This window comes from Schistocerca nitens, chromosome 3 (assembly GCF_023898315.1).
Source record: "Schistocerca nitens isolate TAMUIC-IGC-003100 chromosome 3, iqSchNite1.1, whole genome shotgun sequence".
Taxonomy (NCBI): domain Eukaryota; kingdom Metazoa; phylum Arthropoda; class Insecta; order Orthoptera; family Acrididae; genus Schistocerca; species Schistocerca nitens.
The window spans coordinates 607,240,641-607,384,819 of record NC_064616.1 but is presented as its reverse complement, the minus strand read 5'-3'; the positions used below and the strand labels follow the sequence as shown (position 1 = coordinate 607,384,819).

At 41.5% G+C, this 144,179-nt stretch overlaps 1 protein-coding gene across 4 annotated transcripts; it reads left to right on the top strand.

The window, feature by feature from the left end:
- The first annotated feature begins 50,403 nt into the window (after nt 1-50,403).
- LOC126248541 (integrator complex subunit 12-like) lies at nt 50,404-139,132 on the top strand. Of its 4 annotated transcripts, none has more exons than XM_049949603.1 (7): nt 50,404-50,679; nt 68,398-68,549; nt 88,311-88,498; nt 109,127-109,286; nt 121,315-121,431; nt 131,253-131,433; nt 138,407-139,132. In XM_049949603.1, the coding sequence occupies exons 2-7, from the start codon at nt 68,400-68,402 to the stop codon at nt 138,739-138,741; spliced, it is 1,131 nt and encodes a 376-aa protein (XP_049805560.1). In that variant the 5' UTR covers nt 50,404-50,679; nt 68,398-68,399; the 3' UTR covers nt 138,742-139,132. The 4 variants fall into 4 exon arrangements, with proteins under 4 accessions (XP_049805560.1, XP_049805559.1, XP_049805558.1 ...); XM_049949602.1 differs by having other exon boundaries at nt 50,404-50,773; XM_049949601.1 differs by having other exon boundaries at nt 50,404-50,952.
- The last annotated feature ends 5,047 nt before the right edge of the window (nt 139,133-144,179 follow it).

Here is a 144,179-nt window from a genome sequence, read left to right as displayed (position 1 = left end):
TTGCCATGCAGTAACTGTTTGTAAGCTGACGCCGCAAGGTTGTGATTGGCGGAGAGTGCTGAGAAGCACATCGTAAATACTCTTTGTTAGGATTTAGAACACCTAAATAGTCCTGCACAGAGTAAAACACACAATCCATTCCGTAGCTCTATGCTGTAGTCACCCCAGCCGGTAATACAATGCTCTTTAGTTAAGGACACTTTATAAAAATATATAAGACGATTACCGATAATTTGAGGCATGTGATACGATATATACAAATTTATTACTCACATCTGGCGGTCATCCACGTTAAGCATTCTATTCCAACCGTCTTATCACTGTTTCACTGGATCCTGGTGCTTCCATGTCAACCGTTTCTCGTATTGCTCTTGCTGTCCCATACTCGTCCCATGTACAAGAATTGTCCTACACCAAGCGGTGTACGAATGCGTGGGCGCGCTGTATGTGGACGTCTGGGAGGTATGTACGCGGGATGTGAGAGTGTTTCAGCGATATCTGACATCTATCCACGATAGCTACTGCTATGGACTGGGTCGTGGTTTAAGTGTGTCGTGTACAGTGCTTCTCAGTACATGACAGTGGGCTCTGTCTTGCTGTGGTATTTGCTGTTGTCTCTATACTACCACGCAGTGGAATCTTCCTCCTCCTCCTTCTTCCGAATGTAGCAGACAGAACCAATTTAGGAATGCTATAACGCTTGCAAAACCCAATTGCGACATCAGATTCCCGGTTGATAGCCTGCCGATCAGATTCAAGATTGATCAATTTATTGTTACCGATAGTTGTATTGCGTGCACGCATGCGTTTGTTACTGACGGTCGTGAGCGGCGTGGGTGTGGGTCTCTCTCTTCCAGTCGGTGCAGCCGGAGCTACCCTGCAACTGTCGGATGGCGCGCTTCGCGATCACGAGTTTGTGTGATCGTCTGATTTTTTTTTTTTTTTTCACCAGATATGTTTACTGGAAACGTTGTGGTGAAGGAGGGTGCTACCAATACTGAACTTCAACACGGAAGCTAGCAACAAGGTCTCTTCAGTTCCATATACCTACCTGGTCAACACTCAGACGCCTCCAGGTGCTGAAACTTATCAGTTGGCAGGGAAGAGATCAACTGACCACACGACTACTCACACCAGGTACATCGTGAATGGGTCATCAAGGGTCATTGTAGAATTCGGTGTGGGACCGAGGACACTCCCGCAGCTAGCATGAGACCGCCTCGCACTGGACAGTGGCTGCACTTCTTCGGCGGCAACTCACTGCGGCTAAACCTCGCTAAATCTCGCCTGGGCGTGCAACCGTTGGAGAGGTGTAAGCTAGATTCCAACACGCAGCTGAATAAGCAAGAGCCGAGGCTTGTGAGGAAGAACAACGACTTGTAAACATTGAGAATAAGTGACTGTACTGTAATAACGTTTTACTAGCGTCAAAGGTGCTTCACATGTTCCCAACAACTATCCTGACTTCACACAGAGGTGTCTCCGCTCGGCCCTCTGTAAACTGGGGCCAAAAGCATTCAACTCGACTCTGGCAGAACAGGATTTGGCATCGGAAGTGTTCGAATTCAATGGCTAAAATTTGTAGGCAATGGTCTGCGTCTACGACGTTCACACATCGCAACCGTAACCGCAATTTGGTAAGCACAAAAGACACATTTCTGTTTCTTTGGTTGTAATGTGGCAGAGTTTAGGTGTATTGATGGGTGTGCTATGTCCGAAGTATCTTTTATGAAATCTACAGAACCTGTTGATTTATCAGATTTCAAAGGTAATTGTAAAGAGACATATTTGGTGCCAGTGAAATATACTACTTGTAATTTAGCGGATCGCGGTGAACCATGCACTAAGTTCGTACCAATAACTTCTTCTAGTTGTAGATGATACGGTAATGCAGCACACAAGTGCAGTATGTATCGCTGGGAGATGATCAGGCAAAAGAAGTAGATGAGTCTAGTTTCGCGCATTTTAAGTTGGACTTTTCTTGTCTGGTATATGTCGCTCTGTTAGAAGCACGAATTTTCGGTATAAATGTAAGTTCGGGGTAAATTCCACAAAAATTCTATGCACAAGGTCACCTACTACTAACGACAGTATAGCTGCTCTGAGTGAGCCAATGTTACAATTGTTAGCGGAAAATATTCAATAGAAGTTACGCCATGATGACCTAATGGTTCAGTTAGAATCTTTGCAGGTTGTTCAAGAACCACAGTCAGGTTCCAGTGAATTTAAGTTGCCAGTAACAATGCCCCATTTTTCAGTAGATCCTTCACTAGCTAACCTAATCACACACTTTTCCAGCAAAACAACAGAGTATGTGACGGTATACATTAATGATGTATTAGCTGCAGCCAGAGTGAGTAATTGGTCAAATGAAGCTACTATACGGATGGCTAATTACGCCTTATGGGTGAAGCCAAGACATACATGAAGTATCACGAAACGCTGAGCAAGGCAAGTACATTTCAACAATTAGCGGGAGGTTTGCGTTAGATATACATTACTAGGTCTTTTTAGAGAAAAGTTGAGTGGATTCACACATAAGGGAAAAGAGACTGCGGAGACTTTTTAAGACAGAATCGGTAAAGTAAAAGCGCAAACATATCCGTTAACGGAAAACCCAGAAGCGTATTATTTATCTTTTCGATTTGCAGCCCTTGTATTTTCCCTCCTTTGCAGTTAAAATTTGCGAGGTGCCGGGGCTAGCAGTGTATTTAACACTAAATTCTTCTAGGATCTTCATACGGAAATGATGCTCTAAGCGCCCCCGCCCCCTTTTTAACTCTGACTTTTGCTGTTGCACATGGATTAAGAAGAAACGCGAACTGACTGTAATCGACCCTGCGAGTGGAGTAGAAAAGAGTTTGGCACCTGCAATAATTTAATTTGATAGAAATTAATTAGATAAAGGAAAGTTTCATTAGCATAGTGAGAAATGAAAGGGTTGCTCTACCGATTAACAGAATGAAAGTTCTGTCCAAAATAACAATTTGATTTATTATGACTAAACTCAAAATAATAAACAAAACACATGAAACATTTACGATACATCAAATTGGATACTCAATCAAATGCTGTGAAGGTGAAGTTGTCCATAAACTAGATTGTGACACTTATGACCAACTGATATGTGGAGCCAATTCCTTGCAACTCAAATCTTAAGAGAAACACCCAGCCAACCCCAACATTAATTGCTGCTACAGTAGTGAGAACTCAGACAATGGACACCCAAGACAGAACAAAGTTAGAAAAGACGAACAGGCGCGCTCTGCTGAGCTCTGATTATCACCTAGCAAAATTCCCTAATCTGCAGACATACATTACCGACCTGTCTTATTAACTGCATGGACACGATCTGGCGTACCGGGGGCGATGGCTGGTTGCTTCGATGTCCCGTCGTGGTGATGATAGTGTCGCGAGTATAGCCTGAAACAAATTCTCCTGGTCTGGTTGTTCCAGACTAAAGACTTCCTAGCAATACACATGCGCCTCTGAGGGAAACGAAGAAGGCCCGCCACACAATCACTGACGGTACAGTGATTGATTTTAACAAGTGAAGTCACACAGTAACTCTGATACAGTCAACTTTAGCCAAAACTGCTCAAGACAGACAACATAGGCCGCTTGTACGCAGAATGCTCAATTGCCAACTGTACTCGGAAAGTTACGTTGAAGTCGAAACTACAGCAACTTCGTCAAACAGGTACAATTAAATAAAAGTATGTTAGACACCCAACGGAAGGCAGGCTGCCCAGAGCAGCAAGAGCTCATCAGTCTTGTAACCTACTCCGACTGAAAAGCGAGAGCTGACTCCTTCAAGTGGACCCGAACAAGCCGAACGCAGAACATTCCCGCCCCCACGACAGTGGCCGTGGTTAAACATTCCAATCAGCAACTCGAAAACCGGCGGAAAATTCCACTCTATTTCCGAAGCACTACCATTCCCCCAATGGAGATACTTGGCGCCAATTTCTGCGCCGATTTTGCTACGTCACGGAGCTATACCCTGAGCAAGCCAATCACACGTATGACTTTGCAGAAAACGCGGGAATTTACCCGCCAAGACTGCCTGGGAACACAAGTCATTCCCACTCCTCGCTGGTGGCCCGCCAGGAAGTGTTTTCACTAGGTTTCTGCGAAGTAACGGAATCTCTAGCCTCAGCCGCTCCTTCAGGCCCCTGTGAGTGTGCCGCCCCCGCTCTTATGACAGTGTCGGCGTCTGAACAGCATCCACTCGACTCCCTCACACCTGTCGGCTTAACCCTTTCAAGATCAGCAGAGCCCGCCTGTCACCGGACCACCCAGGTGACGAGAGACGCCGCATGGGAAGTCCGCATGTGAAGGAATAGCAACTTCTCACTGCATGCAATTAGAGAGGAAAATCGAATTACTCAGAGTAAGATAGAAATATGAGAGGGGGCTCATGCCACCTCTCAAATTATTGGATATAGGGCCCGCCTTTTATGCAAAACGCTGTTTTTTGTTGTTATCCAAACATGTTTTGGCACCTCTGTCTCATCATGAGTGGGTTTTGTCTATAGAAAACTGAAAAAAGTGAATATATTTTAGGTTGTAACAGCTACCAACATGAAGCCTAAAGGCACTTTTTGTTCGTTTTTGTTCTTACCTTGATTTTGCATTATAGGGTTTTGCAGGACCATATCTATGGTGTCCTGCAATGATAGCTTGTCATTTGCAAACCAAATGATCTAAATGTGAATTTTATCAGTGGGTCAACACCTCCCTTTATTTTTAAAAACGTGGTTTTGGTGTGGCAAAATATTTTGCGTATATATTTGTTATTGCTCACATTCTTCTGTGACCGATCCTTCCTCTTTCGGGTTCTGAGTGTGCAGTGCCCTCCATATTTATCTCCTTAATGCAGACTGAGCACAAATCTTCAGTGGGGAGCATGTATATTTTGGATGAATAGTGAAGTGTGGATGGATTTCAATAACCAGGAGAATGAGTGACACATACAGCATGAGAAGAATCATTAAATAATCTGTTTCCATTGCGCAATTGTTCAAATAAAGAGTCAGTGCTTATTTTCAGTTACAGTCTATTTCTGATGGTCACAAGGTCTGTTGGTGGACCTCATCAGTAATAAGTATCCGCATCTCCTACCTAGGGGGCCGAACTAGATACAATAGAACAAGTGGCTGCAATTTATAGGTACTCATCAAACTAAATTGAGGAGGCGGTCACCTTTCAAGATGCAAGAGGGAAACTGGTAAAAACTGTGTTTGGAACAGCGAATAATGGATATATAAAAAATTTATACAGCGCAATTTTAAATTTCGAAGAGTTAGCGGAAGGTACAAAAGCAAAAGTAGATCGACACACAACATACACAGCATAGAGCAGGGAATACTGAAAGTTATTAAAAGACTACGGAACTTGGCAGTAGAATTATAACAATACGCGCAGAACACCAAGAATGTCTTGAATAGTGATCCAAAGAAAATACTGATCCTGTTAAACAAACTAGATGAGAACCTGGTGATAGTTACACTGTTACGAACCTCAGTGGATAGATTATTTGACACAAGGACTCAGGTCGAAACTTTGCATGCAGCAGTCAGTCATGCTACTTATGGGCATTTGAGTGCAACGTTATTAAATGCACAGCAAATTGTGATGGCATTTCAGAAAGAACAAAGATACTTTCCAGATGGTCTACACTATGTCACACCAATACGCAGTAACCATATAGCTTTATTTTATCATGTATATGATGTAAGATTGAATATTAATCAAGCTAGATTCCGCATTAAAATACAGTTTTCAGTAGTAGGAATAAATGCTCAGTACCATAATTCGTGTAATTTTAATTAATCTATGAACATAATTTCAAAAGTAATGTGTTGTAGAGGAATGTAAAAGCTAAAAATTTAATTGTAATACTGGTTCATGCATAGGGACAGTAGGTTTGGAATCATGTTAAACTTGGAGGGCAGTCCTTCCGCAATGTAACTGGTTAGCTGGGCATAGAAAATGTGGAACTGGCGGTCGAGCTGCAAGACTCGTATGCGGCAGGTCAGTCGGTGGCTAGCAGGCAATGGCTGCGCACCTTATGAACTGAGAGACGCGAGAATAGCTGTAAGATTGTATAATATAGCCGTAATGCGGCTTATTATTCAGGGCATACTTCGGTTAGCTCTGTGCTATGAAAATCCGGCGCCAAGAAGAGAATTTTCAGAGCTCATCACACAGCAAGAGCCTTGGATATTTTTGTCGCCTTATTTTGAATAGCACTGGAGATCGACGCTGTCACCACCTTGATCTCACGTTACCAGTTGAGCACAGTATAACTGCATGGACCAGTTATATGGTTTAGTTTTCAATCAAAATTTTGTGATATGTGAACTCTATGTTGAGCCGCTGTATTTGAGCCTTAGTCATCTATCTAGAAAAGGTCCTATGCCAAGTGCTACGCTGAATCCAAGTCTCCTGATTTACTGAACTGAAAAGCAATTATTTTCCTTAGCAAAAGTTAACACACTTTGTGCAGTTGTAAAGTACATAATTATTTCGTGAGTGCAAGTATTAAAATACTCCAAATAGTTTTCATGAATGGACAGTTAAGGCACTCAGTTCCAAGATTTTTTAAATTGAAATAATAGTATTTACAGTTTTATATGTAATGTAGTTAGCAGTGTTTCCCGTTTTGTGTTGAGACTAAAGTGTTCAAACACTATTTGAATCTACCAATAAATTAGTTGCTGGACCCCAATACTGACTGCTGAGTCAAATTTAAATGAATTATAATAACAGTCATCAAAAATAAGAAACTGGCCACAATTACTCAAACTATACTAGATCCGCGTGCACATATTCTGTTTGAGCTAAATAATAGAAGGTAGTGGATATTCCTTGAGAATGCAAATAATGATCAGTACAAAACATACAATTACTTCATAACTATTTCAATATTTCTTATAATTAAACTGACAAAAGAACATCTTGTCCAAGTCAGTAGGGCTCCATCATTAGTAATAATTTGCCTATAGTTATCATTGTCTTCCTACTCTAATGTAAAGATAGTGAATGTTATAGAGAGCCAATTGTTGCCTAAACACATTAATATTTCACCTGTGTAGTTCAAGTCGATTCATTGGAACATTACTTGCTAAATTGTGCTACTATCCTGTATCTTATCAGCAAAACAGATGTTTAGTGTCAAGTAAAGTCAACCCACATAGCTAACTTTCTTTATGAAGCAGGCTACTACTGAGTACAACTTTGCCTAATAAGGTTGGAGAGCGTTTCTTTCTAAGTAATTACGTTCTGCTTGATTAATAATAGAACCTTAGTTCGATTCTCGTTTGCTATTGTTTCCTGTCGGTAACAATCTTAAAATAATATAAAAATAGTCAAATACCTTTCCATTACACACAGTCACGGTAACAAAAATTCTCACATAGGAAGAACATTATTAGTATACTACAAACTTAGTAGTGGCTGGTATTGTTATATGGTGTTAGACATGGAATACAATTGAGAAATGAATACAGGTACAAATTTACAAAGTACTACTAGTTTCTAGAAGGAGATTCTCATGTCATTACGTTTGTAGGACATTTAGAAGACTATGTTAGTATGTTACAGAAAATATTATTTATCCAACAAGGGTGATACAAAAGAACAACCAGTCATGTGAAATGCAATTGTTCTTAGGGCAAGTGGAAGCAGTAGAGTGTGAGAAAAAAGTTTTAGCTTCTCTGAAATAATTCCAGAAAACTGGGGGTCACTGGATTTACTCCATGTCTACATCTGAAACACTAATTATCACTTGCTATAAAAACGATAGACCAACCAGGATAATGAAACCAGAACCGCAGGACAATGGATTGTTAGTTAATGGAATTAGATGTGAAATAGCAAGATGACAATTTCACCTTACAGCTACCATCATGGGTGCAACAATGATGAACATGTCACAACCAATGTTGTATTGGCCCCAGGAACCACCACACATATTATCTAAATAAAAACTAACTTTCATTAACGATACCTTAGATTCCACTTTGCTACAGTCCCTGGACGAATTATTAACTCCAGAAAAAAGACAAATTTCAGTCAATCAAATAATGCAACATGTGATACAACATCGCGAGAAACATAGACAAAATACAGTTATTTTCAGTGCATCAACGACAAGCATAATCTTGGTTCTAGTGTTCATTTGCGCAATTTATTTTTGTATGAAACGTAAGATATCTCATTCAAATGACTCAACTGTTCATTGGATATCTGTGGAATGAATACAAACTAGTAATAAGTAATGTAAGTCGAAACTTAAATAGTGTATGCAACCAGGACAGCATGACAAAATAGACTAATTAAGGTGACTAATATTCAAGCCTTAGGTTGAGAAGCAACCCTGAAAACAGTTATTGAGTTACTTTTTTAAATACAAGGCAGGTATAGACTAATTAGTAATAGATGAAAGGGAAAAGTCAGGACGAATTTTTTAAAGACGTGTGGTATGTTACAGCACAGAACAGTAATGGGTATAAATTAGAAAAATGTTATTAAAACTCATTCACACTGTGACAGGAAAAGAGTCATGCCAGAGACAGAGGTGGGAGCAGGAAGTGAGCCAGCATGTCGCAAGTGGGTTAGGTCATCAATACATTATGACACCATCTGTCGAGTGAGGATACACATTCAAAAGAAAGGAGACTGTAACAGGAAACCACAGGAAGAGTGGCAAGTATATACGATAGCTTTTAAGACATGTTACAAGAAACTCTATCTCTTTCACAAAAGCACATAGTGCAGAACTGACACAGCAGGTAACAACCTGTTAAGTGAATATAGCAGAATAAGGAGGACACACATGGTCGTTATAAACTGAGCCTATCATCATAGCCTCATGTCAGCTCTCTTTAAATACCCCATCTCTTGAGCTCTCATCATGGATTGATCACTGGGATTTATGTCATTCACAGTAGTAGTACTCGATTCCATGATTATGATAGTGTAGTGAATCTATGTTCTAGATAATCCAGCACAGTTTATACTAGCCAAGGATGTACTTGAGATGGTGGCCTTCACCTGATGAGCTTCATGCTGCTCGCCACCTACCATCTACTTATGGAGGAACTACCTGTCTTCCTACGACACAACTTTGCAGCATCGCACAGTACTGACAAAGCTGAACTTCAATGCAGAAGCCAGCAACAGGACCTCTTGGGACCTACATTCCTGTTCAACACTCAGATTCCTGTGGGTGCCGTAACCTACTAGCTAGTAGGGATGAGATCAAGTGACCACGTGACTACCAACACCAGCTACATCACAGATAGCTCATCAAGGGTCATTTGAGAATTCGGAGTAGGACCATGGACACTCCAGCAATCAGCCCAAGAGAAGCTCACACTGGGCAATGGCTGCATATGCTCGCTGGCAACCCATCTTGGGAGATATTTGAAGCAAGGAATGTGAAATTAAATTAGGGTAGTATTTCTGTAAATCAATTTGTTGCAAAAAGCCAGCGAACAGCGTTTGTTTGGCATTCCCAGGTGGTCCCATGTGAAGGCAATTCACATTGGCCATCATACCACGTCGCATCCTGTCCCATCAAAGCATTCTGCAATGCATTCCAAATGGCGGCATCCACATTAGCCGTACCATCCCGTCACGTCACGCCATAGTGCCGTCAAGGTATATCGGAAAGAAAGTTTTGATGTCTGACCTCATCCGCACTTTGTTGATCATATGATCCCAAGTTCATTTGTGCCCAATACTCATTCATGCGCAGATCTCCACATTTTATTTTGTTGTGGTTTTTGTGATTAATAACAGTTGTTTTTGTTCGTTATTTGTTATAAAGTGTTTCGTTTCGTTATTTCTTTTGTTGAAATTCATAATAAATGACGAAAGATTAATTCAAGCAGTGAGGCAACAGTCTGAATTGCATGACACGAACATAAAAAATTACTTGGCCTCTACTACATTTATAATGTGGATTTTTATACATAGCAGTAAGGTATTTAATATTTTACAATGAAATGCAGCGGAATATGGCTGCAGCTTGAAGTGAAAAAAGTATTGTGGGTAAATCAGATTGATTAATAGGTGGAATTTTTTTGAATGTTGTCAGGCATTTGTTGTATTTCATAACTTCCCACACACTGCTAGTTGTTTGTTTAAATATGTGTTTCTGGTAGGCCTATTTATTGTTAAGTAGCTCTCTGGACGTGTGTGAAACAGTTTAACAGACATCAGTCGTCAATATTTATGTGGTTTCACTAGTAAACCCAATATAAATAAGGCACTTGAACTATTAAAAGCCAAATACAAGACGTAAAGAAAAAAATCACAAATCTTGAAGGGAAAGGTATTGAGGGAGATATGACAACTGTAGAAAGAATTTCACTGGGCTAGAAACGAAACTTAGCCTTGGGCAAACAAATTTTTCACAGGATGATGGCATCTTGTAACACTTTGTTCCTTGTATTAACAATGGCTGCATTTCGATGTAACAAATGAGAAAACTAGATGGATCAGCTATCTAAAATATAAAATATTTTGCATTTCTGTATTACGTCTCTAATATACAAGCTATCAGTATTAGGGGCGAGGCGGTTTCTGCACCACTTCCCATTGATACAAGATGTATCCAAGATGGCAGCGATAACGTCATCCAAGATGGCGGATTTTAGAATGAAGATAGGTCAACTGGGCAACCGCCACTAACCTAACACCACTCCCCTCTCCCAGAAAAATGGCGGGTAGTTCAAATTCCAGCAGGATAATGCATCACACCATGGTTATCTCTACTAACCTAAGAAAATGGCTGGAAAGATAGGTCAATTGGGCCACCTATACAAACCTAAGTTACCCGAATACCACCTCGTCCTATGTACTGGCGCCGAGTTTGAATTTTGGGCTGTCTCTACTAACCTAAGAAAATGGCGGGAAAGAAAGGTCGTCTCCACTAACCTAAATCACCCAACCGCCACCTTGTCCTAGTGATCGGCGGGACATTTGAATTTTGGTGGTAAAGAAAGGACACATGGGTTATCTCTACTAACCTAAGAAAATGCCGGGAAAGAAAGGTTACTTGGACTACCTCCACTACCCTAAGTCAGCTGACCACCACCTCTTATTAGGGATTGGTGAGAAAAGGACGCAACGTGCACTGGGCCGCTGGAGAGAGGAAAGAGTGTACTTTAGTTATTTTGGGACAATTTATTTAGGGGCGGATTTTGAGAGATAGTATATTTATCACAGTGATACAGAACACATGCTCTGACATGCCACACAGACTACAAATCTGCAAACCCGTAGTAAAAAATGCAATACATTTATGTCCAGAGAGCTAAACAACTCGTAAATCGTCAAAATAATAATCCATCTAAAACACTCTGCAAACATTCTTCCTAATCATCAAATGTCGAAATCACGCACCAGTCTTTATGTAAAGAATTTGAAGCACTACCACAATCCAGTGTGTTCGCCACGAGATCCAGAGCCCAGCTGACCTAGTACACAGTACTGCCACCAGAGTGCTCTGTCATCTATTCAGTGATGTAATCTAAGATGGTGGGGGAAATGGCGGAAAACAGTGTGGTTGCCATGAGGTATGGGCCTAGTACACAGTACTGTCAGCAGATGGCGCTCTCTTCCACTCTATGACATAACCCAAGATAGCTGTCTGGAGGGGAAAATGACTCAGTCTGCACTGGATTGGTGGAGAGAGTAAGGAAGGAGTGCACTTTACTTATTCTGGAAAAATTTATTTAGGGATGGACTATATTTTTCACACGGATACAAAACACACACTCTTACATGCTTGTGAACACGCCACACAGTCTACAGACCTGTAAACTAGCTTTAAGTAACACTCTGCAGACAACCCCTAAATTACTGAAATAATTTCAGTACATACATGCAAACTCCTCCTAAATAATGCAGTACTCTCATGCGCAGACACGAAATCAACTCGTTAACCGTCCAATTTGCACATAACACAGGCTATGGAGCTGCTCGCAAAATATCGCCACAGACACCTGCAGGCACTGCCCGCCGCCCCCCTGTCCACTACACCGCACAGGAGGCTACCTGCAGTCGAGATCATTGACAGCCCCTTGGATGTGACATGGCATACAGCTGCCAAGTCACGCACAGGTACCAGCAAGAATGAGGCGGCAACACTCCGTTCCTACTTGGTACCTGAGAATTTCCCATCGAAATACATGTTCACCTAAGCACGGGAACAACAGAGCGAAGATCTATTTGCAGAGCGTGTTGACACCAGACGCAAGCCAGCACGACCCATCACACTCACTTCGCTGCCGACGGCAAGTGGAAGTTCTTCAAATACAATCCTGGAAATGGAAAAAAGAACACATTGACACCGGTGTATCAGACCCACCATACTTGCTCCGGACACTGCGAGAGTGCTGTACAAGCAATGATCACACGCACGGCACAGCGGACACACCAGGAACCGCGGTGTTGGCCGTCGAATGGCGCTAGCTGCGCAGCATTTGTGCTCCGCCGCCATCAGTGTCAGCCAGTTTGCCGTGGCATACGGAGCTCCATCGCAGTCTTTAACACTGGTAGCATGCCGCGACAGCGTGGACGTGAACCGTATGTGCAGTTGACGGACTTTGAGCGAGGGCGTATAGTGGGCATGCGGGAGGCCGGGTGGACGTACCGCCGAATTGCTCAACACGTGGGGCGTGAGGTCTCCACAGTACATCGATGTTGTCGCCAGTGGTCGGCGGAAGGTGCACGTGCCCGTCGACCTGGGACCGGACCGCAGCGACGCACGGATGCACGCCAAGACCGTAGGATCCTACGCAGTGCCGTAGGGGACCGCACCGCCACTTCCCAGCAAATTAGGGACACTGTTGCTCCTGGGGTATCGGCGAGGACCATTCGCAACCGTCTCCATGAAGCTGGGCTACGGTCCCGCACACCGTTAGGCCGTCTTCCGCTCACGCCCCAACATCGTGCAGCCCGCCTCCAGTGGTGTCGCGACAGGCGTGAATGGAGGGACGAATGGAGACGTGTCGTCTTCAGCGATGGGAGTCGCTTCTGCCTTGGTGCCAATGATGGTCGTATGCGTGTTTGGCGCCGTGCAGGTGAGCGCCACAATCAGGACTGCATACGACCGAGGCACACAGGGCCAACACCCGGCATCATGGTGTGGGGAGCGATCTCCTACACTGGCCGTTCACCATTGGTGATCGTCGAGGGGACACTGAATAGTGCACGGTACATCCAAACCGTCATCGAACCCATCGTTCTGCCATTCCTAGACCGGCAAGGGAACTTGCTGTTCCAACAGGACAATGCACGTCCGCATGTATCCCGTGCCACCCAACGTGCTCTAGAAGGTGTAAGTCAACTACCCTGGCCAGCAAGATCTCCGGATCTGTCCCCCATTGAGCATATTTGGGACTGGATGAAGCGTCGTCTCACGCGGTCTGCACGTCCAGCACGAACGCTGGTCCAACTGAGGCGCCAGGTGGAAATGGCATGGCAAGCCGTTCCACAGGTCTACATCCAGCATCTCTACGATCGTCTCCATGGGAGAATAGCAGCCTGCATTGCTGCGAAAGGTGGATATACACTGTACTAGTGCCGACATTGTGCATGCTCTGTTGCCTGTGTCTATGTGCCTGTGGTTCTGTCAGTGTGATCATGTGATGTATCTGACCCCAGGAATGTGTCAATAAAGTTTCCCCTTCCTGGGACAATGAATTCACGGTGTTCTTATTTCAATTTCCAGGAGTGTATTATACTGACTTCACATGTCTATCTAAATAACCGCCAAGTCATCCTCAGAACTGAGTGCACGTGTGTTTACCATTGCTGGCATGATGACGCATAGCTGTGGTGCGGGTCCAGTGGGAGCACCGTTCGTCATTGTTTTCTGCAGATGAGACTTTCAGCGGTAAAATAATTTTGTACAGATTGCTAAATTGCACCGACAGTTAAGACCCTCAAAGTTGTCTACAGATCATCAAATATATAAAACACTCACAAGAATATTGTAAGCCAGAGACACATTTAACAGTGTAACTACCATTAAATATTACGATTGCTGCTACTGTCTGACACCAAGCGATGTACAGGTAATGTCTTCTCTTGATGGTTGTGCTTCTGGAACGAATCTCAGTATCTATATCGCACATACTTTTCCACATAAAAAAACTCTCTCACACCCTCATGGTTATCGAAGTCCTCAATCTATATGTTCTTCACGATAGGACACACAGTCATCTTCTCTAGCCATGCCACAACATACACCACAGTAACTTTACAATGCAATATATACACATTTTACACAAACAGCGCAGTTATCTTTTATATCTGTACAGCACCCGAAAAAATTATGATATGCCTACACTGACACCAGCTGTATGCCACGATTCTCCTCGGTCCTAGGGAAGCATCATCCGCCTTTTCTGTCTTTCTACAGAGTGACTTTCAGCAGCAAAAAATTATTTTACACTGATCACCATATTGCACCGACATCTGAAACTCGCAAAGTGCCATACATATCGTCAAATACAGAAAGACTCTTTCTTACTCAGTTACATTGCTCTTCCATTGAGGACAGGAGCTTGAATATTAGAGCGTGAAACTGATCTCCAATCCAGCAATATATCACTGTATACTGCGTCATTGTAGTAAACATACAATTCAATCCTCTGCCATACAAAATCATGCCTTTTACATCAGAAAGCCCTCAGTGGATCGAAGTCACTCTCAGAACTGTTGTGTAAAGACTGGCTCGTTTCCCCCCTCGGTACAAATGCGTTACCGTTTCTGGTCTGGACCCATCTGCTTGCTCACATTTCTACACCCATCTCCAGAATCTGGGATTACAAAAACACATGTATTTTCTCGTGGGTTGCCATAATATTATACCATTTTCGTCGTACTTCTTGATATCAAGCACATAGCAATATAGCCCGCATATCAGTATCGTTCGCACAACGTAATTCCGAAGATATAGACTGGAAATCATTTCTATACAAACTCGAAACTTTAGCGCTTATCCCGCCTGTGAAGACCTTTACGTGAGAACTCGAAAGAAACAGACGAAAAATTATATTTCCACTCGCGAATACCGATCTTGGTGATGTAACAGATTCGAAATCATCCCTACAATTTACGAAGTCAGCTAAGGTGTCTCTTATGTCTAGAGAACCAGCAAACGTGTATTTCATCTGCTAGATGCACACGCCACAATCCATAGTCCCTCAAATAATTAAAGGCGCTAAATGTGCAGAAGTAATGAACTGAAGGATTTACATGGGCGAGAATAATGGCCCAGCACAAACACACGTCCATATTGAAACTTCTCAAAATTAAGCGCGATCACGAAAGCTATCCAACACACACTAGGTATTAGTTCGCTATTCTGCCATCTGGAAGACGACGCAGTTAACTCAGCTTCATTCCTGAATTCCAACAGACCTTTGCATTCCAATGGCTCCTGGCGTTAGCTGGAAACGTGAATCACTCCCACCACAGGCCACACATGGCAGAATCATCCTAGAAAACCGAACCGATCACATATATGTTTTATCATTGTACTTACAATTAAATGTTACGATTGTGGGCTCAGTTGAACGACATTCGACAATGAGCTAAATATCGGAAATACACCCTGCTGACGGCTGTGGCTCTGGAAATAGAAACATCACTACCTTTCTTATGACGTGACATACTCTTCCCTCTGCTTTCACAGTATTCCACAGTCACCTCCTTAGCACATGTGAGAACACAAACACATACTTTATAAGCCTGATAATCAAGGTGAACCTATGACGCATCCACTACTACTACTACTACTACTACTAAGTATAATACCTTGTCGTTAACTGATTGCCTATGATACAAAATAATACTGAGAGAAAACCAGCGATCGGTGGACATGTCTCGTAAGTTTTTCTTGTGAGCGATACCATTGTGTCTTACAATGAGAGCCGTACTCGTCTCATATGCTAAAAAACCCGATCGCAACAACTAGTGTGTGTTACTACCACAAGGGATCCTTGATCTACAGGTGCACACAAGTATCCATGTTAAAAGCTATACTGGCTGTATAAATTGAGGTATGGCATTACCAACGAATGAGGTGCTTTTCTGTCCGGTCAGATACCAAGACAGTGATCGTGGGAGTGTCTATTATCATACCAGCAGCCCAGTTACACGTAACCCAGGATGTAACCTCGTGATAAAATTGCTGAATTTTGAAAGTGATTCAGCTAAGGAATGCGGTATGTAACCGGTATTTGCAACTCCCTCACGCTGCTAGATATTTCTATAGTATTTGTACTGTATTCTGTCTCGATACCATTTCAGAGGTTCTGCTACGTATCCTCTGAGCTATAGACGATGACTGATTGAGAAGGATCACAAAAAATAGTAGATGGTGTGCTGATTGAGGTCGTAAGAAATGTACACCAGCTTTTCAGATCGCTAATGTTACGCTATCCACTAAAAATGGCGTATATGATTTGGAATCAAGTCCTCCCATGTAACCACATACCTGCGTTGGATCACAGCCACAAGCGAATCATACTTCTGACACTCTCATATCTCGAAATGAGTCACGTTTCTCTAACCTGTGTGCTACAGTAAAATTCGAACCTCGTTTCAGTCAGTCTCTCGGCATCTTACAACTACAGCAGTTTCTGCAGCTTGGCGCATGTGATTGTTGCAATTTAAGTCAGAACTGAGCAGAAGTCGAAGAAAGCCACATCCACCACCTTCTGCAACCCATGTAGAAACAGAGCGACATTTGTTAGTGGGACAGGATCGTGTTTTGACGATTCGGTGGGAATGCGCGCAATGTGGTGCTTTCTCAAATTACATACAAGTACTACAGATCCACTTCCATTCAAATCTATCAGCCCAACATGCTATCATCGTTATTCTGTACCCGCCAACAGAGAAAAATTCAGAACTATAGAAGCTCCACAAATTTCATCCCATACAGAACTTACCTGGGCACCATTGCTTGGGCGATGATGCATATTGGCGGTGCAGTCCAGCACGGAGAGAGAGATTTCGCAGTGCTTCCCAAAATAGCACAGCGTGCATCCATCCTATGATTCCCAATGAAACACCTCGTCCCTCACTGAATTTACACCTCAAACTGCTGCTGCCGCTTGTGTGGGAAGATCCTACTAAATATTCACATATTGATCCACTGCAGTGGCCACTTTAAAGTTTCATCACCTATACTCTAGGAGAATGATCGTATCCCACAGACCATACTGTAAGTCGCAAGAGACTCTCCCTGTGGTCCTGTTTAGTAGTTTGAAACACTGTTTTCTAACACGCTTTTGTACACTGCCAAACATTAATTTTTCTGCCACAACTCCGAGTGCTGTGTCCGGTTCTAAACTGACATTAAGACGTTCTGATCCATGGCCTCACGCAGGAAACTAGACGTCGCACGGCGTAAATCATGTTGTTACGGCGGCTACCCCGCATTTTGGTGTATATTCGGTCAATTTATACTCATTCCCTGTCATTTTTCGCAATTCTATCGATTTTTTTACTATCAGTTCTATCCATGCGATCAAGACATAACCTCTCTTTCAGTGTTCTAAAACTGCTTGTAAATGTAGCACAGCTGCCAACACCTGGCCCAAAGGCACTAATCGGGAGCCATAGTATAGCACTGTACTCTATTGTATCGAGTCATCCCCACATTTGGAGAGCATTTGCTCTGTTTTATGCATGTCTGTGTTTATGCATGTGACGCGGAAGGCTCCCAGGACCTGCAGTGGGCCCGACGTAGTGTCGATCCGCCGCGCGTTATATCCGATGCGATGTTGGGATGCGGATCCATAATATGCTGTGCACGGGACAGGGTTTGAAGGTGCATCCGCCATGCACAATGAACGAAGCGGTGTTGGAATGCAGATCCACAATATACTGGATCCGAGTTAGCGTTCGAGTGTGGGTCTGCCGAGGACTATATATCCGGACCGATGTTCGGAGGCGGATCCACCACACGTCACATCTGAGATAGGCTTCGGAGGTGGACCGACCACGCGTTACGTCCGATCACGTATTCTATAATCGAAGTTTGGTCCACCAGCGGAGGGACTGGGTCCTGTGAGTCTTCCGCAACACTTGCATATATACAGAAATACAGAAAACAAAACAAATGCTCTCCAAATGTGGGGGTGACTCAATACAGTCCAGTACAGTGATATACTACGGCCCATGATCAGAGCATTTTGGCCAGGTGTTGGCAGCTGTGCTACATTCACAAGCAATTTTAGAACACTGAACGAGAGGTTATGTCATGATCGCATGGATAGAACTGATATAAAAAAACGATAAAATTGCGAAAAATGACGGGGAATGGGTATAAATTGACCGAATATACACCAAAATGCGGGGAAATTGAGGAAGTACTTGCATATCTTCTGGTTCGCGCAGATAAGTTTGTACATGGGGACAAGTATGCGGTAGCAGGAGGAATCCGAGAACACGTCGACATGGAAGCGAAGCAAGTCAGTGAAGCAGTCATTTTTTTCTCCGTCAGGGAGCATTATACTGTATGTCTACTGAGGTACCAGTGATACACGCGAGTTGACTTCTGTCTTTGGAGCTTTTCTGGAAGACAGAGAACCATCCACCTCTAAACTTACTTCCATCTGCGTTAAAGGATAACAGCGAATGGGCAGGGTGATCGATTGAGATGGAGCTGCAACGAGGTACGATTTAATGGCAGACTGATGATGCATTCTAGAGAGTGATGGAGATGTTGGCGCAGGTCAAATGAGCATTTTTGCCGCTGATCTGCCTGGATGCATCAGTCGCATGACATAGCCTGCATCTGACTCAATACAAGTACAAGTCCTGTATTTCATTTAGAGCACTGTGTACTTGCGATCGTTAACAGCAAACCTCTCCGTCATCAGAGGACTATGTCACGTGTGATGAAACGTGACCCTCCTGTTTCGATACATTCCTCTAAACCAACGAACATTTATCCCTTGTACTCCATTCCCTACTCTCATCTTAAGTATAAAATCGAAACTTTAGTTTCATAACTAAGTAGCGATAGTTGTTTGTCAGACACTGCAATCCCCGTGTATACACCTGCTTGACATATGTGCTGTTTACAGAGTTAATGGCGGAATGACTTGTAATTTCACATGTGGATGACGCTGCTATGCGTTTATCTGTTTCCCTATAATAGGTATTCTCCGTTACTAACGATCGTTTCATGTAGGGCTGCTGTGGGGATAGTATAATTTCTGAAGCATGATCGGATATGAACAGTGGACGCTATACATCTCTGGAAATTTATATTGTGCATGTATCAAACATAGCCAGTGTTTTAAGGAAGTAGTTTTCTCGTTTTACGGATTGATACCGTAGTTTATCGTAGAGAAACCAAGAGGAAGGATGTATGTCATGCGCTTGCAATACATATTTCATACATTGGAATATTAGCAGTGCTACATTCCATACGACTGAGAGGTCGAAAACGCAAGCGATCTATTATTATAGCCAGTGTGGAACGTTGTAGCCTTAGGAGTGCGTGTGTTTATGTTCTCTCTTACCAGTACCTTCCAGATACTGATCCTAGACTCTGGAATAATATTATAAAATTGATAGCTTGGTTGATTTAAGTAAAAATGCCTCGAACTCCATCCGTCTGGAGCTCCATCGCACATATAAATCACCTGCTTCTTGTTCTTCTCAACCGTCTGCTATTGCATCACAAAACTTCCAAATATGTTACTATACATCGATAAGGAGAACTAACCTCCTGGACATAGGCGCATCTCGAGAAATATTGTGCATTTGGATGGGCTATGAGCTGGCAAGCTCCATTCATTCACAGGACGTAGAATGTAGCGGCCTATTCCTGGTCACATGAAGATTAAGTCTGAGTCGGTGCTGCAGTGCGAGGGGGGGGGGGGGGGGGTTTGGTCAAAGACAGTGCGAGAGGGTCTTTCAGCCTCTAATTTTACCCTAAGACAGCGAGAATGCTCTGTGACTCCCATCAGCATAAATTATGCACTATGCTCAGGGTGTTAGAAATATGTAGAGCATTGTCTGATATACTTTGATTATGTATGTGTTCGAGAATTAACAATAAATGGCCCTACTGCACAGTCATCTATCTACATTCGCAATGATACTCGCGAAGTGGAGAAGGGTGCTTTAGCTATGATACTGAAATTGGTAAACACGCTGTCACGTCATTGGTCGGTATTGAAATTAGTGTAAAATGGCTAAAATTGTTTGCACTATCAACTGTGATGCTTATTATTAGAGTACATCGATTTGGCTTAGGATGGATCCTATCCATCCACTGGTACGCTGTTCGTTACCACATAATGATTGACAGACATTGCTTGTTTGAGTTACAGGAAGGATTTTGGCGGCTGGGCTATAACTTCTGAGGTGCATATAGCACCGAAACAGTGTTCGCATACATGATAACAATATGAGAAATCAGTCGAAACGGAACATAGAGTCATCAGCTATTCCATCACTATGACATATGAGTTTAAATGTTGTTGTTGTCGTTGTGGTCTTCAGTCCTGAGACTGGTTTGATGCAGCTCTCCATGCTACTCTATCCTGTGCAAGCATCTTCATCTCCCAGTACCTACTACAACCTACATCCTTCTGAACCTGCTTAGTGTATTCATCTCTTGGTCTCCCTCTACGATTTTTACCCTCCACGCTGCCCTCCAATGCTAAATTTGTGATCCCTTGATGCCTCAAAACATGTCCTACCAACCGATCCCTTCTTCTAGTCAAGTTGTGCCACAAACTTCTCTTCTCCCCAATCCTATTCAATACCTCCTCATTAGTTATGTGATCTACCCACCTTATCTTCAGCATTCTTCTGTAGCACCACATTTCGAAAGCTTCTATTCTCTTCTTGTCCAAACTGGTTATCGTCCATGTTTCACTTCCATACATGGCTACACTCCATACAAATACTTTCAGAAACGACTTCCTGACACTTAAATCTATACTCGTTGTTAACAAATTTCTCTTCTTCAGAAACGATTTCCATGCCATTGCCAGCCCACATTTTATATCCTCTCTACATCGACCATCATCAGTTATTTTACTCCCTAAATAGCAAAACTCCTTTACTACTTTAAGTGTTTCATTTCCTAATCTAATCCCCTCAGCATCACCCGATTTAATTTGACTACATTCCATTATCCTCGTTTTGCTTTTGTTGATATTCATCTTATATCCTCCTTTCAAGACACTGTCCATTCCGTTCAACTGCTCTTCCAAGTCCTTTGCTGTCTCTTACAGAATTACAATGTCATCGGCGAACCTCAAAGTTTTTACTTCTTCTCCATGAATTTTAATACCTACTCCGAATTTTTTTTTGTTTCCTTTACTGCTTGCTCAATATACAGATTGAATAACATCGGGGAGAGGCTACAACCCTGTCTCACTGCTTTCCCAACCACTGCTTCCCATTCATGCCCCTCGACTCTTATAACTGCTATCTGGTTTCTGTACAAATTGTAAATAGCCTTTCGCTCCCTGTATTTTACCCATGCCACCTTCAGAATTTGAAAGAGAGTATTCCAGTTAACGTTGTCAAAAGCTTTCTCTAAGTCTACAAATGCTAGAAACGTAGGTTTGCCTTTTCTTAATCTTTCTTCTAGGGTAAGTCGTAAGGTTAGTATTGCCTCACGTGTTCAAACATTTCTACGGAATCCAAACTGATCTTCCCCGAGGTCCGCTTCTACTAGTTTTTCCATTCGTCTGTAAAGAATTCGCGTTAGTATTTTGCAGCTGTGACTTATTAAGCTGATAGTTTGGTAATTTTCACATCTGTCAACACCTGCTTTCTTTGGGATTGGAATTATTATATTCTTCTTGAAGTCTGTGGGTATTTCGCCTGTCTCATTCATCTTGCTCACCAGATGGTATAGTTTTGACATGACTGGCTCTCCCAAGGCCATCAGTATGTTCTAATGGAATGTTGTCTACTCCCGGGGCCTTGTTTCGACTCAGGTCTTTCAGTGCTCTGTCAAACTCTTCACGCAGTATCTTATCTCCCATTTCATCTTCATCTACATCCTCTTCCATTTCCATAATATTGTCCTCAAGTACATCGCCCTTGTATAAGCCCTCTATATACTCCTTCCACCTTTCTGCCTTCCCTTCTTTGCTTAGAACTGGGTTGCCATCTGAGCTCTTGATATTCATACAAGTGGTTCTCTCCAAAGGTCTCTTTAATTTTCCTGCAGGCAGTATCTATCTTACCCCTAGTGAGACAAGCCTCTACATCCTTACATTTGTCCTCTAGCCATCCCTGCTTAGCCATTTTGCACTTCCTGTCGATCTCATTTTTGAGTCGTTTGCATTCCTTTTTGCCTGCTTCATTTACTGTATTTCTATATTTTCTCCTTTCATCAATTAAATTCAATATTTCTTCTGTTACCCAAGGATTTCTACTAGCCCTCGTCTTTTTACCTACTTGATCCTCTGCTGCCTTCACTACTTCATCCCTCAGAGCTACCCATTCTTCTTCTACTGTACTTCTTTCCACCATTCCTGTCAATTGTTCCCTTATGCTCTCCCTGAAACTCTCTACAACCTCTGGTTCTTTCAGTTTATCCAGCTCCCATCTCCTTAAATTCCCACCTTTTTGCAGTTTCTTCAGTTTCAATCTGCAGTTCATAGCCAATAGATTGTGGTCAGAATCCACATCTGTCCCTGGAAATGTCCTGCAATTTAAAACCTGGTTCCTAAATCTCTGTCTTACCATTATATAATCTATCTGATACCTTTTAGTATCTCCAGGATTCTTCCAGGTATACAACCTTCTTTTATGATTCTTGAACCAAGTGTTAGCTATGATTAAGTTATGCTCTGTGCAAAATTCTACAAGGCGGCATCCTCTTTCATTTCTTCCCCCAATCCATATTCACCTACTATGTTTCCCTCTCTCCCTTTTCCTACTGACGAATTACAGACCCCCATGACTATTAAATTTTCGTCTCCCTTCACTACCTGAATAATTTCTTTTATCTCGTCATACATTTCATTAATTTCTTCATCATCTGCAGAACTAATTGGCATATAACCTTGTACTACTGTAGTAGGCATGGGCTTTGTGTCTATCTTGGCCACAATAATGCGTTCACTATGCTGTTTGTAGTAGCTAACCCGCACTCTTATTTTTTATTCATTATTAAACCTACTCCTGCATTACCCTTATTTGATTTTGTATTTATAACCCTGTAAACACCTGACCAAAAGTCTTGTTCCTCCTGCCACCGAACTTCACTAATTCCCACTATATCTAACTTTAACCTATCCATTTCCCTTTTTAAATTTTCTAACCTACCTGCCCGATTAAGGGATCCGACATTCCACGCTCCGATCCGAAGAACGCCAGTTTTCTTTCTCCTGATAACGACGTCCTCTTGAGTAGTCCCCGCCCGGAGATCCGAATGGGGGACTATTTTACCTCCGGAATATTTTATCCAAGAGGACGCCATCATCATTTCATCATACAGTAAAGCTGCATGTCCTCGGGAAAAATTACGGCTGTAGTTTCCCCTTGCTTTCAGCCGTTCGCAGTACCAGCACAGCAAGGCCGTTTTGGTTAATTTTACAAGGCCAGATCAGTCAATCATCCAGACTGTTGCCCCTGCAACTACTGAAAAGGCTGCTGCCCCTCTTCAGGAACCACATGTTTGTCTGGCCTCTCAACAGATACCCCTCCGTTGTGGTTGCACCTATGGTACGGCCATCTGTATCGCTGAGGCACGCAAGCCTCCCCACCAATGGCAAGGTCCATAGTTCATGGGGGGAGTTTAAATGCAGAGCCAGTGTATCACCTTCAGACTGTAGTTTGGAAACTACACAATGCGAGCAAACCCTTCCAGTTTCCTTATGTTGTAACTGTCCTTTATTTAAAATCGTCGAGTGTGTGGCACGTTATGGTAGCCGCCGTAACAACATGACTTACACTATGCGACGTATAGTTTCCTGCGAGAGGCCATGGATCAGAACGTCTTAATGTCAGTTTAGAACCTGACACAGCTCTCAGAGTTGTGGCAGAAAAATTAATGTTTGGCAGTGTACAAAAGCGTGTTAGAAAACAGTGTTTCAAACTACTAAACAGGACCACAGGGAGAGTCTCTTGCGACTTACAGTATGGTTTGTGGGATACGATCATTCTCCTAGAGTATAGGTGATGAAACTTTAAAGTGGCCTCTGCAGTGGATCAATATGTGTATATTTAATAGGATCGTCCCACACAGGCGACAGCAGCAGTTTGAGGTGTAAATTCAGTGAGGGACGAGGTGTTTCATTGGGAATCATAGGATGGATGCACGCTGTGCTATTCTGGGAAGCACTGCGAAATCTCTCTCTCCGTGCTGGACTGCACCGCCAATATGCATCATCGCCCAAGCAATGGTGCCCAGGTAAGTTCTGTATGGGATGAAATTTGTGGAGCTTCTATAGTTCTACATTTGTCTCTGTTGGGGGTACAGAATAACGATGATAGCATGTTGGGCTGATAGATTTGAGTAGACGTGGTAGCATTATAGATTAAGGGTCGACCTGCGACAGCAATCGCACAACTTGCGTATGGGCCGCTAGACGCCGCTGCGAGCGCTGAGAGTGCATTGCGATCGCATGCGCGCGTGTTGCGTACGGGTCGCTAGGTGCTGCCACGAGCGCAACCATATATAACTGCCGACGGAGTTTGGCCAGCTCTCATTTTGTTGGCATCTCATTTTTGCCTATTCTCTTATTTGCTTAGTTGCTTAGCTCTTATTCGATTATGGCTCATGTTATTGTGCTCTCTTTCAGCCATTCTGATTGTTTTGATTTACTCCCAATTGAGAAGTGCTCATTTTGGCATTTCACTTTTGCATATTTCTCATTTTGCTAATAATACGCTCCTTAGCTTTTTACAGTTGAATTGATTAACATAGCCTCATGTACTGTTTGTTCATTTCAGCCTGTTCATATTTTGATGTTCTTTAAATACTGTAATAATTATTGGAAGCGTTTCTTCCCTTTAACTTGTGTAAAGTATTCTCGATGTAGAATTCGTTCTGCGACACAGGTGTAAGGTTTTGAATATAAATTATATACGAAACTGTGCTTTAAAAGGAATTTATTTTTTCAGTTTGTACTACATCAGACGACAATTTTGTGATATGAGGGAGAAATATAAGGGGCGAACCCATGAAATAGTCTTAAGTGATCCCCTTGAAGATAAAAATTTGTGTGACACTGAAAGACATAACACTGAAGACACCGATATATATATATATATATATATATATATATATATATATATATATATATATATATATATACGTCACAATGTGGATCTGTAGTACTTGTATGTAGTTTGAGAAAGCACCACAATGCATGCAATTCCACCGAATCGTAAAAAAACACGATCCTGTTGCACTAACTAAAGTCGCTATGTTTCTACATGGGTTGCAGAAGGTGGTGGATATGGCTTTCTTCGACTTCTGCTCAGTTCTGATTTAAATTGCAACGATCACATGCACCAAGCTGCAGAAATTGCTGTAGTTCTAAGATGCTGAGAGACTGACTGAAACCAGGTTCGAATTTTACTGAAGCACACAGGTTCGAGAGACGTGACTCATTTCGAGATATGAGAGTGTCAGAAGTATGATTCACTTGTGGCTGTGATCCAACGCAGGTATGTGGTTACATGGAAGGACTTGATTCCAAATCATATACGCCATTTTTAGTGGATAGCGTAACATTAGCGATCTGAAAAGCTGGTGTACATTTCTTAGGACCTCAATCAGCACACCATCTACCATATTTTGTGATCCTTCTCAATCAGTCATCGTCTATGTTGTTGTTGTTGTGGTCTTCAGTCCTGAGACTGGTTTGATGCAGCTCTCCATGCTACTCTATCCTGTGCAAGCTTCTTCATCTCCCAGTACCTACTACAACCTACATCCTTCTGAATCTGCTTAGTGTATTCATCTCTTGGTCTCCCTCTACGATTTTTACCCTCCACACTGCCCTCCAATACTAAACTGGTGATCCCTTGATGCCTCAGAACATGTCCTACCAACTGATCCCTTCTTCTGGTCAAGTTGTGCCACAAACTTCTCTTCTCCCCAATCCTATGCAATACTTCCTCATTAGTTATGTGATCTACCCATCTAATCTTCAGCATTCTTCTGTAGAACCACATTTCGAAGGCTTCTATTCTCTTCTTGTCCAAACTATTTATCGTCCATGTTTCACTTCCATACATGGCTACACTCCATACAAATACTTTCAGAAATGACTTCCTGACACTTAAATCTATACTCGATATTAACAAATTTCTCTTCTTCAGAAACGATTTCCTTGCCATTGCCAGTCTACATTTTATATCCTCTCTACTTCGACCATCATCAGTTACTTTGCTCCCCAAATAGCAAAACTCTTTTACTACTTTAAGTGTCTCATTTAATAATCTAATTCCCTCAGCATCACCAGACTTAATTCGACTACATTCCATTATCCTCGTTTTGATTTTGTTGATGTTCATCTTATATCCTCCTTTCAAGACGCTATCTCAGTGGATATGTAGCAGAACCTCTGACGTGGTATCAAGACAGAATACAGTACAAATACTATAGAAATATCTAGCAGCGTGAGGGAGTTGCAAATACCGGTTACATACCGCATTCCTTAGCTGAATCACTTTCAAAATTCAACAATTTTATCATGTGGTTACATCCTGGGTTACATGTAACCGGGCTGCTGGTATGATAATAGACACTCCTATGATTACCGTCTCGGTATTTGTCTGGACAGAAAACCACCTCATTCGTTGGTATTGCCATACCTCAATTTATAAAGCCAGTATAGCTTTTTAACATGGATACTTGTGTGCACCTGTAGAACAAGGACCGCTTGTGGTAGTAACATACACTAGTTGTTGCGATTGGTTTTTTAGCATATGAGACAAGTACGGCTCTCATTCTAAGACACAATGGTATCACTCACAAGAAAACAGAATAGATGACAGAGCCCTCTGGTGGAAGTACTGTGTACTAGACCAGTTGGACTCTGTACCACGTGGTGAACACATTTTTGGCGCCATTTTGGATACCGGTACTTGCGTCATCAGCTGACGTCGTGGCCACCACATTGGATTACATCGCAAATTGGATGACAGCGCTCTCTGGTGGTGGTACTGTGTACAAGGTAAGATAGGCTCTGGATCTAGTGGTGAACACACTGGATTGTGGTAGTGCTTCAAATTGTTTAAATAAAGACTGGTGTATGATATCGACATTTTACAATTAGGCAGCATGTTTACAGAATCTCTTAGGTGGATTATTATTTTGATGATTTACGAGTTGTTTAGCTCTCCGGACATTAATGGTCTGCAGGTCTGTAGGCTGTGTGGCATGTCAGAATGTGTGTTCTGTATCACTGTAATAAATATACTATCTCTCAAAATCCACCCCTAAATAAATTGTCCCAAAATAAAAAAAGCACACTCCTTCCTCTCACCAATCCCTAATAAGAGGTGGTGCTCATGCTCGTATGACTTAGGATAGTGGAGGTAGTCCAAGTGACCTTTCTTTCCCGCCATTTTCTCAGATTAGTAGGATTAGACCGAGTGTCCTTTCTTTACCACCAAAATTCAAATTTCCCACTGATCCTTAGGACGAGGTGGAGGTTGGGTGACTTAGGTTTGTGGAGGTGACCTTTCCTTCCCGCCATTTTCTTGGGTTAGTAGAGATAGCCCAATTGACCTTTCTTTATCACCAAAATTCAAACTTGGCGAAAGTTCATAGGATGAGGCTGTGGTCGGGTAACTCAGGTCAGTGGAGGTAGCCCAATTGACCTATCTTTCCCGCCATTTTCTTAGATTAGTAGCATTAATCTTGGCATGATGCATTATCCTGTTGGAATTTGAACTTCCTGACATTTTCGGGGGAGGGGAGGGGAAGAGTGTTAGGTTACTGGTGGTTGCCCAATTGACACATCTTCCTGCCAAAGTCCGCCATCGTGGATGACGTCACAGCCGCCATCTTGGATGACATCATGCACTGTTGCCAAGTCTACACGCCGCTATCTTGGATGAAGTCATCGCCACCATCTTGGATACATCTGGTATCAATGGGAAGTGGCGCAGAAACAGCCTTGCCCCAACACTGCTATCCATGCAAGATGCAAACCATTTGAATTCAATAAATGTCATTTTTGTAGAAATGTTGACTCCAGCATCCATGCATACAATCTACCACTTTGTGTATATGTACTTCGCATGTAAAACCAGTTGAAAAATCACCTTATGGAGATAGCTCTTCCCGCAAAAAGAAATAGTTGAGGAGAGCCATGCAAGTTTAGATCACCGGACTTGACGTGCCAGACAATGTGAATACACCTTGACGTGATGGTTTGGTGACATGGCGGTCAGTGTGAACTGGTGTTAATCCATTGCTTCTCGGTCTTGGAGGGAACCATCAAAGGACGTTCCCGTTCACCTCGGAGAGCATTTGCTTTCGTAATCACTTGGTTTTTTTTTACATACGCGAAATTGAAAGTGTTGGAATGGAGTGGACAGACGATTACGTAAAGTTGCTGATTGAAGAATACTTATCCCGGAGGTGCTTTTGGGATCTGAGGGACCCACAATTTAAAATTTTAAATAAAGAAACAGACGCTTGGCGAGAAATTGCCGAGATACGTCTAATTCCGTCTGAGAAAGTGAAGAATACGATCATATCTTTATTATCTTCTTTCCGACGTGAAAGAAATAAAGAATATACCCTTTTGGGGATGGGTCCCTGTGAAGAGTACCCTAGTGGTATGCCTTCAAGGTGATGTCCATTCTGCTCGATAAATTGGAGCCATGCGGGATTAGCCAAGCGGTCTAGGGCGCTACAGTCTTGGACTGTGCGGCTGGTTCTGGCAGAGGTTCGAGTACTCCCTCGGGCATAGGTGTGTGAGTTTGTCCTTAGGATAATTTAGGTTAAGTAGTGTGTAAGCTTAGGTACTGATGGGCTCAGCAGTTAAGTCCCATAAGATTTCACACACATTTGAACCTTTTTTTTTTTGATAAATTGCACATCAGAAAATGCACAGAAGTAATATATTCTATAAAATGGTAATAATAGTACTTTTGTAATTTTCTTTAGTGATAACCTTATAATCTCTTATCTGTAGAGTGTAGTGTACATTTCTGTCCATGCGAACAATTTTTCTATAATGAAACATTTTGGATAGTTGGGCATGAAATCAAACTTTTGGGTAACATATGACTATGCAAACTGCATTTGGTAAATTCAATGCTCAGTCCCCTGCCCTTGGTAGGCCAACAAGAAACCCACACAAATTAATTATAAAAAGTAATGCGCAGCATTCCACAGCTCTGAAAACAACTTGATGTCATAACCTTCTACAGCTCACAAGATGACTTGATGTCATACGTCAACCCATTGCAAGACAAATTTCAGCTTTTTAGGAGCATCTCTCAAAGTATCTCTCTGATTTATTCACAGAAAGGGCGTGGGAAAACAACTGTTTATCCCAGTATGTGCAAGCTTTCATATTTGAATTTTACCTTCAATGTCTCTTAAGACAAAAAATACTTTAAATATATATTGTTGGGCAGAAGAAGAAAATTTGAAAATTTCTATGTAGGTTCTTGTATAGGTATGACTTCCACCAGTAAATATTGCTACAGAGCTCTAACCATAACGTATAACCTTCTTGATTGTGAGTGGATAAACACAGTGAAATTCTTGCAATCAAAATAAATTATCATTTTTGTTTATGTATTGGCAAGCAAACCTGATAAGTTTATAACTCAACTGCATATAAGGTTACATGTTGTTTTCTACAGCTGCATATGTTGGCTTGTCACTTTTTTGTGCCCGTCTTTTATCTCCATAAGTTAAGAGATATTCAGTGTTGTCTCAGATGGAACCGTCGCTATCAAGCATTTAAAAATATTTTGACAGTGATTGTAGAATATTAGTGAACACCACCTGACAAAGGAAGCTCTAAAGAGCAGTGGAAAGCACCACAAGTCATGCCATTTGCAAGCTCAGAAAGCTACTTGGATTGTGAATGCAAAGTGATCTAAAATTGGACATTTATGTCGCATAAGTAAATTCTAAGCTGAGTGTTGTCTGTTAGGTCTTAAGGACCCTTCATATTTTCAAGCTAAATTTAAAATTGAACTGCTATTGTAGGAAGCACTCCATCAGTACAGTTTCCATTGGCTTGTGACCAACTGTAAAGCTCCAAAGTTCCGTCTTCAGTCTCTCTCTCCCTCTCTCTCTCCATCCATGTAGATTTTCAGATGTATAAGATTTAACAGCCTCTGCTTTATTTGGCATTCATATATGAAATATCTTTATTTTTATGAACTCCTTTGTTTGCAAAATCATGTGAAACTAACAGAATTGGCTAAGTTAATAGATATTGATTTCTTACATGATACATGTAATTCAGCTGAAGAAACTAAAGTACATGAAGATCAATGTAGCATTCTGGAGGTAGTGGGACGTGTCTTGTTTAACAATGAAGTTTTTGTAGTATCTAAAAAAAAGTGTCACAGACGAGTAGCAGCCACCACAGAAGAAAAGGAGAATTAATAAATCAGAAGCAGAGATCGGCGGTGCTCTTGTCATAACAAAATTTGTTTGCAACAATATTGTCAAGCTACTTATTCATAAAAGCCTAGGGCAGCAAGTGATTATCATGCTAAATATGTAGCAGCAGAATTAAAAGGGTACACCAAAAATGTCCAAGACACTGTACAATAAAAAATTAATGAAAAACTATTTCAAGCGCATATGGGCCCAGAAAACTAAGATTTACCACATGTTCTAATGCTACTCCACTAGCGTACATAAAAAGATTTACAAATTATAGTTCTTTTTCTTAATTGAACCTTTGAATATACATATATAATGATTAACAGTAATTGTCTTGCCAGGTGACCCACCCAACATCCGAGTTAAAATGTTGTGCGAATTTATTTCGAATTTCTGCACATTTCTTTGAACATTTTAGAGGCACAGATCTCAGAGGTAAAAATGAACAGTGTTCATTGCCAACCCGCCAGCTGGCAAGAACCACACGTCCGTTTTCAGCCTCATCATCAAGGGCTCCTTTTGGTGTATACAAGTGTCTCGAGCTCTGGTTTGTTCTTTAAGAAATTCCAGAAGCATAGGTTTCCTCAAAACCTTGAAAAATGCAGACAAAACTCTAAAAGTGTTCTCTACCACCCTCGTAGTTTTGCTGAGTCTGCAGGTGAACACACATTCCACCAACTATCATGCATGTTCACCATGATAGGATTTCAACATATGTTCATGCAGGGCAAACGCTTGGACTCCAATAACTGCATTAGCAATATTTTTTGTTGTTGTTGTCACTGCTGGTGGTGCCTCCTCTGGTATACCTAGAACATTAGCTTCAACCTGTTTCCAAAATGAAGTATTTTTCAGAACTCCATCATCTGATATGCGTCCTTGTGACTTGACATTTGCATATATAACACAATATTCTGCATCAACAACCCCTAAGAGAGCTACACTGAAGAAGCCTTCATTGTTGTAAAACTCAGTCCCACTACTGGCAGGTGCACGAGTTTCACAGTGTCGACCATCCACATCTCCAAAGCAGTGTGGGAAGTTCCACAGTTCTTCAAAGCACTTTGCAATCTGCAGTCATTCTTTTTTTTGGCGAGGAAGCTGAAACAATAGGAATAATTATATTATTTTACTGTTTTGGCCTTCAGATCTATAAATCGCAGTTGTCCATCATAAATTGTGGGTACACAATGCTTCATACAGTTGTATATTGCTGACTAGCCTCTTAGACTATTCTGTGTGAGTATATATGAATGTAAATGTAAGTTTTTATCTTCATCACACCCTATTATCCCTAAAAACTACAAAGCAGGTTTTATTATATGAAGCAATGTCCCCAGCCTGGGTGTAATTACTCCCTGAGGGTTCCAATGAAATTTTCTGAAGGGTGGAAGCAAAAAGGTTTGATTGTGGCTGTCAGAAAACTAAATTATTTTTGAAGGATCGTTGCTATTAGTACACATATGTATATTCTGTTTTGTACCATGCATAAGAGTGAGATATGCAAGTGGTATATGATAAACGTATGAAAATGTCTCCCCTGAGTTTTATGTATTTCCTACAATGCACCAGAAATTCCTTCAGTTTTCATTTTGAAACGGATAAAAAAATTAAGTAAAACAATAGACAGAAACTATGTAATGGCTACTGCAGTGCTCTAGGCAATATTATTATTATTATTATTATTATTATTATTATTATCATTATTATTAGTGGCAGTGCTCAGATATGAAGCACTGGCATGATGAAGTTTTCTAATTTCAACCAGTTTGGAAGACAGATAGTAAGTATAGTCAATACATTTCAAATAGATTGATTTTATTTGAGGGTAAAAGGTGTGGAAGAAGCAAATACCACTAGGTAGGGCAGTGGTGCACTATTCTTTTCTGAGGAGGAGTTGTAGATAGCACTTACAATTCACTGGGAATTGCTTCATCATTCATTCTAGCACACAAAGTAATGAAACACAGCACACCAAAATAAACATTGCATTCAAGACAAACATATTTGAAAATAGATTTTTGATTATGATATCAATGAAACAAAATGGACCTGAATAGGTTTGGATCATGATTTACAATGTGCACTGCCCGCAGAGAGACCAAATGTAAAAAAAGAATATGATTAGAAATAAGCAGTACCAGTATCTCACAGACTAACTGGTTCTTTGTTTAGTAAAACACAAACAAGAAGTAAACATTGTTTATCTTCAACCTTTTTGTAAATAAAAGTGATCAAAAATTTTCATTCTAAAATTAAGTTTGGCAATAATGCTTGTGATTTGAGAGGGAGGGAGTGGGGAGATTAGCTAATATGTGATTACACTGAAGTGTAAGTGTAATGATCTTAGGAAAGTTGGAACCACAGGCATGAAGTAATAGATATTTTATCGATTATGTAAGGTCATTTACATATTTTGGCTATACATTATTCGTATTTATTGAAATTATTTTCCTTGCCTTAATATAATCCTTGAGAGCTTCGTATATAACACAGCAGATTTCAGGAATTATCTGTGATATAGCTGCTGTTGAAATTCGATATAAATACTTAAGACTGGGGTAACTTCAGTTTCTAGAACGTAAGTGCAAGTCTTTCTTCAGCTGAGATTGCTCATCTGTAATTGGTTCTGTTCTGGGATTTTACCCTCAATAGTAGTAAGCAGCCAGCGAAAATATTTCACCGATATACGCGTAAAATTTCTTACGAAAACATTCATAAGAACACTCAAATGAATGGAGACACATGTTACCAGCGACAAATAGCACGTTCTACTTATAGGAGAACTTTCATAACGAGCATACTATTCGAAGAAAAGCCGAAGTTGATCAAGACTGGTTAAAAGCTACATCTGTTAATACTAGGTTATTAAACCCCCTAGAATACAAATAAACTATTTAAATACCACCTGTAGTCCGGGTGAGACAGGCTGTAGTGTAAATAATTAGGCTTACAGGCAGTACAAAAGCAAAAATACGTGAAATGTTTCTAGTTATGTTTCATTGAGATACATTCCTTTCCTTGTATCTTCCGTCTGCTATTCGAAAAGTTACAGCCAAACACGATGCATATATTGACCATTATATCAAAACTCTAAAGGTAAAGTAGTTGTATCAGTTTATTTCCATGTCTTAAAAGCGTTTAATCAGTAAATAAACAACTGTATACACGTTCTTTGCGATTGCTGTCATACCCCTATTTTAAACTGCTGGTGTCAGTGACACCAATGTTACTGTATACAGTGCCAGTCTAGAATCAGAATCAGAATTTTTATTATCCCATAACATGAAGTCAAATCACAGATCTGATGTACTGGGGACTCATCAACATTATATTTACATTACAATTAAAGTTTGTATGTACAATATTACAAAAACAATATATCAACACTTCAGTTTACATGTATTACAAAGTAATATATAACAACAGCTTTTACGTATTGAAGATATTTTTACAATCATTTACTTGACACAAAACTGCAAAGCTTAATTTACAGGTGATGTTTCCTTGCTCAGACTTCCACATCATCATTCATAAATTCTCCACTAGTAACTTGTGCAGCTTTGCTTTCAGTTTCCCTGGCTCCATGCTATTTATTTGTTTCTTTTGTACCATGTTGTAGATTTTCAAGCCCATATACTCTGGGGTTTGTGCATACATATTTAACCTGTGAGGAGGAAGCATGAAGTTTGTCTTATTCCTGGTTCTGTATTGATGCTTAAAATTGTTGTCTGTGAATAACGTAGGGTTACTGTATACAAAAATAATCAGTTCATAGATGTAAAAACAGGGGGCACTTAATACTTTCAGATTTATTAACAGTGGGCGACAAGATATTTTTGGTCTTCCGTTACATATATTTCTAACAAATGATTTTTGTAATTTTAATATTCTAATGATTTTGCTTGTATTACCCCAAAAGATAATGCCATACCTTATAACAGCCTCAAAATAGCTGTGATAAACAACTTTTCTTATCTCTATGCTAGTTGAATATGACAAAATCTTCATAGCAAAGGTCAGGCTGTTTACCTTATTTGCTAAGTATTCTATATGTGAAGACCAGGATAAATTTTGGTCCAAATGTATTCCTAAAAATTTAACACAATCTGATTCTTTTAGTTCAGGGCTTAACAACTGGCCGGTTTTGAGCGCGAGTACTCGCGTCTGCTCAGGCATGTGCTCGCGAGCAAGTGCAAGGTCGCGGAGGAGGGAGGGAGGGGAGGGAGGGGAAATGCGCACGCTCGTTTGAATAGGGCCGCAGCGTGCCTATTGAACTCGCGCCGAATGTGTAACGTTTAAAGTACTACGATCAGCTCCAACAGTCACTTGGCTGGTTAAGAATAATGTCAAGTCGCCGTTGTGTAACCCCAACCATGCTTTCGCAGTTCAACCCCCATTGGGAGGAATTGTATCTGTTTACAGAAAAAGATGGTGTTGCAAAATGTTTAGTATGTCACAAAACGCTGAATTCTTTTAGGAAATTTAATTTGCAGCGACATTATATGTCGTACCACGCGAAAGACTACAGAAGTGGAAACTGTGATGGACCAGATTGTGCACAGGAAGTTATTAATATTAAAAGGAAGCTATCCGAAGAAGATCTGAGGCAGCTCTCAGAGTGAGTTACAAAATTGCTTTGCTTTTAGCACAATCCCTGCGCCCCTTCACTGATAGCGATTTAATAAAAGAATGTTTGGTAGTTGCAGCGGAACATTTGTGTCCATCTCAAGTTGAACAGTTTCGGATTGTGCCATTATCTAACATGACCATTATGCGTCGTACACAGGACATGGCAGATGACGTCCAGAGCCAGCTTGTAAATATCTGTAAAGATTTTATGGAGTATTCTCTAGCTCTGGACGAAAGTGTTGATATCTCTGGGACAGCGCAGCTTGGCATATTTATTACAGGTGTTAATGGAGATCTTCAGGTGAGGGAGGAGCTCCTCGATGTAGTAGCCATGAAGAACACTACAACCGGAGGTGATATTTTAAGTAGTGTTGAAGAAAGTGTTGAAAATATAGAATTGTCGTGGAATTCTTTTGTTTCAGTGTCTACAGACGGTGCACCAGCGATGACGGAAAAAATCAGGTTTCGTTGCGCTGTTGAAGGAGAAAATGCAAAAACTGACCGTGCCGAATGAAATAAGAGGCGTTCACTGTGTGATCCACCAGGAAAACTTACGTGTAAAGAGTATCACTCTAAAAAATGTGATGAGTGTTGTTGTTCGTACAACCAATTATATAAGGAAGCATGGGCTACAACACAGGCAATTTAAAAGCTTTCTTGAGGATGTAGAAAGCCAGTATGGTAGCCTGACTTATTACAGCGATGTCCGCTGGCTTAGTCGTGGCGAATTATTAAATCGATTTTTTTGCCTATTATGTTCATGGAAATAACTAACATGTGTGTTCGTGAATTGAAAGAGCCTTCATGGAAATGTGATCTCGCGTTCTAGGCAGATTTAACTAGCCATCTGACTGCTTTGAGCATTTCACTACAAGGTAAAGATCTGGTAATTACTCATTTCATAGATCGAATACGAGCTTTTAAAATGAAATTGACACTTTGGGTGAGTCAGCTGGGAACAGGAAATCTAGCTCATTTTCCTAAATTATCATCCATGCAAGATGTTCACAAAGACTGTGAACGTTATTCACATAGTTTAGTTGCCCTTAAGGAAGAATTTGATCAACGCTTTCAAGATCTGACAGCACTAGACAGTGATTTTGATCTGTTCTCCTCTCCATATTCAGCGAATATTGAAGAGATTCGTCCTTAGCTGCAACTAGAAATTATTGAACTGCAGTGTGACAGAGAATACAGAGACAAATTTCAGAAGAAGAAAAACATTTTGGAATTCTACAGACACTTCCCTCAGGATAGATTTCCTCGTTTGCACAAACTGGCGGCTACAATAATATCAATGTTCGGTTCCACGTATGTTTGTGAACAACTGTTCTCTGCAATGAAATGTAACAAGACGCGCCTGAGAAACGCATTGTCTGATCGAAATTTAAACTGCACGCTGCGCCTACAATGCACAAGAACAATTACTCCGAACATAGACGCAATTGTAAAGGGCAGAAAGTACAAGATAACCGAGAATCCCACGCTTCAGTGACACCTTTTATTGTGTAACAGTTCACAAATTAATACGAATGTAGAGGCATACACTAAGCTAATAAAATTATGTGGCACGTGTACATTCTCCTTTATTTGTTTCATTTGTCGCAGTAATAATTCGTGAGTGATATCCCTGCAGGTGGCCGCGGATTTACATTGACTGGCGGCAGCTGTTGTGTGCTCCACGTGACTCTCCCCACTCTCCGCTCTGGTCCGGTAGTGGGGGTAGCGTGCTCGCGCTGCTCCATGCTCGCGCCTTGCTGCTCACTGGTTGCTCCGCGAGCACGTATGTTGTGAAGCCCTGTTTTAGTTCCTGATTTCTAGTAATGTATGTATGTGGTCCTGCCATGTGGATAGTCTGTGATGTGGATTGGCAGGAGACCAACCCACTAAATTGAGAGGAAGCCGAAAGGCATGCGTTTAAGCTCACGAAGGCTGGCGTGAGGTCTGGAACAGGACAAGGAAATGAGAACTTAGAAAAACGTACGCAGATGGTGGAATACTTAACTTTAATCCATTAATGTTGAACGTAGCTCTTGTCTGTACATTCCTTACAATATCAATAGCAACTGATAATGGCGCCTTGCTAGGTCGTAGCAGATGATGTAGCTGAAGGCTATGCTAACTATCGTCTCGGCAAATGAGAGCGTATTTTGTCAGTGAACCATCGCTAGCAAAGTCGGTTGTACAACTGGGGCGAGTGCTAGGAAGTCTCTCTAGACCTGCCGCGTGGCGGCGCTCGGTCTGCAATCACTGATATTGGCGACACGCGGGTCCAACTTATACTAACGGACCACGGCCGATTTAAAGGCTACCACCTAGCAAGTGTGGTGTCTGGCAGTGACACCACATTCCTCCCCCACAAATCGGCGCACGGTTGTGGCATAAGGCTTCCGCCTGCTGTGGGGAGGACCCCATGTTGACGTATGCGATGAGGTGGGGAGCCGAACAACAGGCGAGGCTGTGCCACCCACACCCTGCCATTCGGTCCGAGGGGAGCTAGGAAACACCTGAAAACCTGCTCCAGGGTGCACGCCAACATGCGGTGTATGCGCCCGCAGAGAGACAGGAGGGGCCGAAGGGTCGACCTCCATCGGGCCGGGGCACCCAACGGGCGAAGACGACACAGGGTTCGGAGCGGGCAAGAGTTCCATGTCGGAGGACAACTGGTCATGGGAAGCGATCGGCGGCGCGTGACCCAGGGAGCCGCCCGGCGGTTGAAGCGACGCATCCACTGCAGGCGTCGCCGGCGGGAGAACAGGCGGCGGCGGCGGCGCGTCGCCATGGGGCAAAATGGAAGGCAGCGTCGGTAACACCTGGGGCTGAGGCGAGCCAGTAGATGGGTCCCCAGGGCGCTGACCGGACGGCACCGTCGCTGAAAGCAGACGGCGAGCGGCAGATCCCGTGCGACTACAGAGGCGCAGCTGGTTGAGATGCCGGCGCACCTCACCAGAGGCCCCAAAAACCAGATACATAGCACGGCCGAGGCAGCGAAAAATGCGCCCTTCAAGCCAACGCCGTGAACCTCGATAGTGACGATAGTAGACAATGTCGCCTGGAGCAAAAGCAGGTGTCTGCCGCTGCACAGGAACCTGAAGCGGCGGATGTAGCAAAGACATCAAGGTGCGATGAGGGCGACCGTGAAGCAACTCAGCCGGCGAGCGACCATCTCGGGGCTGAGAGCGATATGAGGACAAAAAGAGCAATAACGTGTCCTCCCGAGAATGCGACTCTTTCAATTTCAACATCTGTGACTTCAAAGTCCTGACCAATCCTTCAGCGGCACCGTTTGACTGTGGCGAAAACGACGCGGACGTCAGATGTTGAATACCATTGGCCTTGCAGAATGACTGAAATTCTGCTGACATGAATTGTGGGCCATTGTCGGAAACAATAGTCTGTGGAAGACCTTCAATGCAAAAGATAGCAGATAACGCTTGGATAGTGGCAGATGACGTCGTGGAAGACATCCGGACAACAAAAGGAAAATTACTGAATGAATCTACCACAACCAAACATCGAGCATTCCAGAATGGACCAGCAAAATCGATGTGTAAGCGTTGCCAAGAGGAAGTGGCTGTTGGCCATGCAAAGAATTTCCACGGCGGTGCGGATTGTTGTTCGGCACACGCCATGCAAGAAGAGCACATATTCGCAATCGCAGCATCGATTCCGAACCAAGTACAGTGTTGACGAGCAAGTTGTTTCGTTCTCACTATACCCCAATGTCCTTGGTGGAGAAGCTGTAAGACAGAGGACTGTAACGAACGTGGGACCACGACCCTGGACTGATCATTATCAGAATGCAACAGCAAAACACCACGTCGAACAAAAAGTCTCTCCTTGTGAGCAAAAAATCGGCGAACCAACGGATCCCCGATCCATGACTTTGACAAGGGCCATTGCGTAGCAACAAAACGCAGAACGGTAGCAAGGACAGGGGCAGCAGCTGTGGCTGTAGCTACACGACGAAAATCAATCGGAAACGATTCGACCACGTCATCGGTTTCCGCATCAATGAACATGCAAGCAAGTTCGGAGGAATCGAATGCTCTATCCTCAGCAACAGGCAAACGGGACAACGCATCAGCGTTTCCGTGCTTAGCAGTGGACCGATACAAGATATCGTAGCGGTACTGCAAGAGGAAAATAGACCAGCGAATGAATTTCTGCGCTGTATGTGGAGTTACAGGCTTGTTCGGATGAAAAAGCGATGTCAAAGGTCTGTGGTCTGTGATGATGGTAAAGTGACGACCATACAAGAAATCATGAAACTTAGTAACACCAAATACGAGAGCCAATGCTTCTTTCTCAATCTGTGAATAATTTCTTTGCGCAGACGAGAGCAATTTGGACGCAAAGGCAATAGGGCGATCGTGCGATCTATCTGTGTGCGCAAGCACAGCACCGATCCCGAAATCCGATGCATCCACCATCAATAAAAGGGGCTTCTGGGGATCGAACGGCGTAAGGCAAGTATTGGAAAGCAACGCCGATTTCAACTGGCGAAAGGCGCGTTCGCATTCCGTCGTCCAGACGAACGGAACACCGTTACGGCGTAAGCGATGAAGCGGAGCTGAAATGGAAGAGGCATGCGGCACATATTTGTTATAATAATTAATGTTTCCCAGCACACTCTGTAGCTGCTTCAAATTCTGCGGCGAAGGCAAGTCTTGTATGGCACGGAGGTGCTCGGGACTGGGATGTATGCCTTGGGCATTGAGTACATGTCCCTGGTAGGGTAAGTCACGAGCAAAAAACACATATTTGTCCTTCCGCAAGCGAAGACCATTTTGTCGCAAGACCTGAAATAATGCTCTGAGATTGGCTAAATGTTCTTCTTCCGTCTTTCCAGAGATCACAATATCGTCCAGATAGTTTGCTGCAGTAGGGACCGATGCACAAACAGTTTGCAAATATTGCTGAAACAAGGCAGTTGTTTGAATCGATACAAACCAAGATACGTGTTAACCACTAAAACGCGCTGGGATTCTTCGTCCACCGGCATTTGCAAGTACGCATCTGCTAGGTCCAACTTCGAAAAATATTTACCCGGGCACAGTTTATCAAAAAGATCTTCCGGGCGGGGTAAAGGAAAAGTTGCAATCACTAGATGTGGATTCACTGTTGCCTTGAAGTCCACACAAAGTCTCAATTTTCTGGAAGGTTTTGGCAAAATTACTAAGGGTGATGCCCAGAGAGAAGCCTGCACACGTTCAATCACACCTTGTGATTCCTAATCGTGTAATGTTTTTGCGACCTCATCACGCAAGGCGTGGGGAACATTGCGCACTCTGAAAAATTACGGTTGCGCGTTTACTTTCAGTTCCAAATGTGCTTTATAGTTCTTAGCGCAACCAAGGCCCGGTGCAAAAATGTCTGCGAATTCTTTACATAGACGTGAAACACTGTGTGAAGGCACAGTCTGGTTCACTGATAGGACCTGATTGACTATAGACAAGTTAAACAACTGCAATAAATCTAAACCAAACAAGTTCACTGCAGAAGAAGAACGAAGGACGTACAGTGACACAAGTTTTGTTTGTCCCTTGTATGTTGCAAGAAGGCTGCACTGTCCTAACACAGGGAGCCCGTGACCTGAATATGTAGTTAGCTTAACATTTGCGGCACGTAACGGAGGTGTGCCCAGCTGTTTGTACGTGTCTTGATTGATCAGTGAAACTGCAGCTCCGGTATCGAGCTGGAATGGTATCACTTTGCCGTTAATGTCCAAGTCAACAAAAAGTTTATTGTCCTGCTGACGACAAGAGCGACTGTCTCGTGCAACGTGAACTGACACTGGTACAAAATCACTTGTGACATGACGGGATTTCCGTCGATGTCGACGCACACTATTTGTGGGACGAACACAGTCACTGTTAGAGAGAGTGGCACTGGGCGGAGTGGAATGAACTACATGAATTTCCATGGGCGAAGGTTCACGAGCCTGAGTGTCCTTGGTTCGATTCTGATTCTGGTGCGAAGCAAAGGGCCTGGAATGGTTGTGAGTGTCCGATCTGAGCTTTTTCTGGCAAACACTCTGAACATGTCCTTTTTTATTACAGAAAAAGCAAATAGCCTGGCGTGACGGGCAATTCTCACGCGAATGTCTAGTAGCACACAGCGGGCATGATTTTAGCACTGCATTTGCTTGCCTGCGCGGCACACGTGGCTGAGAGCCTGGTGGCAGCTGTGCGGACGGTCGCGAGGGTTGTTTACTGTTCCGTGCAGCGCGCCCGGCGGGCCGGTTAACCTGACACACGGGTGGCGAAGGTTCAAATGATTCCTGAGCAAAGTCAAGTGTGTCCTGCCGATCCAATATGTCCATCACTTGTTGAGGGGAGGGATTGACTAGTTTCAAAATCTGTTCCCTTATACGAACATCAGAAACGTTCTGTGCAATTGCATCATGTACCATAGCATCTGAATAAGGGAGTCCACATTGACACTCAAAAGCACAATCCCTAGTAAGGCCTTGCAAGGTTGCAACCCACTCCCGATTAGTTTGACCGGCCGTACGTTTTGTACGAAAGAAGGTATACCTTTTTGCAACTACATCGACTGATTCTTTGAAATATGCATCTAATGCAGACAAAATTTCGTCGTAGGACAGAGTTGCTACGTCGCGTCAGGGAAATAATTTCACTATCACACGGTACGTTTGGATGCCTATGGAGGAAAGGAGAAAAGGCTGCCGCTCATTACCTTGAATTCTGTAGGCGGCGAGATGGAATCCAAATTGGCGTGACCACTACGTCCAGCTTTCCAGTGCAGCATCAAAAGGAGGAAAAGTTGGTGCAACAACCTATTGTGGCTGTGGTAGCGGTGGAGCGGCGGCTGCCACATCGTTTTGCATCGCACGTTGACCCTGGACGAGCTGTCCAAGGGCATCCAATAAGGCCTGCGTCTGCTGATTCTGCAAGTGATAAAATTCGGACAGTACATCTGGAGATTGTGGCGAAGCCATTACACAAGTAAATCAGGGCAATATCAATAAGAACTCGGTGGCCTCGTCACCAAAATGTTGTGGATTGGCAGGAGACCAACCCACTAAATTGAGAGGAAGCCGAAAGGCATGCGTTTAAGCTCACGCAGGCTGGCGTGAGGTCTGGAACAGGACAAGGAAATGAGAACTTAGAAAAACGGACGCAGATGGTGGAATACTTAACTTTAATCCATTAATGTTGAACGTAGCTCTTGTCTGTACATTCTTTACAATATCAATAGCAACTGATGATGGCGCCTTGCTAGGTCGTACCAGATGACGTAGCTGAAGGCTATGCTAACTATCGTCTCGGCAAATGAGAGCGTAATTTGTCAGTGAACCATCGCTAGCAAAGTCGGTTGTACAACTGGGGCGAGTGCTAGGAAGTCTCTCTAGACCTGCCGTGTGGCGGCGCTCGGTCTGCAATCACTGATAGTGGCGACACGCGGGTCCGACTTATACTAACGGACCGCGGCCGATTTAAAGGCTACCACCTAGCAAGTGTGGTGTCTGGCGGTGACACCACAGTCTGGACCAACGACCTATATAAATAATCATACATCTCTTTGCTCTAGACTGTACCAATTACTTTTTCGGTGAGGGTGCGAGTATCCAGTAGGTGTGGAGGGGGTGAGTGAGTGGGACCTATTCCAGGTCAAAAGCTGTGGCTAATGTTTCCTCTCGGCCACGGCCTCTCTATGTTTTCTCTACTTATTTGGTTTTACCTAGTCAGGGTAACCTACAGTACGCAAGACTTTGTGCAAACAGGATGTAATTTTCACTTCATGTGCAATTGTCGAAGACCGCAGAAACTATCAACTTTCGTCAACATTCTATACTGGATGGTTGGGAAACACCATACTGGATTCTGTAATTTCGTATCACATTATGAAAGCATGCTGTTTCCAAGGCAGGTTTGAGAACATTTTTCCTCACAAGCGACTTATTTGGCGCACTTAAGTTTCTGAAGAAGAGAAACTTGTTAATATTGAGTATAGTTTTAAGTGTCAGGAAGTCTTTATGAAAGTTATTTGTATGGAGTATAGCCAGGTATGGAAGTGAAACATGGACAATAAGCAGTTTAGGCACGAAGAGAATAGAAGCTTTTGAGATATGGTACTACAGATGAATGCGGAAGACTAGATGGGTAGATCACGTAACTAATGAGGAGGTACTGAATAGAGCTGAGGAAACGAGAAATTTTTGGTACAACCTGACTAGAAAAAGGGATCAGTTGGTAGGACACATTCTGAGGCATCAAGGGATCACCAATTTAGTACTGTAGGAAAGTGCAGGGGATAAAAATCGTAGAGGGAGACCAAGAGATGAATACAGTAAGCACATTCAGGTGGATGTTACTCAGAGATGAAGAGGCTTGCACAGGATAGAGTAGCATGGAGAGCTGCATCAAATCAGTCTTTAGACTGAGAACCACAACAACAAGTTTGTAGAGGTACAGGGTGAAAATTATGAAAAAAAAACGTAATTTATTTGCAAACTTCGGCTTGCACGCACGTTATTGAACATGTAAACGTTACTACAGATACTCAGATTTAGCTTATGGCATGTTTGATATGCCTACCATCATTGGCGATGATATGGCGCAGACGAATAGCGAAATTCTGCATGATTCGCTGAAGTGTTGGAAGATCGATGCTGTCGATGACCTCCTGAATTGCTGTTTTCAGTTCAGCAATGGTTCTGGGTTATAGCTGGACACCTTATCTTTAATACTGCCCCACAAGAAGGAGTCGTATGTGTTCATATCCGGAGAATGTGGCGGCCAATCAAGGCCCATGCCGGTGGCCTCTGTGTACCCCAGAGCCAGAATGTTATCCCGAAAGTGCTCCTCCAGGACATCAAACACTCTCCTGCTTCGATGGGGTCGAGCTCCGTCCTACATTAACCACATCTTGTCTAAATCAGCGTCACTTTGGATGATGGGGATGAAATCACCTTCCAAAACCTTCATGTACTGTATGGTAGTCACTGTGCCATCAAGAAATGACACTGATTATTTCATGTCTGGACATTGCACACCACACAGTCACCTGTTGAGGGTGAAGAGACTTCACGATAGCGAAATGCTGACTCTCAGTCCCTGAAATGCGCCAATTTTGCTTATTGACGAACTCCTCGAAATGAAAGTGGGCTTCGTCGCTAAACCAAATCACATATGCGCATACTAATCCTTTCATGCCCCACTGCCAACCGTGCAGTTTGAATGTATTAACGCCGTTCAGAAGTTATGGCGATTCTTTCATATAGTTCAATAATTGTCAACCTGAATGTTCTGTAATACTCGATGTTATGTAACTATAGTAGTGCTCTAGTGTTCTCTCTCTCTCTCAGGAGTGAAATATCATTGTCAGTAATTTACAAATTAAGCATCAAACACCCAGATGTGGATAAACATTCAAAACATGTTAATCATCTCATAAAACAAACTACTACTCAGAATAAAGAGCATAATATAGATTGACACATTTATAAAAGAATTAAAAGGTAACTTAATCTCATCCATCTGTACAGTATAGAAGAAAATTTGCGAGCTAGTTCTTTTAGGGCACACCTCTTTCAGAAACAAAAATGTCTTCAATTAAAGTACATATTTAACCACCAAAATCAGAAAGTCGTCTCACTTTCGGGGTTGATGAAGGCATATTAAGAAAAATGAAAAAAGCTTTTTACTAAGTTTTGGAGTTAATTCTTACCAACACTTCAGTCAGTCCAAATTAATGCAGAACTTAACATATTTATAAACGACGTAATTTCGAGGTTAACGATCCCTGTAGTAAAGAAAAAGCGTAAACTCCTATTCTCTCTACTTGAGGTGAATTTTATAGTTTTGAACTTCACATTCGACTCGCGTGTTGTGAACCAAACGATCACGAAATTCGATAGACTGCTGTTTTCGACTACGATACAGCGTGTGACGTCACGATTACATGAAGTGTGAAATGTGGTTTATCTTCCAGTCAGCAGTGGCATTCGTGTTTGTTTACTTGCTGCTCCTTAAAGGGTTCGTTTGAGCAGTTGCCTGAGAGCGCCAGACAACAGGCCGTACTGCGCACGCGCAGCTACGGTGATGTAGACAGCCCGTGCTTGGTGCTTGCTGTAGTCTGCTCATTCGCTTTTCGTCGCATTTCTTTGTAGTGTGTAGAATTTCGTGCATGGTGGGGCATCACGTAACCATGTGCAGCCCAGCGGTATGTTGCTGAGAGGACCTGGAGGAATTCTTTTATCAGTCCTACACAGATAAGGAATGCAAATAAGGAAACAGTTCGTGGCGTATCATTAATTTCAAAACTAGACTCTACAGCTCAAAGTACCATAACATTTTGCTATGTGGTGACTTTGAGAGATATTTTTTAAATTCGTACTGTGCAATATTGTTATGTATCAATTCCACTCAGGTCGACATCTCCATAGCACTGCAAAAAGGTAGTAAGAAGGAATATAAATTACTTACAGAAAAAGAATTCCTTGTGCAGCTTACACCAGAATAAAAAACAATAAATTTCATGACTGTTTCAAAATTTGTAAAAAATTAACAAGGTTGTCTGTGAGGCAAAGAAACTGTACAACTAACAGTTCATATTCTATTCTAGGAATAAATATAAAGCCATATGGGGAGTTAAAACGATAAAACACGGTATGCTGCCACTCTACAATTTAGCATAGAATGGCATTCTATAAATTTAAGATGTAACCACAAATTAATAAATAACTTGAGGCCTAGAGTAAGTACTAGACAAGTATCTTGTGACCGAAAAACACTGTGTTTCACGGAAGTCTTGATTTGGAAAATTCCGCTACAGCTGTCAATATATTTGAAACAAAATATTTAGTTCAAAACTGCTAACCAAATTTGCCTGCTTAGTCTGCTTCAAGACTGTTAGCGCCAATAGTGCGGAACGAAACGCTTCGTTTCAAATAAACTAACTGCTTACATGGGAAATATTAATAGAAGCAAATTTCTACACAAAACGGACAGAAAAAGCTTCATTAAGACATTAATGGCTGATTGCTAATAACGTGGAAATAATATAAAATCAGAAAATTGAAACTACTAATTTATTTTAGTATTTCGTGGTTATGAGAGTGTATATTAATTCACTTCACGGCTCCCGGCCACAGAAACCTGACGAAATAAATCTCGGGTGATCAGCCTGGTATGAGTGTGCATGGGACACACTATTTCGACAATCGACCACGTTGCCATAATCAGGTATGCGTGGAGAAATTGAAGAATCACATCACAGAAATCTGTTTTGTTTTCATTTGACGTGGGAGGTGTAAACGAAGACAGGCCAGCAATATCACTAAACATAGACACGGGTCACGTGGAGAACGACTCCCCACTATAACTCAGCTTGCTCTGCGCATGCGTGGATCTGGCAGCTTGGACATCACACACATCCATGCCCGAGGCAGGATTCGAACCTGCGACCGTAGCGGTCGCGCGGTTCCAGACTGTAGCCCCTAGAACCGCTCGGCCACTGACGTCCGCGTTCTGTGATTCCATGAAAGCACAACTGACATAACAGTCATAAAGATAAGCTGATTCCTTTTCTTTTGGTGCGAATCTCATTCGAATCCCTTTATGCACCAGGATTAGTACAGCGTGTATTAAGCCCGTATTACACGATGTGCCTAAACCGTACACCTAAGCACCAACGCCCTTAACGTGCATACCTGTAACTACAGACTCGTTCACTTCCGACCTATTACACCATCCACGCGGGATATACCTAGCGCGCATGCGCAGCAGCAGAATGTACGTGCGAAAAGAAAATAGATGTTATGTTCTGATGTCTTGTAAAGTAGTTCGTTCTACACGCGCAACTCAAGGGCGACTGTATGATATACTGAAGCATCATACGTTCAAATTATTTGTGAACTCAAGGTTCCTATTTACAAAGAAATTGTTTTGTACCATTATATATTAAGTAACAGTTTTTCTCTAATGTAGGTTATTACTGTTCTGAATTACAGACGCAACAGTTTTATATTACGAAACTTGATTACACAGGTATATGTATATCGAAATTTACATTTATACAGCATATTGCACATGGAGGATCCACTTGTTTTTGGAGCTATTGCCCTGACAGTGACAGTAAATATTCGGATTAGGGCAGAACGGCGGCGAAAACGAAAAGTCAAACGTTGTTGGGTTCGACCCTGGCTGACAAGAAGGGTGGAAGGCAGGGAAATATATTCATTGTTAATGAAAGAACTGAGGCCCAAAGATCCGCAAGAATTTCGGAACTTCTTTAGGATGGACATGGCCTGTTTCGAGAAGCCGCTGTCTATGATAGTAGATGGAAACAGAAAGTGTGACAGTCATGAGGGAGGCTATATCACCTTCTAGAGAGTAAGAATTATATGGTTATGTTTTGTGGTCATACCAGCCTAGATCACTAATAAAATACCGGTGAATGCCCTGTTATGTTGCTGGCTGGTTGTAACATTACGTTCCCTGGCGAATGGGGAATCTTTTATGAGTCTTGCTTTTAGTCACAGAATAGCACTGCCCACCATTTCAAAAGTCGTTGTGGATGTATGCACTGCAATTTGCAACACATTAAATGACCAATACTTAGGTGACCTTGTGTTATTTTTTCCAAGTTTGGACTATACTCAGAATTTTGCAGCCCTCATCTGTCGCACTGGGGCAAACTGCAAGGACTTTCTCCCTTTCACTGCCAGTTTCTCTTTTCTGGCATATTGAAATCAAGCAAGAGGTGCAATTAAATCAAACCTGAACTTTCGTAAACTAAGGCATTACGATACAAATCGAAAATCACTGTATAACGTTATATGCATATTCCTCATTGTCAGAAAGAAACTATTTCCGACTACCTTATTATGATACAGTGGGTCATACATACCCCTTTCCTCGCTGTATGCATTTTTTCAGACGCCTAATTCCTCTCTGTTCCATTTCATTTCTAGAATACGAAGTTATCAATAGAAAAAATCCTTTCACAAACAGCTAGTATATAAGAGTCTACTGCAAAAAAAGTTTCTTTTCTGCATTTGTGAAACCTGTTTACTGAAAAAAATGCAGAAGATCCCCAACGCGAAAAATCCCCAACACGAACGTCTGAAATTAGCCACTAGACGCCTAACAATAACCAAACAACAAGCAGGAAGCACAGTGGTACACCCTTCTGCGCATGCGCGGATTGACGGCAGTTTAGAACTGCTCTCTATTCCAGCGTGCAGATAATGTGTCTACTAATTTTCGTAGTTTCACCCGTTCTACCGCTAGATGGCTGTCGCGATAGACCAGTACCGTTCGCGGCGGATCGTCGTGTAATACCGGCTTTACACGACGATCCGCCGCGAACGGTACTGGTCTAGCGCAAGAGCCATCTACCAGTATAACGGGCGAAACTACGAAAATTAGCAGACGCATTATCCGCGCGCCAGAATAGAGAACTGAGAGCAGTTCTTAACTGCCGTATACCCGCGCATGCGCAGAAGGGGGTACCACAGTGCCTTCTGCTTCTTATTTGCTTATTGTTCGGCGACTAGTAGCTAATTTCAGATTTTCGTGTTGGGGATTTTCCGCGTTTTTTCCATTAAGTTAGGTTTCACAAATGCAGAAAAAAACTTTTTTAACAGTAGACTGTCTTCTATACTAGCTGTTTGTGAAAGCATTTTTTCTTTTGATTACTTCTTATTATAGAAACGAAATGGAGCAAAGAGGCATTAAGCGTCTTAATTCAGGCATACAGAGAGGAAAGGTCTAAGTATGACCGCTGTATCATAATACGGTACATTGGCAATCGTTTCTTTCTGAGTAATATGCGTATAACGTTACACGGTGTCTTTCGATTTGCATCGTAATCCCTTAGCTTACGAAAGCTCATGTTTCATTTGACTGCATCTCTTCCTTTATTTCAGCATGCCAGAAAAGAGAAACTGGCAGTGATGGCGAGAAAGTCCGTGCAGTTTCGCCCAGTGTGACAGACAGGGAGTGCAAAACTGAGTAGTATATTGCACATTGCATTCCATTTTCCAAACTTGGAAAAATAAAACAAGTGCACCTTTAAGTATTGGTCCTTTAAAGTGTTGCAAATTGCAGTGCATAAATCCACAACCACTTTTGAAATGGTGGACTGTGCTATTCTTTTGCCAAAAGCCAGACTCTTAAAAGATTCTCCAGTCGCCAGGAAACATAATGTTACAACCAGGCTGCAACATAACAGGGCATGTACTAGTTCAAAAATGGTTCAAATAGCTCTGAGTACTATTGGACTTAACATCTGAGGTCATCAGTCCCCTAGAACTTAGAACTACTTAAACCTAACTAACCTAAGGACATCACACACATCCATGCCTGAGGCAGGATTCGAACCTGCGACCGTAGCGGTCGCGCGGTTCCAGACCGAAGTGCCTAGAACCGCTCGGTCACACCGGCCGGCCATGTACTGGTATTTTATCAGTGATCTAGACTGGTATGATCACAAAACATATGATTAAATTCTTACTTTCGAGAAGGTGAGATAGCCTCCCTCATGACTGTGCCACGCTTACTAATTCCATCTTCTGTCATAGACAGCAGATTCTCGAAACAGGCGATGTCCATCCTCAAGAAGTTCCCAAATTCTTGCGGATCTTGGGGCCTCATTTCTTTCATAAGCAATATAATCCCCTGCCATCGTTCTTCTTTTCTGGCGGGGTCGAACGCAGCAACGTCTGGCTTTTCGTTTTTATCGTCGTTTTCCCTTATTCTGAAGATTTACTGTCGCTGCCAGGGCAATAGCTCGAAAAACAAGTGGGTCCTCCATGTGTAAAATGAACATTTAAATATGCATGTACCTATATAACCAAGTGTCGTAATATAAAACTGTTGAGTCTGTAATTCAGAACAGTAGTAACCTACATGATAGAATAACAGTTACTTAATTAAAAACAATTTCATACTGAATAGGAACCTTGAGCCCACATAAATAATTTGAACGAATGACGTTCCCATATGTCACATGGTCCCCCTTGTGTTTCGCGCGGTAGAACGAACAACTTTGCAAGAGATCAGACGGTCCTATTTGCGTTTCGCGCGTTACTACCGTCTATTGCGCATGTGCACCAGTTAATCCCGCGTGAGGTCTACGTGAACCAGCCTGTAGTTACAGATGTGTGCGCTTGGAGCGCTGGTGCATAGGTGTATGCACTGTATGGTTTAAGGCGCATCGTGTGATAAGGGCTGTAGTTCAAAACACTCATCAGACAGAACTGCCGCAATATATAGTGTCTACATAATAAGCTTAGCACATTTCTAGAACAGTGGGACAACGTGTGAACACGAGAGCGCAGATGTATACAGTGCACTCATTCCACAAGTTCTGAGTGTGTGTGTTCGTTTATATGGACCTGCGCTCCCGTGGTCGGTGCTAGCGCAAGAGGAAAGAGACATCGTGTGGAAGTACGTTTACGGAGCTATATGAAAATTTAATTAATGTCATTGAAATGCAGTGAATGAAGATACAGTACCAAGAAATCATATAAGTGAAATCCAAGTAAGAAATGCTGAACTTGCAATATGAATGACGATTCTAACCTTTATGATTATGATACCATTCAAGATTTCGTTATCTCTGTCAACATCGGTAATGTTGTTCATCTTCAGTGATATCACTCCGTGTCTCCAGCTGCTGAGAGGAATCTGATTTGAGTGGATAGTAGTTAACATGTCTAAGTAAGTGCAGCTTTAGTTATTACAAAAAAAGTATTTTGATAGTGCAGTGTTGGAAGTAGTAGTTTTGTCGTGATCTTGCATGAAAAATACTTTCACCCGTAGGTGAAAACGTCGAAAGAGTTTGTTTTTGTGGCTATGCTATTTGGATCATTATTTAAGTAATATCTGTGCCACCGCTTGTTTACGACAGTTGAAAGCGTTTTAGCCATATCTGGTGCAAGTCAAATTCGTTTGAAAATGAAGCGCCGCATGTATCATCAATGTATGCAACTTTATTCCGAGTTGATGGAATATGTCAGTTACCCACGATCGACAATGTCGCACGTCAGTGCAGGTAATTTTGATTTAGTGGAAAAATTTCCTTGGCTTGTTGTTTGTTTTGGTGTTCCAATTATCGTGTTCGGGATGTGTTGCAGTGACACGGGCTACGTGGTGAGATAACTTACATTTACTCTGTATTTATTTACGTTTAGTGACACTAACAGATACAAATATCATCTGTTTAGACTTTGCTCTGTGGAGGTAGTTTCATAATGGTTACGATTATGTTTTAGCACTATTTACTGGCAGTAGACATACAGTGTAATCGTACCAACCTATGCAGGTCGTTGGCTTGGATACGTACCGTCGTGTCGGGGCCGTTTTGTATTTAAAACTCGCCAATCTTCGTGCCACTTTTGAAATCTTACCAAGACATAACTGAACATTTATGCACTTTTTTTTTCTTTTCAGACTGTATTCTATTATAAATACCTGCACGATCTGCTAAAAGACCTGTGTTATTAGTACTGGCTGCTGGTCGTTAGTATATTGTATAAACACAAAGGGTCCCCACACACTTCCCATTGGCACACCTGAAGTTACTTCAACATCTGTCAATGACAAAAAATGTAGTATCGTATGACTGCAGTATTAATGAGTCACTGTTGGAATCAGCCAACTCATAAAAATACCTGGCTCTAACACATTGTAGGAATATGAAACGGAAGCATTACAGAAGCGTCCGATTCCATCCGTCTGTTTTGACACGTGACGTCATCAATATGGCGGAAACGGCTAGTTTCAGCGTATACAATATGGCGACAATGGCATTAGTACATCCACACCGTGGCTTACGAGAAATACAGGCTGCGGAGCGTACGTCGCGAAGGTAGGCCTGAGATAGCTCGCTCAACCCAGCAAACTGTTTTTCTACTCCTGTTAACGCGTAACCAGGTGTGTAGGTTTACAGAGGAGAACTGCATCTTCTACTGAAATCCGTTATTATGGAGTCTTACTGTTATTAGTCCTACAATGATCGGAAGTCCATAGGCCTACTTATAATTTGCCACTAACTGGGGTACAATAAAATTAAAATCGTGCCAGAATGATTATCAGCAGAATAAGGCACCTCTTCTTGTATGAAATGAGAACTGTTAAGCAGAAGAGACAAAATGCTATAAACAGGCCGTTATACCATTTTTGTCGAGTGCTGATATTAAATTAAATTTTGTTGTAGTACTGTTAATCAGTAAGGCTTCACAATAACAGATTCTTGTAGAAGATGCATTGTCATAAGTATGTGCACGTCCAGCTTCGTGGTAACAGGTTTAGAAACGCATTTTGTCAGCTGAGCAAGGGAGCGAGTTCAGTCCTACCTTCGTGACGTACACTCCGTGGCCTGTCTTTCATGTGGGTCTTCATCCACACACCAACTCCCACGAACAAAAATAAAAATAACACAGTAACGTCTCACTCCAAAAATAAAGCAAAACTAACAGGGCACTTGTGGAAAATTGAGGTTTAGGCTGGGGACAGGCAAAACGTAAAATATCACACCATCCTAAAAGTAATATATAAAAAAAATTAAATTAAAACAGTCTACCACACCAACAAAATCACAGGACTCAGACATTTTCCTTGACCTACACTGAGTGCCAGCATTTCATTGCTGAAATGCAAGGTTGTTGACTGTTGGCTGCATCCTGGGTGAGGTGAGTGCAGCAGGAAGCTATCCTTTGCAGAGAGCACCTGAAAGTGATAGTCTGTAACACTGAAATAGCATACAATACTATGTGGACTTTGCATCAGCACCCCAACTGTGTCTTCTGCGAAGGTTGCCAATTTTACTGAAACCTTTCAAAGTAGAGCTATCTTTTCCTTACCGAATAGAGCGCCCCTACACACACACACACACACACACACACACACACACACACACACAAACTCTAGAGCAATTTATATGTGAAATGATATCCTTCAAGGGAGCATTTTGAGCACCACTCTTCACCATTTTTATAAAGAGCATACAGGAACTAGCACATTGAAGAATTCTTTGTTTGCAGTAGATTTTATGAGTTACTGCTTCTCAACCCCTTCCCCGTCTTGCATGTGCAACTCAACAATTACAATTGCTTCAAAGACTCTGGGGAATTTTGCATGAAAGACAAATTCAAATTTTGAACAGATGAATAGTATACAATAATTATAATCCTGTGCTTCACTCTTATAATGAACTAAAAGTGTGTTTTAATGGCACCAATTTCCGATATAATCCAACAGTAAACTTAGTGAGTTTCATATGACAAAAGGGTCAGATAGCTTAAATGCTTGCAGAATGTTAAAGCAATAAAACTTAAAGCCTTGGACATTTCAAAGTCTCATAATGGAAAAGTATGGAGTGCAGACAGATCATCTCTCTTCTAAATTACAGTTGTACCATTTTTGGTTGTCTGAACTATACCTCCACCAACAAACTTTCAGAGGTTGTTCAGGAATACCTTTAAAGTATTTTGGTATGAGGGACCCATGGCCTCCTGAAGCTCATTACTGAGTTGTAAAGTAATTATGATTTATTCTGTGTGTTACCAGTCACCCTTGTTTCTGTGAAAATATCTTCGCAGTTGTGAACAAGCCTATAATATACAATAGCCAAAGCACACAACACAGAGTAATGCAACAATCCTCAGATGCAAAAGTACGCTAATGCAGTTGGCGTCACTTTGGGAACAGCTCAGCATAGCATCATGCTGGACTTGCATTGCATTCAGGTAACCCATATGGGAAGTCCATATTGGCCAACTATTGATCAGTAAACACATCGAAAGTACTGCTGTGTGTCGTTAACACAAAACTAACACTGCTAGAAAACAAAACCGTAGAAAGAACTGAGCAAAATAGAGCAACAACCCAAGGTGGTCATAACTGTACTCAAAATCAGAAACTGAGAGCAAATGGAGACAAGACGCATTGTGTTTACAGCTGACAATTGCCCTGTTGAGCACTATTTTCAGTTGGTACAAATACAAAGTCGGTTGGGGGCAAGAAATTAAACTAAATGCAGTAACTTTGTAATGAGCAACCAGGCACAATGGGTTCCTTATACCAAAATACTCAGAAGGTATCCCTGAACAGCCTCTGAAAGTTTGTCAGTGGAGTCCTGATTCACCCTGTATAACTACCGATGGAGGATGCATTATACCCAGTGGGTATCAGACTGGTAGCTGGGTCTTAAAGAACATGTCTTATCTCCAGCCTGTGGTGAAGCTAATGAACCACCAGATAATATCAAAAGATCTAATAGCAGCTCCTAACCATGCAACATGCCCATTAAAACAAAGTTGTTCATAATCTTAAGTGTCCAATTAGACTGTTCACTCTTCAGTCAAGAGGCAAATGCTGAATAGTACACAAGCAATTGGGGATCCAAACCAAACAACTTTGAGTAAAGAACAACGTATTTGAGATATAGTTGCTCACTTAGTGTTGGGTATGACAGATATGGTGGCTGATTAGGAAGCCGAGAATAAATTATAATTTTCATGTGTACTAAAAGTTGAAGATAGAAAATTATACCTGTCACCCTACATTCTATCTTATTTTAAACAAGTTCTGCAACACGATTTAGGTTTGCACAAATGGCTCCAAGCAAGATGACCTAGTTGGTTGTGCCACAGCCTTCCCAGACAACATCCGGGTCGACAGAAGCGTCCGATCCCACGCGTTGGCTTTGACCTGTGACATAAGGGTGTTGTGTGTGACGTCATGACGGCGCGGAGTTTGGTTTGAGTGTGGCTGTCTCCAATTCTGTTTTATCTTATTTTATTTACTTTTCTGATCTGTTCGTTCTATCTCGTGAGATTTTTTTTAAAATTTAAAAACACTTATTACTTATTTTAATTATCTGTTTCCTTCAATTTCTGTTTTAGTTTGTAATATTTATCTTTCTGATCTGTTCGTTCTATCCCATGAGATTTTTTTTCTTTTAAAAGACAAAAAACACTAATCAACTACTGAAGCATCTTTATCTTCTATGGGTTGCAGGGGTTACGACCCCTGGGGAGGTGGGTGGGTATTCATGCATGGCTGTCTTCACTTACACGTTGTAGCTACGCAAGGCGTCTAAATTTGTTTATATTTAGTATGTCCCCCACCCAAAACACCCCATTTCCCGCGCTTGTCCCGTTAGTGTCATTAGGCTTCTTGTGGAAAGTGTGTGTGTTTGTTTTGACGTCATGGGTCAAAGCAGACGGGCAGGATCGGACGCTTCCGTATTTCTCAACATCCTAATATGAAACTTGCTGGCAGATTGAAACTGTGTGCCGGACCGAGACTCGAACTCGGGACCTTTGCCTTTCGCGGGAAAGTGCTCTACCAACTGAGTGCACACTCCGCTGCAGAGTGAAAAACTCGTTCTGGAAACATCCTAATAATTTGCGTGCTGACAGAAGTCAACATTTTTGATGCCATGTGATACACAAGCTTGATTGCTTTCAGCAGGTAAGATGTGCCCATACAAAGACTTCCCTAATCTTCTGATTAGCAGAGCACAATGCAGACTATGCACAGAATATACGTGGCAGAGAATCACTTGTGGTCTTTCTGCTGTCAGTTATGTCATAGTGAAAAAAGCCTCCAGAATGTGATGTATGTCATTATAACTGAGTGCTATGTTTTAACTGAATGTTATTTGTGTGCTGACAAGATAATATTAAATTATTTGTCATAAAAGTGTTTCTGTCCAGCTAATCTTCATTTCATGAAACTGGCTTTTATGATTAACATATAATAATTTTATTGAACTGTGAAGAAATGTGCATGAATGTGTGTGGTGACACACTCAGAGATGCATATTTTTATTACTTGTCGTAATATTATTATGCCATAACCATAATACAGAACAAATTTTTATGTGGGATTGTCAGTAAAGTGCAACACACTGCACTGAAAGCATGTTTATTATGTACACCAGTGCACAGCTGTAACAGAACAGAACTCCTGGATGAGAAGTGCTTCAATTCCTACAAATGTCGATTATTTCAGAATATGCAAACATTATAGACACAAGAAATTTTGTGAACCTTACACAAATTATAAATACTAAATAACAAATAATTGCTGGTAGTCTGGTTTGAACTTGCAACATGCAGCTCACCAGCCTCACGTTGTTACTGTTGAACATCCTTAACTGGAAGAACCTACCAATTTTCAGAGGATTGTATGTTCTCACTTCAGACAAAAAGTATTTTAATAAATTATGTCTACTGTGTTGCAATGATGTTTAAAATGTTTGATTAGCCAAAGATTTTTTAACTTGGTTGAAACTTTCTTTTATAAATTTAAAATTTAATCACTTAAAATTTCAGGGTGGTCAAAAGTATATTATCAACAACCCTTGAAATTGCAATGGTTTGTTTCAAGTTTTCAGGAAAAAATAAAAACTATTATTTGTTACCAGGACATAATAATAATAATAATGAACAAAAAAACCTGTGATTTTATTTTTCTATATCATAGGGCATGCTTTGAGGATTATTTTGAGGGGGAAAAAAAATCCTTTCTCTTTGTGGTATTTGATGCAATGCTGAACCATTTTTTTTTTCCTTTTTCTTCTTTTTTTTAACGAAAATGTAAGTGTACATTTTTTCCTGACTATGGATTTGCTTAAAGGTGAGTTACTTCTGTGCAATCCTTGCTTGATAGAGTACATAACCTCCAGATTTCACATTTTTGGGTGGAAATAAAGAAATGGTAATTTATTTTCTAAATGTTAGCAGTTGTCTTTCTATTCCCTCATATGTTAAAAATGGCAAAACTTACAAACTTTAAAATGTGATAAAATGGAAACATAGAGATAAATTGCTAAAATTTGATATGATCACTTATGTTTATTGGGAAAACAAGCGAGCAAAGTTTCGTCTAAGTGTGAGAAGATTGGCAAGAAAACTCTTTCTTCCTGGTTGAACTGATACGGAATGAAGGCCCCTTCTCCTTCCTGGTCTCACGCTTTGACTGATTTTTATCTTGATTTGCAATTCTTTCTCCTGTATTTATTAGTATTTTTTGTTTCACTATATAAGCTTATGATTTGTTCTTATGACTTGAGGTGGGTAGCTACTGTCATTCATTATAGCCTATAATTTATTTCAGTCAACTTGATCTAAACTTTCCAAAATTAATAAACGGGATGCAGGCTTCACAGTTGAATTATCTTTCATTTTCTGTGAATAGTTTTATTTTAAAACATTGTCACTACACAAATGTGGTTTTCTAAATCTACATTGTTCTTGTTGGAGAAATGCCTTTTACTCTGATCAAGACTTTTAGTAAATTTTGTACGCAGCATCCAGTGGACTAAAGCCTTTTGTAGTTTCCACATTGGTTTCTACTGCCCTTTTTTGAACAGAGATTTAACATTTGTATTCCACAAGTCTTTTCCAGCATATGTTGACATGGGAATGTGCATATTTAGGAATGTGAGATGAAAGGAAGTTCTGCTGTTTTTTTGTTAAATCTGCAGGTTTTATGGAAAAATGTGTGATTCCCAACATCATCCTGATTGCACCATAACTGTTTATAATGTCTTATCTTCTTAATAATGTCTAATCCATTGATCTTTTTTAATTATATACCCTTGCTCTGTATCTTTTTCTGACTTGTTTGTATTTCTCATTGCCTTGAACACTAGAGTTTGTCTTCCATATATGTCCTGTTCAATGTGAGCTCAATCTGTTCAAAGCCTTGTAATTAAAGCCTTGTAATGAGCCAATTGTGTAAGTTATCTAAAATAATTTCTATTTGTTTGTAACAGTTTTTTCTTATGGTGTGTTCTTCTGCAGGATCTTCTTGTATGTCTTATCTCTTTTATAGTTACTTCTAATTCTTCTTTCCATATTCGTAATTTTATTCAGTTTTGTGCTTTCATTCTTTTCCTTACCACTTCTTTTGCTTCATTTTCTATAAAAGTTTGTATACTGCATCAGTGTCTTGCTAGATGTGCATTAGTTATCACTAGTGAATTCAAATTTATCTGATTTTTGGAAAAATTGTGTGTAGTGTTCGATGCTGTGAATGATCTAATTTGGTATTTTGTTAGAAGTGTGGTAATAGACTTGGACTTCATATGATTTAAACAAGTTTGCTAACTGGTATGATAAAATTTCTGAGTATTATTAAGAGTATAAAATAATTTACTACCAAGTAATTTAAAATCTCCTTGTTCTCAGTATAAAATGAACTGTTCCACAATGTGACACACAATGGTCATGATTATGAAATGAAAAGGTGCCACTCACCATATAGTAGAGATGCTAAGTGTCAAATAGCCACAACAAAAAGACAGTCAGAAAATAAGCTTTGGGGTCCGGCTGCTGAGCCCAGACTGCGAGCAGCAGTGCATGATGGGAGAAGCAAACGGGTGGTGGGGATAAGGAGGAGGCTATGGCGGGAAAGGGGGAGATAGTTAAGTTAGTTTGTTGGTTGCATGTTCCATTGATCAGTCGCGTGGTACGGTAGCCGTTATTATGTGGAATGTCAAGTGCACAAGAAATGCACATATGAAACAAGATTTTTTGAAATATATATATATATAGGGTGTTACAAAAAGGTACGGCCAAACTTTCAGGAAACATTCCTCACACACAAATAAAGAAAAGATGTTATGTGGACATGGGTCCGGAAACGCTTAAGTTCCATGTTAGAGCTCATTTTAGTTTGTTCTTCCACCTACGCTCAATGGAGCACGTTATCATGATTTAATACAGGATATTCTACCTATGCTGCTAGAACATGTGCCTTTACAAGTACGACACGACATGTGGTTCATACACGATGGAGCTCCTGCACATTTCAGTCGAAGTGTTCGTACGATTTTGAACAACAGATTCGGTGACCAATGGATTGGTAGAGGCGGGCCAATTCTATGGCCTCCACGCTCTCCTGACCTTAACCCTCTTGACTTTCATTTATGGGGGCTTTTGAAACCTCTTGTCTACGCAACCCCGGTACCAAATGTAGAGGAGACTCTTTGTGCTCGTATTGTGGACGGCTGTGATACAATACGCCATTCTCCAGGGCTGCATCAGGGATTCCATGCGAAGGAGGGTGGATGCATGTATCCTCGCTAACGGAGGACATTTTGAACATTTCCTGTAACAAAGTGAAGTCACACTGGTACGTTCTGTTGCTGTGTGTTTCAATGCCATGATTAATGTGATGTGAAGAGAAGTAAGAAAATGAGCTCTAACATGGAAAGTAAGTGTTTCCGGACACATGTCCACATAACATATTTTCTTTCTTTGTGTGTGAGGAATGTTTCCTGAAATTTTGGCCGCACCTTTTTGTAAGAAACATTCCACGTGGGAAAAATATATCTAAAAACAAAGATGATGTGACTTGCCAAACGAAAGTGCTGGCAGGTTGATAGACACACAAACATACACACAAAGTTCAAGCTTTCGCAACCATCGGTTGCTTCATCAAGAAAGAGAGGAGGAGAGGGAAAGACGAAAGGATGTGGGTTTTAAGGGAGAGGGTAAGGAGTCATTCCAATCCCGGGAGCGGAAAGACTTACCTTAGGGGGGAAAGGAGGACCGGTATACATTCGCATACACACACACATCCATCCGCACATACACAGACACAAGCAGACATTTGTAAAGGCAAAGAGTTTGGGCAGAGATGTCAGTCGAGGCGGAAGTACAAAGGCAAAGATGTTGTTGAATGACAGCTGAGGCATTCCATTTGCATGAATGGACACAGGCAGACAGTGTTTGTTGGTAATGATGAGGATCACCCTGTGGCTAAACATGCCTTGGTGCACGGCCAGCACATCTTGGCACAGTGTTACACCGTCCGGGTTATCTGGATACTTCCCACTAACACCAACCTGTCAGAACTCCGGAGATGGGAACTTGCCCTTCAGTATATCCTCTCTTCTCGTTAACCGCCAGGCCTCAACCTCTGCTAATTTCAAGTTGCCGCCGCTCATACCTCACCTGTCATTCAACAACATCTTTGCCTTTGTACTTCCGCCTCGACTGACATCTCTGCCCAAACTCTTTGCCTTTACAAATTTCTGCTTGCGTCTGTGTATGTGCGGATGGATATGTGTGTGTGTATGCGAGTGTATACCTGTCCTCCTTTCCCCCTAAGGTAAGTCTTTCCGCTCCCGGGATTGGAATGACTCCTTATCCTCTCTTTTAAAACCCACATCCTTTCGTCTTTCCCTCTCCTTCCCTCTTTCCTGATGAAGCAACCGTTGGTTGCGAAAGCTTGAATTTTGTGTATATGTTTGTTTTTGTGTGTCTATCAACCTGCCAGCACTTTTGTTTGGTAAGTCACATCTTCAATTTATTTTTGAAGCTATTACTGCTGTCTGTCAGACATTTTATTTCATCTGATAATTTGTTGAACATTTTTGTAGCAGCATATTTTACCCGTTTCTGTGCTAAAGATAGGTTGAGTAAAGGATAGTGTAAGTCTTTCTTTTTCCTGGGGTTATAATCATGAATGTCACTTGTTTTTAAACTGGTACATGTTGTTGAGAACAAATTTCATTAGTGAGTATGTGTACTGTGAGGCTGTTGTAAGAATTCCCAATCTTTTAAACAGATGCCTACAAGATGTGTGACTATGAACACCACACATTATTCTAACCACTTTCTTTTGAGCAGTGAATACTTTTTGTCTAAATGTTGAGTTACCCCAAAATATTATTCCGTATGGCATCAGATAGTGAAAGCATGCAAAGTATGTTAGCTTACTAATTTCTATATCCTCAAAATTGGCAATTATTCTGTTTGGAAAAGTTGCTGAACCTAATTACTTTAGGAGATCCAAAATATGAATTTTTCCAATTAAGATTCTCATCTATGTGTACACCCAAATACTTGGTATGCTCTACCCTGTCCACTAACTTCTGTTGATGTGTTAGTTATTGAAGGAACTAAACTTTTTTGCAGCAGAAAATTGGATGTACTGTGTTTTTTCAAAGTTTGCAGAAAACCAAATAATGACTTCCCAAAGACCTTATTTGTATCATTTTCAATTGGAGTTTCTTCTACTGGATTAATACTGATGATTGTATCATCAGTAAACAGTGTCAGTTCAGCTTCCTGTTTCAGATAGAAAGGGATGTCATTCACATACATCAAGAACAGAAGCGGACTCATGATTGAACCCTGTGGAACACCTAATGTAATTTCACCCCAGTTAGATGAAGTGGCAAACTTATTTAAGTCACTTGACCCATATAAGGAAACTTTTTACTTCCTGTTCTGTAGGTACGACTGAAACCACTCATATGCTATTATGTTTATACCATAGAACTGTAATTTCTGTAACATAATGTCATGGTTTACACAATGAAATGCTTTGGACAAGTCACAGAAAATTCCTATTGGTGACATTTTACTACTTCAAGACTTGTTGACAGTGTAATTGCATATTGCTGTCTCAGTGGAACGGCATTTTTGAAATCCGAATTGTGATTTACTAAGTATCTCATTACTGTTGAGATGGCTAACCACACTTGAGTACAATACTTACTCGAAGATTTTTGAAAATGCTGTAAGCAAGGATACTGGCTGATAATTATTGACATCTGTGGTGTCCCCCTTTCTGTAGAGCAGTGTTGACAATGGCATATTTTAACCTGTCTGGGAAAATACCTTGAGTTCGTGATGCATTACATATGTGTCTCACAACATCAGCTGTAATTGCTCCACATTGTTTTAATATCTTATTAGAGATGTCATCTACTCCAACAGAACATTTATTTTTCAGAGATTTAATAATTTTACTTATTTCACAAGAGGTTGTTAGGTGAAACTTAATCTGACTAAATTTCTTCAAAAACAGACTCTTCCATGTACTGCCTAGCTTTTTCTTTTGAACTGTCCTCACCAATTTTTTTCTCCTGCGCTTAAGAAATGGTTGTTAAATACATTATCTATTTGTGTACTGTTGGTTAGGATGGTCTCATTCTCCTTAATAGTAATACTACCTACCCCAGTTGTTACTTTTCCTGTCTCCCTTCTAACAACATTCCATATTGATTTGATTTTATTGCCGGAGTTATTAATTTCTTCTCTAACATACATATTTCTTGATTTCCTTACAACTTTTCTCAGTATGTTACAATAGTTTTATAGTGTAAAACTACTTCTGGATCTTTACTAATTCTTGCTGTCTCATACAGTTTTGTTTTTCTTTCTGAAGACACTTTAATACTTCTAGTAATCCACGGTTTCTTTGAAAAATGTGTGGTGATACATTTAGTAATTTTCCTTGGGAAACAATGTTCAAAAAGGGATATAAATGTATCAAGAAATATGTTGCATTTATGATTAGCATTTGGCTCATTATATACATCTCCCCAATTAACATTTCTTAAGCTTTCTCCGAAGTGCTGTATAGATACCGGGTTGAGCGACCTCACACTTTTACTTAATGGCTTCTGAACTGTACACCCTGTTAGGTTTTGTAAGTTAATCAGTTGTGCATCATGGTCTGACAATCCATTTACCACAGGGAAAGCGTGTGTTTGTTTTACATCCTATTTCTGTACAAAATACATTATCTATTATTGTGCTGCTGTCTTCAGCTATACGTGTAGGGAAATTGATAACTGATTCTAAGTTGCATGTTGTTAATAACACTTCTACTTCACTTTTCCTCTCAGAATTATTTAGAAAGTTTTCATTGAAATCACCACAGATCAATAACTTCTTCTTTTTGTCTGACAGACAGCGTAATAGAGAGTCAAACTTTTTTTATGAATAGCTCCCAGTCTCCTAATGGGGACCTGTACACTGTTGCTAATATCAATGCTATATTATCTAGCTGAAGTTCACATGCACAAATCTCAAAGTGCTGATCAACACAAAATTTATACCCTTGTTTTATGAAAATGGCAACTCCTCCATTATCCATCCTAGATCTAAAAGCGTAAAATGTTAAATTATACTCACTTATACTGACACTATCCATGCCCACAGTTACATGGTGTTCAGACAGACAGATTATATCAATCTCCTTCTTAGTTTTGAGATCATCTAAACACACTAATAGCTCATCTACTTAATTTTTTATTCCCCTGATATTTTGATGAAGTAAGTTGATACTGCCCTTAGATTTACCCCAATTAACTGTATGTGAAGTGTCTTGTGTTCTATTTATCTTGATTGTCATCTGTCTCGACTTTGGCTTTAACCTAAAAAATCTGTCTGCCTGGACCCATTAACCAAAGTGATCACCCTTTGCATGACTGTGGACCCCCTTACAGTTTCTGCTAATAGAGAAGCTAACTTATTTTTCCCCATCCTATTCAGGTGCAGGCCATATGTAGTGTATCCCCACTTATCAATAGCATTTAATGGAACGACACTTATGTGAGATTTTTGCTGGTGTCTGGAGGGAGCATCCTGTTCAGCTCAGTGTTAACATGCCTTACAGCAGTGTTTACCCCGGGCTGATCATGGTGCTGAAAGACCTCCACAAACCCCACATTTGTGTGCTCAGTTTCTGCTCCTATTTTATCCAGGTCACCCCTAATACTGTATCTTGGATTCATAGCCAGGCTGTTTCCTGCTCATCCAGCTATGATTACCTGATCTTCCTTCTCAGTGTCCCTGCATAGCTGACCTAAGTTTTCTGTCACCTGGCTAAGGCTAGCACTCGGTTTCACAAAACTTGTGACAATTTCTCCTGAAGCTGCTGGCCCAAACCCCTCCCATGACTGCTGCCTATAAGCAGAATTCTTCTTTTCCTATTCTAGTTTGATCCCGACCTGTCTTTTTTTTTTCTTTAAGCTAATATTCTGCTTCAACCTACTTTCAACTACATCTGGATGAGGCCCTTCCTCCACTTCAGATAGCAAGCCAAACTGATTTACTAATTGAATTTCCCTATTTTGCCCTTTGCTTGCTACCTTTTCCCAGGTCCCAGTCTCTTTCTGCCTCTCTTAACCTACATAACTCCAAGTTTGTGTTTTCTAATTCAGCCTTAAGGGCACAAATTTTTGCCTCCTGTTCAGCGATTTTTCTGTCCTTTCTACATAACCTACACTGCCATGGAAGAGCCTCATTTTCTGCCCTCATTTCCTTGCCGCTACAATCACCCCAGTGAAACCATAACTTACAGTCTACACAGAACACCCCCTCTTTCAAATTTCTACGGCAACCACATTTGTCACACATGGTTTGATAGACAAACTTAACACAAAAGCAGAGAATAAGTTGCCACAAGGCCACAGTAGTTTTTTAACCTGTAGCCTACTAATTTGTAAATAAACACTAATGTAAACAAACTTTTAAATTTACTTCCGAAAGTTTTAACTACCTAGCTCTGTATGACAGACATGAATTAATTTGACTTTGAAGTGATAACACTAGTCAAAAACGAAAATCTACGCTCGCGTGAAATTTATGCCTAAAAAACATAAACAAAACTAGCGACTACCGGCCTTTTACAAAATACTTCCTTTTCGATCTAAATACAGCCACAAAAGTGAAACCTTCAGTAGATAGCGTAGAGAAGTAGTATATACACTAGTCTAAAATGTAATATTAACTAAATTACCTCTTATTTAAATATTAATCACTTATCTTAGTGAGAGCTGCGTACAAGCGCATCTGATAACAGTGTAGGGGCAGGGGGGCAGAAAAGGGCTGCTTGTGGGAGCACACAGGGACAAGGTGGAGAAAGGGTAGGGCAGTGAGGTGCAGTCAGGGAGGTTAGACAGAGGGTGGGGGAGGGGGCATCAGAAAAGGAGAGAAGTAAAAACACTGTGGGTGCGTTGGTGGAATACAGGGCTGTATAGTGCTAGAATGGGACCAGGGAAGGTGCCAAATGGGTTGACTAATGAGGGTTGAGGCCAGGGGGTTTATTAAAATGTAAGATACGTTGCAGGGAGTTTCCACCTGTGTAATTCAGAATAGCTGGTGTTGGTAGGAAGAATCCAGGAGGCACAGGCTGTGAAGCAGCCCTTGAAATGAAGAAAGTGTTGAGCAACATGCTCAGCAGTGGGGTGATCTAGCTGTTTCTTGGCCACAGTTTCTCAGTGACCATTCATGTGGACTGACAGTTTGTTGGTTTTCATGCCCACATAGGATGCAGCACAGTGGTTGTAACTTACAGTGAGATCTCATGACTGGTTTCTCGGGTAGCCCTGCCTTTGACACGACAGGTGACACTTGTGACCAGACTGCAATAAGTGGTGCTGGGAGGATGTATGGAGTAGGTCTTGCATCTAAGCCTATTACAGGGGTATGAACTAGGAGGCAAGGAGTTGGGAGCAGGCTTGTATAGGGATGGATGAGGATATTGTGTAGGTTCTGTGGCTGGCAGAATACCATTGTGGGAGGGCTGGAAAGAATAGTGGGTAGGACATTCCTCATTTCAGAGCATAACTAGAGGTACTAGGAACCCTAGCAGAGAATGCAATTCAGTTGCTCCAGTCCTAGGTGGTTCTGAGTCACAAGGGGAATGCTTCTCTGTGGTTGCACAGTGGGACTTTTGGAGGTGGTGGGTGATTGGAGAGATAGGCACAGGAGATTTCCCGTACCTTATCTCTCCATCTGACCACCATCAGATTGCTTATTTTGCAACGGTCTTTTTGTTGGGCCTATCTGCATCTCGGCATCTCTGCTATAAGTTGATTAGCATCTATCTTTTTTATAATATTGTGACATTCCATCCTGGATTTTCCATTGTTTAATTGGCATGATTAGCAGTTCATTACAAATGTAGATCTGCTAAGTGAGTGAAGCCTTAAGTACACTTACCATTATCCTAGAGTAATTAACCTTAATCAGATATGTAGGGTCACGCCAATATGATGGCTGCTGCATTAGTTGTTTGTTAAATCAGTAAGCCTAGACTAAAAGTTCTATGTCCCATATTTGATTCTTGGTAAATACAAGAATTTTTGTCTGTCACTTTTCAGTTCTTTCATTTCTTGCAATTCTTGTTAATGAGAAAAATATTGAGTTGCACCATTGATCTGAATCAAACCAACCTGCAGGTTGAATAATAGCTTTACCTTTCAAATCATTCACTGTGTTACCGATGTTGCATATGTTGAAGGTGATGATTGTCTGTTCTCCTGGTTCTGTACTTCACTCCCTTCTGTACCAAGTTATGGCTAAGTAATATGTGATGTAGGTAATTTTTATTTGTCAGACAACGGAAAATGCAGGATGGAATGTAACAATATTACGAAAAGGATAGTAGCCACTCACCATATAGCAAAGATGCTGAGCTGCAGATAGGCAGCTGAAGCCAGTCACTTCAGCTGCCATAGACTGTGGCTTTTGTGTGTGTGTGTGTGTGTGTGTGTGTGTGTGTGTGTGTGTCGGACAAAGGCCTTGTTGTCTGGATGCTCCGCTGTATGGTGAGTAGCAACTATCCTTTCCATAATATTTTTGTGCATGTGGTGTATGTGTTTGAGAGAGAGAGAGAGAGAGAGAGAGAGAGAGAGAGAGAGAGAGAGAGAGAGAGAGAGAGAGAAGGGGTGGGGGAGGGAGAGAGGACCACAGCTGCCTTTAACTGTTGTAGATGGTTGGCAACTTATTTTATTAGGGAGAAATGTACTATGAGGCAATATAACCACCTGAATAAAAGAGCCCTGTGTGAGAAGTCTGCAGATGGACACCACATATCCCTTTAGTTGTTAATGAAGGTACGAGCATATGGAATAAGTTCACCGATACACAAGTGGCTCGAAGACTTCTTAAATAATAGAACCCGGTATGTTGTCCTCGATGGTGAGTGTTCATCAGAGATCAGGGCATCATCAGCCAGTGCCCAAGGGAAGTGTGACAGGACTACTGTTTTTCTCTGTATACATAAATGATTTGATGGACAGGGTGGGCAGCAACCTGTGGCTGTTTGCTGATGCTGTGGTGTATTGTAAGGTGTAGATGTTGAGTGACTGTAGGAACATACAAAATGACTTAAACAAAATTTCCAGTTGGTGTGATGAGTGGCAGCTAGCCCTAAATGAGGATAACTGTAAAATAATGCAGATGAGTAGGAGGATCAAACCTCTAATGTTGGGATACGGTATTACTAGTGTCCTGCTTGACTTATTCAAGTCATTTAAATATATAGGCATAACGTTGCAAAGAGAGATGAGGTGGAACGAGCATGTGAGAACTGTGGTAGGGAAGGCGAATGGTAGACTTCGGTTTATTGGGAGAATTTTAGGAAAGAGTGGTTCACCTGTAAAGGAGACTGCATATAGGACACTGGTGCGACCTGTTATTGAGTATTGCTAGAGTGTTTTGGATCTGTACCAGGAAGACATTGAAACAAGTCAGATGTGGGCTGCTAGATTTGTTACTGGTAGGTTTGAACAATATGCAAGTATTACGGAGATGCTTGGGGAACTCACATGGGAATCCCAGGAGGAAAGGCAACTTTCTTTTCGAGAAACACTGTTGAGAAAATATAGATAACCGGTATTTGAAGCTGACTGCCAAACACTTCTACTGCCGCCAACATACATTGTGCGTAAGGACTACTAAGATGAGATATGAGAAATTAGGGCTCGTATGGTGGCAGACACAGTCGTTTTTCCCCCTCTCTATTTGCGAGTGGAACAGGAAAGGAAATAACAAGAAATGGTACAGGCTACCCTCTGCCATGCATCATACAGTGGCTTGTGGAGTATCGATGTAGATGTAGATGTTGGTGTAGGTGTACTTGTTTCATAGTGATGAATACTTTCATTCTAAATAAAGTGTCTTATTGGAGTATTTAACCTTTGAAACAATAATGCCAATGCCAGGATGGAAACAATAACAAAAGTGGAAAGACACATACTCACCTATAGCTGATTAATGTGTTGCACGTACATGCAAGTATCAGTACAGTAACATAACTAGGTTTCAGGCTACAACCCATTCAGTGATACCCAAGTGCAGATTGGCTTCTGAGTGAATGTATGTGTGCATTCATACTTGTAGTCTTATGTGGATTTAATTTTCAGTGTTTTTTTGGTTATGTGTCTTTCGTTGTTGCTATAATTGTTCTGCTGTAGTGCAGGTCATTGTTTGGTGAGAAATGTGAAAGTCCATTCTAGCTACCAGTTACATTCAAAATAATTGATATGGTAGATTTAATTTTTACCAGCAGTGTAATTTCTGTCATAAAAAATATCATGTGACATTCTTATTATTACAGACATGGCAGAACGAGAAGTGGACCCTACAGTTTCTCGTGCAGTTCGATTGATGATGTCTCGAACAAAGGAAAGCCAAGAACAGCTAAGGATGATGCTGGAGGATGAAATACGGAAGAGGACTGGAAAGAACATGGGACATCTCTTGCGTCCTGTATGTTTTTATTGTAACATTTTTACTGTTGAGCAATTGTGACTGCTATTTGTCAATGTTTGGATAGTTACTTTTTGCCTCTGATTATTTTTATTGTTTAATTGAGTAAAGTCTCATTAAATGCTTAATGTTAGACAATAAATCTGGCTAATGGACATCCACTGAGTCGAAGATGTTTGTTAATGTCAAGATAGAATTCAGAGGGTGGAGAAGCTTAAATCTGATAATATGGACACTGTGACAGTGCCATAGACTTTGGCAATTTGTAGAACTTGTTTTTTATTCAACATGAGTTTTCCTTTGCTGTGTGTGCTAGTGTTCTATGGATTAACAGCAAGCAGTTTAAATGCCAAGTTCAACATTTGACACTACTCATTCTGTAACATTTTTATGCTTTATGTTGTCTGTGTGCTAAGAGCATGTATCTCCAGGAAGTGCAGTCACAATACTACCAGTTCCATACAAAAATATTTTTACAGCATTTATTAGATGGAAATCCATCTCTGAACAATTTGTGCTCTAAAGTTTGCCCTTGGTACAGTGGGTGCCAAATGCTGTTGTCACTTTGGCAAGTTTAAAATTATTTGTTGTTGTAGGGCATGTTTACAGAAAATGACTATGATAAAAATGAGTAAATACCATTCAGTACATGTTGAATGGAAATGGTGACAGACTGTTCAGTGTTCACTTCCATGAAGAACTGATGGAAAGAGATATATGTATTGAATTAGATTTTAGTCAGAACTACAAATTAGTTAGAACTTAGTAGCTGCCTCTACTGGTATCATAAAATGTCAACATAAGGATGGCAAAACTAGTTGTTGGGAATGCACATTCAGCATATAATGTGAGGAAGATTAAAGGATGTAATCTGCCATCACAGTTTAAATTTGCCTGAAAATATAAATGAAAGGATTGCTTTTGGCCACACAAAATACTATTTCAGTTCTGACATAGAAATAAGATGGTGATAGTAAACACTTGGAGAAATCAAATTAGCAGATTACTTGATACATAGTAATACGTCAGATTGTGTGCATATTGGAAGAAAATTAAATGGAAAAGTCAACTGATGCAAAAACAAAAATACAGATATGAATGTTTCCAATTTTGCAATTTCATCTTTTACTCTTAGAGATCTGCCCCAAAGAAAAAATACTAATCAGTCTGTTCATTACTTTCACCAGAGACGCTAGTTGAAGCCTCTGTGGTATTTCAAAGATATGGAGCGGATTTAGTCACAAAGCAACTCTTTGAGACAATTTATGGGTTGTAGTAAGGTAGCACAATTGTTAGTGTACTGTCCCCAAAAAGCAGATATTTATCTTTATGTCCCAGTCAAACGCACAATTTTAACCTGTAACAAATTTTCATCACAGGTCAGACTTTCTTGAAGAGTGAAAGTACCTCATCTCTTTAGTTTTCATCTCTTACTCATTGTCATTGCCCCCAGCAACCTTACAATAATTCTGCTCCATCTATAGAACAAAATGTGTAGAAGTGAAATGCAAAATTTGAACTTCAGTGAGATGTAGTTGGGTGCAAGGGTGCGTGTTCCGCCACACAAGCTCTAGTAGTTCTCCAATTACTCTTAGCTGATGTCTGTTGTACCCCGTTATGTTGTATCCCCCCTGTCTTCCACCAGTTTTCTTTTACCCATTACGTTTTTGGTTTAAAGTCAAATGGTTTTCTCCCATGTTTGTGGCATATCTAGAATGGAAGGACCAATGATCCCTTGAAACCCATAATTTATCCACCCATCTGCCCACCCGTCCACAAGGAGAATGCAATAATGTCTGAAGCATGACAGGCTGTCAGCATGGCAACTTTTGCTGCAGCCTCCCTTAATTAACCAATGATGATGCACCGAACAACAGCACAGGACACAGAAGTGCTACAGCGTTGTCTTTTCAGACAGTCCCAGTTCTGAGTACAGCATCACAATAATGTTTGTCTGTGGAAGTTCCAAGGAGAATGGAATTGGCAGATGGCATTAGTCATAATGTGGGTCCAGTATCTGGTGTCCTGCTATGGGTGCCATTTTGTACACAAAACCGTCACATCTGTTTTGTATAGTTGATAATTTGGACAGTATGCACTACATTTCTTGTGTGTTAAGGTGTGTGGCTGTGCTCTATCTTTGAGGTCTCCATGACCTTATCTTTCAACAAGATAATGCAAAACACTTGTTAAAGATGAATTATCCCAAAACATTATTCCATGCGTTATTGAGTGAAAATTGCAAAATATATTAACTTACCGATTTGTCATTCCTCAAGTATTGCAGTAATTCAAGGTACAAAGCTGGTTGAACTAAGTGGTTTTGGAGTTCCGGAATTGTTTTATTCTCAGTTTAAGTTCTCAACAGTATGGACACCAAGTTTTTCTGAATTTTCCACCCTAGTTATTATTTTGACAATGTGTTTTGCACTTACCGTTGGTATACTTCCTTTAGATGTTCAGAATTGAATATGTAGTGTCTTTTTTAAATTGAAAGTGAGACCATTTGTGGGAAGCTCCTCAATAATGATGATGATGATGATGATGATGATGACACACGTTAGATATAGAAGAAAAATTTCAGCTGACATATATAGAATACAAAGACACAAATACAGACATTAGACCATTCTTGCATAGACCGCCATATAACCCACAAGTTGAAACAACAATAAAAACTATCAACACAATCATACACAACAAAATAAATGAAAACACAACTATGGAAGAGTTACAACTACTGGTTTATATAGGAGCACTCACTACACTAAATATACACACTACGCAGAGATCAGAACCAACCAACACACAGAAGAAACCCACAAAACCAGCATGGCAACACAGGCTACAGATCAGAATAGAAAAACTGAGAAAGGACATCGGACAGCTAACACAATTTATAAGAAATGAAATGTCAGAAAAAAAACGAAAAAGGTTAGGTAAAATCTCACAACAAGAAGCGATAGAGCAATTAGATGAAAAGAAGCAGAAATTACAAGCATTGGACAAACGACTTAGAAGATACAAAAAAAGTGAAAATAGAAGGAAACAGAACCAAACATTCAACACAAACCAAAACAAATTTTACCAGACAATAGATAACACACACATTAAAATAGACAATCCACCAAACATAACAGACATGGAACACTTCTGGAGCCACATATGGTCAAACCCGGTACAACATAACAGGCATGCACGGTGGATACAAGCAGAAACACACATACAAGATGATACCACAAATGCCTGAAGTGATAATTTTGCAACATGAAGTCACCCAAGCAATTAATTCTACTCACAAATGGAAAGCCCCTGGAAAAGATAAAATAGCAAATTTCTGGCTAAAGAAGTTCACCAACACATTCACATCTAACTAAATTATTTAACAGTTACATTGCAGACCCTTACACATTCCCTGATACACTTACACATGGAATAACTTATCTGGAACCTAAAGATCAAGCAGACACAGCAAACCCAGAAAAATATCGCCCCATAACATGCCTACCAACAATATACAAAATATTAACTTCAGTCATTACACAGATATTAATGACACATACAACACAGAACAAAATTATAAATGAAGAACAAAAAGGCTGTTGCAAAGGAGCACGAGGATGTAAAGAGCAACTGGTAATAGATGCAGAGGTGACATATCAAGCTAAAACTAAACAAAGGTCGCTACACTACGCATACATTGATTACCAAAAAGCTTTTGATAGTGTACCCCACTCATGGTTACTTCAAATATTGGAAATATACAAAGTAGATCCTAAATTGATACAGTTCCTAAACATAGTAATGAAAAATTGGAAAACCACACTTAATATCCAAACAAATTCAAATAATATCACATCACAGCCAATACAGATTAAGCGTGGAATATACCAAGGAGACTCATTAAGTCCTTTCTGGTTCTGCCTTGCTCTGAACCCACTATCCAACATGCTAAATAATACAAATTATGGATACAATATTACTGGAACACACCAACACAAAATCACTTATTTGCTATACATGGATGATCTAAAACTACTGGCAGCAACAAATCAACAACTCAACCAATTACTAAAGATAACAGAAGTATTCGGCAATGATATAAATATGGCTTTTGGAACAGACAAATGTAAGAAAAATAGCATAGTCAAGGGAAAACACACTAAACAAGATTATTACATATTGGATAACCACAGCGACTGCATAGAAGCGATGGAAAAAACAGATGCCTATAAATATCTAGGATACAGACAAAAAATAGGAATAGATAATACAAATATTAAAGAAGAACTAAAAGAAAAATATAGACAAAGACTAACAAAAATACTGAAAACAGAATTGACAGCAAGAAACAAGACAAAAGCTATAAATACTTATGCTATACCAATATTGACCTACTCATTTGGAGTAGTGAAATGGAGTAACACAGACCTAGAAGCACTCAATACACTTATACATCACATACATTCAGCAACAGAAAGATTCACATTAAGCAGAAAGGAAGGAGGAAGGGGATTTATCGATATAAAAAAACCTACATTATGGACAGGTAGACAATTTAAGAAAATTCTTTCTAGAACGAGCAGAAACTAGCAAAATACACAAAGCAATCACTCATATAAATACATCTGCTACACCACTGCAATTTCATAACCACTTCTACAACCCTTTAGATCACATAACATCAACAGATACGAAGAAAGTAAATTGGAAAAAGAAAACACTGCACGGCAAGCACCCGTATCATTAACACAGCCACACATCGATCAAGACGCATCCAACACATGGCTAAGAAAAGGCAATATATACAGAGAGACGGAAGGATTCATGATTGCAATACAGGATCAAACAATAAACACCGGATATTACAGCACGCATATTATTAAAGATCCCAATACCACAACAGATAAATGCAGACTTTGCAAACAACAAATAGAAACAGTAGATCACATTACAAGCGGATGTACAATACTAGCAAATACAGAATACCCCAGAAGACATGACAATGTAGCAAAAATAATACATCAACAGCTTGCCTTACAACATAAACGTATAAAACAACATGTTCCCACATACAAGTATGCACCACAAAATGTACTGGAGAATGATGAATACAAATTATACTGGAACAGAACCATTATAACAGATAAAACACCACCACATAACAAACCTGACATCATACTCCCCAATAAAAAGAAGAAATTAACACAACTAATCGAAATATCGATACCCAATACAACAAATATACAAAAGAAAACAGGAGAAAAAATTGAAAAATACATCCAACTGGCTGAGGAAGTCAAGGACATGTGGCATCAGGATAAAGTTGACATTATATCAATCATACTATCAACTACAGGAGTCACACGACACAATATCCACCAGTACATCAATGCAATACAGCTACATCCTAACTTGTATATACAACTACAGAAATCCGTAATTATCGATACATGTTCAATTACCCAAAAGTTTCTAAATGCAATGTAACATATACCGTACAGTTAAAAGGAAGTCACGCTTGATCAAGGTCCGCGTCACTTTCCATTTTTGACCAGACATAACGTCTGAGAAAAGAAAGAAATAATAATAACAATACTGAGAATGTTATTTACTATTTCTTCTGTTGCTGTGTGTGTGTGTGTGTGTGTGTGTGTGTTGCTTAGCATACTAGTGTCACCTGCAAAAAGAACTAATTCTACTTCTAGTATACTAGACAGAAAGTGGTGTATATATACTGGATGCCACTCCCGAGAGCCATCAGGCAGATTTTCTCTGGTGTTTCGGCATGTATTTGCAATTTAGTTTTTGCAATATGTAGCTGGAGTTACATCTTTCTTTCGATACCCAATACAAGTAAAGTTCCATATCACCAAATTGAGGAGCAAATCTCAAAGGTCATTGAACATTCAATACATGAAATTACAACATACAAGTAATAACAGATAAAATAAAGTGTTTATGAACCCAAAAAGTCAAGCCGTAAGTTTAAGTAAACACAATAGACAATATATCATCAGAATCAACTTAATTTTTCAAGGAACTCCTCAACAGACTAGGAGGAGTGACCCACGAGGAATCTCTTCAGCTTTGATTTGAAAGCATATGGATTAATGCTGAGATTTTTGAATTCATGTGGTAGCTTATTGAAAACGCTGCAGTATACTGCACACCTATCTGCTCTAGAGTTAAGGAAGTGAAATACAAATGTACACTCCTGGAAATTGAAATAAGAACACCGTGAATTCATTGTCCCAGGAAGGGGAAACTTTATTGACACATTCCTGGGGTCAGATACATCACATGATCACACTGACAGAACCACAGGCACATAGACACAGGCAACAGAGCATGCACAATGTCGGCACTAGTACAGTGTATATCCACCTTTCGCAGCAATGCAGGCTGCTATTCTCCCATGGAGACGATCGTAGAGATGCTGGATGTAGTCCTGTGGAACGGCTTGCCATGCCATTTCCACCTGGCGCCTCAGTTGGACCAGCGTTCGTGCTGGACGTGCAGACCGCGTGAGACGACGCTTCATCCAGTCCCAAACATGCTCAATGGGGGACAGATCCGGAGATCTTGCTGGCCAGGGTAGTTGACTTACACGTTCTAGAGGACGTTGGGTGGCACAGGATACATGCGGACGTGCATTGTCCTGTTGGAACAGCAAGTTCCCTTGCCGGTCTAGGAATGGTAGAACGATGGGTTCGATGACGGTTTGGATGTACCGTGCACTATTCAGTGTCCCCCGATGATCACCAGTGGTGTACGGCCAGTGTAGGAGATCGCTCCCCACACCATGATGCCAGGTGTTGGCCCTGTGTGCCTCGGTCGTATGCAGTCCTGATTGTGGCGCTCACCTGCACGGCGCCAAACACGCATACGACCATAATTGGCACCAAGGCAGAAGCGACTCTCATCGCTGAAGACGACACGTCTCCATTCGTCCCTCCATTCACGCCTGTCGCGACACCACTGGAGGCGGGCTGCACGATGTTGGGGCGTGAGCGGAAGACGGCCTAACGGTGTGCAGGACCGTAGCCCAGCTTCATGGAGATGGTTGCGAATGGTCCTCGCCGATACCCCAGGAGCAACAGTGTCCTTAATTTGCTGGGAAGTGGCGGTGCGGTCCCCTACGGCACTGCGTAGGATCCTACGGTCTTGGCGTGCATCCGTGCGTCGCTGCGGTCCGGTCCCAGGTCGACAGGCACGTGCACCTTCCGCCGACCACTGGCGACAACATCGATGTACTGTGGAGACCTCACACCCCACGTGTTGAGCAATTCGGCAGTACGTCCACCCGGCCTCCCGCATGCCCACTATACGCCCTCGCTCAAAGTCCGTCAACTGCACATACGGTTCACGTCCACGCTGTCGCGGCATGCTACCAGTGTTAAAGACTGCGATGGAGCTCCGTATGCCACGGCAAACTGGCTGACACTGACGGCGGCGGTGCACAAATGCTGCGCAGCTAGCGCCATTCGACGGCCAACACCGCGGTTCCTGGTGTGTCCGATGTGCCGTGCGTGTGATCATTGCTTGTACAGCCCTCTCGCAGTGTCCGGAGCAAGTGTGGTGGGTCTGACACACCGGTGTCAATGTGTTCTTTTTTCCATTTCCCGGAGTGTAGATTGGATTTCTGCAAAGTATTAACTGAGTGAAAGCTGCTATGCCTTGGGAATAAGCTGATCTTGTTAACAAGAAATGAGAGTAATAAAGAATATATATATTGAGAGACCAATGTCAGAATATCCAGGTTAGTGAATGGTTCGACAAAAGGTTCACGAACTTACACCACTTATTGCCCAAACTGCCCGTTTCTGAGCCAAAAATACCCTTTGAGAATGGGAAGAGTTATCCCAAAATATAATACCATATGACATAGACGAATGAAAATAAGCAAAGTAGACTAATTTTTGCGTCGAACGATCACTTACTTCAGGTATCGTTCGAATTGTAAAAATGCCAGTATTAAGTCTTTGAATAAGATCCTGTATGTGAGGTTTCCACAAAAGTTTTTTATCTATCTGAACACCTAGAAATTTGAACTGTTCAGTTTCACTAATCATATGCCCTTTCTGTGAAATTAAAATGTCTGGTTTTGTTAGTCTCACTTTGATTTAGCATTAGTTTTTTTTCTACAAGCCATGAACTTAAACCATGAAGTGCACTATTTGAAACAGAGCCAATGTTGCACACAACATCCTTTACTACCAAGCTAGTGTCTTCAGCAAAGAGAAATATTTTATAATTACCAGTAATACTAGAGGACATTTCATTTATATAAATGAGGAACAGGAGTGGCCTCAACACTGGTCCCTGATGCACCCTCCATTTGACCAGATCCCACTCCCACTCAGACCCCACATTGCAGCCATTCTCAACACTGTGAATAATGACCTTTTGCTGCCTGTTGGTAAAGTAACAGGTGAACCAATTGTAAGCTACTCCACGTATTCCATAATGGTCCAACTTCTGGAGCAATATTTTGTGATCAACACACACACACACACACACACACACACCTTAGTTAAATCAAAAAATATGCCAAGCGTTCAAAACATTTTGTTTAATCCATCGAGTACCTCACAGAGAAGAGAGAATATAGCATTTTCAGTTGTTAAACAACTAACTTCTAAAGCCAAACTGTACATTTGATAGCAAATTGTATGATATAAAATGATCAATTATCCTCACAAACACAGCCTTTTCAATAACTTTAGCAAACACTGATGGCATAGAAAAAGGTTTAAAATTGTCTACATTATCCCTTTCTTCCTTTTTATAAAACTGCTTTACTACTGAGTACTTCAGTTGTACAGGAAACGTAACATTCTTGAAGAAAAAATTACAAATATATCTAAGTACAGGGCTAACATGTGCAGCACAGTACTTGTAATATTCTGCTAGGCACTCCATCATACACATGAGAGCCCTTAGTCTTCAGTGATTTGATTATTGACTCAATCCCCCTCCTTGTCAGTATCACAGAGGAGTGTTTCAGGCATCAATCTCAGAAAGGCATTTTCCAATAGTGTTATATGATTCCCTGTGGAAACTAATTTTTTCTTTAATTCACCAGCAATGCTCAGAAAATGATTGTTAAATACTGTACATACATCTGACATATATCAGCAACAGAAATATTTTTGCTACGGACTGACTTCATATCATCAACCTTGTGCTGCTGACCAGACACTTCCTTCACAACTGACCATATGGTTTTAATTTTATCCTGTGAATTAGCTATTCTATTTGCCACATACTCTTTGCCTTCCTAATAACATTTTTAAGCACCTAATAATATTATTTGTAAAGGGCTACTGTAGCTTGATTGTGACTACTTCTAACATTTTGATACAATTTCCACTCTGTTCTGCATGATATCCTTATCCCACTAGTCATCCTCCCAGGCTGCCTTTTATGTTTAGAACATTCTAATGGAAAGAAACTCTCAAAGAGCATGAGAAATGTGTCAAGAAAAGCATTATATTTGTTACCTATGTTATTGGCACTATAAACATCCTGCCATTCTTGTTCCTTAACAAGGTTTAAAAAACATTGTCTTGCCATTGAATTAGCTTTCCTACATAGTTTGTAATTATATGTGACATTTAAGTACAAAAGCCTTTTAGTGTCAAAATTTGTGGATTATGATCTGAAAGGCCTTTCAGCCTTTTACTAACAGAATGCCCATCTAGTAATGAAGAATGGATAAGAATATTGTGTATGGCTGTGCTACTGTTCCCCTGCACCCTGGTTGCAAAAAACACAGTCTGCATCAGATCATATGAGTTTAGAAGATCTACCAACATCCTTTTTCTTGCACCATCACATACAAAATTAATATTGAATTCACCACATATAACAAATTTTTGGTAGTTTCTATAAAGTGAACAAAGAATCCTCTCTTGCTTGAGCAGAAATGCTCTGAAGTCAGAGTTAGGGGACCTATAAACAACAATTAGAAGTTTAGTTTCACTAAATTCAACTGCCCCTGCACAACATTCAGATATCTGTTAAGTGCTGTGCTGTGATACGTTTACGGACTCAAAGGGAATACTATTTCTTACGTACATGGTCACTCCCCCACACACCAATGAACTCCTTGAAAAACAGTCAACTAATCTGTATCCCGCTTAAAGAAGCATCTGAATTGTCAAATTATTTAAGGGGGGCTCTGATGTATCAGTAATGTCACAATCAACATCTATAAGCAGTTCACTCGCTTTATCTCTAATACCTCTTATATTTTGATGAGTTGTGCTAATTCCTTCTCTGCTTGGATACCTGACCACCTCTGAAGGTGATTTCTTAATTAGGAGGACTTCCTTTAAGCAGGTTTTGTTGATGGCAAACAATGTTTCGTGTTACAAATTATTTTTGAAATGGAATTTTATGTGCCCATTCGACAGAGCAGTCCTAGACTGCAGTGGTATTCATTTTATTGATACGTATTAACAGGGACGGCAAAACAGGAAAAACAAGTACTCCAGCACCAACAGCGATGCCATGGCCCAAGCTGACAGCTCTCACATGCAGCAGTGCCACTGATGTAGTGGTTATTCATAGTTTCACTGTTGCTGTTAATACATAGTGACAAAATGAATATCCCACTTGACTAATTTGGAATGCTCCATTGAAAGGGCATGTAAAAACTGCTTTAAAAATGATTTGGTTTGTAATGAGAAACAAACTGATGCTTTCTGTCAACACTAGGCTTCGCATGCAAGACATAATGAGCAATAATTGTTTGGGCTGGCTCTAGCTACAAACTGCAAAAATGAAATTCCAAATATTTGCTGAAACAGTAGAGAAAATGTGCCTGATGACTCTTAGGAGGCACACCACGTTTGTGAAAACATTTGTGATCTTAAGTTTGAGCGTTGTGGACCCCATAAGTATCTCTCCCCAGTCAGAAGAATCTCCACTCGTACGTTGGCTGAATAGTTAACCACAACATCCTGTGTTATTCTGGTTAGGTGACACTATCAATTAGTTGGCTACAGCATCAATTCTATAAAACCTCAAGTTTATCTAGGAGGATATCTTATTTCACCTAATCAAAAACCTTAGATAGGTCACAGAAAATACCAACAAGTGCTATTTTGTTATTTAGTACTTGTAAAAGTTTGTTAGTGAAAGTTTAAATGGCATTTTGAGTTGGGCAACTCTTCTGAAATCAAAACTGTGATTCAGTGAGGCTTTATTGTTGCTCAGATGGAGTACTGTTCTAGAATACATCATCTGCTCATGTTTGTGTGTGTGTGTGTGTGTGTGTGTGTGTGTGTGTGTGTGTGGTTTTTTTTGTGATGTCAGCAGTAAAACTGGTAAGTAGTTATCAACATTTCAGTTTCATTATGGAGGGGTTTAACAGTGCCATATTTCAATCTCTCGAAAAATATCATGAGATATTGATGTATTACATATCTCAGAAAAAACGGCAGTTATTATAGGACAAGAAGTCCTTAATACTTTGTTGGAAACAGCATCAAATCCAGATGAGCTTTCATTTTTTTGAGAGTGTACATAATTTCCTTAACTTCAGAATGTGAAGTGGGTTACACATCAATGTGACTTAATTTTATGCGAGTTGCTTTTTCAGCATACTGCTCTGATTTTTCTTTTGGATTGTTTGTCTCTGTTTTCTACTACTTTTAAGAAATGATTTTTAAACATACTTTCCACCTGTGATGTATCATTATAGGCCTTCCATTTCAATCAGTGATGTTATCTAGTTCTTTGACCAATTATCCTACATCTGGTTTCTCTACAGTCCATAAAGCCTCAACTCTGCTATTGGAATTACTGTTTTCTGACATAACGTGCATGTTCCTTAATTCTTTAATAACATTTCTTATTGATTTTGAGTAGTTCGTGTACTGCAAAACTACCACAAGATCTTACTTGTTCTTGCCAAAGTTTTATGAGATATTTTAATCCCTCTAGTGATAAGTTGATTTTTACATGGCTGTTTACTGTTGTTTCTGGCTAGTTTATGAGGAAAGCTATTTTCAAATAATGACATAAATTTATTATGGAAAGGATTAAATGTTACGTTCACATTTGGTTCATTATAAATCCCCATTTGTAAACCTCAAAGAAGTGTCAGAATTTTTAACTTCTTCCACCATCTTACATTGTCCGAGAAAAATAGGGGTAAGCTGTAGGGAGAAACGGCTAATATATCTATATAGGAGCCAAGAGGGAATAAGAAGGGTGGATGACCAAGAACAATGTTCTTGGATTAAAAAGGGTGTAGACAAGGATGTAGTCTTTTGCCCCCTACTGTTCAGTCTGCACATTGAAGTAGTGATGATGGAAATAAAAGAAAGGTTCAGGAGTGAAATTAAAATTGAAAATGAAAGGATATCAGTGATAAGATTCACTGATGACATTGCTATCCTGACTGAAAGTGGAGGAGGATTATATTATCTGCTGAATGGAATGAACAGTCTAAAGGGTACAGAATATGGACTGAGAGTAAATTGAAGGAAGACAAAAGTAATGAAGTAACAGGAATGAGAACAGCAAGAAACTTAAAATCAGGATTGACAGTCACAAAGTAGATGAAGGTAGCAAAATGACCAATGATGGATGGAGCAAGGAGGACATCAAAAGTAGACTAGCACTGGCAAAAATGGTGTTCCTGGCCAAGAGAAGTCTGCTAGTATCAAACATAAGCCTTAATTTGAGGAAGAAATTTCTGAGAATGTATGTTTGGAGCTCAGCATTGTATGGTAGTGAAACACGGGCTGTGGGAAAACTGGAACAGAAGAGAATTGAAGCATATGAGATGTGGTGCTACACATATATGTTGAAAATTAGGTGGACTGACAAGCTAAGGAATTGGGAGGTTCTGCAGGTAATCGGAGAGGAAAGGAATATGTGGAAAACGCTGACAAGGAGAAGGGACAGGATGATAGGACATCTGTTAAAAGATCAGGGAATGACTTCCATGGTGGTAGGAGGAGCCATAGAGGGCAAAAACTGGAGAGGAAGACAGAGATTGGAATACATCCAGCAAATAGCTGAGGACGTGGGTGCTACTCTAAGATTAGGAGGTTGACACCGGAGAGGAATTCGGAGCAAACTGCATCAAACCTTTCAGAAGACTGATGACTCAAAAAATCTCCCATGTCATCTTTGTAAACTGTACTTAATCTTTGTGGTGAAGTCATTAATTACTCTGATTTCCACTGAAGAGTGTCTACACTGTAAGGCACCATCTTATTTATGTTAACTGTGTTTCATGATCAGAGAGAGCATCTGTTACTTGGTGTTGTTATTTTCTTGCTTTGAGTGCCAGCAAAGAAAACACTATCCATTAGAGCACTACTGTCTTTATCCACCCATGTTGGAAACTTGATTACTGAGACCAAATTGTAGGATCCAAATTAAGTTTCTAGATATTTTTTCCTTTCATAATCCTTTAGAAAATCTACATTAAAATCACCACAGTCCATTAACTGCTTGTTACTGTCTGAGGAATAGTGTAGTAAGCAATCCATGTGGCTCAGAAAAAATTCAAAATTTCTCAGTGGGGATCTATTTACAGTTACATGAGAAGTGGGCTGTTTTTCAGTATTAATTCAAAAGCACACTCTTCAGTGTGCTGATAACTAAAAAAATCGTAAAATCTATTTGTTTCAGTGTTTTTGAACTTGTGTTCTGTCATATGTAACAATTCCTCCTTTAACGTTATTAGTCCTCCATGAGTAAAACATTATTTTTGTAATTAACTTGTAGAATCCTGTGATTATGTGGTGCTCAGATAGGCACAGGATCCCTATCTTTTGAGGGCTCTCTAAATGTTCCAAACAGACAAGGAGCTTTTCTATAATCCAGTAACATTTTGCTGAAATAAGCTAACTGTCTCTGTCATTTTAACTTCTTTCTGAACGGGGTACCAGAATTCTGACTCATACCTAAAAAAAAAGGTATCCCTCTGATACTAGTAACCACAGGGATCTTGCTTTGTGCAACAGTGGTGCCCCCCTCCCCTTACATTTCCAGAAAGTAACTCAGACAACCTATCTTTCCCTCTCTTATTCAGGGGTAGGATGTGTCTAGCATATCCCCATCTCCTAATTTTAGCAGCAGGCACTGCATTCGTATGAGATTTCATTTCAGCCAGCAGCACCCTGAACTCCATGTGCACATTGCTCACAGCAGTGTTAACCCAGGGCTGACAATGTCACTGTAGGGTCTCCAAAAAACTCACACTTACGTATGAAGTTGCTACTTCTATTCCATCCAGGTCACCATCGATGTGATTGATTTAGATAGGTTGTTCCCAGCTTCATCTACTATGATCACCTGATTCACTTCGTCAGAATACTTACACAAATTCCCTGTGCTATCTGTCACCTGGCTAAAGTTAGCACTTGGCTTCACAATACATGTCACCTGATAACCTGTTTGCTAATTTTTCCTGTACCATCTGGCCCACATACTCCTGTGGCTACTACATGGCAGCCACACTTTTGTTACTGATCTACACTTAGGCTCTGTGCTAGAAGCTTCCTGCACCCTACTGTGAAAAGCAGCTGGAAGCAGCCCTTCCCCTCCTAGTGCAGAAAGCAAACTACTTATTGGTTACTGTGAGCTCAAATGTAGTTGACAAAGTTGAAAAGCTGTTCCCTTTCACCCATTATTTGTTAAGTTTACCCCATTCTCAAGGTCTGTGTATCCCTCTTCAACTTATTTATTTAAAGTTTCGTATCATCTAATCCAACATGACTGGGACAAATATTTGTTTCCTGTTTAGCGATAATCTTGTCTTTGTTGCAGAGCCTATAGTTCCATGGGAGACCCTCAATGAGTTCCCCATTCAGTTCTCTGCTACAGTCACACCACTGGAACTCTAACCCACAATCTTTGCATTCCACTTTCTGTCTAACTACCATATAACAACATCAGTACTTACCACACACTGGAACACACAAAAAATGCTGAAACGTATAACTAAATCACTTCACACACTTCACAGGAATATTTAAATTTGTGAGCTGCAAAAACCAGGCCTACAGTTACTCTCTTCAGGTGCATAACATAAATAGTTAATTAATTTCCCTTAAAGTAAGACCTCAACACTTGCACAATAATATTTAACTGTTAATCCAGAATGTGGTGCAATTTTACGTCATAATTTTAAAACAAAACCTTATATTACAAAATCAGTTGCCCAAATGAAGGATGTATAAAGGTACAAACTTGTATATAAAATATGCTTTAATTTCTTTTTCTAATGAAAATTTTCTATTTCTCGCTAGTAACACAGACTGCAGCTATACACTGACACCAGTGCAGAAATGTGTAGAATTACTAAAGAGTAAATAAAGATGCATCTAGTTGTGCTATTCAGTGAGCCAGGTTTGTTTGCTGGTTGTGGAAAATTCAGTGTGGAGAGCAAGACTATTTGTAAAAAAAAACATATGAAAAATTGTGGGAATTTGCGCAGTGGACCAGTACCATCACAAGCAATTAAACAGTGCTTATGTTGAGGAACATGGATAAACTGAAAGAAGCAGAGGTTGTACAGTGTTTCAGGGAGAGCATAAGGGAACAATTGATAGGAATGGGGGAAAGAAATACAGTAGAAGAAGAATGGGTAGCTTTGAGGGATGAAATAGTGAAGGCAGCAGAGGATCAAATAGGTAAAAAGACGAGGGCTAGTAGAAACCCTTGGGTAACAGAAGAAATATTGAATTTAATTGATGAAAGGAGAAAATATAAAAATGCAGTAAGTAAGCAGGCGAAAAGGAATACAAACGTCTCAAAAATAAGATCGACAGGAAGTGCAAAATGGCTAAGCAGGGATGGCTAGAGCACAAATGTAAGGATGTAGATGCTTATCTCACTAGGGGTAAGATAGATACTGCCTACAGGAAAATTAGAGACCTTTGGAGAAAGGAGAACCACTTGCATGAATATTAAGAGCTTTGATGGAAACCCAGTTCTAAGCAAAGAAGGGAAAGTAGAAAGGTGGAAGGAGTATATAGAGGGTCTATACAGGGGCGATGTTCTTGAGGACAATATTATGGAAATGGAAGAGGATGTAGATGAAGATGAAATGGGAGATACGATACTGGGTGAAGAGTTTGACAGAGCACTGAAAGATGTGAGTTGAAACAAGGCTCCAGGAGTAGACAACATTCCATTAGAACTTCTGACAGCCTTGGGAGAGCCAGTCCTGACAAAACACTACCATCTGGTGAGCAAGATGTATGAGACAGGCGAAATACCCTCAGACATGAAGAAGAATATAATAATTCCAATCCCAAAGAAAGCAGGTGTTGACAGATGTGAAAATTACCAAACTATCAGTTTATTAAGTCACAGCTGCAAAATAATAACCCAAATTCTGTACAGACGAATGGAAAAACTGATAGAAGCTGACCTCGGGAAAGATCAGTTTGGATTCCGTAGAAATGTTTGAACACGTGAGGCAATACTGACTCTACGACTTATCTTAGAAGAAAGATTAAGGAAAGGCAAAACATACGTTTCTAGCATTGTAGCCTTAGAGAAAGCTTTTGATAATGTTGATTGGAATACTCTCTTTCAAATTCTGAAGGTGGCAGGTGTAAAATACAGGGAGCGAAAGGCTATTTACAATTTGTACAGAAAGCAGATGGCAGTTATAAGAGTCTAGTGACATGAAAGGGAAGCATTGGTTGGGAAGGGTGTGAGACAGGGTTGTAGCCTATCCCCGATGTTATTCAATCTGTATATTGAGCAAGCAATAAAGGAAACAAAAAAAAGTTCGGAGTAGGTATTAAAATCCATGGAGAAGAAATAAAAACTTTGAGGTTCGCCGACGACATTGTAATTCTGTCAGAGACAGCAAAGGACATCGAAGAGCAGTTGAATGGAATGGACAGTGTCTTGAAAGGAGGGTATAAGATGAACATCAACAAAAGCAAAACGAGGATAATGGATTGTAGTCGAATTAAATCGGGTGATGCTGAGGGAATTAGATTAGGAAATGAGACACTTAAAGTAGTAAAGGAGTTTTGCTATTTGGGGAGCAAAATAACTGATGATGGTCGAAGTTGAGAGGATATAAAATGTAGACTGGCAATGGCAAGGAAAGCGTTTCTGAAGAAGAGAAATTTGTTAACATAGAGTATAAATCTAAGTGGCAGTGCTACAGAAGAATGCTGAAGAGTAGATAGGTAGATCACATAACTAATGAGGAGGTATTGTATAGAATTGGGGAGAAGAGGAGCTTGTGGCCCAACTTGACTACAAGAAGGGATCGATTGGTAGGACATGTTCTAAAACATTGAGGGATCACCAATTTAGCATTGGAGGGCAGCGTGGAGGGTAAAAATCGTTGAGGGAGACCAAGAGATGAATACACTAAGCAAATTCAGAAGGATGTAGGCTGCGGTAGGTACTGGGCGATGAAGCTTGCACAGGATAGAGTAGCATGGAGAGTTGCATCAAACCAGTCTCAGGACTGAAGACCACAACAACAACATGTTAAGGAAAGGAAGGTGTAACAGGATGTTCCAAAGACTAGCCCTAAATAAATAGGAATATAAAAGTGTCAAGAAAGGCTGGAGATTTATAGAAATGGTAGAACACAGTTACAGAACAAAAATATAAATACCAGTAATCAAAATGCTTTTTCCACATGAACTTAAACCTTTTTCTTCACGTCAGTTTTGCCTTCCAGCTTCTTTTTAACTACTTCAGGTTTTTTTCTCCTAGTACAGTTTCCTGTCATCTTTCGTCTGTTAGGGGGGGGACAGTTGCTTCACATCCTGTCCCAGTGTGTGTGTGTGTGTGTGGGGGGGGGGGGGGGGGTTCTTAGCACTGATTTGGCTAGATTAATAAATAGTTTTTCTAGTACTTGGGGCTCTCTCTGGTTGACTGGGAATCTCCTCTTTCCCTGCACATTAGATTTCCCAGCACCAGAAAACACACCTATCTCATTCATTAGCAGCTCTGGGTGTATGTTTCTTTATTCCATGAGAAACCTATGCATTTCATCTTCATACTTGATTTTTCCTGCTTCGTGACTTATTATTATTGTTAAACATGTGCTTGTAGTTGCACTCCAGAATTTATCGTCTGTTGCACACTCACTTGGTGTGAAGCCCTTTCACATCTACTGCTTCTGTTAGAGGGGTATTATCTCCCGTATGATACTTCCGTGTTAAGTGTGTGCATAAAAGTGCACCAAAATTCGGGCCTTGGCATGGGTAAAATTGAAAAGTTGCTGACAACTGTAAGTAAAGCCATAACATTACAAATTGTGATTTTTAGTAACAAGTCATAAATATGTTGAGACAATTATGTTCCAATGAAATTACTGCTTGTAGGAAATCTTCATCTTCAGAGATTTGCAATAAGCTTTCTCTTTGTGCTGATGCATGTGAAAAATGAATTAACTAGTTGAGTGAATTGCAGCTTCCTGTGTGGGATGCATGCTATTACACTGCCAATGGTCTTGGCAGATATTTTGTAAAAACTAAGACAACATTCTAAGTCTCAGAAAGGATATCAGAGTACTGCAAAACATTGTCATGTGTTTGACAAAACCTCTTTTTATAAAATATATTTGACATCTATTTTACAGTATAATATGCGTCTAACACAAGGTGTTAATGCAGTGCAAAAATCCCAAATGGTTTGAAACTGTTGAGGATCACACACATTCAGAGGAACCAGTTTGCAAACAGTCAGGGACTAACAGGGATTTGCTGCTTAAACCCCATGTTAGTCACATAGGAAATGTCGCCTTTTCCCCATAATACTGTGAACTGCAGAAGAAGATGAGTTTAAGGACTCATCTGTCTTGTTGTATGATACACATAAGCCTTCATCACTGAATGATGACAGTATAGAAGGGGCATTATGAGCGAGGAATTTTGTGAAGAGTGAAGTTACCTCTGAACTATCGTAAGATTATAACGATGTGCACAGGGTACTCAAATTACTGGAGACATTCGCTAAAGCACAAAACAACATATCCCTTGACCAAACTGCTCATCACTGTTTCTTTTTCCACTGTAAATTTCTTAGTGCTAGCTGATGGACAACTAAATCAAAATAGATGCATGTCCATTGTGTTGTCCATAGTGTTTCTTATGGATAGATCTACACACAAACTGAGCAAAATTTAATGTGTTCACCACGAGCAAAATTATTATGCTTTCAAATGATCGGACACTTTGGCTGCATTGTAAGCAACCATGAATGAAAGTTCAGCTCTTTGTCCTACATAAATTAATTTCTTCTTTTGTCCAATCCATAAACACTAATACATTTACTCTAGCTTAGCATCGTCCCTAATTTTGTAGCGGTGGGTATGTCATGTTCCAACAACAGTTAAGTTCAAAAATGTGTGGTTTTCATACATATATGTGTGTTGTATATGTGTTGAGAGTGCACACCTATTTTAAAAATTACTTTCAGATTTAACTGTAGTTTGCTTTTTTTAATAGTTTTCTATTAATGATACATTGTGTAACTTGCCACGTACTGTGACTGTGAATGTTGTTTTCAAATAATCCCAAACAAGTAGTTGCAAATAAATACATGAATGTGTTCGGGCACGTATCATGTTCTTATTTTGAAGGTCTAATAGAATGCTTAGTATCAGTAACCAGGCTTCCATCTATTTTATCTTTCACAAATATATTATAAGATTACTCTAAAATATCTTACTGTGATTTTATGGAAAAAAGGTAAATATTTCAGATCACATCTGATATTCATCAGAGATTTCTTTATATTCAGGTGGATTCAGTCCTCGATGTTGCAGATAGTAACACAAGAAAAAAGAATCTTGAGACAAGAACTGTAAGTTTACACATTGAGGAAGCACCGAAAGATTCGCATATGAATGAAGAATTTGATGATGAAGACAATGACTCTGAGATCAACTTGGAGATATTAGAAGAGGATCTGACATGTATTGTCTGCAGGTGTGAAATTTTGGTATTATTTGTTGTGGTTAGAACAGAATTGTAATGTTTTTAAGTTTTTGCTACATCTCCTATCTTCCCCCCTACCTCTTCCCCCCTACCTCTTCCCCCCTACCTCTTCCCCCCTACCTCTTCCCCCCTACCTCTTCCCCCCTACCTCTTCCCCCCTACCTCTTCCCCCCTACCTCTTCCCCCCTACCTCTTCCCCCCTACCTCTTCCCCCCTACCTCTTCCCCCCTACCTCTTCCCCCCTACCTCTTCCCCCCTACCTCTTCCCCCCTACCTCTTCCCCCCTACCTCTTCCCCCCTACCTCTTCCCCCCTACCTCTTCCCCCCTACCTCTTCCCCCCTACCTCTTCCCCCTACCTCTTCCCCCCTACCTCTTCCCCCCTACCTCTTCCCCCCTACCTCTTCCCCCCTACCTCTTCCCCCTACCTCTCCCCCCTACCTCACCTCTTCCCCCCCTACCTCACCTCTTCCCCCCCTACCTCACCTCTTCCCCCCCTACCTCACCTCTTCCCCCCCTACCTCACCTCTTCCCCCCCTACCTCACCTCTTCCCCCCTACCTCACCTCTTCCCCCCCTACCTCACCTCTTCCCCCCCTACCTCACCTCTTCCCCCCCTACCTCACCTCTTCCCCCCTACCTCACCTCTTCCCCCCCTACCTCACCTCTTCCCCCCCTACCTCACCTCTTCCCCCCCTACCTCACCTCTTCCCCCCCTACCTCACCTCTTCCCCCCCTACCTCACCTCTTCCCCCCCTACCTCACCTCTTCCCCCCCTACCTCACCTCTTCCCCCCCTACCTCACCTCTTCCCCCCCTACCTCACCTCTTCCCCCACTACCTCACCTCTTCCCCCACTACCTCACCTCTTCCCCCCCTACCTCACCTCTTCCCCCCCTACCTCACCTCTTCCCCCCCTACCTCACCTCTTCCCCCCCTACCTCACCTCTTCCCCCCCTACCTCACCTCTTCCCCCCCTACCTCACCTCTTCCCCCCCTACCTCACCTCTTCCCCCCCTACCTCACCTCTTCCCCCCCTACCTCACCTCTTCCCCCCCTACCTCACCTCTTCCCCCCCTACCTCACCTCTTCCCCCCCTACCTCACCTCTTCCCCCCCTACCTCACCTCTTCCCCCCCTACCTCACCTCTTCCCCCCCTACCTCACCTCTTCCCCCCCTACCTCACCTCTTCCCCCCCTACCTCACCTCTTCCCCCCCTACCTCACCTCTTCCCCCCCTACCTCACCTCTTCCCCCCCTACCTCACCTCTTCCCCCCCTACCTCACCTCTTCCCCCCCTACCTCACCTCTTCCCCCCCTACCTCACCTCTTCCCCCCCTACCTCACCTCTTCCCCCCCCTACCTCACCTCTTCCCCCCCCCTACCTCACCTCTTCCCCCCCCCTACCTCACCTCTTCCCCCCCCCCTACCTCACCTCTTCCCCCCCCCCTACCTCACCTCTTCCCCCCCCCCCCTACCTCACCTCTTCCCCCCCCCCTACCTCACCTCTTCCCCCCCCCCTACCTCACCTCTTCCCCCCCCCCTACCTCACCTCTTCCCCCCCCCCCCTACCTCACCTCTTCCCCCCCCTACCTCACCTCTTCCCCCCCCCTACCTCACCTAATCCCCCCCCTACCTCACCTAATCCCCCCCCCCCCTACCTCACCTCTTCCCCCCCCTACCTCACCTCTTCCCCCCCTACCTCACCTCTTCCCCCCCCTACCTCACCTCTTCCCCCCCTACCTCACCTCTTCCCCCCCCCTACCTCACCTCTTCCCCCCCCCTACCTCACCTCTTTCCCCCTACCTCACCTCCTCTTCCCTACCTCACCTCACCTCTTTCCCCCTACCTCACCTCACCTCTTTCCCCCTACCTCACCTCACCTCTTTCCCCCTACCTCACCTCACCTCTTTCCCCCTACCTCACCTCACCTCTTTCCCCTACCTCACCTCACCTCTTTCCCCTACCTCACCTCACCTCTTTCCCCCTACCTCACCTCACCTCTTCCCCCTACCTCACCTCACCTCTTTCCCCCTACCTCACCTCACCTCTTTCCCCCTACCTACCTCACCTCACCTCTTTCCCCCTACCTCACCTCACCTCTTTCCCCCTACCTCACCTCACCTCTTTCCCCCTACCTCACCTCACCTCTTTCCCCCTACCTCACCTCACCTCTTTCCCCCTACCTCACCTCACCTCTTTCCCCCTACCTCACCTCACCTCTTTCCCCCTACCTCACCTCACCTCTTTCCCCCTACCTCACCTCACCTCTTTCCCCCTACCTCACCTCACCTCTTTCCCCCTACCTCACCTCACCTCTTTCCCCCTACCTCACCTCACCTCTTTCCCCCTACCTCACCTCACCTCTTTCCCCCTACCTCACCTCACCTCTTCCCCCTACCTCACCTCACCTCTTCCCCCCCACCCACCTCACCTCTTCCCCCCACCCACCCACCCACCCACCCACCTCACCTCTTCCCCCCCACCCACCCACCCACCCACCCACCTCACCTCTTCCCCCCCACCCACCCACCCACCCACCCACCTCACCTCTTCCCCCCCACCCACCCACCCACCCACCCACCTCACCTCTTCCCCCCCCACCCACCCACCCACCCACCCACCTCACCTCTTCCCCCCCACCCACCCACCCACCCACCCACCTCACCTCTTCCCCCCCCCACCCACTCCCACCCACCCACCCACCTCACCTCTTCCCCCCCACCCACCCACCCACCCACCCACCTCACCTCTTCCCCCCCCCACCCACCCACCCACTCCACCCCTCTTCCCCCCACCCACCCACCCACCCACCCACCTCACCTCTTCCCCCCACCCACCCACCCACCCACCCACCTCACCTCTTCCCCCCACCCACCCACCCACCCACCCACCTCACCTCTTCCCCCCCACCCACCCACCCACCCACCCACCTCACCTCTTCCCCCCCACCCACCCACCCACCCACCTCACCTCTTCCCCCCCCCCCCCACCCACCCACCTCACCTCTTTCCCCCCCCCCCCACCCACCCACCTCACCTCACCTCTTTCCCCCCCCCACCCACCCACCCACCTCACCTCTTTCCCCCCCCCCACCCACCCACCCACCTCACCTCTTTCCCCCCCCCACCCACCCACCCACCTCACCTCTTTCCCCCCCCCACCCACCCACCCACCTCACCTCTTTCCCCCCCCCACCCACCCACCCACCTCACCTCTTTCCCTCCCCCCCACCCACCCACCTCACCTCTTTCCCTCCCCCCCACCCACCCACCTCACCTCTTTCCCCCCTCCCCCACCTCACCTCTTCCACCCCGTACCTCTCCCACCCCCACCCCCCACACGCCCCCCACCTTACCTCCCCCCCGTAACTCTCCCACCCACCCGCCCCCCACCCACCGTACCTCTTCCACCCCCCCCCCACACCTCTCCCCACTCCCACCCCCCGTACCTCCCCCCCGTAACTCTCCCACCCACCCGCCCCCCACCCACCCGCCCCCCACCCACCCCCCACCCCACCCACCGTACTTCTTCCACCCCCCACCCCCACCCCACCCCCTACCTCTTCCACCCCCCCACCCTGTACCTCTCCCACTCCACCTCACCCCCCACCCCCGCCCGTACCTCTTCCACCCCCGTACCTCTTCTCTTCCCCCCCGTACCTCTTCCCACCAGTGTGTGTGTTTTAAAGGACACAGAATGAGGGGATGGTTGATATCTGCATTTACTTTGTTGTGATGACGTGGTTGATATGGATTAACTTTACAGATGTGGGGAAAATGTTAGACATTTGTCACTTGCTGTATGTACAAAGAATCAGTTACAACAGATTTTTCATGATGTTCATTCAAGTTTAAACACTTGATAGTGATCCATATGTTAAAATAATATAGTCTTCTAAGTTTTGCCCTCATTGCTAAGGCATAAGACATGCGGAATGGACATTATGAATGTGTTCACAGTATGCATGAAACCATTACTGATGATCCTTGTCTCTGTGTTGTTTTGTGGTAAGTATCACTTATCAACATAGCCGTATTTAAAATGGATGCCGTTTCATTATGTGATATGGATGTCGTCACACTTAATTTTCTGCACTCACTGGTCAACTGTGGATTATAATGGTTTATAGGTCAAAGTCGGAATAAGAACAATAACTCAAGAAAGGAAAGTGATTGGCTCATAATAAGTGTGACATTCCTACTATAGTGGAGTATAAAACTTAACACATGAAGTTCTGCGATCAACTAATATGCTTAATATTCAATTACATGTTTGAAATTAGGGTAGCAAATGATACAAAGATGATATAAGAAAATGGAGACAGACAACTTAGTGAGATGGCACTGACACATCATTTAATGGACAAACAGCAGTTGGGGGAAGATTGAACTCACAGGTAACCAGGTAGTTGACAGCTTTTACTCTCCATAATTCGTGTGAAAACAATATCTGACCACAGGTTTGCCAACCATAAGGGTCAGACAAAAGCTGCCAAAGCTTATGATGCTCACTGATGACCCGTAGTGCAACAAAATGAACCACATCCTGTCAATGATCTTGCATTGCTGCAGCCACTAAAGGATCAAAATATTAAATATTGTGTACAAAAGGCTTTGAGAAGTTGGTTTATTCAATGTCATCAGCCAATTATATACCTCGTTGCAATAGTCTGACATTGGTTATAAATCAGTGGATTTTTACATTTAAAGATTGAGGTAGATTGTTATGTTCAAAGATTGACGCCCAGTTTAGCTTGAAAATTGACCATGTAGCTGTTCTGTTTTGGAAAGATGAGACGCCCAATTATCATTGGGGAAACTTCTCTGAACAGGGTATCTACCAATGATGCAATATGTGTGATGGTGTATTTTCAAGAGGGCAGTACAATACTCCATATCTTTCATTGTGGAAATAAACAGGCCCATAGACGTTAAATTATTGGTGGTTATATTGATGTCCTTATGTTGCTGCAGAAGTTGATATTTTCACTGTAGATGATGATAGAAAAGGTCTCAAAGTGGGTACAAATAATTCCAGTATTGAATTTTATACTGCATTGAAATGTGCCAGCTCAGTCTCCTGGTGTGAATCCTACGCAGTCGTCACAATGAGAGCAGCATTGGAAGGAGGAAGTCATTCACTTCTAAGGAGCTCATCTACATCTACATACATACTCCGCAATCCACCATATGGTGTGTGGCAGAGGGTACCTTGTACCACAACTAGCATCTACTCTCCCTGTTCAATTCCCAAACAGGAGGAGGGAAAAATGACTGCCCATATGCCTCCGTACGAGCCCTAATCTCTCTTATCGTATCTTTGTGGTCTTTCCACGAAATATAAGTTGGTGGCAGTAAAATTGTACTGCAGTCAGCCTCAAATGCTGGTTCTCTAAATTTCCTCAGTAGCGATTCACGAAAAGAACGCCTCCTTTCCTCCAGAGATTCCCACCCCAGTTCCTGAAGCATTTCTGTAACACTCGCGTAATGATCAAACCTACCAGTAACAAATCTAGCAGCCCGCCTCTGAATTGCTTCTATGTCCTACCTCAATCCGACCAGATAGGGATCCCAAATGCTCGAGCAGTACTCAAGAATAGGTTGTATTAGTGTTTTGTAAGCGGTCTCCTTTACAGATGAACATCTTCCCAAAATTCTACCAATGAACCGAAGACGACTATCCCCCTTCCCCACAACTGCCATTACATGCTTGTCCCAATTCATATCGCTCTGCAATGTTACGCCCAAATATTTAATCGACGTGACTGTGTCAAGCGCTACACTACTAATGGAGTATTCAAACATTACGGGATTCTTTTTGCTATTCATCTGTCTTAATTTGCATTTATCTATATTTAGAGTTAGCTGCCATTCTTTACACCAATCACAAATCCTGTCCAAGTCATCTTGTATCGTCCTACAGTCACTCAACGATGATACCTTCCCGTACACCACAGCATCATCAGCAAACAGCTGCACATTGCTATCCACCCTATCCAAAAGATCATTTATGTAGATAGAAAACAGCAGACCTACCACACGTCCCTGGGGCACTCCAGATAATACCCTCACCTCCGATGAGCACTCACCATCGAGGACAACGTACTGGATTCTATTACTTAAGAAGTCTTCGAGCTACTCACATACTTGGGAACCAATCCCATATGCTTGTACCTTAGTTAGGAGTCTCCAGTGGGGCACAGAGTCAAACGCTTTCCGGAAGTCAAGGGATATGGCATCTGTCTGATACCCTTTATCCGTGGTTCGCAAGATATCGTGGAAAAAAAGGCAAGTTGCGTTTCGCAGGAGCGATGCTTTCTAAAGCCGTCCTGATGCATGGACAGCAACTCCTCTGTCTCAAGGAAATTCATTATATTCGAACTGAGAATATGTTCGAGAATCCTACAACAAACCGATGTTAAGGATATTGGTCCGTAATTTTGAGGATCCGTCCTTCTACCCTTCTTATATACAGGTGTCACCTGCGCTTTTTTCCAGTCGCTCGGGACTTGACGTTGGACAAGAGATTCGCGATAAATGCTAGCTAAGTAAGGAGCCGATGCAGTAGAGTACTCTCTGTAAAACCGAATTTGAATCCCATCAGGACCTGGTGATTTATTTATTTTCAACCCATTCAGCTACTACACAACCCCAGGGATGTTTATCACTATGTCCTCCATATGGGAATCTGTACGAGATTCAAATGGCGGTATGTTTTTACAATCCTCATGCAGGAAAGGTTTCTCAAATGCTAAATTTCATATTTCAGCTTTCGTTTTGCTGTCTTCCGTTGCCAGGCCAGACTGATCAGTGAGCGACTGGATGGAAGCCTTAGACCCACTTACCGATTTTACGTAAGACCAGAATTTCCTTGGGTTTTCAGCAAGATATTTTGCTAAGGTATGACGGTGGTAGTGGTTGTATGTTTTGCGCATCGCTCTTTTTACAGCAACACGAATCTCTACTTACTTTCGCCTGTCCTCATTCTCCCGATCTTTCTTGTACCACGAGCGCAACTGTCTTTGCTTCCTGGGCATTCTCCGAATTGCGCTGTTAAACCACGGTGGGTCTTTTCCGTCCGTAACCCACTTTTTCGGCACATACTTCTCCAATGCGTGATTTACAATGTGTTTAAAATTTGCCCATAATTCTCCACGTCCATCGTATCGGAAGTAAATGAAGTCGATTCATTTACTAAGTGGGATGCTAACAACTGCTTATCTGTTCTTTCTAGTTAGAATACTCTCCTAGCCTTCTTGAACAACTTTTTAACTTCCGTAACCATAGTCGTAATGACAACATCATGATCACTAATCCCTGTCTCAACACTGACACCGTCGATGAGGTCTGGTCTGTTCGTGGCTACCGGATCTAAAATATTTCCATTACACATTGGCTGTCGATGTAGCTGCTCAAGACAGTTTTTGGATAATGTGTTCAAAAGTAATTCACACGACGGCTTGTCTGTACCACCTGTAATGAATCCATAGACATCCCAGTCTATACTAGGTAGGTTGAAGTCGTCTCCAACTAATATAGCATGATCCGGGTACTTCTGGGATACAGAGTGTAGACTCCCTTTGAATGATTCTAGAACTGTCACGGTGGAACCTGGTGGCCGGTAGTAACACCCAACAATTAACTTTATTTCTCCTAGCCCTGTTAAATATGTCCAGATAACTTCACAATCACACTCTACTTCGACCTCGATAGACACTATATTTTTGTCAACTGCAATGAAGACACAGCCTCCTACGGTGTCTAATCTGTCTTTCCGATACACATTCCAACCCTCACTAAATATTTCGGAACTTCCTATCTCAGGGTTCAGCTGGTCTCAGTCCCGAGAATAACTTGCACGCCACACGCTTCCTGGAGGGCAGTAAATTCAGGAACTTTATTCCGTACACTCTGATAATTTACTGCTATTAATCTTGATAGCTGAAGTGTCTTTACACTGAGCACGTCCTGATTTCCCTGCCTGCACGTCGATGGGTGAGTGTTCATCAGGACACCTCGCACTACTGCCTAGCCTAAAAAAAAAAAAAAAACCATGTGCATGCCACAAGTACTCTGCTACCCGAGTAGCCGCTTTCTTTGTGTAGTGCACCCCTGACCTATCTAGGGGTGTCCTACAATTCCCCACCCAATAGCACAAGTCTAGAAATCTGCAGCCCCCCCCCCCCCTCTCTCTCTCTCAAAAAAAAAAAAAAAAAAAAAAAAAAAAAAACCATCCTATTAGGTGCTTGTGATATAATTTCATTGTGGATTATCAAAGTGAAGTCAGTTGCAACATGTAGCAACAAACTCTTTGACCCAACCTGAATTGGTATAAAGTGAATTCCATTTTTACAGCAGCATGAAGTTGCTAATTCCATAGGTACCATACAATCCATGTGAATCTGTATTCTGGGATTACTGTGTGCATGTAACCTTTGAATGTACAAAATTAACTTTTATTCACGAACATTAAAAATAAAACAGCATTCAGTGAAGACAGATAACTAAGAATGCTATAATGTGGAACACCTGGAAGGAATGCCTTGATTGACATTGATCCGGTGACATACCTTTGTGTCAGATGGTGTGGTGGCATTGTTAGATATCCCGGAAATACATTTTTTTGATTGAGTTGCAAATGTGTTCCTCAGAGGTGTATGCATTGTCAGATTTGTATAATATTCCACAAATAGGGCAAACTTTGGTTCCAGATACCGCACTGATACTGTGGAACACTGGCTGTTTGAGTAATTGCACAGTGAAGTACACTTTATAGCATGTTAGCCAAAAAGTTTGTGATAGCAGCATAATCTGCTGTCATTGTTCTGATGTCGTCGTTTTCATGATGATGATGCCGGATGGAACTGGTCGCAGGTTCGGGTATTGGTGCCCTGTTTTGCTGCTTCGTGCACATTTGCGCTAAGAGGGCCTCCACTGTACTTTGTGAACTTCACATATCCTCAGAAACTCATTGGGTGTTGTCATGCCCACGTCACAGTATGGTGTTGTCTCCTCAGGAGACCTCTGTAGACATCTGTCGGTTTCTGCCGGGCTACTGTTCTCATAGGAAGTGTTGCATACACTCTACCAATAACATGCAGCAATTTGCTGAGGGATTTGCTGTGGCATATTGCCGACACTGTTTGCACTTGCATCATTAGTTACTGCTACGAAACATATGATGACAGATAACTAGAAACTGTGGCGCTGTCTACTAGATTGCATAGATATCACCAGAATTTGGATGGAGTCTTATCACCACATTTCTTGCCTGATTCTGAGGTCAGTAATTAACTCATTTGTCAGCTTCTTGTAACCTCTGTCTGGCGGCGGATGCTCTGTCAGATACCATAGCTGCAGTTTGTTGGTCAAATTGCTTATTACCAAAGTAAATTTCTTGAGGTCGTTAATTACATGTTGTTGCCAAAATATGTACTCCATTACCATGAACCATGTTCGCAGTTGGGTGGGAATAAATGACAGGGCCCGTAAATGCAGGCATGCCGTGAATGAACTGCTCTATCCGACAGACGAATGAATCATTGCTTCGAACTGTGATTGTGGCACTGTTGTAGAACTCACTGTTACGTATGGTTGCAAACTGCAACTACTTACCTGACCTGCGATAGAAGTAGTGTTAAGCCAAACTTCAGAACTGTCTCTGCATATATGTACCCTATGCTTTGATATGTGTGTGTTGCAGAATTAACATCATTTTTGTTGCACTGGACATGGTTCATGTTCAGAATTGTCGAGAGAGCAAGCTCCAAAATCTGTATATCATCATGTAGCTAATCTTGTCAACGATTGCGGAGAATAGCCTGTTGCTGTAATTCATTACATTTGTGCATATTTCCGCAATTTGTCAAAAATGCCATTCATGTGAAAGCAAGAAAATTCTTAGGCAGGGTCACCAGTTATGTGACCTATTAGTCTATCCACGTAAATAATTGTGCATAACCTTGAAACATACAAAATTACCTTTAATTCATGAACGTTACACACATGAGAGCATTTGGTGAAGACAGACAACTAAAAGCATACAACTTAAAAGCGACGGTAAAGATAAAAATGCACATTGGAGAAGTAACATGTAAGGATTGCTAATCTCAAGAAACGCAAGCACAAAATGGATCACTGCCATCATCTATGAGGATCTGTAGCAAATAATGGCCATAACGGGCAGATAGGTTTCATGGGGGACATACCCATTTTTCTAATACCAAAATTGTATCATGTATTAACAAGAAAATTGTTTTGCAGTACTAAAATTAATGTATGGAAATATATGATAGAAATAATAGTGGATTGAAGTATTGTTGCTACCATATTAGTATACAGCCAAAATACTAATGTAAATTCAAAAAGAAATTAATGATACGAATGCATCTCTTAAAATACATATACCATGTTTACCTACATATAGGGGAACCTTGATTATAAGACGAACATCAGTTTTTTAAGAGGCTTCTCAAGGAAAAGTTATTTTTCACAATTCGGACCAATCAAAATTATAAACTGTTTTATTGGTGTGAAGTATCTGCCTAAGAAGTTAACATTATACCTATTCTAAATTGATGCCATTTGTTGATTGTCTAAATTATGTTCCCGTCGTATGTCAAGGTGAGCATCAACAAAACTGCAGCACAAAACATGTAAGTACACCATTGGCCCCTATCTAGATTTTTACCGTCTCCCGCTGAAATGAATACTGTTGTTGAGTATTTGTCCAATTTTAAAGTCAATTCAATTCCGACTACAAGTGGATTCAGGCAAACAGCAGTTTAATCATGGTAGATGTTCCTAAAAAGCCAAAGTACGCAGTATAGATTCCAATGGTTGGCAACAGACATAACTTGCTGCCCGCTCAAGACTCCCCTCTCCGCACTCATCTAGTTCTCAGCTAAGTTGGTATCAGTGTTCCCCTTCCTACCTTTCCGTAACACTGTGCTTCAGCAGCTGGCACACTGACTGACATATCTTCTATTTTGCAAGTCATATGTAACAACAGCAACAATTATGTAAAGAAAAGATTGTAATCAAGATTCAGTCGAATTCTCGAACTTTCGCTTGTCCCATGGTCTACTGGTGTCTGTTTTTACCATCTCCATGACAGTTCTTGGTGCCATAAAATTATTATCGCAATAATTACAGTTCGTTTTATAAGATTTAATTTGTCAGGTATTTCATTCAGGATTAATTTTGTCTTGTTTCATCTGAATGTCACCATCATGTTCTAAAGCTGATTAAAAGTTGGTAATGTTTTTACCCGATATTCTAATACGTGAACAGTGACTAAATTTGTCATTTGCAACCCACTTAGTAAATTGTCAGACTCTCACAGTCAAGTAAAATATTGATCTCGGTTCAGAATAAAGTAATGTTTTTTGAAAGACAACATTTGCACTTTTGAATGTTAGCTTTACTTGAAAAGCAGCATTAATGTTTGTACATAGTACCCATACATGATGAGAATTTTTATTACAAACCTGTTCCAAAAAGAGTTTGTAAGATGATAGAATTTAGTGCTATTTCCTCCTGGGTTTTACAAAATTGTCAAATTTTAATGAGAAAAATAGATTTTGTAGTGAGTAGTTGTTAGTTCCTCACATCTGTGGCACTAGCGCTGTGCGAGTTAAATGTCCTTTGACTGTCCGATCAACAGTGATACCGTATCTAGCACTTTGGTGTATCGGGAAATCTTCAGCATGTTCAGGCACGAGTATCATTTGCCCATCCTGCCCTTCCAAATTCTTCAAAATAAGTCTGGACGTGACCTCAATAGCCAAAGCTTCATCTGTGAAGCTAAAACAACCACTGTGTATTCTATTAAACAAAGTAGAAAATATTAACCTCAGTGGCAATATTTAAATCTGTGAATATAAGACGACATTGTATTTTTAGAACAAAAAGTCTGGGAAAAAGTCTTGTTGTATAAGTGGGTAAATGTGGTACACGCTGATACCAAGCAGGAAAAGATGTTTAAATTAAAGAAATGCTAGCATTTAGGCAGATTAATTCAATTATTTAGTGCATGTTTACATGTTTTTTGTTATTGACCTTGTCTCTATCGAAATGGTGGAGAGATAAGGGCAGATATCTGTGAACTGATGTTGTTGTAGGTTGGGTACACCTGCAAGACTTAACCTTTTGAATCACGTCCAAATATAGTTAACGGAAACACGTGACGTCAGTTGTATTATACTTATGTACAAACAACTGCCACCATCCTTCACAGATGATGAGTGTTCTCAGATCTCTGGTACACAGCTGAGAGCAGTCTGAAGGACAAGCTTCTACACTTGAGAAGAGTTTTTGAAGCCAATGGGTACTCACCACAGCACATACATAAGGCACTACAAATGAAAGCAACAGTCGGTATAAGGAATGCAGACAAAGACACAGAAAGTTTTAAATCCGTGGATTTTCTGCCACACATGGGAAGCCTGTTGACAAAAATAGGATGGATCGTCAGCAAACACAAAGTGAAAGTGATTTTTCACCCTCCACCAAAGACAGCAGCACTCCTGGATACCATAAAAGATGATTTGGTGTTTGGAAGCCTGGGGTTTACAAGATCCCCTGTGAGTATGGCCATTCATACATCGCGCAGATGACACATACGGTCCACGAGAGATGCACAGAGCACTGCAGGCACACCGGGCTCTTACAACCTAATAAATTGGTGGTGACTGAGCACTGTATTGACACTGGACACAATACAGTGTACGATAACATCGAAATTTTAGCCTTGACTTCATCTTTCTGAGACTCGGTAGTGAAAGAAGCAATTGAAATTCGGTTGGCTGATTTCTTGACATGCTGCATGATTGTATGGTAGAGCACTTACCTGCCATGTGGGGGGCCTGGGTTCAGTTCCTGACCAATGCAAGTTTTTAAATGAAGGTGCATATCCTACGAGCAAATTTATAAAGAAAGTTGCATGTTTTATGAGCATTTCTGTGCGGATGAAAAAATTAATTTGCAATTTTTTTTATTTAAATGATCTTTGTTATCAATCTTAGAAAAGATTGGTTTATATTTGTAATGGAAACTGCAGTTTTGTGTGAGGTATGTAATTAGAAATAAGACGATCATTTTTCACAAAATGGCAATTCAGTATGTGTTAAGCAGTGTATATTTGATGAATTTTATATTTAAATGATGTAGGTATCAAAATGAATGGAAAAAAGAAGAAAACAATGACTGAAATCACTCCATCCAGTGGTTACCAGTCTCAAGTGTTACTGATTTTTTTCCATCTTTATGTACAGGGTGATTACAATTAAAGTTAAAATTTCAGACTGCTGTAGAAATAGCACCACTGGTCAGAATGACTTCAAACTTTAACAGAATATTGTCAGAGAAGTGGCAGAATAAAAATAAATAATTACAAAATGTAGCAATAGATGGCACTGTAGGTATCATAATTTAATAGTGGTCAATGACAAATGAATCGTACAACAGTGCGTAAGGTGTACGTTTGTCGTTATACTGTACTACTCAGTGTGCATGTGTGTACAGGCATGATATTGTTAGTTATGTAAGTCCATCCACCACAGCAAGGTCATATCATATTGGATGGAAACAATTGGTTTTCAATTATTCTGAGGCCAAAAACTGCATAAAAAGCATCAATCACAATCAAATCTGGTTATTAATTTCCATGTGACTGGTGCAAAACATGTTCAATATACTGTCCACTGTTTCCTGCAACAAGTTGAAATCGAGAAACACAATGTTCCAGAACTGATCGAAGTGTTTCCGGGGTCACATTCAGAATGTGTTGTGCAATGTGTGCCTTCAATATGCAGCTAAGTTTGCAATCTGAACACTGAACACATCTTTCAGATACCCCCACAGCCAGAAGTCACACAGATTAAGATCAGGTGATTGGGACAGCCAAGCTGTAGGGAAATGGCGGCTGATAATTTTAGCATTTTCAAAATGGCAGCTTCAGCAGCTGCTTAACGGGATTTGCAAAGTGCGAAGGTGTGCCATCTTTCATAAAAATATATTAGACAATTCTGTGTATTGACATATCCTTTCAGATGGAAGTGGGCTTCATCTGCCCACAAAATCTTCCACGGCCAATCATTGTCCACTTCCATGGGAGCAAGAAATTCTAAAGCAAAGGTCTCTCTTGCTGGCAGGTCAACAGGAAGCAACTCATACACATGGGTAATTTTGAATGGATAGCAAAGAAGGATGTTTCATAGGATTTTACACACCGTACTCATGGGTATGTCCAATGTTTGGGCAATTGTCAAGCACTACATGTTTGCACACCACCACTCGTCTCCCCCTGCATTGCTGTGGCCACTGCTTGTACTGACGTTGAATCAGTTCTTTTCCTCCATCTACCATGTTGCACACCAAAATAACGCATCTTTTCGAATTTCCAAATCATTTTCTCCGTGTTCCAAACCCTTAAGTGTCCAGCACTTCTGCAGAGTGACGTGTGCACAGTCATTGTTTTTGTAATACAGCTTTATAAGCAGATCACAATCTTGCATTGAGACAGTCATGGTCAGCGTCGCAGGCACAAAAGGAGGAAAAGTCGTGTACCTGGCATGTTTATACCAATTTCAATGGTGGTGCGCATGACAGGTGTTTTCATTTACATATTCTGACACGTACAGCGCCATCTATTGATAAATTGTCACACTATATATATACAGGGTGATTCAAAAAGAATACCACAACTTTAAAAATGTGTATTTAATGAAAGAAACATAATATAACCTTCTGTTATACATCATTACAAAGAGTATTTAAAAAGGTTTTTTTTCACTCAAAAACAAGTTCAGAGGTGTTCAATATGGCCCCCTCCAGACACTCGAGCAATATCAACCCGATACTCCAACTCGTTCCACACTCTCTGTAGCATATCAGGCGTAACAGTTTGGATAGCTGCTGTTATTTCTCGTTTCAAATCATTAATGGTGGCTGGGAGAGGTGGCCGAAACACCATATCCTTAACATACCCCCATAAGAAAAAATTGCAGGGGGTAAGATCAGGGCTTCTTGGAGGCCAGTGATGAAGTGCTCTGTCACGGGCTGCCTGGCGGCCGATCCATTGCCTCGGGTAGTTGACGTTCAGGTAGTTACGGACAGATAAGTGCCAATGTGGTGGCGCTCCATCCTGCTGAAATATGAATTGTTGTGCTTCTTGTTCGAGCTGAGGGAACAGCCAATTCTCTAACATCTCCAGATACTGTAGTCCAGTTACAGTAGCACCTTCGAAGAAAAAGGGACCAAAAACTTTATTGGCTGAAATGGCACAGAAAACGTTCACCTTAGGCTAGTCACGTTCATACTGAGTTGTTTCCCGCGGATTCTCAGTGCCCCATATACAGACATTGTGACGGTTGACTTTCCCGTTAGTGTGGAAAGTTGCTTCATCACTAAACACAATCTTTGAAACGAAAGATTCATCTGTTTCCATTTGAGCAAGGATAAAATCACAGAAATCGATTCTTTTAATCTTATCAGCTGCAGACAGTGCTTGAACCAATTTCAGACGATAAGGTTTCATAACTAACCTTTTTCGTAGGACTCTCCATACAGTTGATTGTGGAATTTGCAGCTCTCTGCTAGCTCTGCGAGTCGATTTTCCTGGGCTGCGAACAAATGCTTGCTGGATGCGTGCTACATTTTCATCACTCGTTCTCGGCCGTCCAGAACTTTACCCTTTGCACAAACACCCATTCTCTGTAAACTGTTTATACCAACGTTTAATACACCACCTATCAGGAGGTTTAACACCATACTTCGTTCGAAATGCACGCTGAACAACTGTCGTCGATTCACTTCTGCCGTACTCAATAACACAAAAAGCTTTCTGTTGAGCGGTCGCCATCTTAGCATCAACTGACGCTGACGCCTAGTCAGCAGCGCCTCAAGCGAACAAATGTACAACTAAATGAAACTTTATAGCTCCCTTAATTCGCTGACAGATAGTGCTTAGCTCTGCCTTTTGTCGTTGCAGAGTTTTAAATTCCTAAAGTTGTGGTATTCTTTTTGAATCACCCTATATATATTCCAGCTTTCACAACCAACAGTTGCTTCGTCAGGAAAGAGGGAAGGAGAGGGAAAGACGAAAGGATGTGGGTTTTAAGGGAGAGGGTAAGGAGTCATTCCAATCCCGGGAGCGGAAAGACTTACCTTAGGGGAAAAAAAAGGACAGGTATACACTCGCTCGCTCGCGCGCGCGCACACACACACACACACACACACACACACACACACACACACACACACACACGCCCGCGCGCAGGCATTTGTAAAGGCAATTGTCTGTCTGTACTTCCGCCTCAACTGACATCGCTGCCCCAACTCTTTGCCTTTACAAATGTCTGCTTGTGTGTGTGTGTGTGTGTGTGTGTGTGTGTGTGTGTGTGTGTGTGTGTGTGTGTGTGTTTTTGTTTGTTTGTTTGTTTGTATACCTGTCCTTCCCCCCCTAAGGTAAGTCTTTTGCTCCCGGGATTGGAATGACTCCTTATCCTCTCCCTTAAAACCCACATCCTTTCATCTTTCCCTCTCCTTCCCTCTTTCCTGATGAAGCAACCGTTGGTTGCGAAAGCTTGAATTTTGTGTGTATGTTTGTGTGTCTATCGACATGCCAGCGCTTTCGTTTGCTAAGTCAGATCATCTTTGTTTTTAGATATTTTCCCCTTCTGCCATACGTTGTACCCCTTCTCCGATATTATTCCGTTGCAATTTGACGTCATTCTGACCAGTGGTGTTATTTCTACAGTATTTTGAAAGTTTAACTTTAATTATAATCACCTTGTATTTTACACATCACCAAAATGCTCTTAGAACATGACCTTTGTTTAAGAATTTGCATTGGCTGGTAATCGAACCCAGATCACTCACATAGTAGATGAGAACTCTACCATAGAGCCACACTGCCTTTTGAAAAGTTGACCTTATCGTGTGGCATTAAAGAAGCTTGGAAAACTTCAAAGTTAATTTTCTCAAAAATTTTAGACAGTTGAATTGAATTGCTTGGCGTGAGTGATATTTGAGTTCTGACCTTCCTTTACCATACACACAAAAATTTACAAAAATAAAGTTGAGGCGGCCTCTTTTTTTAGCTGTAAAAAAGGCAATCGGTATGATCTGTTGTGTTAGTTTACTGACTCCATGTTAGTTGGTTTTAAAGTGTCTAGGAGTTACAGCACTGTTATCCCAGTACATATTGTACATCTTGGGATTGATGACAAATAACATAATATAATTTTTTTAAATGCACCATTTACACAGAAAGTTTGCTCTGTGATAATTTACATGATCATTTTACAGAAAGCTATACTGAATTTGAGGCTGGCTCAGGTGGTGGTGTTGCCACTAACCAATGTCAATACTGAAACAAAGGATATTGTTCATAGATTAACCTTCAGTTTTAATGTAAAACTTTCAGTCCTACTGTTTTGCAACCAAAAGATGCTAGTATTCCGTTGCTTATTTCTCACTTAACATTATTGTTCAAAGAAACAAAGCTGTCTAAATATTTTGAAGATACCCAAAATTTGAAGAACGGCCAGTGGCACAAGGTAACAGATTGGTTGACAGGATAAAACTACTGGGATTAAAATCCCAGTCTGACATTCAAAACACAGTTCCATCATAGGTTCCTTAAGTTGCTCATGGCCAGTGCCAGTACAGCTCCTTTGAACACACAGTAGATTCCCTTCCTCTGTACGAGCTTCTGTACCATTGCTAATGTTCTGATCTATTCTTCCATTTTAGTCTATTGCTAATGTTGTGTGTTTAGAATTTTGAAATAACTTCTGCTGGATTCCATACTACATGTTGAAAATATGTAACATACGGTTCAGAGATGTTATCCAAAATCATGTGGGGTTAGTTTTATGTCATTGAGTTGTGAAAGACATTCAGAATCCTGTCATTGCTTTCACTTTTGTGGTACTGATTTATCAGTGCACTTTTCACTCAGCAGTTCTCATTTCAAGCATTTACTTACACGTAAGATCATAAATGTTTGACAAATGACACAATAAATTAAATTGCTTTTGTTTTACATAAATAAGAGCACAGACATTGTTTCATGCCGTTTTTCAAGTTCTCCCAGAGTATTTGGTAACAAAATAATCAATGGACATGATGCAGACTGTTGGTGTCCAAGGAACACACAATTGTAATAACTGATCCTGTCACCGTTACGATGATTGCTAATGAAACAATCCTCTTGTTGTGCAGGGGTCACTTGTATATTCAACTTCTGTCTGTCCTTCCCGGTGTTTTGTCTGCTGCCTGCCCTCACAGGCACACCAGCATATCGATCACTGCAGCATTTGGGGTGTCATCTATCAGTCGTTTTGTGCAGCATGTGTTGGCATGGTGGCATCAGTGGGTCCATCAATCAGCATTTCCCTATGTTTGCTGGAAGTCTCGTTTTTTGCCCTAATCAACCAGGCATGAGTTGCCAAGCCTTGCTAAAATTGTAGCCAGTATCACAGTTGATTAGCTGGTTCTTGGTTTGTTTCTCAGTAAAAATAGGTGATGCATTCCCAGGGACATTACGTTGGACCAGGACTGTGGTGTCATATTCCATGCCATCAATGTTCTTGGCGTAGAGTGTATTGTGTGTCTAATATACAATTTGCCACATTGGCAGGAGATTTGTTACAACCTGTTCTTATGACGTGCAGGATTATCCTTGACTCTTTGCAGTAATGCTCATGTCTTAAGAAATGGGTAGAATACAGCCTTAATGTGATGTTTCCAGAGGATCTGTTCTCTTGGCCTTTCTCAAATGCACAGACCTGCGTCAAAGATTATAAAATAACTGTGTACCTGTACACCTGCTACATTAAGACACTATGGAATTCTCAAGGCCCACAAAGGTGTTCCACTTCACCCCATCATCATTGATACTGGTACCCCTCCTTGTAATTGAAGAATTCCTCGTGGATATGTTTTTAGCCCCTATGTGGACAAATGCCCCCATCACATATGCAACTCGGTGGATGTTGGACAACAGCTGAACAATCACCATGAGACGTAAAGGGGTATAACATCCTCTTACAGTTAATGTGAAATAGATACTCCCAATCTTTTCAGGTATGTCCTGACCTAGATTTTCTCTCTGATAGAACACACTATGGGCAGACGTAAGGGGTTGCAAAGGGTCAGACCAATATCATTGGTTGTGACCAACTTGTGCATGCAGCACTTTGGAGATGAAGCACTGGCATCTGCCTGCCTGAAACGGACCTGCTTCTTTCCTTAACAGAATGTCACCACATGGAAGATTCCTCACACATCTTGACTTCATTCACAGGAACATCAGATTGATAATGTGGATCATTGTGGATAGTGAGCTGCTCTTTCTGGTTGTCTTCGAGAAGAGGAAGGTGAGTGGAATATTGGGTCACAGCATATACTGAAAACTCACTGACTTATAAGTGCATGCTCAGAGCTGCCACCATCCAGAGCAGAGAACTGGTTTCCTGAAAATCTTAAATGTGTGTTACCTGACCTGGAGCACTGTACTTCAAAACAGTGGAGGAATGTGAACGAGGTATTGACATTGCATTTGTATTGTACACTGCGACAGTATCAGAAAAAATGTGATTAAGACTGGGTTTTGCTCACCAGTTGAGACACAAGCATTACTAGGGTATGTGAAAAATCATCTTGCACTTTGGAAGACCAAAGTGTGTTAAATTCCCTGTCATTGTGGCAAATCATATGTCAGACAGATGTTGTGCACTGTCAAAACGGTACTGAGAACATTGATGACACACTTGTTTCATGTAGCCCAACAAGTCAGTGGTTGTATAACATTGTCTTTTGCAAGTAAATGGTATGAAGTCCAGCAGCATTAGAGTCTTTGCTCTAACATGTGCTGGGACTATGTCATCGAGGAATTTACAGTACAAACTAAACTAATCAATTGCATCACTAGCTACAATCTCAGTGAAGCTTGGTACCCAGTACTAGGTGTAATAAGGTCAATGAACGAATCTTTCAGCAAACATAGGGAACTGATTCTTCATATTGATGGAGCTGGTGTTGCCACCGCACAGACATATGCTGCAGGGAGCGAATTGTGATCAGAACACCAATGCTGTGGCAATCTATAAGCCTCTGAGAGTGGACTGGAGTTAGATCACTAGGAGGGTGGATGATGAGAATATAAATGGTCATTGAGTTATCAGATTGTTAGTTCATCAGCTCAACTGATGATGCCAACAGATTGATCACCAAAATACTTGTATTGTGCTGTTTGGATGCCAGCAACCTGCAGTTCATTGGTGGATTATTTTGTCACTATATCTTTCCTTTGAAAACATACCATTTTGTATGTAGAACTCTCACTCTTTCATACACGTACATTAACAGCTGTATTTGGTATGTGGAGAGTTGTAATTAATACAGTGGCTGCTAATGTACTTTCAGCTCAATGAGCTCTAAAGTCTTCAACTTTATTGTTATATATGTATGTTTGTGTATGCTTGTCTGTTGTAGCGTACCTTAATTAATTCCAGATGAGCAGTCTACCAATTGCTTCAGATATCTTGACATACTAAGAGGTTGTCGTTACATTAATTGTTCATGTAGCCTCAAACAAGTTTGCTCTCCTTGCAGAGGAATGGATGTGGCTCCAAGGAATCGCCTCATTGAATGCACAGAGTGCCATTCATTATACCATCAAGAGTGCCACCAGCCACCTGTTGGTGAAGCTGATATGGAAGACCCAAGATCAATATGGTACTGTACAGACTGCTTGAAAACAATTAACAGAGCTGTAAGTATAAGTTTTACTCTTCTGAAAATATAGTGATCAACATAAAGTAAGATTTTTGGTTCGAATTCCCAGTTTTCAGCTGAAGAATAGTATGCAGCATTACATAAATATAAATTGAAGTATTAATCTCTGTCGATTTACAGAGATGTACAACAAGGACTCAGCGGTAACAACAGAAATTGGTTTTAATTCTTTCTCAGAAATGTTTGATAATCTAATAGACATATTGGAGGGCTAGTTTCCAGTGTCACAAATTGAATGTGTTTCTGTTTACAGTACTTGCCATGTACAGTAGTAGGTGTATGCAACTGCCTTGCATACACTAGAGCAGCATAAAGAATTGTTGTTGTTGTTGTTGTTGTTGTTGTTCCAATATTTTGATGTAAAGGGGCCACACACACCATAAAAGGAGGAATTATTCCCTCCCCACCCCAGTTTGTGGGGTAGTGGGCAAAATTTATCCAGGTTTGTTGATTTTTAGTTTCCCCTTTTTTAACATTGTAACATTTGGTCATCTTCCATGAATTTTTGATACCACAGCCTCTTGCAGGGGCCTGAAAAGTTTGCGCAAAAAGCCAGGAAGTTATGGAGAACATACTGTTTTGTAGTCTTAAGTACACAATTCAGCTTGCCGAAACAGAAATAAATCATTCTAACTCGATTAGACTAATGCGGAGGAGTCAGGAACTGTGATGATCAATGAAAGACTACTGTTGTTTAACTGAGCAAAGTTCCCACCCACAAGTAACAAGTATGAAACATTAAAGCTTGTTCTACCACACTCAGAACCTGATGCAGTTCAGAGACGATTTCTGCTCTTCGTTCCTAATTATGTAAAGGAACTTACTTGTCTTAAAAGTGGAGAATAATCTCAGATACTGAGCACATGGCATGCTGTAATATAGTGGGCGGCACACAAAGAATGAAACACAGATAAATTCTTAATCCAATTGAGTTCACAGTTTCACAAGATACACACAACATATCATTCAGCTGAAACCCAATGATGCCAGTGATATGAAAATGATAGGCTGCTACTCACCATATAGTGGAGATGTTGCATCACAGACTGGCACAATAAGAGACTGCTAAGCAGTTGAGCTGTCGGCCAAAAAGCCTTCTATCCAAAATGCGTGCGCTCGCTCTCTCTCTCTCTCTCTCTCTCTCTCTCTCTCTCTCTCTCTCTCTCTCTCTCATATCTGTGCTTGTGCGTGCGTGCGTGCGTGCGCGCGCGCGCGTGTGTGTGTGTGTGTGTGTGTGTGTGTGTGTTTTGTTGTCTACTAGAAGGAAAGCCTTTTGGCTGGAATCTCACTTGTTCAGCAGTCTGTTTTTGTTATACTTGTCTGTGACTCAACATCTCCACTATATGGTGAATAGCAATCTAGCCTTTCATTATACTGTCATTATTCCAGCCTGGATTTCACATGATAATGTTAGTCATTTTTAAATCCATCTGAGGCTTAAGCAGCCATTGACACAAACAAAATTGCGACACATTCTGGAAGGGAGCTTAGTACCTTTCTGTGTGACAGACAGTGATCGAAGAACCTTCCTGGTACAGACACGTGGCTCTTTTATTTTTTGATGCGGACAGCAAACAAAGCACACATCCCAAAATCACTTGCAGTTTTTGCAGCAGCACCCAGTCAGCACACTTTATAGCAAAATTATCTATATCATTGTTAGTTGAAGTTCTCTTAAGTAAATCTCTTTCTCTGTGATCTTTAGAATCCTTAGCTTGATAACTCTTAAATTTTTAACTTCAGAATTTTTCAAATGGAACCAAATGTAGATGGTGGCCTCTGATCTCTCTCTGTTTTAATTTCTGTGCCTAGATAAAATTAAAATGTTGTCTTGAATCTTGGTACAGTGCTGTTATCTTGTCTTTGTAGCATAATAACAAAGGTTACTTTAACTCGTTTAACAAATTTTACTGATGAAAATTGGGTTTTTCTTAATAGTTTAGAAAGTTGGTAGGTAACCACATAAAACTTCCACTATAGGTTTTTATGATAAACTGAACCTAATTCCAAACATAAAATACTCTAACTTTAATATAGCACATTTCTGAAATTTTGAAAAAGTGGAATAATTCAAAAAGTAAGAGGTAGCTTCCTGAAAACTTGTGCCACGTAATTCCAAAAGCAGAACTTTCTAGCATGTAATTTTACATGCCTCTTAGGATTTTATAAAAAGTAGATTTTCGAAGGAAGTAATTAGCAAACCATTTGAGATTCACAATATTTGACTTTTTCATAGTTTTACATAATCTGACCAAGTTCTGAAACAATATTTAAAGATTTAATTTTAAATAACGTATGGTGCAATCTCTTTGTTAGCAGCTCAAGGCATATGCTAGGCTCTGCTGTCTCAATCTTAGTCCAGCGACGAGGAAAGGTCAACATTCACAACACTTGCCTGCTTCCCCACATCATCCCCTTTCTTATTTTGTGACAAGACTTTATTTTATTAACAAAATCTGTTATTGGAAGGAAGAACTTAATATAACCTCACATCTCTACTACAGTCTGTTACTAACAATTTCCTTACTTAATAGTAGATGTACAAAAATTGTTACATATACAGGATCAGTCACCTAAAACTTGCACCACAAATATTTCAGAAATGGGAAGTGCTATTGATGTGTGGTTTTTACAGAATGCATTGATAGTGATACATACGCTTCTTAAATGGAACAATGCCCACGTATTGCACCATTCAGCCTGCATAGTTGCTAGGTGTGATGTTTTTATATTTGATTGATTTTTAACGGGGGAGCTGAAACAGCTTAGGTCTGACCCGCCACTGCCCGCACTGAAACTAGGTTTATTGTGCGGTATTGCTCCCTGTATATCTAGTAAAGCCAACCAGTGCCCTTAAATAGTGCAAGGAGTCCCTTTACCAGTTTTTTGTTACACACAATTTCGTCAGGTCTAGTTGTCTCGAAGATTCTGTATCTTTTACTCTCCAATGCCATGCATTCGAAGATTACGTGTGATGCAGTTTCTTCACTCTCATCACAGATCCTACATTTAGGGTCCTCTTCCGTTATACCCATTCTGTGTAGATGTATTTTGAAATTCCCATGGTCAGTCATCGGTTGAGTCATGAGTTTGATCTCTTTCCTGTTCAATCCCAGGATTACAGAGCTTCTTTTAAAACATGGCTTGGGCATCATTACCTTACAATGTTTTTGTTTCTGGACCTTGGTCCAATATCCTACATCTACATCTACATCTACATCTATACTCCGCGAGCCACCTTACGGTGTGTGGCGGAGGGTACTTATTGTACCACTATCTGATCCCCCCTTCCCTGTTCCATTCACGAATTGTGCGTGGGAAGAACGACTGCTTGTAAGTCTCCGTATTTGCTCTAATTTCTCGGATCTTTTCGTTGTGATCATTACGCGAGATATATGTGGGCGGTAGTAATATGTTGCCCATCTCTTCCCGGAATGTGCTCTCTCGTAATTTCGATAATAAACCTCTCCGTATTGCGTAACGCCTTTCTTGAAGTGTCCGCCACTGGAGCTTGTTCAGCATCTCCGTAACGCTCTCGCGCTGACTAAATGTCCCCATGACGAATCGCGCTGCTTTTCGCTGGATCATGTCTATCTCTTCTATTAATCCAACCTGGTAAGGGTCCCATACTGATGAGCAATACTCAAGAATCGGACGAACAAGCGTTTTGTAAGCTACTTCTTTCGTCGATGAGTCACATTTTCTTAGAATTCTTCCTATGAATCTCAACCTGGCGCCTGCTTTTCCCACTATTTGTTTTATGTGATCATTCCACTTCAGATCGCTCCGGATAGTAACTCCTAAGTATTTTACGGTCGTTACCGCTTCCAATGATTTACCACCTATGGCATAATCGTACTGGAATGGATTTCTGCCCCTATGTATGCGCATTATATTACATTTATCTACGTTTAGGGAAAGCTGCCAGCTGTCGCACCATTCATTAATCCTCTGCAGGTCTTCCTGGAGTACGTACGAGTCTTCTGATGTTGCTACTTTCTTGTAGACAACCGTGTCATCTGCAAATAGCCTCACGGAGCTACCGATGTTGTCAACTAAGTCATTTATGTATATTGTAAACAATAAAGGTCCTATCACGCTTCCTTGCGGTACTCCCGAAATTACCTCTACATCTGCAGATTTTGAACCGTTAAGAATGACATGTTGTGTTCTTTCTTCTAGGAAATCCTGAATCCAATCACAAACCTGGTCCGATATTCCGTAAGCTCGTATTTTTTTCACTAAACGTAAGTGCGGAACCGTATCAAATGCCTTCCTGAAGTCCAGGAATACGGCATCAATCTGCTCGCCAGTGTCTACGGCACTGTGAATTTCTTGGACAAATAGGGCGAGCTGAGTTTCACATGATCTCTGTTTGCGGAATCCATGTTGGTTATGATGAAGGAGATTTGTATTATCTAAGAACGTCATAATACGAGAACATAAAACATGTTCCATTATTCTACAACAGATTGACGTAAGCGAAATAGGCCTATAATTATTCGCATCTGATTTATGACCCTTCTTGAAAATGGGAACGACCTGCGCTTTCTTCCAGTCGCTAGGTACTTTACGTTCTTCCAGAGATCTACGATAAATTGCTGATAGAAAGGGGGCAAGTTCTTTAGCATAATCACTGTAGAATCTTACGGGTATCTCGTCTGGTCCGAATGCTTTTCCGCTACTAAGTGATAGCAGTTGTTTTTCAATTCCGATATCGTTTATTTCAATATTTTCCATTTTGGCGTCCGTGCGACGGCTGAAGTCAGGGACCGTGTTACGATTTTCCGCAGTGAAACAGTTTCGGAACACTGAATTCAGTATTTCTGCCTTTCTTCGGTCGTCCTCTGTTTCGGTGCCATCGTGGTCAACGAGTGACTGAATAGGGGATTTAGATCCGCTTACCGATTTTACATATGACCAAAACTTTTTAGGGTTCTTTTTTAGATTGTTTGCCAATGTTTTATGTTCGAATTCGTTGAATGCTTCTCTCATTGCTCTCTTTACGCTCTTTTTCGCTTCGTTCAGCTTTTCCTTATCAGCTATGATTCGACTACTCTTAAACCTATGATGAAGCTTTCTTTGTTTCCGTAGTACCTTTCGTACATGATTGTTATACCACGGTGGATCTTTCCCCTCGCTTTGGACCTTAGTCGGTACGAACTTATCTAAGGCGTACTGGACGATGTTTCTGAATTTTTTCCATTTTTGTTCCACATCCTCTTCCTCAGAAATGAACGTTTGATGGTGGTCACTCAGATATTCTGCGATTTGTGCCCTATCACTCTTGTTAAGCAAATATATTTTCCTTCCTTTCTTGGCATTTCTTATTACACTTGTAGTCATTGATGCAACCACTGACTTATGATCACTGATACCCTCTTCTACATTCACGGAGTCGAAAAGTTCCGGTCTATTTGTTGCTATGAGGTCTAAAACGTTAGCTTCACGAGTTGGTTCTCTAACTATCTGCTCGAAGTAATTCTCGGACAAGGCAGTCAGGATAATGTCACAAGAGTCTCTGTCCCTGGCTCCAGTTCTGATTGTGTGACTATCCCATTCTATACCTGGTAGATTGAAGTCTCCCCCTATTACAATAGTATGATCACGAAACTTCTTCACGACGTTCTGCAGGTTCTCTCTGAGGCGCTCAACTACTACGGTTGCTGATGCAGGTGGTCTATAGAAGCATCCGACTATCATATCTGACCCACCTTTGATACTTAACTTAACCCAGATTATTTCACATTCGCATTCGCTAATAACTTCACTGGATATTATTGAATTCTTTACTGCTATAAATACTCCTCCACCATTGGCGTTTATCCTATCCTTGCGGTATATATTCCATTCTGTGTCTAGGATTTCGTTACTGTTCACTTCCGGTTTTAACCAACTTTCCGTTCCTAATACTATATGCGCACTATTTCCTTCAATAAGCGATACTAATTCAGGAACCTTGCCCTGGATACTCCTGCAGTTTACCAATATTACGTTAACTTTTCCTGTTTTTGGTCTCTGAGGACGGACGTTCTTTATCAACGATGCTGATGTTCTCTCTGGTAAGCCGTCAGGTATTTTATCGTTTCGCCCAAGGGGGGGTCCCTCTAACCTAAAAAAACCCCCGTGTGCACGCCACACGTACTCTGCTACCCTAGTAGCTGCTTCCGGTGTGTAGTGCACGCCTGACCTGTCTAGGGGGGCCCTACAGTTCTCCACCCAATAACGGAGGTCGATGAATTTGCAACCATTATAGTCGCAGAGTCGTCTGAGCCTCTGGTTTAGACCCTCCACACGGCTCCAAACCAGAGGACCGCGATCGACTCTGGGCACTATGCTGCAGATATTAAGCTCAGCTTGCACTCCGCGTGCGATGCTGGTTGTCTTCACCAAATCAGCCAGCCGCCGGAAGGAACCAAGGATGGCCTCAGAACCCAAGCGGCAGGCGTCATTCGTTCCGACATGTGCTACTATCTGCAGCCGGTCACACCCAGTGCGTTCAATAGCTGCCGGAAGGGCCTCCTCCACATTACGGACGAGACCCCCCGGCAAGCACACCGAGTGCACACTGGCATTCTTCCCCGACCTACCTGCTATTTTCCTGAGGGGCTCCATAACCCGCCTAACGTTGGAGCTCCCTATAACTAATAGGCCCGCCCTCTGTGACTGTCGGGACCTTGCCGGAGAATCGGCCACTGGCCCAACAGGCGAGGCATCCTGTGGTGGCTCGGAAACGATGTCATCACCACTAGGAAGCACCCCGTACCTGTTGGAAAGGGGTAAGGCAGCTGCCACGCGGCCAGATCCCACCTTCGCCTTTCGGCCAGGCACGCGCGAGCCCACCACTGTCCGCCATTCACCCTGGAGTGATGGCTGACCGGTAAGATGCTCACTGCCGGAAGACGCAGCGACATCAGGGGTTCCATGTGATTCCAAGGCCACCGAAGTAGGCATAGGTCTCACCACAGTTGCCCCAACGCCACTACGAGCCGACGCCTGCGCCTCGAGCTCGATGAGCCTAACAGACAAAGCCTCCACCTGCCCCCGAAGAGTGGCCAATTCTCCTTGCGTCCGCTCACAACAACCACAGTCCCTACACATGACTATGTTTACCCTACTCTATACGGTGACAAATTCCCAAGATAATCTTCTGATGAGCTACTCTGATAATCAAGAAACACTCACTGAAATACGAGACGCGAAAACTACGCTAGGTTTTCCCAGAAAAACTATTTAAAAGCTAAGCGCAGCAAATAAGTACAAAATAAATTTCTCTCCTAACGATCAAGAACTGTTAGTTTCTATGCAGAGCAGATAAACACTAATAGAATCCCTTCCTTAGTGGAAGGTCGTATACAAAATGCAAAATAAACGCTTTATACAAACAGTACTCGCTGCTGCTGGTCCTCTCGCTCTGGCTGTCACAAGACAACTGCAGATTCAAGTGACTAGTGGCTAACGGCCGCGAAACAAACAAAAGACGGTTTTAGGGCGCTTTCTGTTCTAAACGATCAAGAAAACACTAAGAAATCTAACACGAAAACTACGTAAAGTTTTATCAAGAACTGTTAGTTACTATGCAGAGCAGATAAACACTAATAGAATCCCTTCCTTAGTGGAAGGTCGTAAACAAAATGCAAAATAAACGCTTTATACAAACAGTACTCGCTGCTGCTGGTCCTCTCGCTCTGGCTGTCACAAGACAACTGCAGATTCAAGTGACTAGTGGCTAACGGCCGCGAAACAAACAAAAGACGGTTTTAGGGCGCTTTCTGTTCTAAACGATCAAGAAAACACTAAGAAATCTAACACGAAAACTACGTAAAGTTTTATCAAGAACTGTTAGTTACTATGCAGAGCAGATAAACACTAATAGAATCCCTTCCTTAGTGGAAGGTCGTAAACAAAATGCAAAATAAACGCTTTATACAAACAGTACTCGCTGCTGCTGGTCCTCTCGCTCTGGCTGTCTCCTAAGCCACTTCCGTAGTTCTACTTTGATCATAGCCTTGGTGATTGTCAGGACAGGTTCTGGTCCAATAAATGGAGTTGTTGCCCCCCCCCCCCCCCATCCTAGCCAATCTACCGACTTGTTCATTGCCACAGATCCCTGAGTGGCTAGGGACCCACACTAGGTTCACCCTATTGCTCCCCCCTAGCTCCACCAGAGCCCTGTGGCAATCTGCAACAATCTCAGATCTTGCTGCAGGAGCTGCCAATGATTTCAGGGCTGCCTGGCTGTCTGAATGGATGTAGATGCTACGGCCATTGTAGCACCTATGCATATTCTCCTCCTCACATTGATTGCAGTAATTTCAGCTTGTAACACAGAGGCCAGTTTCCCTAGAGACATGATGCTCTCCAGTCTTGGCTGAACCCCGTACAACCCTGTCACAATGCCTTGGTCTGTTTTTGGCCCATTGGTGAACCAAATGATGTCCCCCATACGGTGTCGAACTGTGTTTTCCCACTGCTCCCTACTTCCAATTATTATGCTTTAAGACTTGTAGAAGCAGTTGGGAGTTATTATGTAGTCGGCAGGCATTTCCCCAGCCATTCCTATATTTACCGCACTCAGTATGTTAGTGTGTGATTCTGGATATCCGAATGTTACACAGTTTTGGCTAGTTTTAAGTTTTTGTGCCCCAGCTGCTGCCTCCATCTTGACCCAAAGGTGAAGTGGAGGCATATCCAGCATGGCTTCTATTTCAGCGGTTAGTGTGCTGCTAATTCCGACCGTTATGGCTAAGCAGGCCAATTCTGCACCTTAGCAAGCTCCTTAGCCACAACCCCGCTGTTCTACCTTCTTCCACCACACTACGGCACCATAGGAAATCCTAGGTCTAAACACTGTTGTGTATATCCAGTGCATACCCCTGGGGCTTAGGCCTCAGTTTTTGCCACAAGCCCTCCTAGTAGTCACTAGAGTACTTTTTGCAGATGCTCTTAATGTGATGGGTCCAAGTTAGCTTCTCATCCAAAGTTACCCCTAGATATTTCACTATCCCCTTCACAGGTAGAATTTCATCAAAGAGCTTTAAATTCCAACTTGCGTGCTGAATATGTCTCTTCATAAATGGCACCACAACAGTGCTCTTAGGATTAACTCTCAGATACTGTTTAATACACCATTTTTGCACAATGTCCAACCCTCCTTGTGCCATATTGCTGACTGTGTCAGTGAATTGGCTAAGTATTACTATGACAAGATCATCTGCATATCCTTGGCAGAAGCATTGTCTGGAATTTAGTTCCTCAATGAGTTCATTCACCACTAGATTCCACAGTAGAGGAGACAAAACTACTACTTGTGGGCAGCCTCTAGTGCCCTTAATTACCACTTTTCATTCACCATGGTAGCCTCTATCTTCCTTCCACTAATCATGGCCCTGGTCCACCTACATATAGTGGTCCCCAGGTCATGCACCTCTGCTGCCCTTACCATGGAATCGAAGATCGTGTTACTGAAGGCCCCCTCGATATCTAGGAGGATGCAGAGGGCTATTTCTTGGAAATGAAGTGCTTTATCCACCTTCCCAACAAGTTGGTGGAGAGCTGTCTCACATGATTTACTTGGTTGGTATGCGTGTTGGTTTGGGTGTAGAGAGACCCTACTTAGCCGCCTCTCCCCAGCGTATACATTAACCAGTTTTTCCAATGTTTGAAGAATGGAGGAGGACAGATTGGTCTCATATCCTTGGCCTTGGCATGATCAACTCTCTTTGGCTTTGGAATGAAGACAACCTTCACTGCCCTCCAAGCATTGGGAATGATTCCTACTGCTGGGCTAACCCTCAATAACCTTCATAGGACTCATATAAGCTTTCCTCCTGCCTGTTGCAGGAGAGCTGGAAAAATTCCATCTGGGCCAGGTGACTTGAATTGGTGAAATGTTCCCACCGCCCACTGGATTTTGTTGAAGTTCGCACACTCCTTGGAAGATTCCCAGTCCTCTCTTATGAGAACCATTGTCTCTCTGGGGTCACATACTGGTTTGTGTTGTCCGGCAGAGCATATCGAGGAAAGTGAGTTTGGAGGAGCAATTTCAGCATCTCATGTGCTGTCTTTGTATATTCCCCAGCCTCCTTCCTCAATGTACCTCCTGGATTGGTTGGTACTCTAGTGAGAATCTTTTGAACTCTGGCTTGTGCAGCCATGCCCTCCACTTCCTCACAGACTGTCTTCCACGTTGCCTCCTTTGCTTGTCTTATTGCAAGATTGTAATTGACAAGGGCCTCACGATATTTAGCCCATTGTCCTTCATGTCTCGCAATATTAAACAGTCTCCGTACCTGTTTTCTTTGCGTTTCCAGTTTGTTATTCCACCAAGGAACACTCCTGTCTGTGCACTTCCTGGTGATTGTGCAGTTGTCGTGATATGAGGTCACTATGGCTCAGCTACTTCCTCAAATTCTACTGGATTCTGTATCGAAGTTTTAATTTCTGATAAGCCTAAGTCAAGGTTTGTCCTATATGTCTCCCAGTCTGTTTTCCTGGGATTCCTATTTCCCATTTCAACCTTGAATTTGATGTACACGTGGTCCGATCAGGATGGCTCTAACACCACATACCATTGTTTGACATAGCTACCCATCGTCATGGAACCAAAGGTTATGTCAATTACTTCTTCCCTTCTGCTATTCCTGAATGTAGGTTCATTGCCCCTATTCAGGACCTCTAAGTTGTTAGCTAAAAGAAATTCAAGAAGGTACTCACCTCTAATGTTGGTGTCCTTGCTGCCCCACACTAGGTTGTGGGCATTGGCGTCGCATCCCACCAACAGTCGATCACCTTGCCGATGGCTAGTCTCTACCAGTCTCCTCACCTCCAAGGGAGGAGGAGCTATCTTTGTAAGGAAGGAATGCTGAGGCCAAAATAATTTCCTTCGTGATACCGTCCTCACATTGCTGCATTTTAATGGTCACTAAATCCCTAGAGCAGAAATCCATTATTGGCATGAAAGAAATGCCATTTCTTACCTAATTGCATGCTCTGGAGTTTCTTAGATTCCTAGCATAGATCAGCTTACCTCCAGTGCCACCAATGCCCGATACACCCCCTTTGTATAAATAGGGTTCTTGTATCAGGGCCACGTCCACTTCCTGTCTCCTCAGGCAGTGGCTCAGGGCAGCAGTGGCCCCTTTACTGTGCTGCAGATTAATCTGCAGCACCTCCAGGCTCCGTCGTACTGCCATATTTGAGGTCTTTGAGAACTCTGACAGTGACCTGCAAGAACCCTAAAAACAGTTTCAGGTCCCGCTCCCGCATCGCCTTCAGGGACTTCTCACCAACCTCCACCACCTGGGTTCGTCCTTCCAGAGCAACCTTCTGGTTAATCACTCTCCAATCTTCTGTTGAGGCTTTTGGGTTGTTGGCCCCTATTTTACCGAACAGTCTTGGGAGAGACTTCCTTAAGGATCTTAGATACCCATAATGATACCTTTGCGGTGTTAAGAAGCTCCGCTGCTGTCTTGAGCAGCAGCTTCACATGGCAATATCATGGGCACCTTGTCCTTGAGCCATTCTAGTGTGTGCACCCCCTCACAGACAAAAATGAGTTCACCACACTCTAGATAGACCCTCCTGAAGTTGGGACCTGTGCCACAGTGCCCCCCCCCCCCTCACCCCCCCCCCCCCCCACCCCAACCTTAAACTGTGCTTCTGTGTATACAAGAAGTCGTGCTGTTCCTGTTTCACTGTCTCTTCAAACTGTCTCTTCATAGATACTGCTTGTAATGAAGTAACACCTCTCTTACGGCACTTTGCACTCTTTTTTTTCCTATTTTAAATAAATATTAATGTGGGGAAATAGTTTGTGAGAAAGTTATTGTTGTAGGCCATAAGAACCAGTATGATGATCACCTTAAACTGTGTTTCTGTCTATACAAGAAGTCGTGCTGTTCCTGTTTCACTGACTCTTCAAACTGTCTCTTCGTAGATACAGCTTGTAATGAAGTAACACCTCTTATGACACTTTGCACTCTTTTTTTTTTTTCCTATTTCAGGTGTCTAAGCCACATGCTTCACCAAAATCAACTGTGAAAGACCCTGTCTCAACTGTGAAGCCTACATTGAAAGCTGAATCTGCACCACCAACTCTTGTATTCAAAAGAACAGAAAAGGTAGGTGGTATTGGGGGAGGGGGGGGGGGGGATGAGGCAGATAGAGATACATTATATAGAGCAAACATAATAAAGAATTAATATGAGAGTGGCAGAGATTGTGGAGCAACTGTTTTACTGCATGCAATGCTCTTCAACTTGGTGGTCAAGTTTGCGCCGCTGACCACAGTTTTGCAGTGGCCATTTGTGCATGTGCGGGTGGAGGTGCATGTGCATGCATGTTCTAATGTTACTCCAACTGCAGTTCTGGCTGAAATACTTCTCATTATGAGAGATTCATCATAGTATGAGAGTGGTGTAGTTTTTGCGGTGGAATATTAGCTCTGAACTGTTAAATTTCCTCCATCAATAAAGTCCATAAGGGGATGTATATTGCAGATTTGCCTGGATTTTTGATGTGATGAAAACTTGTATGTTAAAATAATATTTTTGAACACACTGATGAATCCTTTTAACAGTGGATGTATTTTCTGTAAGGATTTGCCAATATGTTTACCCACAAACTGCCTTCTACGAACATGACTGACAAAACAGCAACTGTTACAGACTTTGCATCATTACATTGGCCAAACTGCGACCGACTTAAAGTGCTTCGCACCACTCAATATATACTATATCTCAACAATGCATGTTGTCTGGTCTTTTGTCAAAAACAATTACATTCAGATTTATGATGAAAAGTTAATGATTGATGATGACAGCCTCAGAATGAGTAGTATTGTTTAAAGATAATAAATGATGATTCATTCTGAATACATTTCTAAATATTATTCTTTCGACTTTTGTGTCAAAACTTGGATATGAAGTTACAATAATGATACCTATCATAAAATCATTAATTACGTCTTAATCTCACATTGGATTTTATTTCTAATATTAATTGAGGTGCAGTACAAAATGCCAATAAGGAATTTAGGTTAAAGTTCTGTATGATGATTTCACAGCCTCAGAATGAGTGAAAATCATAGTGTTTACATCTGAATGTTAAAGAATCATTAATGAAAAAGTTAATTACTGTTCTAATTGGTTTTTCGTTATTGACATGATACGTAAAGTGCCCAAGGCACTTTAAATACATCAGATGACTGATGTTTTCAGAAAGTCTGTTTGTAGGTAAGTTGAAACTTAAAAATTTTGCTAATTCATTATTGGTTTAAATATAACATAGATATTTCTCCAAACATTTCAGTGGGAATGTAATAATGCAATCAGAAGAATGAAATTATAAATTTTGCTGTAATTTATGACAGTATGTCAATATGTCATGTAGTTTTCTAACTAATTATAATTTTCTGTTGATTACAGTTGAATGATCTCAAATGATGTTAATGATGTTGATTTGGTATGTAAGTGAACCATATAGTTTAATTTGCTGATAGAAATTAAGAAAAACCATAATTTCTAGCTTTTGTCCATTACATATTGTAGATTGGGTAATACACAATCTGCAGAACTTTAAGTGGTATTGAAGCATTCATTAACTAGCCTAGTCCTATTACAGCTTGCTCATGTGTGGACAGTTAGTTGGTGGCTGTGTTATTATGGAAATTTAAACAATCAAAGTTCGAACACATTTTTGACTGCACAAGTGGTCCTACCTCTAATGGGGATAATACATGCTGTGAGGTGGATTTACTCTGTGGGTCATGTACCTGACTCTTCCTGAGGGAGGTGACCTGTGGACATCTGAGGAGGAGTAGAAGAGTGGGAGTGGCTGATGGAATTTGTGTATGTCAAGTAAATAAGAGTGTTATTTTGGGAGATATAGGAAGGATTTTAGAATATTCACCAGAGTTAGGGAAGTGGTAGTTTTAATCCTGGTAACGATATTGATTTGGTAGTTTCTGTTTGGAGTGGTGGTCATTGGGGTGCACAAGAGATTATATGATGTTAGTGTACCAGTTGAGGAGTGTTGGTTTGAGTATCAAGACCATGGAGATGATCTGCACATTGGGAGGAAGACTGCTTCTCATAAGACTTTGATGATAAGACCAAAGGGACAGGCTTTTTTGGCATTATGTGGAAGGGAAGGGAAGGTAGCTATCATAGTGAAGGTACTGTTAGTAATTAGTTTAATTCATTCTGAAAAAGTCTGAGGTCACTCAGAGAAGTTGAGGTCAATGTCCAGTAAAGTGTCTCACTAAGCAATTCTGGGAAAAGTAAAATATTTTGAAGTCATGTTAAGGATACAAAGGTATGAGAATATGGGCATGAAGCCAAATTATAAACATGTCACAAATGAATGTAATCAAATGATGGATTTAACGATTTTGAATGAATAGAAGATATTCTTCTGAGGCTGATAAATTACCATGGGTGAATGCTGTGGGTAACGTCCATGGCTTTCTCAAGTTTTTTTTTTTTTTTTTTTTTTTTTTTTTTTTTTTTTTTTTTTTTTTTTTTTTTTTTTTACAGTTCAGCCTTTTTAAGATGACTGTTTGTATCCAAAGCTACAAGCAGAGGAAACCTGTGGGAGGGGATGGATCAATTCTAAATGTCTTTAGTGTATGCACTAGGGTGGAGGTACTACTTCATATAGGTGAGAAAGCTATCTGACAAAGGTCAGTCATCAGGAAGAACGGGGCATCCTATGTTTTTAATTTTGTAGATCATGGGGAGTTGGTGTAATATGGGTACGTAGAAGCAGTAGATGTTATGAAGGAAAAGGATTAAGGTAAACATTTATGTGGTGGGCCTAAGAATTTAAGTGCACATATGAGGTCATGCTGTACTTATGGATTGGAATTGTTGCAGCAAGCTTTTCTGGAGGAAATGATGGGCAGTGAAGAGCTTTTGCCAAGAAATGATTATGGTCCATTTCAACAGTTATGGAGGCAAAGTCTGCAAGGAGGATGATTAACGTCAGATCAATTTTGAGGCTCTCAATAACAGCTTTTTCAGCAACTGTGAGATTGGTATCATCAAGGAGAGATCTTGGGAAGAAAGGTGAGTCAGTCTGGAGGTGAGGAAATTCTTGGTTACCAGGGGGTTGGTTAGGGGGCAGACACGGCTGGATGCAGCTATAGAGCAGTTGTCATGATTTGATGTTGGCTTTGCTGATTATTTTCAACAACAGTGAGGCCATTGGACAGAATTGAAAAATCTGTAGTTATTAGATTTTGAGAGGATAGGCTGACAGCATTGTAACATACCTGCCTCGGATGTTGTGTATGTTGAGTGTAAATGTGAGCTTTCATGTGTGGCGAATGAAAGCTGTGATATGTTTAAGAATGTCTGCCTCAGAATACAAGGCAAGGCTGGTGAGGTTCTATGTCCACTATCTGACCACTAGGAAGATCAGAGTTTCAATCAGACATGGAAGTTTGTATAGTGAGGAGAAGGGGTATTTTCCCATAGAATATGCAGCATTTCAATACTCCCCTCTGGGTTGTGATCGCAGTATAACTAGTGAACACACAATATCCAAATGTTACTGACACCAGTTTTACACGACATACAATTGAACCACCCGCATACTATGCACAGAATGTAAACTGGTCACTAAGTAAATAGAGAGATTCTTATGAATGTACTAAACAAGAGTTCTGTTCACTGATTCTGATTCATTTGTTTATTCCTTGAAAGGGCTACTATAGACATCCCAACGGTACTTCAGAAATGGCCAACATATGGGTCTTTAAAGTTAGTATTACTACATATTAGGAATAGTCTATGAAGTCTGGACACAGCCCATCATCATTAAGTTTGTGTAAGAACAGGCAATTAGATTGAACAACTGTCTCCATCATGATCAGTGCAACGTGAAACAAATGAAGTGTCATCTTCTGACTGAAAGCAGCTACTTTCAATAGAGAAACAGCTGTGTGTGTGCAATATGGAGCTAGGGGAAAGAGTAATACCAGTAACATATCCCAACTGCAGAAAGGAACAGGTGCAATACTCTTGCTCGAATTACTTTATGTCTTACTAGTGCTTAGGCTTCTCCAAGAACGATTATCTAATTACAGTGTCAAAAGGTGTATTCAGTCACTTGTTTGATGCATCTACTGGCAACATACGCAAATACCTTCTGCCAAACTGTATTGTTAGCACAGTCTACCAATGATCTTCTGAGATGAGTACTATCAAAGTGCGACAAATTATTCTAGGTGCCAGCTAGTGAGCAGACAATGAGAAACGTGTTACCATGCCAAAAACATAAAATTTTACTGGGTACTTGTGAGGGAGGTGGGTCTGTCCCGTGGCCTCACTGTTGTTGAACGTAATCAGCAAAGTCAACATCAAATCATGACAACTGCTCTATAGCTGCATCCAGCCAGGGTGTCATGTATATGGACAGTTAGGACATCACTTAGATTGATATTAATTTTAACCTTATTCCCAGATAGCATCCCAGGGATGCTCTCAGAAGACGTGCTTCACAAAGACTACTTAGTCATAAAACCCATCAGGAGAAGGAATGGGAAAACCTACCTACAGTACCTCCAAGCAGCTTTTTCGCGAGTATCCCTAACTGATGCAGAATGTTAATCTTAACCTGATAGAATGTATTGGTTAGGGACAGTTCTTGCCATCTCTTGATACTACTGTGAGTGTAACTTGTTTTTGTGTAACTTTAAAGTGGGTGTCCATAGTTGGAACATTTGTTTTGACATGTGAATGAAGCCTGAGTACTTCAGAAATTTTTGTATGATCTTTTCATGCCCCAGTACCTGTTTTTCACATGTAATTAAAGTCAAAACTTTTGAACTTGATCTATTTATAACTGAGTTCACAATTCCTCTTCCAACATAAACTTCTGAGTTGGAACATATCCTTTCATCCTGCAACCCACCTGGTATCAGATTTTGTAGACCTTATTCTCACTTTAGATTTGCTCTTACCAGTCTCATCCAGCTGAATAGCTCTTCCACCTCGCCAGCCTCACAAATCTATGTTCTTCTATGCCTTTTCTATTTTTTTCTCATTACAATCTATCCATCTTGTTTGTCCACACTATTTCCTTATTACTCCCCTCCCTATCACCCTGATCATCTCACCACCTGTCCTGACTGAGATCACTACCTAACTCTGTGAAGGTGAAGTGTCAAAGAATGGGTGTCTTAGCTGATCTACCATAATCAATCATTTATATGTGTGTCTTGCAGCTGTTCCTGCCATTGTTTTGAACAATCTCTTTCTAATTAATTTGGAAGATATATAAAATGACTTGGCACTCTGAAACTCATAATTTTTTTACTGTCGAGGTCAGTGACATTATATAAACAGAAATATGGGAAAGAATGTATGAATTTTGGACATAATCTTTGACAGTAAATTAAGATGGTTACCACACCTGAAAGACTGGAGAACAAAGTGTGTACAATTTCTCAACATTCTAAAACTCTTTCTCTCAAGAAGCTAGACACTGTCCATCATGAAGGCATCAAGTTACCAGTAGCCGCCTCTCATATCAGTCCAGTTTGGAGTAAGTGTAACAGAAACTGGTAAACCACTACTGAAACATGGAAGTACCTCCTCATGACAATGCCAGCATGTAAAGTAATATCATTGACATTGCCTCAATCATTGCCATTTAACATGGTTGATTGTACAAAGTCGGAGGGTATATTTTGTAATTGGTTACATTCTACCAAAAGTTTTTAAATCCGTACTATATATTGCCCCAGGGGTAGGGGACTGGGGCTGGATCCGTCAGACTTCATGATTATGAGCCACAAATGAAACTGTTGATCTGGCTACTATAAATACTCAGTGATTTTAATCTTCATCAAGTGCAAGAAATCTAATTTTTTGATACAGGTTTTCTTTCATATTATTGTTACCTATATTGAGCTGACAAAAATCATGGGTTAGTGATATGCATGTGTACAGATGGTGATAGTATCACATTCATAAGGTGTGAAAGGGCAGTGCATTGGTGGAGCTGTTATTTGTACTGAAGTGAGTCATGTGAAAAGGTTTCTGCTTTGATTATGGCTGATGATGGAAATTAACAGACTTAGAACACGGAATGATAGTTGGAGCTAGGTACATGGGATATCAATTTCTGAAATTGTTAGGGAATTCAACGTTCTGAGATCCACAGTGTCAAGAGTGCTGAGAATACCAAATTTCAGGCGTTACCTCTTCTCCATGTACCACACAGTGACCAACGGCCTTCACGTAATGACAGAGCAGCAGTATTCGCTTGGTTATCAATGCTAACAGACAAGCAACACCGAATGAAATAACTGCGGAAATCAATGTGGGGTATACAATGAACATTTCTGTTTGGGCAGCATGGCAAAATTTGGTGTCAATGGGCTATGGCAGCAAATCGATCCAAGTGCCTTTGCTTACAGCACGACATCGCCTGCTGTGCTTGTCCTGGGCTCATTACCATATCAGTTGGATTATAGACAACTGCAACACTGTGGCCTGGTCAGATGAGCCTCAATTTCAGTTGTTACAAGCTGATGATGGGGTTAAACTGTGGTGCAGACCCCACAAAGCCACAGACCCAATTTGTCAGCAAGGAACTGTGCAAGCTGTTAGTGGCTCCATAATGATGTGGACTATGTTTATATGGAACCAATCATTGACTGGAAATGGTTATGTTCGGCCACTTGGAGACCATTTGTTGTCATTCTTGGACTTTATGTTCCCAGACAAAGATGAAAGTTTTATGGCTGACAGTGTGCCATGTCATCTGACCACAGTTCTTTGTAATTGGTTTGAAGAACATTCTGGACAATTAAAGTGAATGTTTTGGACACCCAGATCGTTGGACATGAATCCCTTCGAACATTTGTGGGACGTCATTGACAGGTCACTTTGTGCACAAAATCCTGCACCAGCAACACTTCTACAATTATGAACGGTTATAGAGACAGCATGCCTCAGTATTTCTGCAGGTGTTTCCAACAACTTGTTGAGTCCATGCTACATAGAGTTCCTGCACTACGTCGGGCAGGTGGTGGTCTGACATGATAGTTAGATGTATCCCATGATTATTGTCACCTCAACATATACTGATATGATCATCAGTTCCATTTTTTACCCTAACAATTTTTTATGCAGAAATATAGTTGGACCTCACGGTACATGTGCACATGACAATCTATTTAAAAGATTTGTCTAGGGAGCCAAATTTCTATCAGAATTACTGCATAGCTGCCTAATTCTGTGTGTACAAGTGCTTTGATAATCTGTCGGGGGGATTAACAGAAACTGGGAAAAATTTGTATTTGAATGAAAACTGGCAGACTCTCAGCAAAACTTGCAACAGATTGAGAGAAAAGTTGTAAAACTATGCTCATCTGGTAGTCTATATAGTTTTAAATGTTATAGGAAAGTTGTGGTAGAAATTAAATACTTCTGGATTAAAGGAGACCACTTACCAAAAGGCAGACTCAGTGAGTTATCTCAGAAAAAGAGAACTTGCTAGCCTTCAGAGTAGAGGCTAATTATTTAATCATTTATGAGCTCGAGTAAAATACACCAGAAAACACACACACACACACACACACACACACACACACACACACACACACACAGAGAGAGAGAGAGAGAGAGAGAGAGAGAGAGAGAGAGAGAGAGAGAGCGCCTAAGCCCCTGCTTAATGCCAGCTGGGTGGGGTGTGTGGAGGGAGAGGGGGGTGGGAGGCAGGGATAGGGATTGTGGGTGGGTGGCGAATGGCTCGGAGTGAGGTGGCTGGTTTGCCGATTAGGAATGCAGAAGCGAAGGTGGCAAGTATGCGGGCTATGCATGTGATGCACAGTTGTCAGAGCCAGTGTGGAGTGGTGCACACTTTAGGTGACTTGGGGATGTGAATTGAGGGGGCTGACAGGATGTAGGAAGGGTAAACTGTTCCATGGAGGGTGCAGAGACAGTAGGTTACTAAAGGTTGAGGCCAGGACTATTACAAGAGGTGGGGGGGGGGGGGGGGGGGAGGAGGAGGAGAGAATCTGCATAGCTCAGGGAAGCTGGTGGTGGATGGAAGGACCCAGATGTCCTTGTAGACAGCTGGTTGGTGCTCATACGGACATAAAAAGTGTTGCAGTGTTTGCAGCAAAGTTGGTATATGACATGGCTCCTTTCACATATGATCTGGCATCTGATGGGGTAGGATAACCAAGTAATAGGACTGAAGTAGGTGCTGGGTGGGTGGATTCAACAGATCTTGCACCTTGGTGGGCCAAGGTAGTCCATAAACCGTATTTACTCAAATCTAAGCCGCACTTTTTTTCCGGTTTTTGTAATCCAAAAAACCGCCTGCGGCTTAGAATAGAGTGCAAAGTAAGCGGAACTTACGAAATATGTTGGTAGGTGCCGCCACAACTAACTTCTGCCGTTCAATATATGTAGCGCTACACAGGCATGCTTTGCAGGCACAAAGATAAACACTGGCGCCAAAACCTCTGCGTCAGTAAATAAATTTAAAAAAAAAAAGGTGGAAGACGAGCTTTTTTCTCCGCCCCGAATTTCGACCACTGCATTTTCATACATTATCCAACGAAGTAAATACAAATTCCGTATTGTTCATCTTCGAATGTAGCAGCTTTTCAATGTACTACGAAAATCCAACTGGCAGGACTGTTTGCGATGTTTGTTAATATGGCCAATTCTACGTTCTGAATTTTTTCCTACCTGTAAGAAGAGATGGTTGCTAAAGGGAACTTTTATGAATTGTGAATCACATGCAGTATTCTCTTCAGCATAAGAATAATATGAATATAAACTTTTTGCCGTGTATTCTTTCACGTTTGCTGCTATCTCATTTAAATCCTGCCTGCCTAATAAACTACGAAACTAGAGTGAGACAACAGCAAACGCGGGAGTATACACATATCATGTCATGTTTATATTCGTATTATTCTTATGCCTAATAGTGATACAAACAGAAATGAAGCACGACAAGTGACTAGATTTTTACATCTAAGATGACTCTAATTTCTGTGCAAAAAGTAATGTACTAAAGAGGTGTCTGAAAAGATTTTCAAACGGAGAAAAATTTTCGCTAAACTCTCGTTCAGAACATCTATCATACGCAGTTTATTATTTGGTTCTTGTTGATCATTATCAAAGAAAGCAACAGTGTAAATAACAACAAATAGCAGTCTCTTGACATTGTTTCGCAACTGAGACAATTCCTCCTTTTTTTTTTTTCTTTAAATTGTGAGCGGCGGTAGCACGCACAAAAGCAAACCATGCCGCGAACGGCGACAGGTCGTAAACACTCATCATCAGAATGTGACAAACAATGCATGACACAGTACAGTAATGCATTTTCAGATAGTGACGTAAACACCTATAACAAAGAGAACGGCACTTATCAGATCAAAGAAAAATAAGCAATCAATTCAAACCAGATGAAGAACGTGAAAAACGAAGGGTACCCGTATAAATACGGACGGAGCGCCTGACGCATAGCAATGGCTACCTGGTAAAGCTTAACTGCTAAGCTTACGGCTCGAACCAAACTACTGTAGCTGTATCGTCATTCATTCGACCTAAATTGTGTCTCATATTACAATGGACCAACTTTGTTTAGATTTGGAGGTGCGGCCTAAAACTTTTCTCTCCCCTTGTATTTCGAGTCTCAAATTTCAGGTGCGGCTTAGATTCGGGAAATTTTTTTTTTTTTTTCCTTATTTAGAGTCTCATTTTTCAGGTGCGGCTTAGATTCGAGTGCGGCTTTGATTCGAGTAAATACGGTAGTTTGCTCTTCCTTGTGATTTCTTACACTGGTGTGCAATAAACATAATTGTTAATGTAACAGAAATATCATTTAATATTAGTTTAACTGTAGTTGCCCTACAGATGAGTAAGCATAATGTTATCCCTTAGAAACAGTTCTAATTTATATCACTTTACAGCCTTTCCAGATGCCAATTAATCAAGTAAACAGCAAAAGTGGCTCTCAAGGTGTTGTGGGAATGGCTGGATTAGCAACAAGTATTCAGGCGGCCCATCATTCCAGTAAGCAGACATATGTTGGTGGAGGAGGAAAGCCTAGTCTGGTATCTTCATTTCCTCAAGGGATCAAAACCTTTGGAGGTAATTTTAAGATGTCACAATTGTGGTAAATTTGTTCATGAAAATCAAAATATTTTAAAAAGTACAAATGTAAAATAATGTGAAGTATGTGTAATTTGTTAGATGAATTCGCACACACTTTACTGGAAGCAAAAAAAGTTGTCATATCTTTAGGAGCTAGTAAGAGCACATATAAAAACTAAATGCCATTGACTCAAAGAGGCACTGACACTGTTCTCGGTGTAACTTTTGCAACAGCACATAAGTATGAGGCCCTGCTTTGTTATTAGTGACTGCCTGAGCATACTAATAGGTGTGCTGCCGTATGGGTATACCCTGTATCCTGTACATGCCCAGTGAATGAGCAGATGAGGGAAGAAATGGTATGGCTGTGCCTCTTAGTAAGAGTTGGACTTCCCTGAGAATGTGGTATATCATTCATAGAATCATTGGAATATAACTGTGATAGTGTTATGAAGGAAGGACAAGACTTCTGCCACTATGACAGAAATATTGGTGCACTTGAGTGTGTCAACAGTTCATAGTTACAGTAACAACTAATATACTTAAGAGGACTGACATTATTGTGCATTGCTTTTTCTGCAGCATTAGAATGCAATATTTACTATATGTCAGCTAATCTGTGTGCAGTAGAGTTGACAGACGGATGGAATTCCTACTTTATCATCATCGAATCAGCCAGCAGCCATTCCAAGTTAAGGGCACACTCCCAGAAGGGCTAAGTGGATGAATTGTTCAGCAGAGCCAGCAGCATAAAAAACATGAGCTTATACAATATAATATACGTGGTAGTGCTCCATTGTTCTGCTAATATTGTCACGTCATAACCACATTAAACTTTAAATCGAATTGCAGGGTCATCAGTGAAGTATAACACTTAATACTGAAGGCATTTTTATTACATACACCAACCTACAGACAGAGCAGAACTGAATTCCTGGACAGAGAGTGCTGCTGTTTATACAAACATAACGTATTCCATAATGTGCTAACTTTCCAAACATAAGAAATTTCAAGAAATTTCCAAAAATGATAAATACTAAATAACAAATAATTGTTGGATGTCAGGTTTGAACTGGTGACCCTCAGAACTCCAGCCAGTGACACTAACCACCGTGGCATATCGGTTTGCAACAGAGCTCACAACTTTGCTCCCTTTCCTGAAGAAACAGCATCCTGCTGTTGGAGATAACAGCACCTTGGATCTAGAGCTTGTCAGTGACCCTCTGTTTCCAGCTCTGGTGGGGGCTCACATTCCAGTACTGTCACATCTTCTTCACTATGATGAGCATTGAAGCTAGCCATTCCCGTGAAACTTCATGATTGTTGAGTGGGTGTTCAAGGAAAGTGAACGAAAAGCTGGTATCAGCAATCCACATCTCAGGACAGTAGTAGGGCTTCATATGGAGTCATTGACAATGTCGCTGCACTTTCGTCTTCTCAGTAAAAGGTCATAATCCTCAACTTCATACGAGACATCCAATAAGTGATGAAGGATATGGTTTGGCCCCAAGTTGGGATTTTGTAACATTTCTGCATGCCCCATTTTGTGCACAAGCTTTTATGCCATACAAAGCCTTCTGGGCAGTATCCCACTGGCAGATCTTTGGCATTATAGCACTCTTGGTCTTTACTGGGTTGAACCTGCAACAGTATATCTCTTATCATTTTGTCCTCAGGACATTGTGGCACAAAGAATGTTGTTAAGCTTGTAGTGTCTTGCTTCACTGCGTTATGTACAAATGTCACAATGGGTAGTATTGTTGCTCAATCTCTCTGTTTGTTATGAATGTACAACAAGAGCATATATGCTGAAGTCTTATTAAGGCATTCTGTGAGGCCATTTGTCAGTGGGCGGTGGGTGACTGCCACCCTGATGGTGATGTTGCAGTGTGAAATTACCTCTGATACCATTCTGTACCAGTAAACTAGTAACCTTGCAATTTCCAGAGCTTCGGCAGTCCGCACAGCTTTGATGGCAGTGGACAGGGGAGGTAGCTTACCCATGGATTCCTTATTGTCAACTTTGGAAACCTCCCCAAGAGTTAGATTCTGATTTTCTGGAATTGCACTACTGCAGGTGGAATTGGAACCAGATCCCCCGGAGGTAATTGCGGTACATGCTTCTGTCACTCACATTACTTACAGTGGTTCATATAGTGTGTAACAGATTGGTAGAAATCTGGCCAGTGATACCTCAGTCTGATACTGTCTAGAGTTTTCCCGAATTGTAGGTGACCAGGTGTTTGAGCATAATGGAGAAACTTCATGATAACTGGCTGTAGATTAACTAGGATGACAAACAACGATTTCCACCCCTATTTTATCACAGATTCTCTTTACAGTGTTCTGTTTATTAACTGGAATTCACCTTTTGTTGGTTCCTCCTCCTCCTCCTCCTCCTCCTCCTCCTCCTCCTCCTCCACGGCTTCTGTGGCTCTTAGCAATGCTGGACTTTCCCTCAATTCAGCAGCAATGCCATACAATGGAACGATGACTGAGATTTCATCCACACTGCTGTTTTCTCTCAAAGAATTCCTTGAAAGGCAGTCTGCATCCTTGTGACCGCATTTAATTTTCTATTGCACTGTGACACCTTACTCAATAAGTGTCAGTGCCCATTTCGCCAGTAAACCTGACTGATTCTTAACTCTAATCAGTTTACATACAGAATAGTGGTCCATCATAACAGTGAATGGCATGCCAAATAAATACAACCAGAACATGTTGATGGCCCAAATGACTGCAAGGCCTTCTTCCTTGGTTGTAGAGTAGGTAATCTCGGGCTTCAAGAGTACTCTGGAAGCTCAAGCTACCGTCGTTGCAGCACATTACTGAATTTGCACTAGAACTGCACCTATCCCATAACTGTTAGTGTGGTGTTCTGTCTCAACATTCTCATTGTGAAGTGCAAGGGTTGGAGATGTTAGCACCTCCTTAAGGGCAAGGAAAGATTTTTCTTTCACCTCATTTCAGGAAAATTTAGCCTCTCCAGTGGATTTGACAAGGGATGAATGTTTGTACAGAAGTCCTTTATGAATTGCTAGTAACATGAGCATATTCCATGAAAACATTCTCACATCATGAATGTGTTCAGAAGCTGCAAAATCTATGACTGCTCTTATTTTTCTCTTGACTGGGATCAGCTCCATTGTTGTTAACTAGGAACCTGAGGTATTTTATTAATTTTTTATTTTACATATTTTTTAAGTACCGATGCTTATTTGCATGCAACCACTGCTCCTATTGCATGACAGTGAGTTCTGGTGGCACACTGTGAGGTACTGCTATGAATGTATTGCATTGTGCCAGTCACTAACATTCAAAGCTCAGTCAAGACAGAGACCAGGTATGTGATGGTAGGAAATTCTGACAAGTATTTTGTTTTATAATGGCCGTATTGAGGACATCATTGACAGTGAAAGGAAGTATATCTAAGTTAATGTAATGTACATTTGAGTTTGTGTTACTACTTTTATGCCCCCCCCCCTGCACCACACACCCCCCCTGCACCACACACCCCCCCTGCACCACACACCCCCCCTGCACCACACACCCCCCCTGCACCACACACCCCCCCTGCACCACACACACCCCCTGAACCACACACACCCCCTGAACCACACACACCCCCTGCACCACACACACCCCCTGCACCACACACACCCCCTGCACCACACACACCCCCTGCACCACACACACCCCCTGCACCACACACACCCCCTGCACCACACACACCCCCTGCACCACACACACCCCCTGCACCAACCCCCTCCCTGCACCACACACACCCCCTGCACCAACCCCCCCTGCACCACCCCCCCAGCACCCCTCCCCCTGCACCCCCCCCCCTGCACCCCCCCCCCCCGCTGCACCACCACCCCCTGCACCACCACCCCCTGCACCACACCCTCCCTGCACCACACACCCCCTGCACCACCACCCCCGGCACCACCACCCCCGGCACCACACCCCCCCCTGCACCACCACCACCCTGCACCCCCCCCTGCACCACCACCCCCCCCTGCACCACACCCGCCCCCTGCACCACCACCCCCCCTGCACCACCAGCACCCCTGCACCACCAGCACCCCTGCACCACACACCCCCCCCTGCACCCCCCCTGCACCACACACCCCCCCCCTGCACCCCCCCTGCACCACACACCCCCTGCACCACACCCCCCCTGCACCACACCCCCCCTGCACCACACCCCCCCTGCACCACACCCCCCCTGCACCACACACCCCTGCACCACACCCCCCCTGCACCACACCCCCCCTGCACCACACACCCCCCTGCACCACACACCCCCCTGCACCACACCCCCCCTGCACCCCCCCAGCACCACACCCCCCCTGCACCACACCCCCCTGCACCACCACCCCCCCTGCACCCCCCCCCCCTGCACCCCCCCCTGCACCACACCACACCCCCCCCTGCACCACACCACACCCCCCCTGCACCACACCACACCCCCCCTGCACCACACCACACCCCCCCTGCACCACACCACACCCCCCCCCCCCCCCTGCACCACACACCCCCCTGCACCACACACCCCCCTGCACCACACACCCCCCTGCACCACACACCCCCCTGCACCACACACCCCCCTGCACCACACACCCCCCCTGCACCACACACCCCCCCTGCACCCCCCCTGCACCACACACCACCCCCCTGCACCACACACCACCCCCCTGCACCACACACCACCCCCCTGCACCACACACCCCCTGCACCACACACCACCCCCCTGCACCCCCCCCTGCACCACACCACCCCCCCCCCTGCACCACACACCACCCCCCCTGCACCACACACCACCCCCCTGCACCACCACACACCCCTGCACCACCACACACACCCCTGCACCACCACACACCCCCTCCTGCACGCCACGCCACGCCACCCTGCCCCCCCGCACGCACAACTGTCCTGTTCCTTAATAAACTTCCCAAGTTTTATTTTTTAGTATCCTCCCATATTCTTTTAATTTACTCCATCATTTTTATTGGTCCACTTTTCTTGCAGCCACGTAATTTCCTTTATTTTCATCATCATCATCATCATCATCATCATCATCATCATCATCATCATCATCATCATCATCAGCAACAACCCCCATTTACCATTCAAGGATGGATAAAGGCAGTCTTTAGACTTCCATATGCATTATGAGCTGTCTTGTATGCATCCATATTTCCAAGTTTGCTGGTGACATCTGTCTACCTACCACTAGGTTGTCATCATAGTCTTTTCAACTCTCTTGGAACCAAGCAAAGAACTTCGTTGGTCCACCTACCATTTCTGTACACGAGTACATGTTGTCCTCCTCCCTCGATCATTTCCATTATGATCATAATTTTTTTTTTTTACTGCAGCCTGTTCCCTGATCTGTTTGTTTCCTGTTTCCTAGCCTTCCAAACATGTGTTTCTCAATTGCTTACTGGGCAACTGTCAGTTTTGAAATGGGTTTCACTTTAAAAGTCAAAGTCTGACTGCCATGAATCAAACATCTGTTGCAGGTAGAGTAAAATTTATGGGGTGTTACAGCTGGTAGTTGTGAAATTATTATTTATTCAGTTTCTGGCAACTATATATAAAAAGCTAATTAAAAGTGAAAATTCATCTTATTATTCTAAAGAAAGGCACTAATTTTTTCTGAAAACAAAAAGCCCTGAGAACTGTAAGGACCTAAGCACAAGCAAATAGTTATGAGAAAAATGGGTGTATGTGAAAAACAAATTTGTTGGCAAACCACCGTTCTCATTTGCGTGACTGTTTTTTAACAGTCTCAACATCTTATATTTATGAGTTGTTGTTGTTGTTGTTGTTGTTGTTGTTGTTGTTATTAGTAGTAGTAGTAGTAGTAGTAGTAGTAGTAGTAGTACTAGTACTTTACTATTACTATTAATTCACAAAAAAATTTTATGTGAGCTGGTGACAATAGTGTCTTTGAAGTTGTAAAGTTCACGATTAATGTAATTCCAGAATAGGAACTTAAAGAACAGATACAAAGTGCACTACACTCAAAATTATGGCCTATTCCAACACTTCATGGTCCTCATTCTAATCAGTCACATTCTATGACTTGAGGTTCAGATAAAACTGTCTGTCCACTTCAGGCATGAAATTAGCTTTGTTAAGCCTTTGTGTTTCAAGGTTGGTATGTCTTCCATTTACATATCAGGGCACTAGATTGTGCAAGCCATCTACAAACTGTGGGGGAAATGGCAAATTGTGGCCTCCTCCGCTGTGGTTTTCAGAAAATAGTGGCCTTCCAAACTCTAGTGAAGATTATGATACTTTAAACAACAGTTCGCACAAACCTGTTGAAAACTTCATCCTTGTAAAATTTCTGACATGTTCATTGTTACCATGTACATCACCTTCTGATTTGGTACTGAGGTTAGTAACAGTCATAAAAGTTCTGCATCCTCAGCGTCCATTTTACAAACTTGAATGCTGAAACCATGGAAAGTGAAGTTATATTGGAGCATTTCTTCAAGAGCTTGCAGCTTTTATGAAAAAATGGACGCTAGTGTAGCCAGTGAGCATTCCTACAGCAATGAAATTTTGTGCTTTTGGCCCATATAGAAGGGTGAGACAGCTTTTCATAACTGTTCATTTCCGCAATGTGGGTCTACAGCACAGATGAAGCTGGTTTGCCATGAGATCAACAGATGTTGGGAGCATGTGTATATGCTAGAATCTTAAAATCAATGGCAGAGTGGTTTAGGCCCTTATGGCTCTCAGTGCCTAAGTTTTAATTTCTTCTGATTATCTTCTTATGTATTTATTAACAGTAACAGTAGTCATATTTTGTGTCTAATGTATTGCACAGTTCTTTTATCACTAGTAAAATTTGATGAACTTAATAATTAGATGCTATGTGATTATTTTGCCAACCTGAAATATCAGGACAAAGTTCAATGGTTACCTCACAAATGATCACTTTTTGTTTCAGGTTCTCCTGTTTCTGCCTCAGCTTGTATTTCCAAGCAAATGCCAGTGCAATCTTCATCTGGAACAACCTCTGATTGTAATATTAATTCCATTACTACAATGACATCAACACCTACTGCTGTTCATACAACTAGTGGTGGTGGTGGTGGTGGTGGTGGTGGTGGTGGCGGCACTGCTGCTGCTGCCGCTGCCACTACTACTACAGCCTCTGCAACTGGATCTTCATCTAAATCATCTGTGGTACCCAAAATAAATGTTATTTCTGCCGACAAAAGAATAGCAAATATGAAGAAGAAAGCTGCAAAACTTCAGGAGAAAAGGAAACATTCAAAATGAAACTACTATTGATTAATATAATATTAAATTATTGACAATGTATATGTAATTAGCTTATGTTTATTGCATAATTGTCAATATTGGAACAAGTTACTTGTTCAGTTCTATTTTCTCATGATAGTACAATGCAGTTTGCTTATTCAGAAGTCCACTGTGCTAAGACTGTTCAGTGTATAGTTGCCACTTTTAAAAACAGATAAGATCAAACAGGAATTCTTGTTATTTTACTCCCAGCAATGAAATAATTTGCAAGAGTGAATCTTTAGCAGAAACTGAATGTTGTTCTTTCTCTGTTTTACAGAATATTTTTAGTTTATATTTTTATAACCAGTGAATAGATTTCCAACCAGTGTACCAAAATAAATGTGTAAAATAAATATTAATATCACTCTTTGATGTGTGTTATATCACTTGATATATACCTTGCTTTTGAATGTATGATTAGTAGTATTATTGGATTAGAATGTAGGGCATTCCACAGTTTATAGATTGTTTGTAATAACCTTGGACAATACCACACTTTTTAACACTGATAGATTCGACATATTTATTTGTTGCCGTATTCTTGGTCTGTAAACCTGTCACACACACACACCCCCCTTTTTTTTTTAATAACAGTTGGTCTTGTGCACCACTCTAACTGTATGGTATCCAAGTGAATTTTTATCTGTAGTAGTGTAATAAGTAACATGTAGCCTCCATTAAAAATTAACAAGACATTGGGGAAAAATCAGGAAGTAAGTGCTTAAAATGTAACCTAGTGTTAATTAACACTAGAAAAATGAGAACAGGAGTTATATTGACTCTGAGAGATAAGGCATCTGTTAAGGAGTTAGTTCTGGTCATTTCTATCACAGTGCTCAAAAAATTAAAAAAATTGTTGCAACCAGTACACAGTTTTGATGCACTGGTTGGAAACACATTCATTGTACAGAAAAAATTATCGTGTAAAATGGAGAGCGAGAGAGAATAATACTCAGTTTCTGCTAAAGATTCACAGACAATTAATTTAGAAACATACTAGCAAGCAGAATAGAGCACAAGATTGTTTGCAATTTACAAGATGGATAAAAAAGGAGGCATATCAAATATATCAGTGTTAACAGTGTGGCATTATCAAGGTAATTTCAAGCAGTCCATAGACGATACAGTTCTCTCATATTCCTTTATCAGCTTATACTTTTAATCCAATAACATTACTATTTACATGTTCTCAAGCAATTAAATTTTGAGCTCTCATACTTACCAGCTTTTGTCTCTGATATACATGTGTGCTGCTCTTTAATGAAATTGGTGTGAGCCTGTACCAGCACAAACGGGTTTCTTTGGAAAGAGTGGGGTAAATATTTTTGTAAATGAAGTAACAAGTATCACAGGAAATGCCTGATTTTATGGAAGGAGTCAAGTTGAGGCTGATTTCAAGGTATTTAAAATCTCATTTAAATTAAAAGCAGATTGTGTGATTGAGTCCATTTCTGCTCACTGGAAGGACAGTTGTAGGGTTTAAAAATCTCACTGAAATGGATATCATTAGATATGGTCTGCTCATTCGAGATTGTTGGTAGGAGCTTGGGTGAAAGCATTTTGGGAAGAGTAAGTGACTGTATTACAGTGGCTGTAGATGTATATTATTAACTACTATTCTGCATCAATGTATGCATTATTATTATACACCATTGCAAAAACAAATTTAAACTGTAATGGTGGTGGTGGTAACAACATATAAATTTACTACTCTTTTTTTACTCACCTGAATTGGAATCTTGTGTGAGATGTTAACAAACAAATATACTGTTACAGAATTACTGGGTGTTTTCTCTAAAACATTCAGAAACATTATGCCTGTGTCCTTTTGTGACAGTTAAACTTTCCCTTCCAGTATCCTTATATAATGTATAAAGTGGTGGCAGGAAAATATTTTTATGTGATAATTTAAATACCAGTTTACTGAATTAATCCGGCATCTCATCACATAACGAACACCACATTTCTTCTTGCAATAACTGTTTAAGTTCCTTGTGCATCTATAGCAGGTTGTGGTTGCAATTGTAACTTTTTTTTAGCTGTTAAGTTGTACAGACATTAAATGAGAAACACTCAGGAAACTTGGATGCGAGCCATGGATTTCATATGTTTTGTGAATGTACCCCAGAATTATCAAACTACATGAAAATCATTTAATCAACTTTCCAACAGCGGATTTTGTATACTTTCTCCTGCTCGTATCACTTGTTAATGCTACCCTATGTATGTCATTGATGTGATGTTAAGAGGCAGATTGATAAAAGTTGTAAACACTGCTGAATTTTTTCCAGATTTAAGGCAGGTTTGCAGTTCATTGCACCAAGTGGAATTGGTGTTTGTCATATTGAATTTATTTGTAATTATTTAATGGTGGAAATTGTCTGTAGGCAATAGTACAATCAATGAACAGCTGGAAGTTGTTGCATATCTGTTTGTTGGAATGGTTTTATTATACGGAATGTTTCATAACAACATAAACAAATTAAAGAGTGCCTGATATAAAAGTGTGTGACTTGACATGTTGTTTCTTGAATCTTAGGTAATTGGGATATGCGCGGCTGTTTAAAAAGGATAGGCTTGACGTAGGCTCAAGCTGTACACATCTACTTACATGCCCAGCAGCTAACTCACTGCAAATAACAACATGCAGCTGTGATCCTACAGTCAAATATTCTGTTCATTGGCTAGAATTATGAATTGATAAAGTAAACAGTAATATTACATAACAAATAGAAGAATAATTAATAAAAAAAGGTTCTATTATTATGTCTGAAGTTGATGTAGATGGCACTAGAGAATTCCATGGAATGATGTTTATTCAAGAAAGTAATATCAGTCAGACGGAAAGTGATCCTAAGATTACCAGTTACAATACAGACAAACCAATAACCACATTAAAATGCAGTAATGTTACATTAAGTGCGTAGCAGGAATGGTAGCAGACTCCCCGAGCCAAACAGTCATCCAAGATTTGCGAAAAACATTCCATTTCTTGAACACTATACATAAAATATTCTCCAGCTCAAAATAAATCAGTTCAGCACAGTGATTTACCACCCAAACACAAGTGAGAATGAGTAACTCATACTGTCTGTAATGGAAGTGGGAAAGTTAAAATTCTGCACTGGAGCACATTCAAACCTTGCGAAAGTTAGTCACTTTAACTTTTAAAGTTTTCTGGCAACCATTCACTGCCCAGAATCAGTCACCCACATGACCGGATTTCACACATTACCTCTGGCATGTCAGCTTTTCTCCAGATCTAACATAAAATAGCCCTGAATCACTCCCATGAATGTACCACTGAATAGTGTTTTTTCACAGGACTCCAGTAGCATTCCACCACTGCTTACATCTCCATTGGCTGAAGGCATTCCTCCCAAAAAATACATAGTTATGACATTCAATAGACATAATTTTAGTCAACTTGGTCACTTTCCTTTCTAAACTAATATAAAAAGCAATATTTAATAAAGAAACGTTATAAAGATTGTCAGCCTCAGACCATTTATAATAAATATAAAAACAGTTTGTTCATAAACAAACAAGCCAGCATTCTGTCATGTGAGCACTTACATTAAATGAGAACAAAATGTTAAATATTGTTTAAACAGTTACTTATATCTGCTTGATAGAATCATCTTTTGGCACTTGTTTTCAATCATAGATTTAGCTAACACACACGACTGGCCACTTTTAAATTATCATTATTTTTAATATATACTTTAATTATATTTATGAGGGTGGTTTGAAAAGGTCTCAGAATGGAATAAAAAGAAACGTACATACATCACTGAAACATTTTCTATTTTTCAATGTAGTCTCCTTGTAGATTAGTGCACTTGGTCCACCGATTTTCCAGTGCCTTGATCCCATCTCAAAAATGAGTTTCTTCCAGGCAGGAAAATAGTTGTCAACTCTGGATATCAAGTCTTCGTTTGAAGCGAATCTTCATCCACCAAGAAAAATTTTCAGTTTTGGGAAGAGATGGAAGTCTGACAGCCATATCAAGCAGGTATAGCAACAACTCATACCTTAGTTTGTGTAATTTTGCCATGGCAAAGGCAAATGAATGCTTGTTCCTTTCTGTTCCTCTCAGATTTTAATAACTTGGCATAACACTATAACTTCCACATTATTAACTATGCAAATGACTCCTCAATCTTATTTTATGGCAGAGAATGTAAGGAGCTGGCAAGGTTTGCAACTTTTGGTGTAATGGGAATAAGATGATCAAAGCTTCAAAGTGAACATAAGTAAATATCAATTACTGAGATTTAAAAAGGCATTTCTCACTACAATAGTGTAAATAACATACACACTATCTTGGTAACAGAAACTGGTAACTGTAAATTTGTTAATGTGTAGATGGATAAATTCAATTTTTGTGTTAAAGTGTTGAATCAGCGAATAGCTGGAAGCATGGGGAAACTACAGCGGTTATTTTTTTTTATGGCGGCATGCAGGTCTATTGTATGGGTTAATGATGATTGCACCTTCTTGGATAAAATATTCTGAAATAAAATAGTTTCCCATTGAGATGTTCAGGCTGGAACTAATCAGGATATTATCATCAAAAACAAAACTGGCATTCTATAGCACAGAATGTGGAGTGTTAGATCCCTTCATTGGATTGGTAGTTTAGATAATTTAAAAAGGAGAATGGATAGGTTGAAGATAGATATAGTGGGAATTAGTGAAATGTGATGGCATGAAGAACAGAACATCAGGTCAGGCGGGAACAGGATTATAAGTAGGAAATCAAATAAAGGTAATGCAGGTGTAGGATTAATAATGAGTAAGAAAATAGAAAAGAAGTTAAGCTATTATAAACAGCATAGTGAATGTATTACAGTAGCGATGACAGATATGAAGTCAACACCCACTCTGATTGTACAGTTTTATATGCCTACTAATTCCACAGATGATGAGCTTGAAACAATGTATGAAGAAAGAACATATTATGCAGATAGTTAAGAAAGACAAAAAAAATTTCTGTGATGGGGGACTGGAAAAGAAAGATAAGGAAAAATAGTAGGAAAATATGGACTGAGCCAAAGGAATCAAAGGAGTAACCACTGACAGAATTTAGCACAAAGCATAATTTCATATGTTAATTGCCACAAGGCCGCTAGTGGACACAGCAGAGCCTGAGGCCATGTGGCTGCCGGGAGTGACAAGCTGCACTCTGTTCATTACAGTATATCTCTGGATGGTGTTAGTAATTCAATCACTGTTATATGCGGTTAGTTGAAGACATATACTGTGGATGAACATGGCCAATTAATGCAATCTTGGGTTGGTGAGGTATAATCAGTGAGTTGGTGTAGGTGTACTGTAAATAGGGTTCAATATCGTGTTCAACATTTTTTTTCCCCCCGAACTTTATCTTTAACAGAGTTCTTATTACTAAT

Excerpts from the sequence above, each read along its gene's own strand:
- LOC126248541 (XM_049949600.1), top strand. The coding sequence starts at position 51,190 with ATGAAGCGCCGCATGTATCATCAATGTATGCAACTTTATTCCGAGTTG. Across the intron at positions 109,287-121,314 it reads TGAAAACAATTAACAGAGCT|GTGTCTAAGCCACATGCTTC; the intron begins GTAAGTATAAGT and ends TTCCTATTTCAG. Across the intron at positions 131,434-138,406 it reads AGGGATCAAAACCTTTGGAG|GTTCTCCTGTTTCTGCCTCA; the intron begins GTAATTTTAAGA and ends TTTTTGTTTCAG.